This window comes from Engystomops pustulosus, chromosome 3 (genome assembly GCF_040894005.1).
Source record: "Engystomops pustulosus chromosome 3, aEngPut4.maternal, whole genome shotgun sequence".
Taxonomy (NCBI): domain Eukaryota; kingdom Metazoa; phylum Chordata; class Amphibia; order Anura; family Leptodactylidae; genus Engystomops; species Engystomops pustulosus.
The window spans coordinates 147404598-147548776 of NC_092413.1; the positions used below are offsets into that span (position 1 = coordinate 147404598).

The 144179-nt window shown below is 42.4% G+C and overlaps 5 protein-coding genes across 16 annotated transcripts in view; 3 read left to right on the plus strand and 2 right to left on the minus strand.

The window, feature by feature from the left end:
* Positions 1-8789: 8789 nt before the first annotated feature.
* Positions 8790-35761, plus strand: CHRNG (cholinergic receptor nicotinic gamma subunit). Of its 2 annotated transcripts, XM_072142485.1 has the most exons (12): positions 8790-8884; positions 10360-10499; positions 26583-26627; positions 26798-26907; positions 28120-28275; positions 29708-29805; positions 30025-30225; positions 30485-30599; positions 33260-33374; positions 33932-34142; positions 34225-34358; positions 34531-35761. In XM_072142485.1, exons 1-12 carry the CDS (start codon positions 8845-8847, stop codon positions 34711-34713), a joined length of 1548 nt encoding a protein of 515 aa, XP_071998586.1. In that variant the 5' UTR covers positions 8790-8844; the 3' UTR covers positions 34714-35761. The 2 variants fall into 2 exon arrangements, with proteins under 2 accessions (XP_071998586.1, XP_071998587.1); XM_072142486.1 differs by lacking the exons at positions 8790-8884; positions 10360-10499 and adding an exon at positions 20445-20473.
* Positions 35762-43310: 7549 nt separating this feature from the next.
* On the plus strand, positions 43311-80776 carry LOC140122079 (phospholipid scramblase family member 5-like). Of its 2 annotated transcripts, XM_072142487.1 has the most exons (7): positions 43311-43782; positions 57882-57956; positions 63364-63556; positions 66546-66657; positions 67772-67871; positions 79738-79796; positions 80605-80776. In XM_072142487.1, the coding sequence occupies exons 1-7, from the start codon at positions 43356-43358 to the stop codon at positions 80629-80631; spliced, it is 993 nt and encodes a 330-aa protein (XP_071998588.1). In that variant the 5' UTR covers positions 43311-43355; the 3' UTR covers positions 80632-80776. The 2 variants fall into 2 exon arrangements, with proteins under 2 accessions (XP_071998588.1, XP_071998589.1); XM_072142488.1 differs by lacking the exons at positions 79738-79796; positions 80605-80776 and adding an exon at positions 72242-73452.
* A 3189-nt stretch (positions 80777-83965) lies between these two features.
* On the minus strand, positions 83966-101285 carry EIF4E2 (eukaryotic translation initiation factor 4E family member 2). Of its 2 annotated transcripts, none has more exons than XM_072142489.1 (7): positions 101135-101285; positions 99728-99842; positions 97941-98075; positions 95755-95859; positions 91254-91406; positions 90054-90190; positions 83966-84596 (listed from the first exon to the last, which is right to left on the minus strand). In XM_072142489.1, the coding sequence occupies exons 1-7, from the start codon at positions 101152-101154 to the stop codon at positions 84557-84559; spliced, it is 705 nt and encodes a 234-aa protein (XP_071998590.1). In that variant the 5' UTR covers positions 101155-101285; the 3' UTR covers positions 83966-84556. The 2 variants fall into 2 exon arrangements, with proteins under 2 accessions (XP_071998590.1, XP_071998591.1); XM_072142490.1 differs by having other exon boundaries at positions 90009-90190.
* A 7565-nt stretch (positions 101286-108850) lies between these two features.
* Positions 108851-133604, plus strand: RUBCN (rubicon autophagy regulator). Of its 8 annotated transcripts, none has more exons than XM_072142496.1 (21): positions 108851-109038; positions 114114-114270; positions 114988-115062; positions 115209-115365; positions 115963-116069; positions 116154-116292; positions 117310-117759; positions 117917-117961; positions 118843-118926; positions 120170-120285; positions 120398-120593; positions 121461-121562; positions 123476-123530; positions 123662-123794; positions 125264-125409; positions 125490-125554; positions 125677-125915; positions 126003-126064; positions 126161-126314; positions 132648-132738; positions 133376-133604. In XM_072142496.1, the coding sequence occupies exons 1-21, from the start codon at positions 109001-109003 to the stop codon at positions 133534-133536; spliced, it is 2772 nt and encodes a 923-aa protein (XP_071998597.1). In that variant the 5' UTR covers positions 108851-109000; the 3' UTR covers positions 133537-133604. The 8 variants fall into 8 exon arrangements, with proteins under 8 accessions (XP_071998597.1, XP_071998595.1, XP_071998596.1 ...); XM_072142494.1 differs by having other exon boundaries at positions 108852-109038; positions 116154-116301; XM_072142495.1 differs by having other exon boundaries at positions 108852-109038; positions 114117-114270; positions 116154-116301.
* Positions 133605-137260: 3656 nt separating this feature from the next.
* LOC140122083 (deoxyribodipyrimidine photo-lyase-like) overlaps positions 137261-144179 on the minus strand; it is a 13155-nt gene continuing 6236 nt past the window's right edge. Inside the window, exons 7-11 of one of the 2 annotated variants that reach the window (XM_072142502.1) lie at positions 142955-143153; positions 142397-142549; positions 140586-140707; positions 140215-140374; positions 137261-138152 (exon numbers count right to left, since the gene is read on the minus strand). In XM_072142502.1, coding sequence (XP_071998603.1) covers positions 137998-138152; positions 140215-140374; positions 140586-140707; positions 142397-142549; positions 142955-143153 — 789 coding nt within the window. In that variant the 3' untranslated portion in view covers positions 137261-137997. The remainder of the gene's footprint in view (positions 138153-140214; positions 140375-140585; positions 140708-142396; positions 142550-142954; positions 143154-144179) is intronic. The other variant, XM_072142504.1, reaches the window with a different exon arrangement.

Consider the following 144179-nt stretch of genomic DNA (forward strand, 5'->3'; position numbering starts at 1 on the left):
AGCCTGCCCCCCTGTAGTAAATAGCCAGCCTGCCCCCCTGTAGTAAATAGCCAGCCTGCCCCCCTGTAGTAAATAGCCAGCCTGCCCCCCTGTAGTAAATAGCCAGCCTGCCCCCCTGTAGTAAATAGCCAGCCTGCCCCCCTGTAGTATATAGCCAGCCTGCCCCCCTGTAGTATATAGCCAGCCTGCACCCTGTAGTATATAGCCAGCCTGCACCCTGTAGTATATAGCCAGCCTGCACCCTGTAGTATATAGCCAGCCTGCCCCCGTAGTATATAGTCAGCCTGCCCCCACTTTATTATATAGCCATGAAAATTAATACTTACCTACCTGCGCTCCCTGCAAGTGCATGCTCTGTCCCACGTCACCTGTGTCACCGACGCCCAAACAATGTTGCTGGCAGCCATGCACCTGGGTCATAGAGGACACTGGCTGCTTAGAGCAACCAGCGAGATGTGTATCATAAAGATACACATATCACTGACAGCTACTGGGGGCCAGGCCCCTCGTCCCCAGCCTGCTTCCAGGTGCAGCTGATATGTGCCGAGACACTGCATCTATTTAACTGCATTATTTTGTGTATGTAAAGAAGTTCTCAATGCCTAGATGAAAATCATATCATTTCTACTCTATTCAACTGCACAGATCAACACATAAACATCTTAGTAGGGCTGATAAGTGATATATGCAGGGGCGTTGCTAGGTTAAAAGATCTGGGGCCCATGCCTGTGCCCCAAATGTTAATGGGTTGGTGGGAAATTCTCCTCCAGTTCCGGAGCCACTCCACAGATTCAAGTCCATTTGCATCCCCAGTTAGACTTTTGTATGATACTCCACCACTCAGCTTATGGCGCAGCTTGGTGCAAGATGCGCAGTATAGTGAGTTCACAACACCACACCATCTACACCAAGTCGGTGAAGACAGAGGGTGAAAAGAAGATCAGCCTGTATAAAGGAAGAGAGGTAAGCATTAAAAATTTTTTGGTAAATTGCTGGGGGACCTGAAGATGGGGCATGATAAAATCCAAGATGCCACAAGTGGGGGCATGATAAAAAGCGAGGGGACATGATGGGTTATGATGGAGCAGGGGCACTAAAAGGGGACATGATGTAGCAGGGACCACAAAATGGAGCATGATGGAGCAGGGGCCACAAGAGGGGACATAGTTTTACCCTCATACAAATCCCTGGTCAGACCACATGGAATATTGTAGTACAGTTTTGGGCACCAGTGTATAAAAAGGACATAGTAGTACTGGAACAAGTGCAGATGAGAGCAACCAAGATTATTAGTCGAAAATACAATGGCGGATTACAAAATGTTTCAGTTTAGAAAAAGGACAGCTGAGGACCTTATTAAAATGTATGAATACCTGAACAGGCAGTACAAGGACTGTGACCAGGACAAGGGGGCATCCTCTAAGCCTAGAGGAGAGGCGATTTTACCATTGCCATTGGTATAAATTGTTAAATGAGGGGTTGTTGAAAATTGAAAAAAAAATATTGGCACTAGGTGGTCTGAAAGGAAGAAAGTATGCTCACCTCTGTCACAATGGACTGAAGGTAAGGACAGAGGAAAGTAAAAGTTCTTTCTTATCTGTACTCTACCTGAGACCAGGAACAAGGCTGTGTTCACGACATATGCCGTTTGTAAGTAGTACAATTTTTTAATTAAACAGTCAAAACATATTACTACTTCCAAAATGTATATGTTTTAAAAAGCAATGCAAATGCCAAATTATGGAGTATTACTAAGTATAGGGGGCACAATAAAGGGGTGTAGGAATTAACCGTGCAGTTGTCATTATAAAGTGTGGTGGTCAAAATTAATTAGATGTTAGGGCCACAATAAGTGGTTTGCTATTAACTACTGGGCAATATATAGAGTTTTTATAAAATGTGGGACCTACAATAGGAACAGTATAGTGTTTGGGTCTAGAACAAGGCACATTATGCATTGTAGGGATCATAATAAAAGTATTTCACAGTGTGATTGGCAGAGTAGTGGTGATTTAGCAGTATGTTACACTAGATGGCACTCTATGTGTGGTACTAATAATTACAAGGGGGTTCTTGTATAGCACAATTACAGTGGTTTAGGGTCACAATCAGGGGTATCAAAAGGATAACTGGGAAAGTGAAGAACATGAGATGTCTGTGTGGTAAACTCTGCTGGGACTGACATCTGACTGAAAGAGGAGAAATGGGGGTCTCTCAATTAAAAAGGCCAGCAGAGCACCCCATTAAAAAAGTGTCCAACAAAACGCCCTGATTAAAAAGATGTCCAGCAGTGTGCCCCCATTAATAAAATGTCCAGTAGAGCACCCCCATTAATAAAATGTCCAACAGAGTGCCCCATTAATAAAATGTTCAGGAGAGTACCCCCATTAATATAATCTCCAGCAGAGTGCCCCAATTATCATAATGTCCAGCAGAGTGCCCCCATTAATAAAATGTCCAACAGAGTGCCCCATTAATAAAATGTCCAACAGAGTGCCCCCATTAATAAAAAGTCCAGCAGAGTGCCCCCATTAATATAATGTCCAACAGAGTGCCCCCATTAATATAATGTCCAGCAAAGTGCCCCTGTTAATATAATGTCCAGCAGAGTGCCCCATTAATAAAAATTCCAGCAAAGTGCCCCCCTTAATAAAATGTTCAGCAAAGAGCCCGCCTTAATAAAATGTTCAGTAGAGGGCCATAGATAATAAAATTTCCAGAAGAGTGCCCCTCTTAAAAAAATGTCCAGCACAGTGCCCTCCTTTGCAAAAAGGTCCCACTGAGTGCCCCCCTTAAAAAAAATAAAGTTAGTACTCACCCTTTGGCGTCTTCTTCTGCCAGCAGCACCTCTTCGGGTTCCCAGGAGCTCCGGCAAATGCATATGTAGGCTATTTGCCGTCTCACAAACTGTAATGACCTCATACTGCCGCGTTATAGTTTCTGTGCCAGCAGATCGCATGGACATACATCTGCTGGAGTGGCCGGGAACCCGAAGAGGAGCTGTGGGGAAAAGATGACGCCAGGGGTCAGCGCAGGAGGGTGAGTATGAACTTTTTTTTTTTTTTTTTTATATATATAGCCAAAGTATAAGCCAAGTGGGGCTCTTTCAGAACAAAAATTGTTCTGAAAAACATGTTTCATACTCAAGTATATATGTATATAAACAGTACATATATAAACAGTATATACAGTATATATGTATATATAACAAGCATTGCTTTCAATGTTTGTTAAAAAAAAATAAAAGGCAACGTTTTACATCAACATGTTATTGACTCATTCTGTAAATTACATAATACAGTTCAATAGCTGCATAAATGTACAACCGTTGTATTATTGTACCTCTACCACTTGTAGTAAGAGCAGAGGAGTAGTACTGTGTGATTATTGTGTGCATTACTGATTCACTTTAAGCAATCACTTAAAGTCGCTCTAGTTGTCTGTGACAGCTGGATATTTGCTGGCATCAGTTTCTAGTCACTGCTATAAAATTTCTTCACCCAAATCCTATCAAAGATTGAAGCTGGAACGCAACAAGAAAAACCAACTGAGGACAAAGTATATGGTTGTTTCCTGCAGTAGAGAGATAGTCTGGAAACCCTCCTGTTATACATAGAATACCCTAAACGAGTAATTCAAGGAAACCTACCATCAAAATGAAGCATGATAAACCAGGGACACTTGCTCATTGATCCAGGCACTATGACTGTTGTAATCTTTTTATATTTGTTTGCCATGACCTCCATCCTTCTAAAATAAACTTTTAAATTGTACCAACACCTTACTTATTAAAGGGAACCTATCACCAAGAGACCCATTTTTAGCACTCCCCAGTGCCCACAGAGCATAGTACATACACTGCCAAAGTGTTTTTGTATAAAAAATAGGTTTTACAGAAAAAAAGATATGTTATATAGTACCTTTTAATACCATGTGTTCTGTGACTAGGCACTCGTCACCTGGGAGTGGCTGGAAAGGAGCATTTTGAAAAGACCCATTACTTGGCTTAGCGACGCCCCCTGCTCCGCTACAGCCAATCCCGAGTGAGGGGAGTTATTCATATATTTGAAAAGGACACATGGAGAAGCAGTTTGGGGTGGGGACTGCTCCTTTCCAGCCACTCCCAGGTGACGAGTGCCTAGTCACACAGCGCATGGCATTAAAAGGTGGTATATAACATATCTTTTTTTCTGTAAAACCTATTTTTTTATACAAAAACACTCTGGCAGTGTATGTAATATGCTCTGTGAAAAAATGTGTCTCCTGGTGACAGGTTCCCTTTAAGAAGGTGTTAAATTTATTAAAGTGTACCTTACATGTGCACAAAAATGTGCTACTTTTCCGTTCACCTAGCAATGTTAACTGCACAAGAATTTTTTAGTGTTGTACTTGATATATCTTTAAATTTTGCAAAGGGCGCAATTCTGTGACTCGCAAACTCCAGTCCCAAACAGGCATAAGCAAAAGTTTAGAAGGGGTTGCGTAAGACTTTGAGACTTTTGTGTAACTTTTTAAGAAAAAAGGCGCAAATGTTATGACTTAAAGTTAAATGACCCCCAAAGAGTGTTATCCTTTTAGATGAAGAATAACTATCCAAACTCATATCTAGAATTATATTGGCCCATCACCTGAAGGTTGTCTGACCCGAAAATGACATCATTCTTGTGTTGAAAATTGTTGCAAACATCTTGATCTATCAATAAAATCCACTGAAACATCTAGTCGTGTTGCAGTTTTTTTGTGTTGTGCTCCTTTTACACATTGTCACTCTGAAAACCAGGCTTTAGGGCTCATTCACTGTTTTCTATGGAGGGAGGAGAGGTCACCTCCTCCTCACCCCCAGCACATGGTGGTATGCACTCACGGCAGGCATACCGTGTGTGAATATACCCTTACAGGAATTCTACAATTGATTGATCTGACCAATCATTAATTCACAAGTCTGCAGTGCTTCTGTGTAATCTGACAGCTCAGTGAACTCCTGTCTGTCTTGCTAGCAAGGTGGAATGCAGCAGGGGAAATATCATTATATCAGATAGTACAATGTTTCTTGTGTTTATTAATACTACTGATTTATAGAAAGTTTGTTAAATTGTGAATGATCGTTTAAATATGCACCTGTAGTATGTCCATGGACAAATACTGCGACAACTGAACTCAACTGTATATTTGACATCAAAGTCCTTTGATCCCTTTCAGAATGAAAGGCTTCTCTTGTATGACTGGAACAGGTGTAAGGTTTTTTTTTGTTAATGTAGGAATACTCCACCATTTACCCATTTTGGAAGAAGTAGCAAATATTCATCCAGGATGCCACAACATGAAAATAAAGGGACTCCCAAAAATATGCTTAACTATGGAAAAATTGTCGTGATACACCATTTTGAATTGAGGTCTTAGGCTTTTTGTGGCTACTATTTTAGAAAGGACCCTATCGAAAATGGATTTTTTTGACATATCAATGGCTATTAAAGAATGGAAATGTTATCATTTTTGCAAATGTCTGTTTCTCTCCATCATTATGTGGTTACTCTTCAATCATTATACTTTATGTTTAATTTTTACCTTTTTTTGTTCTATGAGATGTTGAGCAAGGTCGCCACCTAGTGGATAGAACATGGTTCAATTTGATGCCACAGGCGTGCAAACTTTTGAGTTTGTTTGACAGTGAAATACCAACAAAGTATTCACAAGCCATTCCCCCCACTGTGTAGACTGGGGGGATTCCAGCTGATAACTGGAAGCTCTCACCAAGTATACAGGAAAGTCTAATTTCAGAAAGACTGAGTGACACACATTATTCTGCAGCCAACAGATGGCCTGTGAAGACAAACACTTCTAGCATCAGCTGTCTACTGAGGCATAACATGTGCCAGCAACTTAACTCATTGTGTACTCAGAGCAAAACCTCCAGCATGCAGGAAAGGTGCAGAGATCAAACGGAGGAAATGATTTATTTACCTATGTTCTGGTTTTCTGCTTCATTCATATTACATCATTGCAGCCACACTGGGAATGGTTCAGTGGTTCATCTTGCCACCACCTTTTCTGACATGGGGTTTTTAGAGACACAGATGTCATTGTTTTAGTGATGTTTCTGTTACCTAGAGATACATAGAACATTATGGGGCATTATGGAGTCGTGATCCCCGATCTGGACTGTCCGACGATAATGCACTGTGCCGCGATCCTCGTAGATCCAAGTATTGTGCGCCCAATATCCTGCATGTGTCGCTCCCCGCTCAGCTCCGCCGGAGTTCATCATCTTCTTCCTGAGTGCATTGTCTTGCGACACAATTTAAAAGTTAAATCCCGCGCTCAGTCCGAATCAGTCGGTTTGTCCAACGGCCCGCCCCCGATTTGTGTCGCATGAAAGCCGGCTCCGATGCAACAAAATCCGATCGCATGCGACACAAACCCCTTTTAAATGCGGCACAAATCGTCGGAATACCCAACGAAAGTGCGGTCCGTGGACCTTTAGTAAACGAGTCCCTATGTGTTTGTTGGGGCAATGGATGGAGGAGCAGAGTATAAAAATCTCCCTTGCTTCATTTCTAAATAGATTTCCCAGCTGAAAGTTCTCAATTTATTCCACATGCACATTATTTTATTTAAATATTTGGACTTACAAATGTGCTGAATATCTCAGAAAAATTCTGTGTATTTGCTCTGCAGTCTCTCCTTGCCTCGTGCTGATGCCAAACAAAATAATGACATAAGAAGTGCCATAGAGAACCCAATGCAGGAGCGTGAATGAGTTACTTTAGATTTAAGACATAGGAAAATGTTGCAGGAGCTGTAGCACTTCCATAAAAAAAAAATCAAAATTTTACAGACGCCAAGGTCACACTGGACTAGACCTACACATTTCGAGCTTGTTCTTATTCATGGTATTGTTCTTTAGATTCACCTAGTGGAAACTGCATAGGCCAAAGAAAAAGAGACAACTTCATAAAGGGAAAGATTAACTTCATGTTTTCCTAAATCAACAAGTATACAGGTTACAAATAACACATGTAGATTAATAATAATAATGCTTTATTTATATAACTACATCATATTCCGCAGCACTTTACAGATCATGGGGTAAAAATACAATCAAAATAAGACATTACGGAACAATGTCATTGTCACAGGAAAGAACAGTAATGAGAGTCCTGCTTACAAGAGTTTACAATTTTAAAGGGGTTGCCCAACAGTTTTTGAAATTTTTTAGGCAGGCTTGGAAGAGATTTTTTAAAAAACAAACTGTACTCACCACCTCCAACCCTCCTGGTGTCCCTGCAGGGACATTTCAGCTGACCTTGCCTGTTTGTTCAGCTGGGTTAATCTTCTGCCTGGGCGAGGTGGCTAGCCATGCCCACCTATAATTTGTTTTTTTTCTCAAATCATTGTGGTTCCAAGTCAGGCCCGGCGCTAGCACCCAGCTGACCCAGGCAAGTGTCAGGGCCTAAGGGTGCTGGATAAGCCCCCAGATCAATTGTACCAATGTCGCCTTAAGACACTGGTACAAATGATCACCATCCGGCTTGTGTACTTTTCTGCCTCTATGCATCGCTCGTCGGGAGAGCAGCATAGCCGCAAAATCCAAAACTCACCTTTCCTCGTTCCCCAAAGGTGTGCTCCGCACTGTATGCGACGGCTCTGAAGCTGACGCACATGATGATGTCATCAGATCACGTGTCACGGCTTCAGAGCTAGCTTGTACAGCAGGCACATGAGAAGAAAGAAGGTGGCTGTTCCTGCACTGTTTCAGGGGAACAAAGAAATGTGAGTTTTTACCTTTCCCGAAGGGGGGCAGTGTGGCTATGGGGGGAAGGTGGGCAGTGTGGCTATGGGGGGAAGGGGGAAAATGTGGCTACGGGGGGGAGGGGGCAGTGTGGCTACGGGGGAAGGGGGCAGTGTGGCTATGGGGGGAAGGTGGGCAGTGTGGCTACGGGGGGAAGGGGGAAAGTGTGGCTACGGGGGGGAGGGAGCAGTGTGGCTACGGGGGAAGGGGGCATTGTGGCTACAGGGAGAGGGGGGCATGGGGCTACAGGGGGAGGGGGGGCAGTGTGGCTACAGGGTGAGGGGGCAGTGTGGCTTTAGGGGGAGGGAGGCAGTGTGGCTTCAGGGGAAGGAGGCAGTGTGGCTACAGGGGGAGGGGGGCAGTGTGGCTATGTAGGGGGGATACACTGTGGCTACGCGGGGTAGGACAGTGTGTCTAGGTAGGGCGGAGACAGTGTGGCTACTAGAGGGAGACCCATAAAGGGGCCCAATAAGGCTCTGTTGCCCATGGGCCTACTAGAACCTGGAGCCGGCCCTGTTCCAAGCAGTGAGCTTCACTGACCATCTATGACTAAAACTATGATTTGTAAAGCGCTGCAGAATTTGATGGTGCCATATAAAGATTATTATTATAATACAGAAAATTGTTTTTTAAGATCTCTTTGCTATGGTCATTTACATCAGCTTTTTTCATGTAGTGTAGAATGTTTCTGCAACAACTGCGGCAGTGATTTTACTACCATGCTGTGTGTGAAATGTAATGTAGTGTTAGGTGTGTGTATCTGATAAACATCTGGTGAGAGTCCATCAGATGATAGTCACTCCATGAGCACTTTTTATAATACAATGCAGCCCTCTGCTGTCAGCAGAAGTTCCCTGTCATTTTCGGAACCTATCACCAGTCTCAGAAATGCAGGACATTGTTATTTCCCTTTGTCCTCTTTGGTATCAACAGCTGACGATTCGGTGGGACAGCTGGTGATAGTGTCCCAGAGGTCTGCTCAGACCCTAAAATAACCATTCCAGACATTGCAGAGAGGTTTAATCCACTCCACACAGAGGACATGAGATGAAAGCATGGACAGCGTGCTTGTGCTACTCTCTCTGTGCTTCACAGGTAGGCTCTCATCTCATCCTTCACTGCTTGTAGTGTCCGTGTGACTAACATATAGATATACCTGGAAATGGAGAAAGTGTTCACATGCTTGAGAATTGCCGTCTGATGGCTTCCTTGCATTGAAGCAATTGTCTGTGAGCTGAGATCTGTACCTGTTCCTATGAAGCCACAATCTTGCCGAGATTTCTTGCATGCTAAAAACATGGTTTGTCTACATCTAATTCTATCACATACCAATACAATATGTCATCAAAAACCTATAGTATTCAGCGCCATTTCTTCTGGCCTGTTTTCAGGTGTGTATCCAGCTTGATGCCATATTTGCTCTCATTTTAGCAAGTGTTCTGTGAACTATTTTTCAGGTCATTGAATTAACTAATAATAAAAGCAGCTCTAAAACATATGACTTGTATACATTGTGTACAAAATTGGTTATTTAGGTTTGTATTTGAGTTGAATTTCAATGCACGTGGAACTGGTATATTTTATAATTCTAAGTCCACACAAAAAAAAAAGTGACAATTGCATTTTCAAAATTTTGTGCTGTCATGGGAAGAAGGATTATCAATAAAACTTCATTACAGACACCTTACAGCTGATCATTGCAGCCTTGGACTAATGTAAAGCTTCTGTATATTTATCTCAGAGAGTGCTGCTCTGCAGGACTGAAAGTTTTATATTTTGTGTATTCTTATAAATTCTTTTTGTCAAATGTTAACCTTTATGAATGTACTTCAGTAAAAGTGATTGGTGCAGGTATATCTTCACAATCTGCACCATGAACCCCAAACTATGTGCTAAAGAATCAATCACCCATAGACTCTTTATCCCAACTTTGTAGATTCATTGCATTAGCACAACTTTGTGCTTAAGCCATGTCAATCATTCATTAAGCACCAAGATGATAAGAATGAGATCTGTAAGGTCAACTATGGAACTTTTTTTCCCTACTTTTGTACTTCCAGGAACTTTACTGAAGCAGTGGTCTGACCACTCCAGACCATCTATTGATTCTATCGATGGATGGTGTTGCAAATGGTGGATATGGCAGAAACAAGATTCTGGTGAATTGTAGGGTCCCTAGCAGAAGGAAACTAACTTACTGGTTTCCCCTGGTGTTTTTGAACCAGGAGAACCTTATTCGGAATCAGTCATTGAGTAAAACTTTTTTTTTTAAATTTTATTATTCAATAATCAACAATACAAATCGTAAAAAGCAAGGATATCATTTTCAACAATTTCATGTTCAAAATTTGTACTGAAAAATACAATAACTAGAAAACACCAAAACCAAACCAACCTCTCTCCCACCCCAACCACCCCAGAGAGGAAACAGCAATAAAATTGGAAAAGGCACAGCAATAAAATTGGAAAATTTGAGTAAAACTTAAAATCATATTAAATCAAAATGTTTTATTTGACTTTTCTGAAACTCTATAAATACTCGTTCATTTTCTCTCTGATTTTAATGGCAGTGGTCTCATGCTACAATGAAGAAGAGAGGCTTCTCACCTATTTGATGCAGAACTACAATAAGGATTTGCGTCCAGCAAAAAGAGATGGAGACATCATCAGTGTCAGCCTAAAATTGACCCTTACAAATCTTATCTCACTGGTATGTTGAAATACAAATATTGTCTAGCACATGATCTTTCAAGCATTAATACATATGTGTATGTGGTCATATAGATTTACCATGTGATAAGTAATTTCCTCATTGTTGGTAACCATGGAAAGCTTTAGGAGATATCACATAATAATTAGGCCATTTTAGAGTGCAATAACTGAAGGTTTTGTTCCATAATGGACAGTCTTGAGTGGTAATGTCAAAATCATGGTCATCGTATAGAAGAGACAAAGGCATCCAGGCTTCAATTGTCATCTAAGGCAAGGAAGGTTTGGTCAGACTGCAGTGTTTGGTCACTGCATTAGAATATTTTGAATAATCCTTCTTGCTTATACTCCCATATGTTGTATAAAATAAAAATGTCCATTGAGCATTGAGGGGGGTTATCCTTTATATGACAAATAGTAGATATGTTTATATGGCACTAAAGTTTGAGTGTACACTACAGATCAACTATTGGAGGCCTTTCCTGTGGATAATACACCAATTGTTATCCTGGACAATCCCTTTAAGAGAATTCTGGGTATTTCTACAGATAATGTGAAAGACTTAGCAAAGTATTGCACATTGGACTAGTGCTGATTACAACTAGACTGACTTCTGAATACGCTAGATTAGTCATAGTGTCTAATCATGAATCTGATCATAACAGTCAAACTGACATTTTGGGGATGTATACATATATGTCCCCATAGACGCCTATGGTCTCTGGCCGCAGTAAGGTGACCACATATGTTTTTGGCGCAACAAAATCCAGACCAAACCATAGTTAAGGAAAACTTAAAATATGGAAAGAAGTGACTTTTGTGTAACAAATGTCTCAAAAAGAGATCTGAAAAAAAACATTGAACACAAGGGAAAAGCGAGATTGATAAATTACCAAAGAAGCAGACAGAAAAAAGAGACAGAGATTAGGTAAATTACCTCCTATATATACTCTATATCCTCTATATACTCTGTATCCTTAATCTTGTACTGTTCAGAAAAGTAATTTAATGCTGAACTTGCTCTTATAACCCATCTATTTAAAAAAGCCAATCACATTCCCTAACTGCATGAAATCATCCACACCAGTTCTCAGAGACAGTGTAGGAGATGTGGATGCTATCCCCAGCTGCCCCCTGACCACTGTGCTCTGCAGTTGAACTCTCTCTCATACTGTAAATACTCAAGCACAAGTCGAGGCTCCTAATTTTACCACAAAAAAACTGGGAAAAGTTATTAATTGGTGTATAAGCCCAAGGAATGGAAATACAACCGCTACTCTACTAAAATGTCCAGCAACAGCCACACCTCCTTTAATGAAATGTCCACAGCAGATGCCCCCTTTTATGAATGATGCCCACAGCAGAGCCCCCCTTTACATAAATGTCCACTGCAGAATCCCCCTTTACATAAATGTCCACAGCAAAAGGCCCCTTTACATAAATGTCTACTGCAGAAGCCCTCTTAACATAAATGTCCACAGCAGATGCCCCCTATACATAAATGTCCACGGCATAGACTCTCCTTTAATAAAATGTTAACAGCAGATACCCTCTTTAATAAAATGTCTACAGCCGATGTCCCTTTACATAAATGTCCACAGCAGATACCCCCTTTAATAAAATGTCCACAGCAGAGCTCCCCTTTAAAGAAATGTCCAAAGTAAACCCTCCTTTAATGAAATGTCCACAGCAAATGCCCCCTTTTACACAAATGTCCACTGCAGAGTACCCATTTAAGAGTGCCCAATAGTCCCCAATAAAATGTCTGTAACAGAAGCCCCCTTTAATAAAATGTCCACAGTAGATTCCCCGTTTAATAAAATGCCCACTGCAGATGCCCCCTTTAACAAAATGTTTGCAGCAGACCCCCTTTAATGAAATTTCCACAGCAGATACCCCTTTAATAAAATGTCCACAGCAGATGCAATCTTTTACATAAATGTCCCCACTCTATGAATGAAATGTCCACAGCAGGTCCCTCTTAAAAAAAACCCTTTGTGCAAACCTTCAGCTTCTTCTCCCTGGTCTCGCGGCTCTGTCTTCTCCTGGTCTCGCGACTCCCAGGCAGGAAAGGAGGAGACAGCGCCACGGGCCCGGGGAGGAGAAGCCTATATCTCAATATAGGGCCCAGGTATAAGTGGGCGTGGGCCCTTCGCAAGCCAAAGGCCCTGGGAGCCTGCCCATACCGCCTATATGAAGATCCACCATTGATGGTGGGTACCATATCCAGCATGCGTCTGTATGCTCGCCGGGGCTACGGCTTTGTGAGGATGCGTCTGGAAGAGGTGTTGTAATTTTTTTCCCCTTTTCCGAGGTCACACCCCCTATTCCTACTAGTTGGAAACTGCTTGAAACCCTTACTAAATGTGGTATAAGGCATTTCAGACAGTTTATTTACACAAATCACTTCAGAATTCTGCTGCAGACAGCTTGATAAGTCTCACTCTCGTTTTGTATTCAATTTTAAAAACCAGTTCAGTAGAACTATAATGACAGACAGGAAAAGAAAGGATTGCAAATGCAATAACTCATTACACGGTTCACTTCAGCTATTGGTCTAATATGCCCCACCTTCACTGGGACAGATAACTGGTCATAGGTAAGACCCATATAATCCAGGCAAAAGAAAGTGCTGCAGCACTACTGGTGATTGTAGCTGTAAAACATAGTCTTCTATATTGAAAATAAGTTACATGATATATATACTGTGTATCTAGAGAACAGCCAAAAAAGAACCAACTGATGCATGTGGACAGATACGTTTTAGTCCTGACCAGGACAAACATCTAGAAATAAGTCAGGCAACTTAAAGGGAACCTACCACCACGAATCTACCTATAAAGGTAGATCGGGTGGTAGGTGGATGTATGGGACGTGAGGATAGCCCTTTTTAGAGCTAATCCTCACATCCCCGCTAGCGTAGCATAAACTTTATTGCCCTAATATGTTAATTTAATTAAGCGGCTACCGGGGCGTGGAGTAGCCGGACACGAGGCTACACGGCGCGGCTACTCCACGCCCCAGTAGCTGCTTTCCCCCGCCTACCCTGTGATCTTCGGCGCGCAGCTGCCAGGAGCATGCGCAGTAACTCCGGCCTCGTTCCCGAGATCGCGCATCTTGGCCGGAGTTACTGCGCGTCCGGCTTCTCGGACGAGCAGTTCAGGCTACTGGGGCAGGTGATTATGGGAACAATCAAAAATCACAGGCAGAAAAGTCTAGCCCCAAGGATAGCTTTATAGATGGCTAATGAGATAAGAGCCAAGTGAACAACCCACTTAAGAGTAAGGTAATGCTGTAAACGGTAACGATAACGTCACAACAAGGGTACACCGACTGCCCAACTATGCCAGTGCCCATGCACTGCCACTGTTCAGCAGAAACCTGCCCTGTATGGAGAATAATCAGCTTATGAGCTCTCTCCATACACCCTTAAAGGCATATACAGTGGTGAAGAAAGTATTCAGACCTCTTTAACTTTTTTACTCTTTGTTTCAATGCAGCCAATCAAAAGATCGAAAAAGTTATTTTTTTTTGCTCATTAATGTACATTCTGCACACCATGTTGACAGAAAAAAATAAGAAATGTAAATAATTTTGCTAAATTATTAAACAAGAAAAACGGAAATATCACATGGTCATAAGTATTCACACTCTTTGCTGTGATACTCATAAAATAATAATAATAATAATAATAATAATACTCTTTATGTATCCTCAAGGAGAAATTTGACTACTGTATACAGCTTAACTATACAATACATCCAAAACATAACATAAAAACATATTTTTATTATTTTTTTTTCAATTTTTATATTAATTCTATGTTTTTATGTTATGTTTAATAAGTGTTGTGTGGTGTATCTTTGGATGTATTGTATAGTTGAGCTGTATACTGTAATCAAATTTCTCCTTGAGGATAAATAAAGAGTATTATTATTATTGTTATTATTATTATTATTATTATTATTATTATTATTATTTTATGAGTATCACGGCAAAGTGTTTTAGTAAGAGATATTTACCATTGAAGTGTAGGACAGAAAGATTTAGATGCTCTTTTGTACCTGCACCTATTAACCTGGTGAATTTAATGTCCAGTAAGCAAATTAAGTGAATATGTGTACATATTTTTATTAATTTTTAAAAAAAAATTTATATTAATTCCTTGTACACATATTCACTTAATTTCCTTAGCGGACATTAAATTCACCAGGTTAAAAGGTGCAGGTAAAAGAGCATCTAAATCTTTCTGTCCTACACTTCAATTGTAAATACCTCTTGCTAAAAACACTTTTTTGACCCTCTAATATATCACGAACTGGATGTTTCTCAGTAATTTTCCTGAACCTAACCAACAATCTCTTTTCTAACACATCCTTCCAATCATCTAATTTCTTCCTACAGAACTTGCCTTCCTGATTAGCTTATTCAGCCTGAATTTGTCCCATACTGTAATACAAGTGCCCCACGAGTCAACAGCAAAGAAAATTGTGCACATAAATACTGACTGGTAAAAATTACGCAATAAAGACCTACCGTATATACTCGAGTATAAGCCGACCTGAATACAAGCCGAGGCCCCTAAATTTGCCACAAAAAAAACTGAACATCTATTGACTCGCGTACAAGTCCAGGGTGGGAAATTCATTGGTCACAGCCAGCCCCTTTTCCCCTTGTAGTCAGCCAGCCCCCGTTTGCCCAATTCCTTAATTTTGACTTTGTTTTTTTTCTTGCCTCGAGTATAAGCCAAGTGAGGTTTTCAGCATATACGGTATATAACAAAACTTCACAAATTAGTTGTCAGGTTCGCTAGGGAGATTGCTGGGACTTCTGGTTCTTCTGGTGGTACCAGCAGCGTTCTCCGAACCCCGGCGCCTATCCGCGCAAACTCCACCTCTCGTCCTGGGCAGCGGCTGCTAAGATCTCGCGCTGTCTAGGAGTGGCTGGGACTTTGAACCTCTGCTTGGTGCCTGGTTGTTTCTGCACCATGAGGGGTTAATTCCCAGATGCTGTCCAGCACCTATCAGGTTCTGGAGGTGGAGTTCTTGCTGCATAAATTGCAGCTTCACTAGTCACCTGTGCCAGTGTTTGAAAATCCCTTTCTCCACTCGCTGCTCTAGGTTGTATTGCTCAGTATCTTTATCTGTATTGTTGTTACCTCGGCTAGTTTTTGACTTTGACTCTTTGCTTACTGATTTTGCTATTGACGTACCCTCTCGTTGTGATTCCGGCTTGTTTACCATTCTTTTGTGTTTTATGTTGTCAGTCTGTTTGTGTTTTCCTTCCCACACTTATTCCAGCGTATCTCGAAGTCTTCAAGTAGTCGCCCCACGGTTTAGCGTGGGGGGGCTATAGGAAGGGACAGAGGTTGGGGCAAGCTCAGGGCTCACTATCCCCTGTCTTTTGTGTACCAATCTTAACAGAAACACTGGCCACACATAGGTCTGCATCCTGTATCCGACCTGCTACATTCTCTCCTCCCATGGAGCCGTTGTCAGCTGTGGTCACTCAGGTCCAGATCCTAACTCAGTTTGTTCAGGATCTAGCCTCCCGTCTCCAAATTCAGGAATCTATGCAGGTTCCGCGGCAGACATCACCGCAGGATCCACTGCCACCCACACCTGAACCTAAGGTTCCTCTCCCTGACGTGTTTTTTGGTGACCGTAAGAAATTTTTTTCATTTCGGGAGGGCTGTAAACTTTATTTTTCCTTACGTCCTCGTTCATCGGGCACAGAGATTCAAAGGGTGGGCGTGGTAATTTCCCTGCTGCGTGGGGATCCGCAAAATTGGGCCTTTTCTCTCCCACTTGACTCTCCATCCCGTTCTTCTCTTGACGCTTTTTTTTCTGCTTTAGGCCAGGTTTATGACGAACCTGACCGCCGAGCACTTGCAGTTTCCCACCTTAGATCTCTGTGTCAGGGAAAACGGACAGCAGAAGATTATTGTGCCCAGTTCAGACAGTATGTGACTGACTCGCAATGGAATGACTGCGCCCTAAAAGACCAATTTATGTCCGGACTGTCAGACCAAGTACAGGACTTAGTCTTAGCTTATGCCGAGCCTCAGACATTAGATGATGCTATGACTCTGGTCATCCGAGTTGATCGTCGCCTAAGATCCAGGCGATCACCTCGGGTGTCCTCTGACTGTCAGCCAGCGGCCAGTCTGTCTCCAGGTAGTCCAGAATTGGAATCCATGGAGCTGGATAGCATCTCTCCTGCACAGCGGAAGCAACATCGACTGAGACGTCATCTTTGTTTCTACTGTGGAAGTCCTGATCATCTGGTCAACACCTGTTCCAAGAGGCAGCAGCAGGAAAACTTCCGCTCCTAAGCAGTAGTCGGGGGGACTGCTTAGGAGCTCAGGTACTCCCAATTGTGTCTAGAATGTATTTACCTTGTACGGTTAAGTTTCAGTCTGTTTCCTGCACTGGTCGCGCCTTTTTGGATTCAGGTGCTGCATCTAATTTAATCGATTATAAGTTTGTCTCTCAGTTTTGCATGTCATTGATTCCATTGTCCACTCCTATCCAGATGTCGGGTGCGGATTTGACCCCTCTACAGGCAGGGTTGATCAAATTCAGAACCCCGCAGATAAAGCTTATGGTAGGAGCTATGCATGAAGAGTGGTGTTCTTTCCTAGTTATGGAAAACTTGTCTGAAAATGTCATTCTTGGTCTACCCTGGCTCCGGATCCATAATCCGGTAATTAATTGGGAAACTCTGGAGCTGGTTCATTGGGGTCCTCACTGTAAGGATCACCTGTCCAAAGTTTCATTATGTACAGTAGTAGCGGAAGATCAGAGTCTTCCAGGTTTTCTCTCTGATTACTCAGATGTGTTTTCAAAACCCTTGTCCCAAGTCCTTCCTCCTCACAGGGAGTTTGATTGTAAAATTGACCTTCTTCCTGATGCTAGATTGCCAAAGGGTCGTATATATAACCTGTCAGTACCAGAACGGGAGTCACTGAAGAGTTATGTTGATGAGAGTTTGGCAATCGGACATATCCGTCCCTCTGAGTCGCCCACTGGGGCCGGGTTCTTTTTTGTTGAGAAAAAAGATGGTGGTCTACGGCCGTGTATTGATTATCGAGAATTAAATAAGATAACGGTAAAAAACTCAGGTCCTCTCCCCTTGATCCCGGATCTCTTAAATCAGGTTTCTGGGGCCCAAGTTTTCTCTAAATTAGATCTCAGAGGGGCTTATAACCTGATTCGGATCCGAGAAGGGGATGAGTGGAAAACTGCATTTAATACACCTTTGGGGCACTTTGAATACCTGGTTATGCCCTTTGGTTTGAGTAATGCCCCAGCGGTTTTTCAAGGGTTTATGAACTCCATCTTTCATGATTACATCGGTGTGTTTATGGTGGTATATCTAGACGATATTTTGATTTTCTCTCCTGATATGGTTTCTCACCAGCAACATCTCCGCCAAGTACTTACCAGGTTGCGCAAAAACCACCTCTTCGCTAAGCTGGAAAAGTGTGTTTTTTGCGTCCAGAAGGTTTCCTTCTTAGGTTATGTTGTGACTCCCTCTGATGTACAGATGGATCCGAGTAAGGTTCAGGCGCTCACGGACTGGGTTCGGCCTACCAATCTTAAGGCCCTACAACGTTTTTTAGGTTTCGCTAACTATTATCGGAACTTTATAAAGAGCTTTTCCGTGATCGCCAAACCCCTCACGGATCTGACCCGTAAGGGTGCTGATCCGAACAATTGGTCCCCTGCCGCTTACTCAGCGTTTGAAACTCTAAAAGCGGCATTCTCGTCAGCCCCGGTTTTGGTTCAACCTGACCTCTCTCTACCGTTTGTTGTGGAGGTTGATGCCTCCGAGGTAGGAGTAGGTGCAGTGTTGTCTCAGGGGTCTTCCACTCTCACCAGACTTAGGCCCTGTGCTTATTTCTCTAGAAAATTTTCTTCTTGTGAGAGGAATTATGATATTGGTAATCGAGAGCTCCTTGCCTTTAAGTGGGCATTTGAAGTCTGGCGACACTTTTTGGAGGGAGCTCTTCATCCGATAACTGTGCTCACGGATCATAAGAACTTGGTATATTTGGATACTGCTAAGCGCTTGAACTCACGTCAGGCTAGGTGGGCCTTGTTTTTCTCTCGCTTTAATTTTGTGGTCACCTACCGACCTGGGTCAAAAAATGTGAAGGCTGATGCCTTGTCCCGTAGCTTCGGGACTCCTGAGCTTCCAGAGGCTGCTGACAGTAATATTTTGTCTCCAGGGGTTGTGCTGGCAGCTGTCTCCTCCCACCTCTCCTCTCAAATTTTAGCAGGACAAAGATCTGCACCTAAAGACCTTCCGGAAGGCAAATTATTTGTTCCTCCTTCTTGTCGTTTGAGAGTGTTGGAGGAGACGCATTGCTCGGTATTGGCTGGTCATCCGGGAATGCGGAGTACCTTGGATCTCTTAAAGAGAAGTTACTGGTGGCCTCACATGACTAAGGATGTGCACGCATTTGTCCAAGCCTGTCAGGTCTGTGCGCGAGGAAAGACTCCCAGGAGACGTCCTGAGGGGCCTCTTCTTCCGCTTCCAGTTCCCACCAGGCCATGGTCTAAAGTGTCTATGGACTTCGTCACTGATCTGCCAGCATCTCAAGGCTGTTCAGTGGTTTGGGTGGTAGTGGACCGTTTCTCTAAAATGGGACACTTTGTTCCATTAAAAAAGTTGCCTTCAGCTGAAGAATTGGCTGAATTGTTTATACAGAATATTGTGCGCCTCCATGGTATACCAGATGATATTGTGTCAGATAGGGGCGTACAATTTGTTTCCAAATTTTGGCGAGCATTTTGTTCTAGACTGGAAGTTAATTTGTCATTCTCGTCGGCGTTTCACCCTGAGTCTAATGGTCAGTCTGAGAGAATGAATCAGGAGATGATTCAATATCTGCGACTCTTTGTCTCGGACAGTCAGGACCAGTGGGTGAAATTCCTTCCGTTGGCAGAATTTGCTATTAATAACCACTGTAGTTCGTCCACACAGGTATCTCTGTTTTTCTGCAATTATGGTTTTCATCCACGTTTCTCTTTTTCATCTGTGCCTGTCTCTAATATTCCTCGAGCGGAAGCTATTACATCCAAGTTGCGCTCGCTCTGGTCACAAGTTCGGGAGAATATTCAGAGGGCACAAAATTCTATGGTCCAACAAACTGAAAGAAGGCGCACTAAATCTGATACGTTTGTGGTGGGGGATAAAGTGTGGTTATCAACAAAAAACCTTAAATTGAAGGTCCCCTCTTTGAAGTTTGCGCCCAGGTTTGTGGGTCCGTTTGTTGTTACTCATATTGTTAACCCGGTTTCCTTCAAGATTACACTTCCAGCAGGGTGGCGGGTCCATAACACCTTCCATAAGAGTCTTCTGAAGCGCTATGTTGAGCCTGTTTTGCCTCTTTCTGACCCTCCTTCTCCATCTATTGTGGAGGGGAATCTGGAATTTGAGGTGGAAAAGGTGGTGAATTCCAGATGGGTAGGTAACTCCCTGCAGTACCTGGTCCATTGGAAAGGTTTTGGTCCTGAGGATAGGTCTTGGGTTCCGGCTAGAGATGTTCATGCTCCACGGTTACTCAGGTTATTTCATCAGACCTACCCTCAGAAGCCATCGTTAAGATCTAGGGGTCCGAAGGCCCCCCGTCAGGGGGGGGGTACTGTCAGGTTCGCTCGGGAGATTGCTGGGACTTCTGGTTCTTCTGGTGGTACCAGCAGCGTTCTCCGAACCCCGGCGCCTATCCGCGCAAACTCCACCTCTCGTCCTGGGCAGCGGCTGCTAAGATCTCGCGCTGTCTAGGAGTGGCTGGGACTTTGAACCTCTGCTTGGTGCCTGGTTGTTTCTGCACCATGAGGGGTTAATTCCCAGATGCTGTCCAGCACCTATCAGGTTCTGGAGGTGGAGTTCTTGCTGCATAAATTGCAGCTTCACTAGTCACCTGTGCCAGTGTTTGAAAATCCCTTTCTCCACTCGCTGCTCTAGGTTGTATTGCTCAGTATCTTTATCTGTATTGTTGTTACCTCGGCTAGTTTTTGACTTTGACTCTTTGCTTACTGATTTTGCTATTGACGTACCCTCTCGTTGTGATTCCGGCTTGTTTACCATTCTTTTGTGTTTTATGTTGTCAGTCTGTTTGTGTTTTCCTTCCCACACTTATTCCAGCGTATCTCGAAGTCTTCAAGTAGTCGCCCCACGGTTTAGCGTGGAGGGGCTATAGGAAGGGACAGAGGTTGGGGCAAGCTCAGGGCTCACTATCCCCTGTCTTTTGTGTACCAATCTTAACATTAGTTCTACAAGAAAGTAGTGAAAACTCACTCATAATACACTCATTACACATTATATTATTGCATTTCCTTCATTAAAATACACAGCAGAAATCCAAATAACAGACTGTCCATAGAAATTAAGAAGCTAACCAAATACTATAGATAGGCATATTTTCGTAATCTAAAACTAGAGAAAAATCTGCCTTAAAGAGAATCTGTCATGCAAAATAACCCCTCTAATCTAAATACCGTATATACTCGAGTATAAGCCGACCCGAGTATAAGCCGAGACCCCTAATTTTACCACCAAAAACTGGGAAAACCTATTGACTCGAGTATAAGCCGAGGGTGGGAAATGCATTGGTCACAGACCCAGCCAAGTATATAGCCAGCCAGCAACCTATAATATACAGCTTGCCCCCAGTAGTATACAGCCTGCCTCCAGTAGTATACAGCCTGCCCTAGCCTGCCCCCAGTAGTATACAGCCTTCCCCCAGTAGTATACAGCCTGCCCCCAGTAGTATACAGCCACCCCAGCCTGCCCCAGTAGTATACAACCACCCCAGCCAGCCCCCAGTAGTATACAGCCACCCCAGGCAGCCCCCAGTAGTATACAGCCACCCCAGGCAGCCCCCAGTAGTATACAGCCACCCCAGGCAGCCCCCAGTAGTATACAGCCACCCCAGCCTGCCCCCAGTTGTATACAGCCACCCCAGCCTGCCCCCCAGTAGTATAAAGCATGCCCCCCAGTAGTATACAGCATGCCCCCCAGTAGTATACAGCATGCCCCCCAGTAGTATACAGCATGCCCCCCAGTAGTATACAGTGTCCCCCCAGTAGTATACAGTCAGCCCAGAATTAAAAAAAAAAACTTATTTACTCACCCTCCGGTGGCCCCGATGCGCAGCGCTGCTCCCCCGATGTCATTGCGGCTCCTCTTCTTGGGCGCCGCAACGCGATGTTAAAGAAGACAGAAGAAGGCGCGGAAGCAAGAAGAGGAGCCGGGAAGCCACAAGAGGAGCCGCGATGACATCGGGGGAGCAGCGCTGCGCATCGGGGCCACCGGAGGGTGAGTAAATAAGTTTTTTTTTTTTAGTCCATTTTTAATTATTTTTGACTCGTGTATAAGCCGAGGGGACGTTTTTCAGCACATTTTTTGTGCTGAAAAACTCGGCTTATACACGACTATATATGGTACTTTAAATGCCCTAAGGGACCTCAAAAATATAACCTGCTATTTCCCTTTTTTATATGTTTATTTATATGCTGCTGCCAGTCTAATCTCTGGTCTATCAATAATATGTAGCACACTTTATATAAACAGAGCTGCAAACGTTCAGGGATCAATCCAGAAACAAAAAGTCCCAAAATAAGCACACAAAGAAGAGATATAAAGGTTTTTATATCTCTTCTTTGTAATCTCTGGTCTGTCAGGATCAGTGGTAGTGGACCCTCTGTACCACCACGGACGATGATGTAAGCCGACACCTGGGAGCGGAGTCTAAGTGGTACACGGTTTTCACCAGAGTCCGCCGCAAAGCAGGTTGGACTTGTTGTGGCGTGGTACCACCAGGTTGCTTCATAAACGTGACTTTGTCTGCGGTGGCGGTCAAGGCAAAGTACAGAGTCATAGAGCAAAATCGTCATAGGGGGCAGGCAGGAGGTCAGGACAAGCAGCACGGGATCAGAGTCGGGGATGTAGCGGAAGGTCAGGGCAGGCAGCAAAGGAGCGTAGTCAGAGACAGAATTGGGATCCCAACTGGAATTCACCAAACAATCACAGAGCATAGGAACAAGCTTTTCACTAAGGCCCGGCAGGGCTATTTATTTGATTGCCAAGTTGCCAGTGCCAATTATCGGCATGCTGGCCCTTTAAATCTTTAGAAGCCTGTGTGCGTGTGCCCTACGAGGCGGGGATGCGTGCACCGGATCGCGGGACACGGGGCTGGTTCACTGACAGGTGAGTGAGCCTGGGAGCACAGGGAGACACACATGTGCACCTGCAAAACTAGAGGTGGGTCACAGGAGCACCCATGATATGGTCAACATTGACCCCCAAATACCTGTACTCACAAACCTCCTCCACTTTTGTGCCCTTAATAATCACTGCCACTGCGATTTTCTGTAATAAATAATTAATTGCTTTGTTTTATCTATATTTAACAAAGGCCCATTTGTGGAACACCAACTCACATAATTGGCCACAGTTTCCCTATACTCCACTTCAAAATCTTTTGAAATACATCGGACAACAACTGTGTCTTAGGAAAACTTCTACAAGAAACAATCATCAGTATATTTAACTCACATGCTGTTCATTTCCTTTTGATTCACCTTGAGATGGTTCTACTGCTTTATTGGAGTCCGCCGATTGCACTTGATTAGGAAAGGCAAACACCTGTCTACACCTCACAGCTTATGGGCATGTCAGAGCACGTGGGAATCATGAGGTCTAAGGAACTGACTAAATAGCCCAGAGACAGAGTTGTGTCAAGGCACAGATCTGCCCAAGGTTACAAAAGAATTTCTGCAGCATCTAAAGGGGTATTCCAATCTGGGCATTTACATTTCATTGAATTAATTTGCCATATGTAAACATTTCTTCAATTGGATGTTATTAAAAAATGTTCCTGTGTGAAGATAATTTCTCAGAAATGTAGCCATGCTGTCCCTTAGAAATGAGATATCTTCCTCGGATATGACCCCCCCCACGCTTTGGCAGTGGTGGCCAGACATGTGCTATTGACCACCTGGGTTCAGCGTTCATCATCAGGACAGCTGTAGGACATGCAGTAACTCCTGAACATTTCATATACAAAAACCTTTTGTTTCTTTGTGCAATCACTCCAGCAGAGGTGGTCGTATCAAAGGATACAGTCTTGTTTGTAAGGGACCCTATGACTACATTTATGAGAAATTATCTTCACACAGGTAAAACAAATGTCTTAACATCTAATTGAATATATGTTTATGTACGTCAGAATAATGAAATTGAAAGTGAATGCCCAGATGAGAATACCCCTTTAAGGTTCCTAAGAGCAAAGTGACCTCCATAATCTTTAAATGGAAGAAGTTTGGAACAACCACAACTCTTCCTTGACTTGGCCATCCAGACAATCATGGGAGAAGAGCCATGATAAGAGAAGAACCCCGAGATCACTGTGGCTGAGCTCCAGAGATGAAGTAGGGAGTGTGCTGACTGAATCCTCTCCTCAGTCCAAGACATATACACTCACCGGCCAATTTATTAGGTACACCTGTCCAACTGCTCGTTAACACTTTGTTTCTAATCAGCCAATCACATGGCGGCAACTCAGTGCATTTATGCATGTAGACATGGTCAAGACAATCTCCTGCAGTTCAAACCAAGCATCAGTATGGGGAAGAAAGGTGATTTGAGTGCCTTTGAACATGGCATGGTTGTTGGTGCCAGAAGGGCTGGTCTGAGTATTTCAGAAACTGCTGATCTACTTGGATTTTCATGCACAACCATCTCTAGGGTTTACAGAGAATGGTCCGAAAAAGAAAAAACATCCAGTGAGCGGCAGTTCTGTGGGCGGAAATGCCTTGTTGATGCCAGAGGTCAGAGGAGAATGGGCAGACTGGTTCGAGCTGGTAGAAAGGCAACAGTGACTCAAATCGCCACCCGTTACAACCAAGGTAGGCAGAAGAGCATCTCTGAACTCCCAGTACGTCGAACTTTGAGGCAGATGGGCTACAGCAGCAGAAGACCACACCGGGTGCCACTCCTTTCAGCTAAGAACAGGAAACTGAGGCTACAATTTGCACAAGCTCATCGAAATTGGACAGTAGAAGATTGGAAAAACGTTGCCTGGTCTGATGAGTCTCGATTTCTACTGCGACATTCGGATGGTAGGGTCAGAATTTGGCGTCAACAACATGAAAGCATGGATCCATCCTGCCTTGTATCAACGGTTCAGGCTGGTGGTGGTGGTGTCATGGTGTGGGGAATATTTTCTTGGCACTCTTTGGGCCCCTTGGTACCAATTGAGCATCGTTGCAATGCCACAGCCTACCTGAGTATTGTTGCTGACCATGTCCATCCCTTTATGACCACAATGTACCCAACATCTGATGGCTACTTTCAGCAGGATAATGCGCCATGTCATAAAGCTGGAATCATCTCAGACTGGTTTCTTGAACATGACAATGAGTTCACTGTACTCAAATGGCCTCCACAGTCACCAGATCTCAATCCAATAGAGCAGTGATGGCGAACCTTTTAGAGATCGAGTGCCCAAAATGAGACCTAAAACACACAAGCTTTTCCCAAAGTGCCAACACGGCAAATTAGGCAGTAACAAACTTATTGCTACCAGAATCTTTGAGCTTCAATCCGACCCTGTCCACACCTCCTCACTCTTCAGACAGGACCAAGCAGCACAGGATGGGTCACTACTTGGACTGCCTGAGACTGCAGGAAGGTGTCATGTCAGGCAAACTCTGTGCCTGGGAGACAGCCCGAGTGCCCACAGAGAGGTCTCCGAGTGCCATCTCTGGCACCAGTGCCATAGGTTCGCCACCACTGCAATAGAGCATCTTTGGGATGTGGTGGAACGGGAGATTCGCATCATGGATGTGCAGCCGACAAATCTGCGGCAACTGTGTGATGCCATCATGTCAGTATGGACCAAAATCTGTGAGGAATGCTTCCAGGAATGCTTCTTGAATCTATGCCACGAAGAATTGAGGCAGTTCTGAAGGCAAAAGGGGGTCCAACGCGTTACTAGCATGGTGTACCAAATAAAGTGGCCGGTGAGTGCAGTTTGCAGCCTGCATATAGTTTGCAAAAAAACACACGAATTAATTCCAGACAAGCAGAAATAATATTCTCTAGTCTGATAAGACAAACATTGAACTTTTTGGTGTTAATTCTAAGCAGTATGTGTGGTGAATACCTGGCATCTCCATCCTTGATGACAACTTCTTCCCAAGTGGACCCAGACATCAGAAAGGGCCGAAGGTTCACCTTCCAACAAGACAATGAGCCTAAGCACACACTGAAAATAACAAAGCAGTGGTTTCAGAACAACTCTGTCACCATTCATGACTGGCCAAGCCAGAACCCCAACCTAAACACAATTGAGCATGTCTGGAGAGACTTGAAAATGGCTTCCACCAACGTTCACCATCCAACCTGAGAGAACTGGAGAGGAGCTGCAAGGAAGAATGGCAGAGGATCCCCAAATCCAGGTGTGAGAAACTTGTTGCATCATTCCCAAGAAGACTCATAGCTGTACTAGCTGTGCTTCTACTCAATACTGAGCAAAGGGGCTGAATACTTATGACTATGTGATGTTTCCATTTTCTTGTTTAATAAATCTTCTAAAATTCTACATTTCTGTTTTTTTCTCTGAAGATGGGGTGCAGAGTGTACATTAATGAGCAAAAAAGGTGGGTACTTTCCGTACCCACTGTACATTTTAAAGCTTTTAACCAAACAGTTATTTCAATTCTATATGTAAAGTATAAAATTGTTTCCTAATCTGTACATATTACATGAATCATCATTGGAAACTATGAAGAACAAGCATAGAACATCTTCATCCTACCATAAAGTATTGTTTCCTATTAGATCCCCTTGTGCTCCAGTGCTGCCACTCTGGTGTTCTCACCCTGGCAGGGGTCACTTGTTGATGTCTTGACACTCCAGCAGTACAGTAAGCAAAGACCAGCAGGGAGCATCGGAGCGGCAATGCTGGAGCAGCAGGGGTTCTAACATGTAAGTATTGGTTGTTTTATACAAAGCTTTAAGTCCTTCTGCCTTGGTTTTTATCATTTTATATCTTCTGATTCCTTTACAGAATGAAAAAAAAGAGGCTCTGACCACCAATGTCTGGGTTGAAATGGTAAGTTTATTATATAAACATGCAGTACATGACAGAAGCAGCACCCAATGGACCTTGTATCCTCCTGATAAATATATTTTGGGATGTCACTTAATACCCTCTTCTTTATACATTTTGTATATATTAACATGTCCTTCTCTAGATTATTTTCCTTTTTACTTTGCTTTCAGCAATGGATGGATTATCGCCTTAGTTGGAACCCTGCAGAATATGGCGGCATTGAAACCACACGTATTCCCTCCACCATGGTGTGGCTACCAGATATTGGCCTAGAAAACAAGTTAGTAATATCCCAAACCAGTGTGAAGAAGCATGTGGATTGATTATAATAAGTGATGTGGATTGTGCACTTTTTATTTGGTCCCTCCTTTACCCCACCACTGTATCAACAATAATTTAGTAGCCTGTGCGGCAATACCATCACAGTAACAACCATATAGAAATGTGCCTCCACAGATTTACCTAAAAGTTACAGCTTATTGACATGTGCAATATGTAGCTCTCCTATAACAACACACATACAGCCAGCTTGGCTCCCTTGATCTATGTACTTTGTTAATACTTACTATTCTTGTACCACTTTTATAATTAATACTATGTTTGCTCAAAATGTATTTTCACAATTTGTCTGAACTTCGTTTACTAGAGTGCTTTATTTTAGAAGCTCTTTCAATCTGAGCATTGATGCATAAAGCTTAGGCTCCAGTAGAAACATAACTGTCCCTCCCTGACTGTATATAACTCTCTGCACTTTATTAATACTTATACATTCCACACCTACCCTTTTGCAGTGCAATATCTCCTTTGCGTGTAAAATAAATCCATCTAGAACTTGACACTTTCCCTGTATTTGTTATGCTCTCCTCCGCTGATATATCACGATGATTAGCACAGCATCACATGACCAGTGACCAGCCGGAGACTATGTTCTTTGCTGGGGGGGGGGATAGGCTGTGATTATTCTCTCATCTCCAAAATAAACTTAGATAACATAAAGATACAGTCAATAAGGGTGAGCTGTGAATTTCTATAGTCATAACTGTGTTACAGGAACCCATCCAATCGGTCATAGCAGTCTCTGCACCCTTCATCTTGTGGAGATGAATTACTGTCCTGGATAAAAAGTAGATCTCTACAGACTCAAATTTAAAAAAAAAAGTAATTCTCTCTTGCTGGGGTTTTCATCAAACAGGTGGTAAGTAATTGACATCAAGAAAGATGTTTGATGTTTGGTCTTGGGACAGTGGCATAACCATAGGATTGTCTCTCTAAGGTCCTGTGCACACAAACCTACGAGGGCCGTTGATACAACTGCACAATTAGAGGCCACATCAAGACGCAATTATTAACATATATATTTTTATGAACTTAATTCATTTGATCTTGAATACAATCTTGAAGTTTACACCTACTGTTATTGTTTATAAGAAACAATATTTTTGGATATGCTTACACTTTATATGGTTACTGGCATGTTCTTCTACATTTGCAGTGTGGATGGTACCTTTAACATAGCTTTGTACGCCAACACCTTGGTATCATATGATGGTTCTGTCTACTGGCTGCCTCCTGCCATCTATCAAAGCTACTGTCCTGTTGTTGTCACATATTTCCCCTTTGATTGGCAGAACTGCTCCATGGTGTTTCAGTAAGTATATGGATTGATTTATGATTCTACGCAGAACTTATATTTCAGAATAGAACACAGAGATGGATGTACAGCATATTCTCCTTTATTAAAACACAAACAACCAAAAAACAAAAAGTATTTTTATGCATTTCATAACCTGGGGGTAAACCAATCGTGGTGGCGGTGAATTTTTTCAATATTGTCTCATTTTTAATGTTAAGGACAGGCCCTTATTATGTAATCAGTGACTGATACAGCTCCTCTCCAATGAGTGTAACGAAATACAATGCACGTTGGAAGCACTGTAATTGTATATGCAGCTCCTATTCAACCACTACTCATGACACAGAGCCCATGCTTTATGTTAGAACAGTTGATTGTATAGGGATTGGTTTCTGGCCATTCACCATACAGAAATGCATGGCTTATCCTGAGGATAGCCCACCAATCAAAATTCCTGGAAAATGCTATTCATCTACAGGATAAAGCCTTTATCTTGAAGTTACCTGTACTCAAGGTCAAAGGTAAAATGTTTCAAACCCTTGCATGTGCTTTAATGCTGAAGAAATATCGAACTTGGGTCCCTAAGGCCCACTACTAAAATTCTTTCTGGCGGTCCACTCTACAGCTACATGCAAATATTAGTTGACCTTATTTTGTGAATTCCTGAATGTGCAAACATAAATTTTCTCAGTAGTAGTTTGCTGCCTAGTCCTGGCTTCTGGCAGTTTCTTTTACGTGAGTCATGGCAGTAGTTGCTGCCATGCCCTTGACTCTGATTTTTTGGTTAACAGTATCCTGTTGAATGGTTCGTGCCTTTGAGCCAGCAATATAGGTTCACACAGTGACAGATGAATCTTGGGGCCGGGGACACTTGATGCCCTGTGGGCTAAGTCAAGGGTTCCATCATAGAACAATTACAGACTGGACCAGCGCCAGCACTGGGCATACCTGGGCAAGTGCTGGGGCCCATGGCTGCTCGGGGGGGGCCAACATAAAGCTATACATAAGGAATCCATGGAGTGAGCGGGGCTATATCTATTGAATCCACAGTGGGTATGGGGGGCTGTATATAAAATAAACATGGGGGGGCTGTATATAAAATAAACATGGGGGGGCTGTATATAAAATAAACATGGGGGGCTGTTTGGGATGATATACTAGGGAATATTTTAGGGAACAGGAGACTGTTTAAGTTTCTGAATTTTTAATGCTGCCATGTGAGTTCACTGCAAAGGGGCCCACTGAGGCTCTGCCGCTCAGAGAGGTCTACTGACACTTGAAGCCGACATTGTTTACAGATATATTCAAGTGATCGTTAGCATAAATAATAAATATAAAGGTGGCTTCTCTTTCAATGCAGTTTTAGTTAGTAATCTCAAAAAAGTTTTAACATATGTCATTTTATGCCAGAATACCTTTTAGTGATGAATTATGACTTTTTGTATAGATCCCAGACATACAGTGCAAATGAGATTGAACTCCTCCTGACGGTGAAAGATGGGGAAGCTATAGAATGGATTGAAATAGACCCAGAAGCATTCACAGGTATAAAGTAATATGTATAACTAGTATCCACAGCCATCAAGATGTTTTCCTTATACTGAAGTGTGATTGATCTGGACATGGATTATCTACCCCTATGTGTCTATGTGTCCAGCCTGTAATGATCTATTTTTACGACTGATAGGAGCATGTTGGTTCTTTACAAATTAAGTGGCGATTGTACTAAATTTAATTACACTTTCTTGTAATTTTTCTGTTTAGAAAATGGAGAATGGGCCATAAAGCACATGCCTGCAAAGAAGATCATTGACCAAGGGCTTACTCCAGATGACATCAATTATCAGGCGATTGTCTTCTATCTCATCATTCAGAGGAAGCCTCTCTTCTACATCATCAACATGATTGTGCCCTGTGTTCTCATTTCATTTGTTAGTGTCCTGGTGTATTTCCTTCCTGCCAAAGGTATCAGTCACTTCTAGTTTACTGTCGCACATAACCCAGCTAGTCTACTTTCTTCTAGTTGCTTCATTCACTTCATGCTTAGTCAAGCTTGCCTAAATATTGGACAAACTGTTGAAAAGTAAAAGAGGCATAGAATTGCAATCTATGGGGTAAACAGCTATCTTAACAGGTGGAGAGAAAGGATATGGGAATGACAGAAAAAAGTGTTAGTAGATGTATTTTCTACCACATTGTGACAATTTTTACTCTTTGTTTTTAGCGGGAGGTCAGAAATGTACAGTATCTATCAATATCCTGCTGGCTCAAACTGTGTTCCTCTTCCTGATTGCCAAAAAAATTCCAGAAACATCCACTGCTGTACCACTCATAGTAAAGTAAGTGTTACCTTATCTTATTGTATTAGTAACCTAGTTTTTTTTAATCATTTTAGCGTTATACATGTGTTGATTATGATGGACAGTTCCCACCTTTCCACTCTAGTGTCCAATAAAAATAGACTAGTTATATAAATACTCATGTGTCGGGGCAAATGCAAAGTTGGGATTATGTTAATTTGTGCACAGAAAATCTGCTAGATAATTCTGTATCATATTTTTATATCAGTGTGGATTTTACAATCTGTAGTATAAAAGTTTTCTGCTGTGGATTCATAACAGTTTCCTCCTCTGTCAAAGATAGAGGAGAATTTCTCTGTAAAATCCACTGCAAGATATGCAGGTCCTAATAGGATACAAATACTTGTGCAGAGAGGCATATGTGCAGGCTTCCATGCCTGTCTCTACCACCTGGCAGGGCATGCAACACCTCCTATTTAAAGGAAACCTACCACTTGAAGTGGCAGGTTTCCGATGGCAATACCGGGCACCAGCTCAGGGTGAGCTGGTGCCGGAGCTTATTTTAGTTAGTGTTTTAAACCGCGGTATCGCGGTTTAAAACACTTTTTAAACTTTATAGCCGGCGCAGGCAGGTACACGCTCGGCGCTTACCGTGCGCGCGGCTACATAGGAAGTGAATGAGAGCCGCGCGCATGGTAAGCGCCGAGCGCGTACCTCCCTGCGCCGGCTATAAAGTTTAAAAAGTGTTTTAAACCGCGATACCGCTCCGGCACCAGCTCACCCTGAGCTGGTGCCCGGTATTGCCATCGGAAACCTGCCACTACAAGTGGTAGGTTTCCTTTAAAGGAAACCTACCATCTCGGATCTACTTATTTAGGTAGATCCAGTTGCAGGTTCAACTAATGAATGACATGGGAGCCCTTTTTAGGGCTAATCCTTGATGGCCTGTAACCTTATAAATCTTTTATCACCTAATATGGAAATATCTGAAAGAGACTACTGGGGCGTGGAGTAGCCGGAGCTGAAACTACACGGCGCGGCTACTCCACGCCCTAGTAGTCTCTTTGGATCCCCCTATTACGAGATCTTCAGCATGCAGTGCAGAGCCAGCGGCTGCGCTTACTTAGCTGCGAAGCCGAAGCTACTGTGCATGCTTAATAGCTTCATCACACTGTGCTCCTCCTTATATATACCTATGACAACACAAGCGACTCCGATGTGCTCCCTATACAGGCAGTCCCCGGGTTACATACAAGATAGGGTCTGTAGGTTTGTTCTTAAGTTGAATTTGGATGTAAGTCGGAACTGTATATTTTATCATTGTAATCCCAGGCAGAACATTTTTGGTCTCCGCTGCATTACAGACACATTTGATAACTGTTACAGATGATCATCATAGCCTAGGACTAAAGCACAATAAATTACCAATATCCACAGGTACGTTTGTAACTAGGGGTCGTATGTAAGTCGAGTGTTCTTAAGTAGGGGACCGCCTGTATATAAAACATACATTGGGGCTTATTTACTAAGGGTCGCAGATCGCACTTTCGTCGGACTGTTTGCGGTTTTTCGGGATTTGCACAGCTTTGTCGGGTATTTAACAGGAGTCTGTGCCGGGATTATGTCGCACACGATTGTATTGTGGCGCGCCTGCGCTGGCTTTCATGTAACAGAAATCAGGGGGCATGCTATCGGATGATCCGACTGATTCGGACTGAGCGCGTGATTTAACTTTCAAATTGTGTCACAAGACAATGCACATACATGCAGCAGGAAGAATAAGGTGAACTGCAGGATATTGGGCACGCGATCATCGGACAATGCACTTTCCTGAACTCCACAAGACCGGGTAAGTAAATGTACACCATTGTGTGACCACCTAATGGGGCTGGAATTTTGGAGGATATTTGCAAAAATAAAACTGTTTAAACTGTCTTGCGCCACATTTAGCATGACTTTTAGACCTTTTTTGCCACTTTTCTGACTTGTCTGACTAAGGAAGGTGGCCTTCAGTAAATGACAAGGCCAATGGAAAAAGTTAGTCCTCCAAAAATTCTGGCGCACAATTTAGACCAACTAAAACCCAAAGTAGGAACCAACACTAGAATTTATCATCACAGTGATATATATTTGGCACAGCAAAAGAATATTGATTTCCAGCTAGAGACTGGTGAAACCTTGTTAAATTCCACAAAATGTATTATAGTATATACTCTGACCCCAATTTGTGTGTTGTGTTTTATTTTACTTAGTATTATGGTACAGTGTTAAAGAGGCTTAATTTTATTTGTCCCCCTGGGACTCACCACATACTGCTGGCAGGGAGCCAGTTAATATGAAATAAACTATTACTATTTACTGAAATTATAGGCATTTTTAATCAACATAGCATAGGCAACTGGAACATCTCACCAGCTAAAATTGACAGTCCTGTTGACAGGTTCACTTTAAAAGAAACAGTTTATTTTGTTGATTGTACCAGACTTTGATTTGTTTCCATGGAATATTAAATTCTGACACTAGGTAACAAGCTCTCATACAGCTTAGAGTTGGGAAGTAATATATGGAAATCCCGAAACAGAAAGGGTTGTGTAGTTAAATTAGGGAAGCTCCAATGATCTTGTCCAGTTTTGGTTTTTTAATATGTTTGTTTAATGCAGCAGAACTGCTTAGTAATTGTAATTTTTCCCCGTTATTAGGTACTTAACATTTCTAATCGTGGTCACTATCACCATCGTAGTTAATGCTGTTGTTGTTTTAAATGTTTCTCTCCGCACCCCAAATACTCACAGAATGTCAAGTGGTGTAAGAGAGGTAAGAGGATGCAATTATTATATTACTGGGTATGTTATTATGTGAGCTCTAGGAGTACATTTATTTTAAAAGTATGGTACAATACCAAGAACAATACTTGAGTATAATTAACCAAAATAATAGAAACTATTATTATCTAGAAACAACATGACTCATCTGTGTATTTAATTTTTAATGAACATCGTGTAGTGTTTACTTTTCCTCCAGTTTATATATGTTTATCCTGTGAATAAACTCATCTAGACTGACTATAATTGGCCTGTCCTTAGGATAGGGGGGGGGGGGGGAGATCCCATTCTGAAGTCTGCTACAGGACCCTGCCTAACCTAGTTATGCCCCTTTTAATAGATCCTTATTTTCTAACTAATGGGCATGGCCATGGTCATTTTGTATGTGCTTCACACATATTCTTTGCTTTGTTATACTAGCTAGCAATGTCTCATTTGTCACTGTAGATATATATTATTTTTGATGCTGTCATATGTATAATATTCAGTCTACATCTGTCTCTGTAACTATGATCATACTCTAAAGCTTCAAGTACTTTTTGTGCTTAGCTCTTCCTGAAAAAGCTTCCGCGTCTTCTTAAAATGCACCTCCGCCAAAGTGACCTGGCTCCTGAACCTGCTGCGCTCATGCGTCGTAGCAGTTCGCTGGGGCTGATAATGAAGGCTGATGAATACATGTTAAAAAAACCAAGGAGTGAACTTATGTTTGAGAACCAGAAGCAAAGAGATGGACTCATGAAGGCTGTATTAGAAAAAATCAGTAAGTTTCTCTCCTCTGCTTAATTTGGTTGCATAAAATAACAACAACTCCAATTTTATTTTATGTGTGCTTCTAATTTAAGGCAAAGGCATAGGGAATGGCACTGTACAAGATCTTATTCATAGCCTAAGCCAAGCTGCTCCAGATATACGAGATACGGTGGAGGCTTGTAACCACATTGCAAGAACAACCAGAGAGAAGAATGAGTTTAAAAGTGTAAGTCTTTAATATGAACAATTACATATATATTTTTTTTTCCATTCACACACAAATCCATTGAACACTAAGGGCATTTTTATATCCAATTATATGAAATGTCATGTAGTTGTATAAATAACAGTATCTTAAACCAATGTGATCAATAAGTGATATTGTTTAATTTTTGTAGGAGAATGAAGAGTGGATTTTGATTGGTCGAGTAATAGACAGAGTGTGCTTCTTGATCATGTTCTCACTGTTCATCCTTGGGTCCATTGGGACCTTCTTGGCTGGTCACTACAATCAAGCACCAGCACAACCGTTTCCTGGAGATCCTAAACTCTATCTGCCACAGTCTCAAGGTTCTACCTGAAAGCAACACTGCTTCACTGGATGATATCTGCTCACGAGCCTTGCTAAGAGTCTACCTCCTGTACTGGCAATGATCTACTGGTCATAGACTATAAACCTTTACCTGTTAATAGCAAGGATGGTAAAGAGATGTTGAGGCTGCAAGTACTTGATGTGTCAGAGGCACTGATACATCTGCTTGTACTTGAAATGAGGATCATGACTTAAGTTTAGGGTTATATAAAAGGTTTATTTGGACTTTGTGGTTTATATACGTGGAGAGACGGAACATTTTGTATTCATGTACTATAGGTCTATAGAATATCACTATGTTTACTTTTGATTGCTATGTATATTGTATGTTAAGAAAAACACCGGGGGAAATGTATCATACGCCGTCGCTCATGTGCTGGTGAATGATAGTGGCCAGGCCCCCCCCCCCTGTGTCCCACCACATACATCAAGAGGCTTAGGCCTTTAAATGGATCCATTGGGGCGGCACAGCCACCGAGTAAAACTACATAAAACCTGGCATAGTTTTGCCCAAAAACTTGCTATAAATTCATACCTTTTTAAAATATATTGTCATTGTTGTATAAATTAGGTAAACACTATTTATGGCCAATACATGACTTGTATTCTAAATCCATGGAAGTTTTCTTCTCCATGTTTTATAACTTTGTTATGCTGTCCGTGAATGTGTGAAAGCTGATATGATGTTTTCCAAAACAGAAGATACTACTCGATAACATATTATTAACTCATAGAAAACTGACAGGGACGATTCTAACCTTTTTGCTGCCTGAGGTGAAAATTGAAAATGCTGTCCCCCAAACGTGTCCCATGATGCTACCTTACACACTAGAAGTCAGCCATTAGAATCAGACATTAGTGACATCTAGTATCTAGTACTTTACAGGTGACGATCTGCTCCATCAGGAAGAGGACTTCTTAATTTATGATTTCTACCGGCCATGTTTTATCTCTGCTGAATTCACAAACAAACATCTTTAGCTCCATGCATCCCCAACTCCACACTGTGCCCCTAAAAATACCACAGTCACTCACAGTATAATGGAGTTAACTACTCGTTAACACTTAATTTCTAATCAGCCACATAAAACATCCTTTATGTGGCCCAAAGAGTGCCAAGAAAATATTCCCCACACCATGACACCACCACCACCAGCCTGAACTGTTGATATAAGGCAGGATGGATCCATGCTTTCATGTTGTTGACGCCAAATTCTGACCCTACCATCCGAATGTCGCAGCAGAAATCGAGACTCATCAGACCAGGCAACGTTTTTCCAATCTTCTACTGTCCAATTTCGATGAGCTTGTGCAAATTGTAGCCTCAGTTTCCTGTTCTTAGCTGAAAGGAGTGGCACCCGGTGTGGTCTTCTGCTGCTGTAGCCCATCTGCCTCAAAGTTCGACGTACTGTGCATTCAGAGATGCTCTTCTGCCTACCTTGGTTGTAACGGGTGGCGATTTGAGTCACTGTTGCCTTTCTATCAGCTCGAACCAGTCTGCCCATTCTCCTCTGACCTCAACAAGGCATTTCCGCCCACAGAACTGCCGCTCACTGGATGTTTTTTCTTTTTCGGACCATTCTCTGTAAACCCTAGAGATGGTTGTGCGTGAAAGTCCCAGTAGATCAGCAGTTTCTGAAATACTCAGACCAGCCCTTCTGGCACCAATAACCATGCCACGTTCAAAGGCACTCAAATCACCTTTCTTCCCCATACTGATGCCCGGTTTGAACTGCAGGAGATTGTCTTGACCATGTCTACATGCCTAAATAAAGTACCTGTGTACCTAATAAAGTGGCCGGTGAGTGTAGTCTCCCAATTATAGCCACCTGATTATGGTATATACAGCACCCATCATTTGTTAGGTGCCTTAATTTAGCCTTTCCTCAGCTGCACACAGCCTCCCTCAGTAATGAATAACCTCTACCCCCTCTATACACAGTCTCTCCCCTCTGTATACACAGCCCCTTCCCCTCCTGTATACACAGCCTCTCTCCCCCTGTATACACATCCTCTTCCTCCTTGTATATACAGCCTCTTGCCTAACCTGTATACACAGCCTCTATCCCCCTCCCCCCCCCCCAAAAAAAATCCTTGTTCTCACCTTTGGGCTCCAACAACCTCCACCGCAGCTCCCTGCTGTTTGTTGAAAAGTAGATAACCCATTAAAACATGACTATGGATTTAACCCAGAGCAGGGAGGCTCATGTGGCTTAAAGTGGTTTTCCGTTAATATAGAAAACTTCCTGGGGGCCAGCAATAAAAAATGAACACATACCCATTCTGCTCTGGCTACCGGTGATTGCATCAATCCGACTTTTCCAGTTTTGGGCCATGTGTCTGACCAAATGTCTCAGTGAGTCGAAGGACCTGCTTTATCCAATGAGTGGCCTCCTTGAAAATGGGATGTCGCTTTGGGTTTCCAAGGGACTTCCCTTCCACTACTATCCATGGTCCGAGAAGTCCATTTGTTGAATGAAGTGGGTCCTGTGACCCCTCAGGAACTTGGAGCTGGAGCAGGGGAAGTATGTGTTCTTTTTTTTCTTAACCTGTCACTGGCCCCCAGGGATTTTTCCATATACATATGTTTTTACATGTGCCACTAGATGTTGGTGAAACTTCCCAAGGTACTACTGCTGGTAGTATCCACAAGGAAAAAAAACATACCCTTCTTTTTGCCCTTGGTAAAATGAATGAACATATCGTTTTGAATACATAGACGTTCTAATGGCTATGGTGTAACATGCATTTATACATGGTATATTTTTAACCTGCATTTTCATCTATATTAACAGAACACATGAAAAAATACTAAATATTTCATTTTCTCAGGAACAAAATGGAGATGTTTAGGATCTGCTAGAAAACAGAATCATATAATGTGACTTATTTACTTTGAGGAATTGTATTTATAATATAAGGATGATGATGATTTCATGTTACTTTTATATGTGTCACAAACTGGTAAGTGTTATGGTTTTGAAACTGGAAATAGATATGTGTTATGTTTTGTTCACTGTTTTCTATTGTAATATACCAAACCATGTTTTTGCATTTTTTGGGCAAATGAAGGGTTACAAATACTCAGATTTTAGTGTCTCAAAACATTCCTTAACGTGCTGGATAGTGCTGGATAGTGGCAGTAGTTATCTGTATTTAAAAGGGTTGTTCGAGAGCATAAAAACCCTTGGGTGGCCAGAATGGTGTGGGTTACTTACCTTTGTGGTTCCTCCCAGCTTCCAGTGTTGCTATCCCTTGGTCCGTGACCCATGTAAACAAACAGGGGCATGGAAGCCGTGCTGCATTCAGCTTCTAGCCGGCTGAGGTGGCTGCCACGCCAAATTGTCCCAATTCCCAGGGCTGTATCATGCGGGATGGGTGGCCGTGAATGCAGCGCAGCTTCCGCCCCCCTGTTTGTTTACAAGGGGCACGGACCAGAATCATGGCAAAGGAGGTAAGTACATGTTTATTTTTTTTAACCTGGCCCCCCAAGGGTTTTTTTTATGATCGCAGACAACCCCTTTAATACAGGTGTCCTATGTTGGGGCAAGAGGACTGCAATATTTTGTCTAATTTTGAAAAATATTTTTTTTCTTACGCCTGGTTATGAACATTACCCGAGGTTACTAACTATCTCTTAACTATGCTGATTGCATGAACATGCTAAATGTTAATGGAGGACTAGGGAGTACGCCTGGACCCTGGACCAATCAGCTGGCTCAGCCGCCTCCATGTGCTGAAATATAGAAATATAAGGATGGATCCAGAAGCAGAAGGTTCTTACCATTCTATAGTGATCATAAAAAGGACCTGCAGCTCCCAATCCCTTGAATAGGAGTGATAGTATACAATGGATGAAGCTTTCTGCTTTCAGCAATGTCAACTGTATAGGGTCTCTAACAGCTGATTGGTGGAGAGTCTGGGTATTGACCCCATCGAAACTATAACCTACGGATGAACTATCCTGAGCACAGGTCATCAGTATGAAATCTGCCCTGGGGGTTATGAAAAGCCCATCTAACCATGAATGGCATAAGATTTATTTACATACAAACCATTTCTTAATACTTAACAAATGTATCTTGTTATATACTTTTCTCTTACCTAGGACAGCTTTCAATTGGCTGATTTTAGACTAATATATTATAATAATATATAATAATATAATATTTGCTCCAAAAGTGTGACAAACATCTTTGAGAAATTTGGTGTATATTAGGATTCAATTTTATTTTTCAATTTTAGTTCTGCCGCAATGGCAATAGTAACTCTGAATGATTATTTCTCATTTCTGATATAAGTGTATAAAGCGCTGCCAATGGCGGCCAGAGTCCATTTTTTGTGTTTTGTGTATATTCACACTTTTTTTTTTGATCAAATATTTTTTATTGAATGTTTTTACCCCCCCCCCCCCCCACCTTTTACACCCCAAACATGTAAAACATAGAGGGAAGTATGTAAATACCATGCTCCTTCCTTCTCTACCCGCCCCCCCCCCCCTCCCTTGCGAGACAGCTCCTTTGAAACCATTTGGACCCAATCCTATGCTTTGGGGGGGAAAAGGAAAAAGAAAAAAGGGGCGAAAAGGGAAAAAAGACAAAAAACTTATCCTTACCTGTTTTGCCAATGATAATTGGTATTCTAGACTTTCCCTTAGTCTTATAAGAGAAGCCGAAGGCAGACCAGATGTATCGAACTCCTACCCCATATTTTTTCAAATTTCGGAATACTATTTCTTTTTACGCATGTGCTATATTCTAATCGAATGATCGCATTCAAGCGATCTATGAATTCTTTCTTATCTGGAGACCTTGGCCTTATCCAATGGGCATCTATAACCTTTCTGGCTTGAAATGATCTACCTTTTGCCAAAGCTTTTGTCATCACATTTAAAGGAAACCTACCATTTCAAATGGTAGGTTTAAGCTGTAAACACTGAGCACCAGCTCAGGGTGAGCTGGTGCCGGTGCTTAGTTTCGTTAGTGTTAAAACCGCGGTATCGCGGTTTTAACACTTTTTAAACTTTATAGCATAAACTGCTTCGGCGCTGCGTGCGCACGATCATGCGCACGCCTACATAGGAAATGCCGCAGGCGTTGCGCGCGCAGGCGTTGCGCGCGCACGGTCGCGCGCAGCGCCGAAGCGGCTTCTGCTATAAAGTTTAAAAAGTGTTAAAACCGCGATACCGCGGTTTTAACACTAACGAAACTAAGCACCGGCACCAGCTCACCCTGAGCTGGTGCTCGGTGTTTACAGCTTATACCTACCATTTGAAATGGTAGGTTTCCTTTAATATTGTGAAAAGAGCTACATACAGGATGTTATTTATCATATCATATCATATAAACTAACCGTGCTCTGGCCTTTTGATGTATTCAACAGGGCCCTGTGCAGCGTTTATTTCTACACCAGGCACAAATATGAAAATTTGCCTGCTGCATTCAGTGCACAGGCACGGGGACAGGAACACCCCATGCCAGCCCACTCCCCTCCGCCGCGCCCAACCCCCAGCCACTCTTTCCCGCCCCCCCTTGCATGGAGGTGGTGGAAAGGGGGAAATTATCACAATAAACTCAGAAGCTTGATAAATACCTGATAAATACCCCCATTGCTGTAAAAATAATAATGGAGGATTGATTGAGGTAAGATAAAGAGCCAGAGCACTAGCTTATAGATACATAGAGAAACATAGATATAAAGGGCATTATACAGTATATCATTGGTTTTTCAGGGCTTTTTGGCGTAAAAAGGCTCAAAGAAGCTACATTGAGGCTTTTTAAGACTTTTCACTGCTAAAAAGTCTCACAGGACTATATACACCTTTTCATTATTCTGGCCTAAACATAGAACTACTGCTAGTGCAACACCGTGCAAAGCTGGATTCATGACTTGAGACTTTTGCAAAAAGTCTCATAGTTACTCCAGTCCCCTGCTGATGTATGTGATGGGACTTTTTATGCATTAGACCAGCTCCTTGGCACAGTTCTATGTCTATTTTTGGAGCTCAAGGCTTTGGCCCTTTAATAAATGTTCTTATGGTCTATTTACTATCTGGGATTTTTTTTTTTCAAAAAGTCTCAAAATGCATAAAAAGTTTCACCACATAGACCAGCAGGTGACTAAAGTAAGTTTGAGACTTTTTGCAAAAGTAATGAATCTGGCTTTACACGGCGTTGCACTAGCAGCACTTCTATGTTTATACCAGATTAATGAAGTGGTGTAAATAGCCGTGTGAGACTTTTTAGCAGTGAAAAGTCTCAAAAAACCTCAATGCGACTATATTTTGAAACTTTTTTAATGCCAAAAAAAGCCCCATGCTGCAGAATTTTGGTGCAGACAGAATTGTGGTGCATGTCAGTAATAAATGTGGTGCATACTCCGACTAAGCACTAACACGCTACTTTAGGTGCACATTTTTTCTGTCCTGTCGGACACTGAACAGCCTTGACACAATAGTGGTGCAGACACTTTATAAATACATAAGTGCAAGCAGTTTGCATGTTCTTTTCATTGCAAAGTCAGACAGAAAACTGGCGCAAACACTTTAATAAATGTAGGCCAATACTTATATTTTATTATAGGGGCACAGTGCGTTTAGTGTTCCATCCCCTTTACAGTCAGGATGGGTGGTATTTCTAGAGGATCATTTTCACTGATCACAAATGTTTTTTATCAGATGGGAATGACCCTTAAGATAAAAGGAGTTAAGAAAGAAAATGCTTCTAAGAAAACATTATGTTTCATGGTTGCTTGAAGTACCTTGTATGCTGTGCTCTGTCAGTCTCATTATCCAACCCATAAACCATTTAATATCTTCTAAATACTTTTTTGGAGTTTCTTAGCTTTATTCACACATTGTTAAACTTCCTGTCATTGTATATATTAATAAATAGCATGGCTTTTGTACCATATCTATGAGTATCTCTAATCTAGCCTTACGAATGAATTATCCTCAGGGCCACCATTGTATAATCCCTCAATACAGTGAAGGACTGGTGTGTAGATTATGAGTGGAAGGCAGTGTACCAGGCCTAAACCTTTTCAAATGTTGAACTTTTACTCTAAAAGGTATCAGCATTGTGACCCAGAGGTAAGACGCCCATGTGCTGCTGTGGATGGGGTGTGCTATGCTGCTGAAAAATATTCTTTATGGACCATTTACATTGGCACTTTAAAGCTCTCTCAGTATGAGTATTCACATTGTAAAGTCTCCATTCTCAGAGGTAGGGGCATAAGTCAGCAGGTACTCCATTTGGCCCATTCATTTTACATAGGGCTGGCTGGAAAGAGGCAATTCGGGGCATAGACACTGAACATGTTGTAAATATGACAAAAATAGGGATCTGCGGGCCTGAGCTATACCTTAGAGGAACTTGAAAAAGTGCAAAGTGGCTGACGGACAGTTCACAGAACAAGACCTTTCATTGGTGTAACTGCTTTTTCCATTGATATAATGGTGCACACAAGGTTCTCTAGGTTGGAGGAACCCGTGTAACAAAACCTCTGCTACTTGTCTACAGACTGTTACTTCTAACCATTCTGCATTAGATGAAGACTGAATTTACATAACCCCTAGTAATCTTCACCATATAGTAAAGTACATAGGTGGACCACTTATATACAATATCAACAATATTTAAAGCTTCCAAATTAAATAACATTTTAGACACACCAATAACCATATTGGCTATAAAAAGCATTACATTGTACTGAAGACAGCCGTAGTCTGGCATTACTTATAAAACGATGCAAGCTTCAATAAGCAGAAATCCAATCCCCAATCCTATTGTAAAAGACACTAGTCGTTGAGCAAACATGTGGTCCATGTGGATGTGTCATGCTGTCAGATGGTGAAGAGAATCTTTCTTGGTATCTGATCCAAAGTAAACATGGCAATGAGTTCTCATTCTCTTGTCTGTCTGTGGAGTTGGGAGTAGACTGCAGCCAACAACAGCCTCATTTCCCAGAACTGCTCCCGCAATGTACTCAATAAGGGCATTGTACTTCATCCCGCAGCATAGGCTCTATTCTAACAAGCTAAGTGATGTAATGTGGTTCATCAGAGTATTAACTACAAGAGCTCCCTCTGATCCTAGTTCTGGTTCTCATATAGAGATTCTTTTTTATTCATTCAAAAATCATTTCACAAATTTCACTAGATTAGTGTTAATGCAGAGGGAAGGTGCTCTCTTGACTAGTTTGTAAAATCTATAAGTAAAGTTTTCTTAGAAAAACAGCACTTTTCTAATCAGGATTCATGAAGGATAACCACAGATGTCAGCTAGATTGACACCATGCTACGGTACTGTGAGCAAGGGATATGTGTGAATCTTGACCTGGGAAACTGATTGACAGTTGTCCTGAGTAAAGAATGTCTACAGTCTCTTTTTTGCCCATAATCCCAGCAAGAATTTAGTTGACTTTGGTTCTCTTTCATGGTAACCCATCTCCTTGGATGACAGGCCGGACAGCCCCCTGCAGAGAATTAGGAAACATCCGGGTGGTTGAGATGGTAACTCCAATAGGCAAAGAGGACTGAGGTTACTAAAGGGGGATACTTCTCAGGATTGATCATTCAGACTGGACTGGCAGGAAAATCCCAGTGCCTTATTTTATAGACTAAGATTTGACATGTCAACCGTGCGTTCTCAGCCCTCACCTTTTGGCTATCTCTATAGAGAGAAACACATTGAGCATTATACTAAGCTCCCGAAAGAGAAGAAGATGTGCAGATGTATGGAAGTTTCAAGCAGACAGCCTTCTTATGAAAAAGAAGAAATGCAGAGACGTTTATACAGAGCAAAAGAATATAGTCATGAATGTAGATCAAACAAAACTGAAAAGTGTTCTGATCCAAAGAGTGTAAGATCCGCCAGGAAAGGAGTCTCTCCCATCACCTCGGTGTCGGCTTCATCTCAGAGCAGACCCACAGACAGGGAGGTGAGGATTCAAAGAACTCTGCCGGTAGTGGAAGAATTAGATGAATCAGTTTGTTCAGAGCTACAGATCTTAGCAAGTGCTCAGCAATTCTGTATAACATCAAAAGCCAAATCGCAAGGTAAGGTGTTTTCTGACATACTTAGCTCCTATCCTCTAGTAATAGATCTCTTGTAATCTTCATCTCTTGAGTAAAACTGCAGTAATCACTTATAGACAACCATATTTTAGTTTTGGCTTCGGGCCCTTGAAGGTTGTAGCAGGTGTATTTCCATGTTTTCCAAAGTAATGTTTTGCAAAGGCTACAAATAATTAAACTATAATGTTGGCCTCCCACATTACTTCAGATGTGCCAGGCAATGGTTTTTAGAGTTAGCTTGTTGATGAATAAGATTGTATATTTTGCTTTGAATTTAGAGGGCCAGTAAGGGTGTGTTCAGATGTTCAGTTTTTCAGATGCAGTTTTTGATGTCCAAACCAGGAACCTCTGTCAATGTTTTCATCAATTAGGATCCACAACTGCTTTTGGCTTCAAAAATTGAACATAATGGGCACTCCCCAGTTGCTTCAGTACTGCCGATCATGATCTCAAGAAACACTAGTGCAGAATATAAAGGACAGTGCGAAGTGCTAGAACGTAGATCCATTACTGAACAAAAATAGTATCCAGCTCTGCGATTTTAATTTCTAGGTAGGGTATTAAAAATTCAAACTTTCTTAGCGTTACACATGTAATCAAATGGATTCCTGCATAATACTCTTTGTATGGAAAAATCCTAACCTTCGAGCTGCAGGTAAAGTAGCATTCCAAATAAATCCAAGTTCCATAAATAGAGAAATCAAGCACTTCTCAAACGTTTTATATTTTATTGTTTCATATTAAAACTCCAAAATGCTTTGGTGTGTGATGTGCTAGATTCCTCTATTTCTACTTGAAAGGGTATTAAAAGTACCTTTCTTTGCCTCTGCATAAATCTGACTCTGGGTGCAGGTAAATAGAAGTGCCAGTACATAGCCTAAAACTGATGGCATCCCATAACTAATGGTAATTGGGCTTGGAAACCATCATTTGGTATATCATGGCCTTGTGGTATCTTTCTAACCTTACAGTAGCTGGCAGGTTAAGGGACATTATAGGAAAAAAAGGGCCTGGAGTCTGTCAAGCTAGGGGAAATATGTGTCTTGGAGATAACACCCACTTCATGCTATAGTCAGTGGTGTAACAAAACTGTAATGGGCCCTGGTGCAAACTTTGTGTCGGGCCCCATATACGAAAACCTTTATCAATGATTTGTAAAGTGCTATGGAATTTGATGGCGCTATATAAATAAAGATTATTATAATTATTATGTCCACATCTAACACATTAAACTTGAGAATTTACATAAAGACGTTACACATACATACACGATAGGTTCCATAGATTTGTTTTTAAGTTGAATTTGTATGTAAGTCGAAACTGTATATTTTATAATTGTAGTTCCAGACAAAAAATGTTTTGCCCCAGTGACAACTGAAGTTTCTAATTTTTTTGCAGTAATGGGACCAAGGGATATCAATAAAGCTTCATTACAGACACCTTAAAGCTGATAATTGCAGCCTGGGACTATAGTAAAGAATTCAGAGAGCTTCACCAGAGGTCACAGAGGGCAGAGAGGTCCGTCTTTAACTAGGGGTTGTCTATAAGTCTGGTGTCCTTAAGTAGGGGACTGCCTCTATACCAGAAATTAATGTACTGCACACATAAATATATACCAGCATATAATATATAGTGGCAATAAATGTACTGTACAATAAGGCTGAGAGCAGAGATGGACATTGCTGACGGATTAAATCAGTCACAGTTGCTTCCTTGTCCCTCAGTGTTCGCTTGGTCCATGCTTTTCTGTATCCTATGGGTTCTTCACAGGTGACAATTATACATCAGCTATACAACCTGAAAAACTTCTCCCAGCTGTCTCTGCAGGATTTGCCTGCCATCCAGCTCCTTGCCACACTGTGCCACTAAAAATATATCACAGTTATTGGGCACATTTAATGCAGTGCAATGTCCTGTGTAGTGTACAGGGGGTGGCAGATTCAGGATTGGTGGCACTCGTTTGCACCATTATCATGGGGAGTGCAACACAATACTGTCGGACAGTCCGACTGAGCACTGGAACACACCCTTCAGTGCAAAAGGGCTACGTGCGACACAAATGTGGTGCGGACACTTCTTAAATACCATTGCAAGCAATTTGCTCTAGAAAGAACATGCAAAGTCCAACAGAAAACTGCTGCATGGGCTTTAGTAAATGTGCCCCAGTGTCTCCTGGATAACTAATATGTCCCAAGCTGCAAAATGCCACTCCATACAACTGAACATGCTGCCACCTGTAGATATTAAATAATACACAGGGAACCCCAGTTATATATGATATATAAAATTAATTGAAGCTCCTCATGTCATATAAAATTCATAAAAGCATAACAGCAGCCCCCCATAATATAAGATTCATAAAAGCCCCCCACCCGTCATGTAAAATTCATAACAGCAGCCACCCGTATCCTATAAAATTCATAAAACCTCCCCCATGTTATATAAAATTCATAACAGCCCCCCACTCATAATAAATTCACGCACAACATCATGTGCTCCTGGGTCAGAGAGACAGGTCCAGCAGAGCTCCGCATGGGGCCTTTTTGAGGTGCCGCCATCACTTCCTCTGTAAGTGCTGGGGAGGACCCGTACCTATCTCAGGCAGACGCGGGCCCTCCCCAGCATTGGGCCTGGTTGCACACCCTGTGATCGCGATCGATACACCCCAGTGTATAAACTATACTGTGATTAGTACTGATCAGATGTGTCATGTTTGATCAGCTTTTTCCCTTTAAACTTTAGTACATTGAGATCATTCTTTGAGATTGAAGTTGTCTCTCTGTGTTCATCACTCGTTAAGATTCAAGGTTTTTAGGCGTTGCCAAAAGTTTCAGTTTGATGAAAGTGTATAGCGTGTCAGCCTCAATGACAACATAACTGTGCAATGAACTGAGCTGGTTCATGTCATATATTGCATAATTTTGTCTGGTCACATTTACAGTTCCCTGCACCTGTCTTCTGGTAACGTGGAAGCTCAGATTTCATACCACTTTAAGGATAGGAAAGGCGTCTTCACATAAAAAGACACACACATAGCAGCTAGGACACATTGAAAAGCTTGTGACTCATTATTAATAAATCACAGGTGCTGTGAACATGTCTGCCTACCAAGAATGTTCCTTTGGTTAATAGCCACAAATGAGAGCCGTATCAGATGTCAGGGTGTGGGAGTAGAGCAGCTCAGCTGCAATAATTCCTTTAATCTCAATACAGTATACTTGTACATCAGGTTGTGTTCACACACTGCATTAGCATCGTGTTTACATTGCATTAATATGGTGCTAATGTAGCGTCTACATTGCGTCAACATTGCATTTACGCAAAAACATTGTTAACACAATGCAAACACTATGTTGACCCAATGTTAACACATTGTAAATATTATTGAATTGCGCTAACAGTGCGTAGTCACAGTACATGCATAATACTTGCGTTATATCACCGTACAGAGATAATAGACCCAGTGATGCACACGATGATTTAAAATTCCCGTAAAAGTTCACACAGTGATGTAACATTACAGGAATAATGCAAACAGTGGTGTAAAAATATAGGAAAACTGCACACAGTGATGTAACAGTACAGAGATATTAACACAGTGATGTAAAAATACAGGGAAAAAAATTCACAGTGATATTACAGAAATAATTACACAGTGATGTCACAGTACAGGAATAATAAATACTATCAAGTCACATATAGCAATGTCACAGTAGAAATATAGTACAGCCTTAGACACACATGGCGTTTTTGGGCCGTTTTTACTAAGTGCGTTTTCAGATCGTTAAAAACGCATGCGTTAAAAAACGCATCCGTTTTTTAACGCATGCGTTTTTAACGATCTTAAAACGCACTTAGTAAAAACGGCCCAAAAACGCCATGTGTGTCTTCACCCTTATGTGGGGCTCCCCAGCAGCTCTGGGTCCCCGCACTTGCCTGGGCATGCCCTGTATTCTTTCTTAGGCATATATTGTATAGCTGCATTACCATTTATAGACACTTGAGGGCTCACTGAGGTGATCAAGCTCAAAGATTCGTATTGCATCTATTAGGAGCAGTATTTTGCAATACGTTGCGTTGGCAGGGATGTTGTACAGGGATGCAGTGAACAGAAATGTAACAGTAATAAACACAGTTGCCCACATTTATTTAAGCCCCTGCACCAGTTTTTTGTCCGACTTTGCACGCTCCTTTCAGTGCCATCTTCCTGCAAATGTATTTATAAAGCTGTGTCGCGGCTGACGCAACAGAAACTTCTGCACATGAAGGGGCGTTCTGGTGCTCAGTCGGACCGTGCTCTATCTTAAAGGTGCACCCAAAAAAAATTGTGCCACAATTGACAATGAATCTGGTGCACCCTGCACATTACACAGGCAAACTAGTGAGTGCATAGAGGGTGTGATACAATTCTGTCCGACACTGCATGATAAATGGTCCGAATGTGCTCTGGAGCACCCCTTTCATAATTTTGTGTTACGTCGGGTAATTCCAGAGTTGGCAATTATTAACCCTTAGAGACTTAACTTTTATTTCCATATGTTAAAAACTATTTTTTAGTCGACAATTTATAAGTCGACAATTCCACTCCCAATAGCTTTAAAATAATCAGCTCAGGATATGTGTGTGTGAAAAGTGAGTATTTACTGGGATAACATATTCATAAATTTCACCTATATTGGACTAGATGGGGAAATGGGGAGTAGCCACTGTATTGTCTGTAATTCCCCTCTTGCACTAACATGGGTATAGGGATGACGGTCTAAGTCCACCTTCCCTCCTATTTTCTATATAACTAGTACAGTGGGTGGATCGACGTATGGTCTCCACTTTTCCTCGATATTTACTCTAAGGTGGAGCTATCTAGCGTCTCCCTTATAACTTTGCATGGAAAAGAACGTGCAAAATTAGCTTCCTAGGGGAGCTACCGTATATACTCGTGTACAAAAAAAGTGCTGAAAAACGTCCACTCGGCTTATACACGAGTCAATGTAAACGTGTAAACTGTAAAAAATACTTAAAAAAATAATAAACTTATATACTCACCCTCCAGTGGCCCCGACGTGCAGCGCTCCTCGCCCGATGTCCGCGCCGTTTGTCTTCAGGCTTCCGCGCCCGTCTTCTTTCTTCTGTCGGGCGCCGCCATGTCTCTCCCCCTGGCGGCGCCTAGTATGACGTCAGCAGCGGCGCGTCCGAGAGAGAGCAATGGCGGCGCCCGGCAGAAGAAAGAAGAAGGCGCGGAAGCCTGAAGACAAGCGGCACGGACATCGGAGGAGCAGCGCTGCACGTCGGGCCACCAGAGGGTGAGTATATAAGTTTTTTTTTTTTTAATGCTGGGGGCAGTGCTGTATACTACTGAGGGCAATGCTGCATACTACTGGGGGCAGTGCTGTATACTACTGGGGGCAGTGCGGTATACTACTGGGGGCAGTGCTGTATGCTACTAGGGGCAAGCTGTATACTACTGGGGGCAAGCTGTATACTACTGGGGACTGGCTGTATACTACTGGGGGCAAACTGTATACTACTGGGGACTGGCTGTATACTACTGGGGGCAGGCTGTATACTACTGGGGGCAGGCTGTATACTACGGGGGGCAGGCTGTATACTACCGGGGGCAAGCTGTATACTACTGGGGGCAAGCTGTATACTACTGGGGACAGGCTGGCTATATACTGGGGGGGGGGTCTGTGACCAATGCATTTCCAACCCTCGGCTTATACTCGAGTCAATAGTTTTTCCCAGTTTTTGGTGGTAAAATTAGGGGTCTCGGCTTATACTCGGGTCGGCTTATACTCGAGTATATACGGTAATTCCTAGGGGAGCTAATGTTAGGTTCTTAACTAGCAGTGTGAATGAGATCTCCAGTTAGCTAGCACCTAATACAATCTAAATGTGATCTAGTCATTACAGGGTCTATTAGAACGTTGCACTTGCTACTATGAAGAGGGATACAGCAGTTTAGCCATCACTTTGAGCAGAGGGATAAAGTGTTTGTGCAAAATGACTACGTTGTATAGGACAGATATTAACCCCTTAACGCTCTGCGCTGTAGCTCTACGGCGCAGAGGTATAAGGGATGTATGAAGAGGGCTCACGGGCTGAGTCCTCTTCATACAGAGGTGGGGGTTTTTGCATTTTGCACAAAACCCCCACCGCTAATAACCGCGGTCGGTGCTTGCACCCATCGCGGCTATTAACCCTCTAAACGCCGCCGGCAAAGTCGCCAGCGGCGCCATCTTTTTTTTCAATCACCACGCCCCCGAACGTCATCGAGGGGCGGCGATCGGTTACCATGGTAGCCTCGGGTCTTCTTTTGACACGAGGCTACATGGTTTATGCAGGTTCGTTACAATGAGCCAGTGGCTCATTGTAATGTATGACCTGCAAAAATGCCATATATTGCAATACTGTAGTATTGCAGTATATGGTATGAGCGATCTGACCATCTAGGGTTAATGTACCCTAGATGGTCTAAAAAATAGTGGAAAAAAAAAGAAAAAAAAAAGTTTAAAAAATAAAAAAAATTAATAAAATATTAAAAGTTCAAATCACCCCCCTTTCCCTAGAACGGATATAAAACATAATAAACAGTAAAAATCACAGACATATTAGGTATCGTCGCGTCCCAAAATGCCCGATCTATCAAAATATAAAAACGGTTACGGCCGGCGGTGACCTCCGAGGCGGGAAATGGCGCCCAAATGTCTGAAATGCGACTTTTACACCTTTTTTACATAACATAAAAAATGAAATAAAAAATGATCAAAATGTCGCACAGACCTCAAAATGGTAGCAATGAAAACGTCGCCTCATTTCGCAAAAAATGACCCCTCACACATCTCCGTCCGCCAAAGTATGAAAAAGTTATTAGCGTCAGAAGATGGCAAAAATTTTTTTTTCTTTTTTGTACACATTCGTTTAATTTTTGAAAATGTATTAAAACACAATAAAACCTATATAAATTTGGTATCACCGCGATCACACCAAACCAAAGAATAAAGTAGGCATGTTATTTGGAGCGAAGAGTGAAAGTCGTAAAAACTGAGCCCACAAATTCCACATTTGGAATTTTTTTTCAGCTTCGCAGTACACGGCATGTTAAAATAAATAACATCACAGGAAAGTAAAATTTGTTACGCACAAAATAAGCCCTCACACAGGTCTGTACACGGAAAAATGAAAAAGGTATGGATTTTTGAAGTTGGAGAGCGAGAAATCAGCCTAAAAACCCTGCGTCCTTAAGGGGTTAAGCACTTAGGACGTTCAGAGTCAATCACCTGTCATTTCAAATTTAGGGGTATGACAGTAGCTACTGTGTGACAATTTCCGCCAGCGTTGCTGAGGCAATATATCTCTTTATTCCACAGTGTGGTCTACTGATAATACACAATTTGACTATATATAGGGCATCTTGACTATAGAGGGTATAGCAGGTACAGCGGTCTCAACTTTAGCAGCTATCATACCATCTGTCACACTACTCTGATCTTTAGCCTGGTCATAATTGTCTATGATTCGTGGACTATCGCTAGTATCTCTACATCGTCTTAGTTCTATAGTCTCAGTGTGGTTATTCTACCCCGTATATATATATATTGCTACCTATATACTCTTTCCTGGTCCTATATAGTTGCCCCTACTATCTTCGTACTAGATACGCTTTAGTACACATAAATACCTCTATGATATAGCGACATGACATTTTTTCGCACATTACTCATAGCCCTAATCTCCTAGTGTGACTACTCAACTCTGACCCCCAATCATATATAGACACTACTTATTTCGAGCTCTTGATCTAGCCTTAGTATCACTTTATATGTAGTGCAGCGGATACAACTGGAGACACAAGTCGTACTGTGCTTTTAATACACAATCCCTTGAGCACCAGTTATTATTTTTTATTTTGAATTAATAATAGTGATGTTTTATTATTTGTCAATATTTGTCATACTTGAAGATAAGCTATAAATCAGCTGTTAATATAGATGATTTTAGTGATCATAATATCATTTATTTTGTATTACACTTTACTAAGCACTGTGGCTGCTGCTGGGGGGGTGTGGGACACTGTGGCTGCTGCTGGGGCGTGTTGGGCACTGTGGCTGCTGCTGGGGGGTGTGGGGCACTGTGGCTGCTGCTGGGGCGTGTTGGGCACTGTGGCTGCTGCTGGGGGGTGTGGGGCACTGTGGCTGCTGCTGGGGGTGTGGGGCACTGTGGCTGCTGCTAGGGGTAGGTCCTGTGGCTGCTGCTGGTGGATGTGGGGCATGGTGGCTGCTGCTAGGGGTAGGTGCTGTATCTGCTGCTGGTGGATGTGGGGCATGGTGGTTGCTTCTGGGGGGTGTGGGGCACTGTGGCTGCTGCTGGGGGGGGGGCACTGTAGCTGCTGCTGGGGGTAGGTGCTGTGGCTGCTGCTGGGGGGTGTGGGGCACTGTGGCTGCTGCTGGGGTAGGTGCTGTCGCTGCTGCTGGTGGATGTGGGGCATGGTGGCTGCTGCTGGGAGGTGTGGGGCACTGTGGCTGCTGCTGGTGGATATGGGGCATGGTGGTTGCAGCTAGGAGTGGCACTGTGGCTGCTGCTGGGGGGGGGCACTGTGGCTGCTGCTGGGGGTAGGTGCTGTGGCTGCTGCTGGTGGATGTGGGCATGGTGGCTGCTGTTGGGGGGTGTAGGGCACTGTGGCTGCTGCCGTGGGGGAAGCACTGTTGCTGCTGCTGGGGGGGAGGTACTGTGGCAGCTGTGGGAGAGTACTGGACACGCTGGCACTGTGACTGCTGCTATGGGTGTGGGGCACTGTGGCTGCTGCTGGGGGTAGGTGCTGTGGCTGCTGCTGGGGGTAGGCGCTGTGGCTGCTGCTCGGGGGCGTGCGGCACTGGGGATTATATGGGGTACTGAGGCTGCTGCTGGGGGGGCACTGTGGTTGCTGCTGGGTGTGTGTGGGACCCCGTGGCTGCTACTGGGGGTTGTGTGGGGCACTGTGGCTGCTATGGATTATGCTGTGGGGTGTGTGTTTTGAAACACAACACAAATGCAACACAATTGCCAGGTGTGGACGCAGCCTCAGGTTATTGTTATTTAACTATATATTCAGCTTTGTGGGTGCCCTCTTAGGGCTGATGGTAAGGCTGTATAAATTTAGCTACTAAACAGCTTGAGTAGATACAATTATACAGTAATAAAATGACATTTGACCCCTCAAAGGCAAACATGGAGCTGATGTGGCCCTGGTGAAAATAAGTTTGACACAACCGGCTATAGTGGAACAAAGAGATTCATTACACATTTTTGTAAGTCAATCTTCAATGGTTAATCTAAAGGTTAGATAATAGAGTTTGCTTTGTGCCACATTTACAATTTTAGACACTTTTGCTACAGCATAGTGTATGTTAGGACACATTAGCCAAGATATTTTATTGTGTTTCTTGGTCTACAGTTTTCACTAAAAACATGTATTTATTATGTGTTTGAGCCACTTTTGTGTCGCAGTTCTATTTTGTATAACACTTTTGAAGACTCTGCACCTAAAGGGGCGTGGTAGTTTGTGTTTCTAAATTGCGCCACATTTGACATGGCGATTCAACACAATTCTGTCAGAACAGAACAAGGTTGTATTATTTTCTAAACATTATATAGTACCTATTTACTAGTGCAATTGTACATTTGAAGGCATGAAGCAAAGTGCACCAAGAAAAAAATCTGACCAGATTAACTAAGAGCGGCAACACTATTGGATTATCTGGTGCAAACTGCACATTAGTGAGGCAAACAGTACAAAGGTGGTTTGCACCAGTTTTGATTTATTTGGGCCATTGGGGGGGATTTATAAATGCACCAGTCTAAAAAGACTTTTGTTGGCTTTTCCGAGAAATTCTGACGCGCAGTTTTGACCAACCTAAACTTGGTCTAAAGTTAGAACTGACAGTCTTATACTGCCCAGAATTTATCAACACGTTGATTAATCTGGTAGAGCAAAAGACTACTGTTTTCTAGTTAGAATCCGGCGGAACCTTGGAACCCGATGTCTACCTCGGTCTGGCCAACAGGTGAATCCGGCAGCGGGCCCCCGAGCTTGTTGGGTCATCAGTTGTCCAGATCTCCCATATTATCCAGTAAACTTTCTATTTTTTATGTACTGTAGATGCACTGGATGACTGAGATGACATATATATATAATGTCTAGCCAACCAGTATCCTTCCTCCCTTCTCAATCACATTGAGCATCGTTCTTCTGCCTGAGACCTGCTACTTTATCAGCATTTATTCCTGGATCACAGAGCCAAGAGGCCAAAGACAAGTCAGCCGGTTACTGACTTAGGGCCACAGCAATCCAAAGCAAGGACTAAACCAAGAAGTCAAAAGTCAGCAATGGTTTAGGAATTTACAAAAGGATATTGGGTAATATTTGTATGTAACTGTACAGTGTTGGGACCCATGAAAGATTTTACTTAAAGGGTTTTTATTGTAATAGCGATTTCTCCCTCATTCATATGATAGGGGATAAATGTCTGCAACATCCCCCACTAGGGCCTAGCCTTTTCTTGGGACCTGGAGGCAATGATTGAGGCCTAGGGCATGCTCATGTCACAGTGCTTGGTATGGGGACTGGCAGGTCTCCAGAAGGTGGTGTGTGCAAGAAATATGGAGGGACAGGGTGATGTATTGATTTCTCCCTGGGGCAAACCCTGAGTGTCTGTAAGATAAGTCCCTGGGTAATGGATGGGCAAGCCCGTGGTGGTAGACAGCTATATCCAGGGATCAGACAGAGGCAACGTTGTGCAAATCAACTTACAGTTCTTTATTGAACAACAGGTAGCAGGCAACAGGCCTAAACGTTTTGGAATTTTGGATTCTGGTACTGGAGTGGTCGTGGAAAGGGGTCCGCAGGAATAGTGCACCAGCCTGATGGTATATGCAGGATGGAAGCTGCAGCTCTAGGTTAGAGTCTCCTGACTCAAATCCTAGGATTGGTTTCTGCGACAGCACTGAAGGTGTGCTACTCACTGTCTCTCTCTTCACTCAGACCATGTGGTCTGGACTGCTGACAGGCAAAGACTGGACCAACTGAGACAAAAGACCATGTGCTCCCACTGCACAGGGGTTTTATATTTCCTCTGGTCAGGTGGCAGCACTTATCCAGTTTACAATACAGCCACATAATTGGATAACATCTTACACCCAATTAACTATTGCATTTCTAGGCAGAGGCTACAACTGCTATTACCTAATATAGTGCTAGAGACTTACTAGAGGTTCATGACTCCCTTCGACAGCTCCTAACCTGGAGAGGGCGCTATTCGCAACTAGCCTGCCTATACGTTGGTAGCAGTGTTGCATGTCTATTTGGGAAGGATCCATCAGCCAGGACTTCCTGCAATCTGGAGAAAAGGGGACTGCAACTTCATTAGAGCTGCCCTATACTACTAATGACTTCAGGAATCCCCTCTAGATCCCCACAATTATCAGGGATGGTGGACCATTATCATTATGGTGGACCATCCCCCATCCTGAAAACCAATTGTTTATTCCATATCATGTGAATCACAGATTGATGATTCTGCATTAGACACTTGGAAATTCTGCCTGTCTAACTTTGCACTATCCAACCTTTAGGCAGTGTTCATAAATCTGCCCCAGTAAGGCACATTTACTAAGGGTGAGTGGACCGCACAAATGTTGGTTATTCCGACGATTACCGGTTTGCACTACATTTAAAAGGGGATTGTGGAGCACATGATCGGATTTTGGCGCAAACGCTTTCATGCAACACAAATTGGGGGATGGATCATTGGACAATCCACCGGATTAGGACTGAGCGCATGATTTAAAATTTGAATTTGTGTCGCAAGCCATGCACTTACATGCACCGGGAAGAAGATGGTGTGACACAAGCAGGAAATCGGGCGCACAATCTAAGTGAATCGCTCTGGAGTCCATGATCATTGGACAACACACAGTGGGGATCGCGCAACGGACGGGTAAGTAAATGTGCCCCAGTGTGTTCATAGTGCTACGCAAGTACAAGTATAAGAAGAAAAGAAACTAGTAACTTTATAATATAATAAGTGGTAGTCTATTTATACAATTAACGAATGGAAATGGTGTTGTGGCACCACCTAGAGACCATTTAAAGTAACTGGAGTTACTCTCCAGTAACTTCAGTCCTAAAGTAAGGAGTTCTCTGTGAAATCCGAGTACTAAAAATGCTAGCATTTCTCACCGTTTACCAATAATGTTAAATGCTCATTTTATTCTTATATGATTTTTCTAAATATTCCTTGAGACATTTCTGGCAGAAAGACACATGCAGAAGATTGGATTTAATGATGTGTTTTGAACCATTTCAATTAAATTTATTTCTATTTAAAAAAAAAGTAAACTTTTGCAGTTTTTACACAAGCCTCTGAGCCCTTTAATAGCCATACAATTTTGGAACATATCCTCTTAGCATCTCAGCATGTAATTTATTATCAGCATAGCTAAGTATTGGCTTCATTTGTAGCAATAGGAACTAATGCAAAATCTGTACTTGGCACCTCATCTATCATGTACTATTTGTGGTACTGGTCTCATTGTATGGGCACGAGACACCTTAGGCTAGAGACACCTAAAGATCCTAGGCCAGGGTGTGACCCCATTTGTAGTGGGTTGTGCACTGAGAAGCTGATTTACTTCAAGGCAGCTTTTTAAAAAATTTTAGTCGGAAACACTGAAATTATAATAAGGAAAGCTTAAAGGGAACCTGCCATCAGAAACTGACCATATAAACCACTACCAATATATTGTCAAACAGCCTAACACCTTCAAGTTCATGTTTCTTTCATAAGCTAGTGTGGTAGTATCATCCAGAAAATAAACTTTGAAGTGAGGTATTATTTGGTTCTATGAAGTCATAGGGGCAGAGAGTTTGGTACTGAAGTCTTGACGGACATCAAGCACACTGACATACTGGTGTGTGCCCCCTGTGGCAGGATCTGCTCTTCATTCAGCTTCTTATGTCCTGTTTTTTTTACAATTTTTGGACAATTTTTGGACAATTTTTATGTCCTGTTTTTTTTAACAATTTTTGGACAATCCTGCCTTTATCCAGTTTTCCTGATCATTTTAGCAGTTTTAAGATAAGTGCAGACATTCCTTCCACTCAGATCTGTAGGAGAAAAGCATCACTATTGAGCATGTTCCTACAGTCATCTCAACTAAATCATGAAAACATGAGCTCAGAAAAAAGCAAACTACAATGTAAAGCACTGGACAATTGATTTATTCACAGTTTATTGAAATGTAAGATATGCTTAGCATTTACCTTAGTCTTGGTTTTCTGGTCACTCTAGCACTGCTAGATGAGTGCAAGCATTCCCAGTGCCTGTTTACTGTGATCTGTAGGGGTGGAGATAAAGGTGCACCCACATTAATCTCAACCTAAAGCCTTTGATAAATAGAACACAGATAATTAACCCAAATTCTTATGAAAAAAATATTCAGCACATACAGCTTTGAACTAATTGTAACAATGTATTAGTCAGAGTCAGTCCATTTTTTTCTGACTCCACAGCCATGTTTACCATTCCAATTTCTACTGACGGGTTCCCTTTACGTGAACCACAAAATGCTGTTTTATTCCCTTAAACAATGCTAAAATGTTAACAAGAAAAGTTTAGAAACGATAGGGTGAGTCCCCCTTTACTTCTGCTCCCATAGGCAATAGTGTGTGTGTTTTCTCTATTGCAGCTTTTGGTGAATATCCTGCTGCTATAAGTGCAGTTTACAAAAAATGCGCAATTTCTAAAATCAAGCAATAAAATGTGAGACTGCTCTACATAATGTTATATGCGCAAATAGATAATTATGTGTCCCCTAAAACCAACATAAACCTAAATTATACACAACACTGATGATAATGAGTGCATATTATAATTCACATTGGCTGCTCAATGTTTGTCCTGAATATTCATACAGTGGATGACTTAATGCATTCTACATTCATTTCACAAGTGCACAATTTTATGTACATAATGATTACACTCTATTTTGTTATATGGATTTTATTACTAGAAAGGATGTACCGTAATCATTGCTTTCTGTTACAGGACTGAGCTGCCAGTCAAAGAAATTATACATTATTTCCAGTCGCACAGACAAGCAATTACTTGTGGCTATTGAAGGTAACCATGTTATTATAAAACATAGTATTCTCTAGAAATATGTATATATATATATATATATATATATATATATATATATATACACTCACCAGCCACTTTATTAGGTACACCATGCTAATAACGGGTTGGACCCCCTTTTGCCTTCAGAACTGCCTCAATTCTTCGTGGCACAGATTCAACAAGGTGCTGGAAGCATTCCTCATAGATTTTGGTCCATATTGACATGATGGCATCACACAGTTGCCGCAGATTTGTCGGCTGCACATCCATGATGCGAATCTCCCGTTCCACCACATCCCAAAGATGCTCTATTGGATTGAGATCTGGTGACTGTGGAGGCCATTTGAGTACAGTGAACTCATTGCCATGTTCAAGAAACCAGTCTGAGATGATTCCAGCTTTATGACATGGCACATTATCCTGCTGAAAGTAGCCATCAGATGTTGGGTACATTGTGGTCATAAAGGGATGGACATGGTCAGCAACAATACTCAGGTAGGCTGTGGCATTGCAACGATGCTCAATTGGTACCAAGGGGCCCAAAGAGTGCCAAGAAAATATTCCCCACACCACCAGCCTGAACCGTTGATACAAGGCATGATGGATCCATGCTTTCATGTTGTTGACGCCAAATTCTGACCCTACCATCCGAATGTCGCAGCAGAAATCGAGACTCATCAGACCAGGCAACGTTTTTCCAATCTTCTACTGTCCAATTTCGATGAGCTTGTGCAAATTGTAGCCTCAGTTTCCTGTTCTTAGCTGAAAGGAGTGGCACCTGGTGTGGTCTTCTGCTGCTGTAGCCCATCTGCCTCAAAGTTTGACGTACTGTGCGTTCAGAGATGCTCTTCTGCCTACCTTGGTTGTAACGGGTGTCGATTTGAGTCACTGTTGCCTTTCTATCAGTTCGAACCAGTCTGCCCATTCTCCTCTGACCTCTGGCATCAACAAGGCATTTCCGCCCACAGAACTGCCGCTCACTGGATGGTTTTTCTTTTTCGGACCATTCTCTGTAAACCCTAGAGATGGTTGTGCGTGAAAATCCCAGTAGATCAGCAGTTTCTGAAATACTCAGATTAGCCCTTCTGGCACCAACAACCATGCCACGTTCAAAGGCACTCAAATCACCTTTCTTCCCCATACTGATGCTCGGTTTGAACTGCAGGAGATTGTCTTGACCATGTCTACATGCCTAAATGCACTGAGTTGCCGCCATGTGATTGGCTGATTAGAAATTAAGTGTTAACGAGCAGTTGGACAGGTGTACCTAATAAAGTGGGAGTGTATATATATATATACATATATGTGGGTGGACTGCTGAAATCTCTGCTCTCCTGGTGCTTTCCATACATTGTGCTATAATATACCCTCATATGACTGACCCTACTAGTATAAGTAGCAAGTAGCATAATAAGATGTACTGTATAGGCAATATAGAAACTAAGGACAGGTAGAGTATAAAATGAACAGGCTTGCAAGTTTTCAAGAATTCCCAGTTGTTAATGCAGGCTTTAACATTAAATTTTTTTTTTTTTTGCTAAAAATATTCATGAGTAATAATAGTTCTCCAGTTTAAGAAATGTGGGTGTCAGATACTCAGCACCCCACAGATCAGATGTTCTCAGCAGCTGGTACACAGAGAATGGAACAAGAAGTATACAGCCTCCTCCTCAGTGTAGTGGCTGATACAAGTCACTGTTTAGTTTCCATTCAAATGAATAACATCTGAACTACAGTAACCCATACCTCTGAACTTTTGGGCTAAAGAAAGGGGGACAAAAGTCCCTCCCTTTTTTCCTAAACCACACCCTTTAATCCCCCCCCCCAAACACAGTATTGACCTTACTTACCCCCACAAAGTATAATGACCCTTTCCTGTGGCCAACCCCCCTACGGACCCATAAAAAACATCTGCCTTGGAAAGGTACATTTAGGAACACGGCAATGGACACACACACCTGCTACTTTCTTACTCTGCTTGTAGACATTTTCACTCCCATTCTTTTCCATCAGGCCCAGAACAACATAAAGACTTCTTCTAGCTATGATCTATCTTTGCAGATTTCACTTCCTAGACACATACTGTACCTAGCTACTGGGATATCCATACAGTGCCTTCATAACATCCATTATGCCCTATTTGTCAATCAGAATCACAAACAGGGTCTCTTATAGAAGCCATGCCTTTGACAGTCCCAATGCCACCATAGCAGCCACCATACTCCATTTGCTAACAAAGACATGCCTCTTGTATAAAAGCAGAAGCTTACTTCTTCTAGAGAGTAGTCAATGAGCAAAGACTTAAATAGTAACTGTCATTTTAGATTATTTTTGATATTATGTGGGGTGAAGTGTTGTGGACATTTTTCATTAAGATATTCTGCTTAGTTACAATGTTATTTCTACATTGCTATGGCAAATCCATCTACAGGATTGAAGACGGGTCTCTCTCTCCTCTCCTGTTTGTTACACAGCCAGTGGCGGATTAAGTGTCCCATGAGCCCGGGCTGTTTACATGACTAGGGCCCCCCAGCGTCCAAAACAACATGTGCCCGGATTTAAGTACTACTCTATATCCTCTATAACCGTCCAGACCAGATCTTCCAGACAGTGTAGGGGATGTGGATTCTGTCCCTGGCTGCCCCTTGGCCTCTGTGCACTCTGCATCTGATCCCCCCCTCATATTGTAAATATTCACGTATAAGCCGAGGCTTCTAATTTTACCCCACCCTCCCCCCAAAAAATGGGAAAAGTGAATGACTGAAGTACAAGCCCTAGGGTAGGAAATGCAGCCGCTACTCATTACTGAAATGTCCTTCAGCAGAACCCACCCCCTTACTGACATGTCCACAGCAGCGTCTCCCTTTACTGAAATGTCCACTTATAGGGTCCTCCTTTACTGAAATGTCCACAGAACATGCCCCCTTTAATGAATTGTCCACAGCAGATGCCCCCTTTAATGAAATGTCCAAAGCAGAGCCCCTTTATTGAAATGTCCACAGCACATGATCCCTTTAAAGAGGAACTGTCCCCCCCCCCAAAAGACCCCCACCAAATATGTCCCCCACAATCCTTCCCCAGCCCTATTCTAGCAATAACATTTTTTTTAAAATTTAGGTTGGCAAAGTTAGTTTTAATCGTTCCGACCTCTTACCAAATAAGGATCCTCGTATCCTGTCCCCTGGCAGTCGGCCGTATTCATGAGGGGGCCGGCCGACACACTCCTCTATGCTCCTGTCAGCAGGGACCTGTAAGAAAAGCCGGCAGCAGCGCAGCACGTATATTACGCAATCGATGTCATGCGCTGGCGCCGTGCTTATTAACAGCGCTGGCCGAATGTTATATATATTCGACCGGCTCTGTGAATAAGCCAGCGGCGTAATATAAGCGCTGCTGCCGGCTTTTCTTACAGGTCCCTGCTGACAGGGACGTGGAGGGGGTGTCTCGGCTGGCCCCCTCATGAATACGGCCGACTGCCCTCTTATTTGAGGGCGGATGGATTAAAACTAACTTTGCCAAACTAATTTTTTTTTAAAACTGTCATTGCTAGAATGGGGCTGAGGGAGGATTATGGGGGACATATTTGGTGGGGTCTTTTGGGGGGGGTGACAGGTGACAGCAGATGCCCCCTTTAATGAGTTGTCTACAGCAGATTCTGCCCTTTATTGAAATATCCACTTCAGATTGCACCCTTAAATAAAATTTCCAACCTAGATGCCACCCTTTAATGTATTTTCCACAGCAGATGCCGCTGTTTAATAAAATGTCTACCCCAGATGCCCCCTTTAATGAAATGTCCACTACAGATGCCCCCTTTAATGAAATGTCCACTCCAGGTGCCCCCTCTTAATGAAATGTCCATCCCAGATTTCCCCTATTAATGAAAAGTCCGCTCCAGATGCCCCTTCTTAATAAAAACATCCAGCCCAGACCCCCCCCCCTTTACATAAACCTCCCCCCAACATTACTGTGAAGTCCACAGCAGTGCCATCTTCAAAAAATAAATATATATATATATATATATATATATATATATATATATATATATTCATATATATATATACTCACCTCCCGGCTTCTCCTCCCCGTCCCCGAAACTCCTTCTTCTCTGTCTTCTGGCCGAGCGCATCATGATTACGCGGCGTTGCCCGCTGCGTGGCGTCATAGTTTATAGTTTCTACACCACCGCGTCATAGTGATGCACCCGGGTCAGATATATGAAGACTGTACAAAGCTTGGTTTAATCAAACACAGAGAGATTAGATGTGAGCTTATGCAGCCTCCATAGACACACAGGGAGACATTCTGCTGGTTTGGTTTCCAACTAGCTGTCGGTAATGAGGTATATATTTAATTTTGTGGTGTTTAGCAGATAATGGGAGGCATTTACTATGGAGTTTCCTCGCGCTCCCAGCACCTGTTTTCCTTTCCAACCCATTTATTAGTGGTCAGCGCCAGAAAAAAAATATTTTCTGCCTTCTCCGTTTTTGCTCTGAAAAGGGTCTGGGTTTTCGTGGTGTGGAAACTCTTGCACAATTAATATGTCTTTTTATTGTTTGCTGCTGGAAAGAAAAGAGTAGAGAGTAGACCAAAAAAATTAGTCTACCCTTCTCAACAAATTCTCCAACTGCATTCTCCGAGGAAGAGAAAATGGTCCGAGGGACAGAAATAGTATTTGCTAAGCGGCACAAAATTAAATATATACCTCATTACCAACAGCTAGTCAGAAACCAACCTGGTGGTGGTCACGACACTTTATATAAATGTCCCTCCAAATATCTGTCCACACTGGGACCATTTTTTGTCCTGATGCCTCAAATGTGTGCATCAGTTGGAGAATTTGCTGAGCAGGCTGCTGAGGAGCCACAGAAACGGCCACTGTAATAATTACCAGAGGACAGAGCCAACCTTGTCCTGATAGAAGAAATTTATTTTGGTCTACTTTCCGCCATTTTCTAGCGCAAAAAAAATTAAAAATCCACGTATTAATTGTGTCGGCACCAAAGGAGGCAGAAAATCACATTTTTACTGGTACCGGAAATGAGCACAACAAAAAAGGCAAAAGCCCCACAGTGTACAGGCTGGAATAAGCATCTGTATGGGAGGGAGTAAGCAGAATTTGTTTATGAAGTATATTAGAAAAATGTCCCCCCGCACACAATATAAAAAATGATTTCCAATGTGGTTGCGCTTTAAAGCATGTCTTTCTGGTGCCAAAACCCTATTATGTCACTGGGAGTTGTTGCACAAGTGATTTGCATGTCTGTCTAACATTTTCGTGACATATTGTGATAAAATGATAACCATAACCATCAAGCATTTGCATGTTAAAGGTGGTGCTATGTCACTATGTTGTTGACATAGTACCGCATGACGGTACTAGGTGTACTGTGTTTCTTTATTGTAGATTCCAGTTGCTTGTGCTACCAAATGTGTGGCCCTGCTCGCTCCTGCTGCCTTCGTCTCTGTGACCAGAACCGAGAAGAAGTACTCCGATTCTGTCGACCCTACCGGGTGGATGTCTGCTGCTTGTTCTGTTGCCTCATGGTCATCAGAGTCTTCTCCTCTACTAATGCTCTTCTAGGCTTTGTCCAGCAGAGGTCAGTTTACAGTCCCACTATCCAGCAGCAGTTTAGTTCCTCAATTCAGAAAACAGTAACTCTGCTAGTAAAGCACAGGCAGCACTCCATCCAATGGCAATGTTTATTTAACAAAATTGTATAAGAATATGTTTCAGCTAATCAATGGATAGATTGGAGCTGGGAAAATTAACCTCACACCTCCGGGATAGAGACAAAAGGCAAACAAATGGGCAGAAGACCTTAGTGTAATACGTTATATTAATAGAGATTGGCAGTGAAATAGAGCCAAGTGGAATCTTGCTTGTTATTTGATAAGAGATTGCTTTGAGTATAAATATGTATAGCAGCTGGTTCTCTGACCCAGACAGTAAAGTTGAGATGTGGTGCTCGCAGGGGCGCACACCAACAATGAGGCAACACAACTCTCTTGAGTCGCTGTAATCAATGTGGAGCACGATCCAAATCGACACCGGAACGCCCCTTTAGGTGCAGAATTTTGTGGCATGTCGGCCACAGTGCAGCCACACCACAAACTGGCACAAACACTTTATAAATACATTTGCAAGCAGTTTGCATGTACTTTTCAGTGAGACAAGTCAGGCAGAAGACTGGCACAATCACTTTAAAGGGAACCCGTCACCACTATTTTCACAAATACAGCTAGTGACAGGTTCCTATAGAGCTCTAATAACTATTTGACACCCTGCTTGTAGCTAAAAATTATGCCCCTGAGATTCCCATATATTCAACTTTATAGTTTTATCTGGTAACTAAGCATGGCTACATGTAGTCCAGGTGGGCGTGGCCTCCTCGGGCTGAATCCAGCAGCTCCTCCCCATCCCTATCTCTGTATGCTGCTATAATGTCATGTGACCAGGGTGACATCATCGCAGGTCCTATAGCTTTTGTAGCATTAGGAGCTGTACACTAAGCATATATGTCATGAAATCACAGCATATTTTATCACATGAAATCACAGCAGCCTGCATGGAGAGGAGTAGAAGTCCATGGAGGCTGCTGTGATGGTTTTATGTGGTCAGATATGTACATGGGGTATAGTTTTCATATTAAGTAGCTCAAGGACCTTTGATGATGTCACCCTGGTCACATGACATTAGGCCACGCCCCCGTGGACTAGCTCCAAAGCTGCATAGATACCAGGCAAGATTATAACTCTGATTTTATGGGGATCTGAGGGGAACAATTTTTAGCTAAAAGCAGGGTGTCAGATAGTTACTAGAGCTCTATAGGAACCTGCCACTACCTCTATTTGTGAAAATAGTGGTGACGGGTTCCCTTTAATAAATGTGGGCCAGTGTATTCGGAAAAAAAGTTAGCCAAAAAGAACAGGAAAACTCAGTTCACACCAATTTGTATAATTAATAGCATAATACTAGCAAACTGCGGCCTCCAGATCCCAGTCTCATAACTCTCTTTTTCGTTTCAGGGGGCCTCAGCTATCCTCATATTAAATAGGAATCAATAGAAATAGACTTCTTGCATCACTGTAGCTGTGATACATGGATTGATGACATTAGTGATCATTAAAAATGTTTTCTCCAAATATTCCAGCTGTCCATTAATTTTTCCCTATAATCCGTCGTAAATGGGTTTGCATGCAAAACTTCTTGCTTCCACTCTCCCATGATCTGGTTACATAATTTGCGACTAGATCACGGCCCCCATAGACTTCTATGGCTCTTAGTCACTGTGCAGTGAGCACACAGTAGGGCTTATTTACTAAGGGTCCTGCGGCCGCATTTTCGTTGGGTTTCCCGACTTTTCGGGGATCGTGCTGGGGATTGTGTCGCACGCGATTGGATTGTGTCACAATCACTTTCACGTGACACAAATCAGGGGGTGGGCCATCGGACGATCCGCCGGATTCGGATTAAGTGCGGGGTTTCACATATAAATTTGTGTCGCCAAGCGGTTACATGCACCGGGAAGAAGAAGGTGAACTCCGGCGTACCTGAGCGGGAAGCAACACATGCAGGATATCCGGCGCAGGATCTACTTGGACAGTACATCATCGTCGGAGAGTCCGGATCGTGGATCGTGACTCGGACGGCTAAGTAAATATGCCCCAGTGTGTCAGCGCATAGTTATCGAGTAGGGCCACTCGTAGCCACTCGTCTGCCTAAGGAGGGGAGAGGGGTGAAGAGTGCTCGTCCTCCCCCCGCAAAAGGCCGTCTGAATGAGGCCTAAAACTAATTATAACCGATTACCAGGATAGATATCCATATGAGATTGATTGGGCTGCGATGTGTGGCACCCTTGGCAATCAGCTGTTTGCAGCACTACACTACCACAAAGTACAGTGGTTGCTGTGAGTGGCACTGCTGATGACACCGCCAACCCCTTCCAGTGTCATATATATTACAATCTTTTGGACAATAAGTTTTGCCGGGAAACCAAAACTTAGAGGGAACCTGTCACCAGAAGGCTATTTTTAGCAGAGGGCAGGTTCACACAGACACAGTACAATATACCGAAATGTTATATGCTTTCTGAAATACACTATATCAAACCTTTCCTGGCTTCCTGCCAGAAAAATGCCAACTTGCATATTCTATTTTGCATATTTCCCCTCATTCTTGCCGCTTGTCACTAATCCAATCAAGATCCCCTCTCACATTTTCTCTATCAACCCTCCCCTTATGCCTTCAGCTCCCCACCGGAAGCTATTCTCCTGCTTGTGTGGTGAGCCCTCTCCCCCCACCTTGGCAAACTAGAATGTTTGTATATACCAGTAATGTGACATGTAACCACTGCTCCAATCATATTTGAGATAGGAGAAAGTTCAGTCAGTTTGGTAGAGGAGAGCAGACTAGTGGTCACAGATACACACTGCCCCTTCATTCATCTGGAGAAGTCTGCCTGACCCTTTATTATTATCACAAGAGTCTCAGTAGTCAGCAGTACGTGGTAAAATGTGTGGTTTTAGTGGGAAAACCCCTTTAAGTAAACTTCTATATCCAGAGATGTCTTTGACTTTCTTATATAGATGGAGCTTGTTTAGTCCAAGTCTTTCAATACATGACTCAGAGGGAAAAAGGACAATGAACATCCAAGGCCCATGGAGTGCAGCACGCTGTCACTCCGACCAAGAATTCCAGGTAATATTGATTCAATAATTGTGGGCTCATACAAATAAAAGCCATCTCTTTTCAGCATTTTTTAGCAGCTCCTTATTGTGAAATATAACTTTTTGCCCATTTTTGGTCTTTAGGAGAAAGCATATTTATTTTTCTGGACAGAAAGTTGGCAGGTATAAATCAAGGTCAATGCAGATGAAGTTCAGAGAAGACGGGGAGTCAGGTCATTGGTCAAGCTGGGCAGAAGCTGCACTGCCAACATCAGTGCAGGAGATCAGTAGGTCAGGGACAAAACAGAGAAACATTGGCAAATAAACGAAAGGTCAGCAACGCGGGAAACTGTCAGCAGGAAGGAGCACAAGAAACCTTTTCAGGAACTAGCTTGACGGGCATCGGCATGATTAGTTACCTTCAATACACACTATATAATCATCCAATCCAACCAAAACCTTCAGGCTTCTTTCATAAACCTTTAAGATATTATCATTAAGTGGTAAAGGGCAAGAAGAGAGTAAGGTAATAAATCATTGCCCGTTTTACAACAACTAACAAATCTCCATTAGAAACTATTGCAGAATGCCATGAATGAAAATGCTGTATTTCATAAAAAGATAATTACATTACCTTATAGGATAGGATTAAATAGGTAAAAATTGGATGTAAACCAAGCACACTGACATACTGGTGTGTGCCCCCCTCTGGCAGGATCTTCTCTTTTAGCTTCGTTTTTAAGAAAAAAAGGCTTTAAAAGTTATGCAAATGAGTCTGAGGGGCTCCAGGCTTCATCGCTTCATTAACACCCAGGTTCATTTGCATAATCACAATGCATATTGCATAAAAGCCTTTAAAAAAAAAAAAGCAGGGTGTAAGAAAGATAATAGAAGAGCAGATCCTGACAGAGGGGAACATGCCGGTATGTCAGTGTGCTTGGTTAACTATCCTTGATCCGGGTGGTAGATGCCCTTTAATCTGTTTTTTTATGTAAATTTTTTCAAAATAAAACCCTATGCTTAGTAAGGTCCATTCATGACCATCAACCAGTATATGGATAACATCTTTGTGATGTCCCAGATTTTCAAGGACCTGCTGACTTTTATGGAAGAAAATCCGATACAATGTTCTATTCTGAATGCAGGTTACATCAGTTGATGGTGAGAAGATTGCTATTATATGGAAGAGGTGGCCAGGATTTAATGAAGATTACAACATGGATCATGACTTCTTTGGCCTTGACAGTAAGTCACTGACCTGATGGGTCAAACTTTGCTCACTGTTTGGAGCATAAAGAGAAATGTATGAAAAATGAATCGGCTCCTTTAGGTTTCAATTGTTCGTTTCACCATCTTTCCTTGCAGTCAGTGAATTTATGGTTTAATATGGAGGCATTAACTCGTTCCCTGTCCCAGCCCTGTATTAGAGGCTGAGATATAAGGACAAGTGGACATGGCCAACCACCTCAGCGGGCCAGAACCTGAGCTGAGCACAGCTTTAGATTCAGTAGCACTTTACAAATTATAGGGGACATATACAAATAACATACTACAAAGAATACAAACAGTCATATGGAACAGTAGGAGTGAGGGCCCTGCTAGCAAGAGCTTACTTCAGTGTATGGACCTAGGTAAGGTGTCATTTTTTTGTGGAAAAATGTAGTTTTCATTACTACCAATTTGGGGACTCATAAAACCTCTTGACCAATTTTTAGATGTTGCAACGTGGCGAAAGAGTGTCAATTCTGACATTTGGGTGCTGTTTCCCCTTACAGGATTCACCACTAGGAATAATCATCTTTATTTTTGATAGATTTGGACTTTTGGGACTCGGTGATACCTTTTTTTTACTATATTTGCAGAACCCCTAGGGAACTTTAACCATAGGGGATCTGATTGTTCCTACCATATATTGCAATACATCTGTATTGCAGTACATGGGGATTTTGCACTGGATCTGTAACAGTGAGCCACCACTACACTGAAACAGATGTTCGTCAATGACAGACCCTGGAGTTTTATATCAACTTAAGACAGTCATGGCGATGGATCTTTGCTCCTTGATGATGTCACAGGGAGCGATAATCCCCACCAAAATGGAGGCGACCAACCACAGCCAGCATTTAAATGACGCCGGGGGCTTTGGTGGCACTATTTGCCAGGTTGCATAATGCCGCAACTTCCTAAGTTTGAACAAGGCTCAGCCCGTGAGCCCTCTTTAAACATCCATGTACTGTTACCTCATGCGTCATTAATGGATTAAACTACCGGACACCTTCAGAGAACCACTTTCCACTTTAGGCCCGTTGCCTGCTACCTGTTCAATAAAGAACCATGAGTTAATTTGCACAACGTTCTCCGTCTGATCCCTGGATATGGCTGTTACCACCACAGGCTCCCCATCCATTACTGAGGGACCTATATTACAGACACTCAGGGGTTGCCCCAGGGAGAACAAGTAGATCAGCCTCTCCCTACATATTTCTAGCACACACCACCTGCTGGAGACTTGCCAGGCTGTAGGTCAGCTCTCTGGTACCCATATCAAGCACAGTGACATCAGCGCACCATAGGCCGCAATTGCCAGCCACTCCAGTATTCTGGGCCCTGGCTGCCTCCAGGCCCCAGTGCGGGAAGTTGCACATATTTCTAGGTAGTGGTACTGCAGCGGGATGGATGGGCATCTGAAGTGACACGCCCTATGCAGCCTCTAAACATGACTTACCACAGCAAAAAGTGGACTCTCTTCTTTTCATGGCAGCACGGTGGCTCAGTGGGTAGCACTACAGCCCTGCAGCGCTGGGGTCCTGAGTTCAAGTCCCATCCAGGTAAACATCTGCAAAGAGTTTGTGAGTTTGCGTGGGTTTCCTCCCACACTCTAAAACATACTGGTAGGTTGATTAGATTGTAAGCCCCATGGTGACAGGGACCGATTCAGCAAGCTCTGAGTGCGCTATATAAATAAAGGAATTATTATTATTATAAGGACTCTTATCCATTGAAGCATGAACTCTACAAGAACTGTTCTTCACTTAGATGATAGAGTCTACACCAATAATGACTCCCCCATACTACAATGCCTCTGTCTGCTAACATAACACCCACCCCCGCCCCCTACAGCGCTCTGCTTACATCCCCGTAAGTATTTCTGTCTATTCTTCATATTTCTGAAGTGAAGTTTGGCATTTTAGGAGCAGCTAGAGGTTAAAACAGGTTTGGGTGACATATGTGGGCAAAGGTCTATATAACAGCAGTTTGTCAAGTATGTAAATTTTGGTCACGGTTTCCCTTTAAGGCACACCTTGTATGGGGATTTTCAGCAGACATGATAAAGTTTTGAAGTAGTTGTTACTTTTGTTTGGGTTTCTCCATAGAGTGGTTGAGCGCCATTTTACTGTTGTTAGTGCCTTTTAGTTAATGATTTGGTAATATCCTGCTCTACCTGAGACTGCATGAAAAGAGAAAAGGAGTGGACAGGGTCAGATCATTGTTGCCATTGCAGCTCCTGTTCTGGGCTCCACGATTCGTCTTGTTCAGGGGTTTCTTGAGTGAAGCTCCAATGGCTACCCCAATTTCTCCTCCTCCTGTCAACAATACTGGACCAGTGAAAGCTGTGGTAGAGCAGGGAACAAGAAGATTTCAATAAGTTACTGCTTAAATTACTGTGTTGGCACTTTGCAATTTCCCGTTGTTTGGGCACTCGGTCTCTTAAAGGTTTGCCATCACTGGTCTATGTAGTGGACGGTGGTTACTTCCCCTTGGTGTGGAGTTGGCATAAAGGGGATAATAACCCTGGTGGTTCACACATCATTGCGATTATTTCAGTTATTGGGGGTAATATATGTGTCTCCAAACCTTTTTCTAAAATCTAGATGCTTCACTTTCCATATCAATAAAGCAAAGCAGAACTATTAATAGATCTATATTGGTAAATGACCTATTATCTTGTCCTTCACACTTACAGATTCAAAAACATGTAAGGGGGCCAACCCCTTTAATAGCAGGAAGTGGATGTGTGACATGGAGGACTCAAGTCTGGACATGTATACTCCGGGCAAAGCCCACAGGTTCAGAATAGCTCTCCCTCCCCAGAAATGGAAGACGCAATGTACTGAATAAACATTGAGGAAATGTAACTGACGGATACATTTGCTCCTCATGTTATTGCCCCACATGTTGCTGTTCTGCTAATAATGGTGGTTTATAGGGTTACCCGCTGCACAGGGATCAGGGGTGGGCATAGATAGATATCTACGCGTCTGCCATTCACCTTGTGCCCCAAAGGTATTTTGCTTTTCAAGCTTGAAAAGTAGAAAGATTATTGTAAGGTTAATAAGTGGATTGTGAATGTCTTTTTTAGCTCTTCCATACAAAGGTTACCAGCCATTCACTAAATTACTGTACATTACATCCGTCTCCTTTTACAAGTTTGTTCTTGTTTAATACCAGTATTTAGGATGCAAGGGTAGAGGAATAGTATGAAGGCCATAATAGAGCGAGACATTATCCCAATGCTGGTGTCCTCCCTATTGTATTATGTGTATGAGGAAGGATCAGTCTGAGATCTGCTTGTTGTAGGGATCTGTATGGACGTATAATGGTTTCCTCATACACCTTCTATGTGCCGCCTATGGCCGTAGTGATGGATAGGGGTCAGTCTCCCAATACCACAATGACTTCCATTTCTTGTCACCTGTCATCGATCTATGACACACAACACGTCTACATCAGGAGACAATACAGTGATTACAGCCTGTGTACACATATACTTTCCATACTTCTAATTTTGTTGTTGGACAGGAACGGATCATCCAAATCATAAAAATGTTTTCACTGGGGATTAAATTAAAGCAATAGGAACATTAACTATTCACACTGTCTTCTCACACACAAAGTGACTGCTGAGGCTCTGCCTCTTATCTTTAGGATGTGTTACACGTAAACTGTCTCAAAGAAAATCTGTGCATTACCCATAGAAACCAATCACAGCACGGCTTTCACTTTACTAAGCAGTAATAAAAGCTGAGATTTGATTGGTTACTTATTAGGTGCAACAATCACAGCTATTTACACAGTTTTAATAAATGAGACCTAATATATCATCTATGGTGACAGTGAGTACATCATATATATCCAGTATCTGCCCCAGCATAAGAGAAGAAGGGGCTATATAGTGCAATGTACTAGGCCCAGCAGACTGAAGTGTTGTATATAAGCCCATAAATTGCCAGCAATGGAAGCTCCTACTGGTTGCTATGTACAGTCTTCTTATTTATAATAATAATGAGGCCTAACCAGTATCTGGCCATGTTATTATAAGACAGTTTATTCTAAGGTAAAGTGCCAAAAATGAAACAAATCAACATTGGTTGTATATATATATATATATTACAGATATACACAATATATTAAAGGAGCTTGATATAAAATAATATGAAGACTTGCTGCTGTGTCAGTCATTGTGGCAGGTGCCACACTCAGCAGCCAATAGGATTGCAGGACATTACTTCAATGCAGGGAAAAAAATGACAGTTGGTGCCAGTCAGTGAAAGCTCTCAGAGTGATAAGACCGGCTCCCGCTACTGCACCCAGCGATTCAGATTTTTTCATTTTAGCCAAAACCCGGATCCACACAAGACCTACCAGCTACATTGAGTAAAGACAGAAGAAAAGAAATGAAGAGAAAGAGACGGGAGACTTCACCACCAGATCCCCTGGAGCCTGTCCCCAAGAGGAGGAAGATGGCGGCCTTCCTCACACACCTGGAGGATAAACACACAGAAGATCTGCCGCCCACATCGAATGAAGACAGAAGAAAAGACCTAAAGAGGAAGAGGCAGGAGACTTCACCACCAGAACACCAGGAGCCTGCCCAAAAAAAGAGGAAGATAGACCTGGCACAGCAGCAGGAAGAGATGGCAGCCTTCCTGAATCTCCTGGAGGATGAATACATCACAGACTTCCTTTCCAGTGACAGCGGCAGGACCTCTTCAGACAAGTACCACCTAGCTACTGCCTGCGAATATTTCAGAAGAGCACGTCTTCCCACTCACCACTACAGGAACTACTTCTTCCCAGCACTCTACCTGGCCAGTCAGTTTGAGGAGCAAGACTCAGACATCCGCACAGAGATCCTCTTCTGGGCCTTGGAAGGATTCTGGTTTCTGGAGATTGAACATTTTCATCATTACCGCAACCTGCTGTTCAAGAAAATTGGCTTCAAAGCTTGGGTAGACCTGGACACCTGTCACCAGATAATGGCCGAGGACCCCACACATTGGGCATGGAGAAGAGAAAGACCAACATGAACAACCTACCCGCGCCCCGCTGTTCCAGCACCCAGGGAAGATTACAGAGTCTACCAGCTATGGCTTCCCCTGTGTCATCATCCAACTTCAGCTATGCAAGCAGGAGGTCTGCAGGGAAGCCTGAATCATCATCCATACCTACCTCTGCCAGGATGTGAGATGACAGCTGCGAGACCATCATGGAGGAGACGACCAGAAAAGCAACATGGATGAAGCCATCTGTCCATTGGTAAGGCCCATAAACCACCTCACAGCACATAACACTCAGCACTCAATCACTGTAGGTAGCCACATGCAGTCACTGTAGGTAGGTACATACAGAAATGTTATAGCGTTACCTCCCTTAGTATGCCCCGAGGAAGGGCAGTGCAGCGGCCATGGTTTCCCTGCAGGTTTCCTCCACAGGGGGTTTTTCCTGTCCTGAGCGCCGCTGTACCCTCTCTGTGAGTGACGGGAGGTAACAACCAATTACATTAAAAAATATATATTTATAATAAAATGTCACATTATTTAACTTACTATACTGTGTCATGATGTGTATTTCTTGTGTCATCTGTGTCGTTTATTTGTCATTTATTTTTGATTAATGTAATAAATTAATTAGGCATTATGTAGATAAATTAAATACTATTCATTTTAAAAATTATTTGCATATAAACCGTTAATAATTATTAAGTTAATATATATATATATATATTTGTACAGCATAAGTATATATATATATATATATATATATATATATATATATATATATATATATATATACTTTTGCTATACAAGCTTATATAATTATTATCTGTCTTGTATAGTTTACAAGCATTCAGCTTCTAGCACTGCTGTCATGAAATCAGGCCATGATAATCATAGGGAGATTTATCAAAGCTATTTTATAAACTGCTGTGGGAAAATAATAGCTGAGCTCTGATTGGGTGCAATGATCAACTAGAATAGTTTTTCTTTCAGACACTTATAAATCTGTAGTATAAAATGTATGTACACCCCTTTAAGCAATATATGGTTTACAAGGAAAGCATAACATGCCTTAAATTACTTCAGCAAAGGGCTCTGATCCATAGTGTGTGAGAGTCTCCATCAATGAAAATAACACTGCAGAAGTTATCAAGAGGTTTTAAGGCAGGGTTACACAACCCCATGATGATGGCCGTGCTCATTGGTGGCCGAGTAGAAAGAGGGAACATGTCAGCTGTTCTGTACCCACCACTCGGCTCCTCTCCTCCTCCTGGCGCTGTTCTGTCCTGGGTCCTAGCGCCAGCACATAGAACCAGGGTCAGGACCCTCAGCGCTGCAGCAGGAAAGAGAAGAGGAGCCCGGAGAGAGGAGGATTTGGGTTTTTTTTAATTTCTTTTTCTGACTCTTGGGTTCTTTACTATTCTTATCTGCTCTGAGGGTCTTACAAAGTAGTAAAACTGAACAAACCTTTACCAAAATATGTACACGGTCATAACTGAGTCAAAATATGTACTGAGTATAACATTTGGGGGGGAGTTTGGGTGTCCATGGGCCCTCCAGAAGGCTTGGGTCCTGGGTTGCCTCTCAAACCACCTATATTATAATCCACTACTGCCTATATCTCCGGAACCATTGCACCTAGAACACAATTCTGGTGTTACATTAAAAAAGAGAATGAATTACTTAATGTCAAAATAGTATTTGGATGGTTCAGAGAAACAGAGATATCCACTGTTAAAGTTACAATCAGTAATAATAAGCTGTATATAATAAAAAATAATTTTTTACTGCAACTTTAACAGTGGATATCTCCGGTTCTGTGAAGCATCCAAACAGAATCCTGATATTATATTTCCTATTTAATGTGATAATGTGACACCTAGATTGTGTCTTTAGGCAGGTGCCAGGCCTTGGGAGATAGTTTTTTGAATGTGGCCTCTGTCATGACATTTATAAACATGCTATCTGCACAGGGTATGTGAAAATATGATGCATAAAGCCGTATGGCAGTCGTGAAGGGGTTTAAGATTTAGGAAAACCTTGAGGAATTGATACAGAAAGTAGATTGGAAATTGTATAACTTTTCATTACACAAACAATATCAAGCATGTGCTGAAATGGACAAACCCTTTAAATACAGGGAGCTTATCTGTTTTTAATTATGTAAATATATGTTCTCCATATAATTTATCCTCTTTATTTCTCAAACTTTTTTATTGGGGTTTTCATTATAACAAAAGAATGAACAGTAAAAGTGAATGGGTACACTATACTACAGAGGTTAGCAACAATGATTTGTGTTGGATTTCGTATATACATATATATATAGAAAAAAAGGAAGCAGCACAGGTGAAAATTAATACACTCGGTTATTAGGCCCCAGGACCCGGACTCAGTCCAATGAATAACAAAGAGAAAAATTGCAATTCATTACTGTAGTGGTCACTTGGATAAAGCACACAATCCCGGATGGAATGCTGGACTGCTGCCATTTTCCCCCTCGTTATATATATATATATATATGTTGTGCTTGGGGAAGTCTATGTCTAGCCAAAGCCCCACATAGACTATAGAATAAAGACCGCAGAGGTTTTATTTACCAATATTTTTATATAGTCTTGGAAGACCCATTGCCCTAAACAGCGAGCATCCACTCACACCATTTTTCTCATCGGTTGTGCTGCTTCGACTTTCTTTGTGTATATACATCTTTTTGGGTACAAAAAACACAAAAGTGAAAGACTCTTGTGTGTTTTCCACTCCTTCCAGTATGGATTTCAACAAAATTAGTAAAATATTAAAAAATAATATTCCCATGTTATACTATATACCAGAATCCAAAATATTTTAAAGAGGACCTGTCACCCTAAAAAAATGTACTAGTAGCTGCTTACTAAAGAAAGCATCTCCTAGTGCTGCCCCATTTTTAGCAGTGTTAAACTTCTAGCGCCATACCCTGAGAATGCCGGACCGAACTTACAGCGGTCCGGTGTATTTATGAGGGGGCGGTCCGAGGCGCTGCTTCTTCCCTGGGCCGCTCGTCCAATGTCATATGCTGGCGGTGACTACCGGGCTTCATGCCGCCCCCCTCATGAATACGCCACACTGCTGTAAGCTCGATCCGGCGTTCTCAGGGTATTGCAGTGCAGTGTTTGATAGCTTTATCGGAGGGTTCTGATAAAACTAGCAGTTTAACATTGCTAAAAAAGGGGTAGTGCTAGGAGCTGCTTTTTATAGGGTGACAGATCTTCTTTAACATTATGAAGGAGGGTTATCGTGTTGCTAAACGAGGACAAATTAGACAGTAACTGTCTCCTAATTCATTTCAGACATTAACACATAAACCCACATGGCTATCACATAAAGGAAACTATAGATGTGGAGAACATCAGTGTACATTATGTAAAACCTTAAGATTGAGTGCTAGTGAGAAACAATATAAAATAAGAAGACACAAACTGTAACAGCAATAATGTCATCTTTTTGGTCACCTGCACCCAGGGTCAGTATTTGGACTCTACCACATACTGACACATACAAGTTTAAAAAGCACATTTCGTATCACATACAGGGGGCCAACTCCACAAATAACAGTATAAAACATATTTCAACCTTTTCTAAACATTTTTTAACATGTACATACTTGTTCTATGAGTGGTCTACAAGTGACTATTATAGAATGAGTGGACCGCACAAGTAGAGGAGGTGATTGGAGAAAAGTCTTCTAAAATCGAAAGCCTTACCGGATCATGGAGTTGCATACAAGACACCAAAAAGGGTTAAATCTGAGGTCTGACTTCATGTACTTTTGCTTAAATTAAATAGAGTACGCATAATGTTTATCATAGAACAATATATCATAAAAATACTGCTCTCTCTATGTGTGCCATTAGGTTGTATGGAATTATTCTAATGGTTCTAATGGTTAATGACGGTCACTTTGCTGTATGACGTTTGGCACGAAGTGACTGACAGGGCGCAGCTTTTTGGTACCTTTTAAATAGTTTACTTTCTCTCACATAGAAATGTAGCTTTGTATGCCATGAATAAGGACATAAATGTGTGAAATGCGTAGGAGGAAAACTGCCTTTCTACTTTGCTATGCACTGCACCCATTTTGGTTGTTCCAAATTTTTAAACATGCTGAATACATTTTTTAAGTTTTAACTGATTTCCTTTTTGGAAGCTGGAGTTCTTGCATTTACTAACCTGATCGGATAAAAGGAGCTGTAAAATAGTGTGTTGGAGAACTACAAGTCCTAGTATCCACAGGCAATTTTTTATGCTATACAATAGGACACTGCAGTAATGAGGTATAGTCCCACAACTTCCATCATGATAATACAGGGGTGTAACTAGGAGATGATGGGGCCCAGAGCAGATTTCTGCATGGAGCCCCCCTCCCTTTTTTTTGTAATATCACTCACATTTGTACACTCAAATACAAAATAATTTGTATACTTCTATGCACACATAAAGTTCTACACTTATTAATACATTGTTTTACACATGTATAAGCTCGTATGGACACATTTATGTGTTCATATTTATACACTTGTGCAAACATTATATATAAATACATAAAGTATATACACACACAGTGGGGCAAATTTACTTACCCGGTCCATTCGCGTTCCAGCGGCGGCTTCTCCGCTCTGGATTCGGGTCCGGCCGGGATTTAATAAGGTAGTTCTTCCGCCGTCCACCAGGTGGCGCTGCTGCGCTGAAAGTAAACTCATCGCGCCGGAATGCACCGAGCTGGACCAGGTGAAGGTAAGCGGTCCTTATGCGACACATTTTCGGTTTTTAAATGCGGCGGTTTTTCCGAATACGTCGGGTTTTCGTTCGGCCACGCCCCCCGATTTCCGTCGCGCGCATGCCAGCGCCGATGCGCCACAATCCGATCGCGTGCGCCAAAATCCCGGGGCAATTTAAGTACAAGCGGCGCAAAACGGAAATATTCGGGTAACACGTCGGGAAAACGCGAATCGGGCCCTTAATAAATGACCCCCTGTATGTACATGTCCATACATTTATACACACATATAGTATATACACATCATATACACACAATGGGGGCTATAGCCTCTTGATGTATATGGCCTGCCCAGCGTTTATTTCTGCACCAGGCCCTACCTGGCATAGAAATAAAGTGTGCAGACGCGGAGACAGAAACTCCTGGTGGAAAGGGGGAAATAATCTCAAGTGCTAGCTATAAACTATTTTCAGGGCTTCTATGCCACTGGAATGGTGAAGAAGCCATGATAAATACTCCCATTTCTGTATACTACATATGCACTATAAACACATATACCATAGTATATATACATAATATACTTAGGTATTCAGTACATACAAACCCTATATACAGAGAAATACAGTATGAACAAACACATACTACATACACCTACATATAGCATAAACACAAAGATACAGTATATACACACCATACATCATTTACACACACACATACAGCATATAGACATCATACATACATATAGTTTATACACACACATACAGTGTGTGTGTATATATATATATATATATATATATATATATATATATATACACACACACACAAATACTGTCCTGAGGAGGGGCTGTTACACTCACTTTCTGTGTGAGCCTGGGCTGGTGTACATTATGGGGATTCGGCGGGGCCTGTATCCTGGGTAGGAGGAGTGACAGCTGCATGGACTTCATGCACACTGACCACGGCGGTCTCATCACCTAAGGGACTATGTGTGTGGCCTGCAGGGTACAGTCATCCGCTTCTGCCAGGGGCTGGAGGCGGCATGGGACCCGACCCGAGACCAGACTCCCTTCTCCTCCAGTGCCACAGTCGGGCCCTGGAGCACGGCATGGATAAATTATGGACCTTGCGGTCCCCGAAGCCGCCCCTACAACTGTAGTTACGCCCCTGGCTACAGGAGCACAAAGACATATAACAACATATAAAGTTTGTGTGAATAAACATAGTGGCAATGGGGAATATTTTAACTATACCATTGTTATAGCATCAAGCATACAATATACTCCCAAAAAATTGATGGGAAATTTTAGAAAAGTGAGCCAGACGTAATAACATTATTAAGATCCCAGCTCTTACATTTTGGGATCTTTATATCACACTTTCCTGTACTCCCCCAACTAGAAGGGAATGCATGCATAAAAAGGGCAGGGGTCAGTATCTGCATGCAGGAGGAGAATACCTCCAGTTCTTGCCCTACAAGTTTACCAAGTATTTTATTAAGTATTTTAAATTATAAAAAAGAGAATAGATATTCTATCTATATAACAATAAAAGTCACATTTTATCTGCCACCTACCCCTTATCTACTAACTCTTCCCTGTATATTGAATTAATCTAACAGCCTGGGAATCTGCAGCACTGAAGGGCTCTGTGACGCGCCCCAGTAGCTCTTCTGGCTCATTAGCACACATTTCAAAGTTGATTGGTGCGGAGGTGGTGTAGGCAAAAAAATAATTACCATTTCATTCAGTGTGTACAAAATTGCAATTATTTAAGTGCCTCTATGTCAGAACCTCGCATAGAACCACTAATAAATGTCCCCATATGTGTGTATAAGGTGTGTATATACTGTATGAATAAGTGTATAAATGTGTGCACATGGGAAAAAAACAACCTTTGGTAACTATGTTTCATTCTGCAACATGAAATAATGAAAACAGTGTAAAAGAAAAACTATTTAAATTGCTCTTGAAATATGAAAATATGTGCCTTAATTGGATTTATTTTCTATAAATCTACCCTCCTGTCTTATCAGACTGTAATGCTTCTACAATTAAAATCCCTCATCTCTACTTTTCAGTATCAGCTTCCATAAGTCCAACAGACAAGGCTCTTCTTTTGTCAGCTACATTTCTGCTGGTAAGACGCATGAACCCAAACTGCTATGGGGGAAATTTATGAAAATTGCTAATTTTTCATTTATTTTTTAAATAGATTCATGTAAAAAAAAAGTGCATGTTTAATTTCTCCGCACACGTTGCATAATGGTTTCAGGATTTGCCCCAGTGGTAAATTTGCAGCCATTAAAGGGGTTTTGCCACAAATCAAAGTTTGCACGCATGTAACTTGCTGATCGGTGGGGGTCTCAGTTTCGAGACCCCCACAGATCACGAAAACGAGGAGTCCAATGGGGCCCCAGTTACCTCAGTCAGGCCACTCGTCGCACCCGGAGAGTAATGAAGAAGGTGGCCGCACATGACCGTTGTGCTCTATACATCTCAATGGAGCTGACGCACCGCACTCTGCAATCTCCGTCATCTCCATTTACAGAGCAAAACGGTCATACATGGCCGTCTGCTACATTACTCTCCGGGAGCGACGAGGGGTCCGATTGAAGTAACTGGGACCCCATTGTACCCCTTGTTTTCTTGACCTGTGGGAGTCTCGTGACCGAGACCCCCACCGATCAGCAAGTTAAGGCCTAACTTTTATTTGTGGGAAAACTCCTGTAAGCACGAATTAGAAATCAGCCATAATCATCTGGTTTGTCATGTGTGTTATGCCGACGGCGGCTGGAACTCTATAGGATTCTCATAAATCCTATAGACTACAATGCAAGAGTATTGCACTGACGATTTGTAATCATTTAAATTTGGTGCATAAAATAATTGTAGTAATAATATTAATTAAAGAACTCAAATACACATTTTCTTTTATTTCATTACAGAACTACATGTTTTTTGAGATGAGCTAAAATGTTTGCTGATAAGAAGTTTGAACAAGAGCAGATAATGAAGAAAATGTAATAAAAGCTGAGAGCACATTCAGTACTTTACCCATAGCTAGCTGTATTTATTCTCAGCCATAAAACTACATGAATGAAACCCTCTGTGTGTTTTCTTGGGTCAGGTCTACTAATGCTGGGTGTACCTGGTAGTAGCCCCAAACTAGTTCTGGAATTAACACAAATATAAAATAAAAGTTGTAACATCCATTTGTGCTCACCCGACCTGGTGTGGGCTTTCCACACTGCATGAAAGACTACAAACCTAAGGGATCCACTAGCTTCACAATCGCGATTGTACTATCAATGTTATATGAGACCAACACACAAAAAAAAAAAAAAGGTTGTGTATTTCATCTAAACAAAGAAAAAGGTACTCATTGTGCACAGTTTTCCTATCAAGTAAAGGGGTTTTTAAAGGAAATCTACCATCAAAATCCAGCATGATAAACCAGGGACACTAACTCATAGATTAACTCACTGATTAATTGACTGTGGTAATCTTATATTAGTTATCCATAGCCTTCTTCTAAAATCAACTTTTTAAATTATGCTAAGGAGCTAGAAGGGCTCAGGTCCCCAGAGCTTAAAGGGCACCTACCACCACGAATCTACCTATAAAGGTAGATCGGGTGGTAGGTGGATGTATGGGACGTGAGGATAGCCCTTTTTAGAGCTAATCCTCACGTCCCCGCTAGCGTCACATAAACTTTATTGCCCTAATATGTTAATTTAATTAAGCGGCTACCGGGGCGTGGAGTAGCCGGACACGAGGCTACACGGCGCGGCTACTCCACGCCCCAGTAGCTGCTTTCCCCCGCCTACCCTGTGATCTTCGGCGCGCAGCTCCTGGCAGCTGCGCGCCCTCGTCCGAGAAGCCGGAGTTCTGCGCATGCGCAGTAACTCCGGCCAAGATGCGCGATCTCGGGAACGAGGCCGGAGTTACTGCGCATGCGCAGAACTCCGGCTTCTCGGACGAGGGCGCGCAGCTGCCAGGAGCTGCGCGCCGAAGATCACAGGGTAGGCGGGGGAAAGCAGCTACTGGGGCGTGGAGTAGCCGCGCCGTGTAGCCTCGTGTTCGGCTACTCCACGCCCCGGTAGCCGCTTAATTAAATTAACATATTAGGGCAATAAAGTTTATGGGACGCTAGCGGGGACGTGAGGATTAGCTCTAAAAAGGGCTATCCTCACGTCCCATACATCCACCTACCACCCGATCTACCTTTATAGGTAGATTCGTGGTGGTAGGTGCCCTTTAAGTGCTGCAACTTTTCAGACTGTTAAACTGTGCAGAAACACCTCTCTCCCTCCCACGCAACACTTCCACTGTGTGCTGCTGCATGAAGAAGGGGGAACTGCTGTGGGAGCAGGGACGAGGATGAGACTGTGCAACAGCCTGTGAAGCCAGATCTCTTAAGGGCTAGGGTAACCCCTCATGTTCATCATTACAAATCCGAGTGACAACTGCTGAAGTTGGATTGATACTGAACTTCTATGGAGGCAGCTCCGCTCTTCTATTGTATGGAACATTCAAAGATCTTATTTTGTGTAATGTTGAATTTCTCAGAATTCAGGAAAGAATTTATTTTCTGAATAGCAGGTGGTGGGCCTATATTCTCATAAGGGTGCGGTCACACATACATTCCTGGTGCCTTTTTAATCTCTTAGAGCTGCTAATACTGAATGAAGAGGGCTCAAGAGGTGAGCCCTTGTCATACAGACATGGGGTTTGTTGCATATTGCAGAAACATCCACCGCTAAGACCTGCGATCGGTGCTAGAAATGATCGCAGGTACCAACTCAACGATCTGTTGCCATGACAGTAAAATCAAAAATATGTGAGGTATTGCCGCATCCTAAAAGGCCCAATCTATCAAAATATAAAAAAGGAACCCCATAGCGGAAAATAGCCCCCAAACGTCCAAAACGCCACTCTTACCCAATTTTGCATCACATAAAAATATGTAACTAAATTGATAAAAAGGTTGCACAGTCCTCAAAATTGTAGCAACTAGAACGTCATTTCGTCTTGCAAAAAAATGAAGTCTTACACATCTCTGTACACCAAAGTATGAAAAGTAGCGTCAAAAGAAAACCTACATAAATTTTGTATCGTTTGGAGCGCAAAGTGAAAGTCTGAGCCCACAAGAAAGTGACGTCAATGCGTTTTCCACCAATTTCAGCGCATTTAGAATTTTTTCCCAGTACACAGCGTGGAGTAAATAACGTTACGCAGAAAATAAGCCCTCCCACCGCTCTGTACACGTAAAAAATTAAAAAGTTATAGGTTTTTGAACGGGGGAGTAAAAAATGAATGAAAAAACGGTGAGACACCAAAAAATGCATACGTTTTTGCATGTTTACTATTCATTTGCCTGGTCTGAACCCGTTTTTCTTCATTTCTGGAAGTGTAATCAGCTATGTTGACATTTTCACAGCCGCATACACTTCCAGAGTTGAATAAAAACGTATTCAAAGCATCCATACTAAACATGCAAAAATGACCCAAGAACGCAACGTGTGATCACATCCAAACAGGTTTTCTTGAATTTAGCTTAAATCTGACATTGCATCTATCATTATTTGACGGTATGGAATATGAATAGAAACCCATGAATATGAGAAGTCCGTCCGGTGATTACATTCGTTATATTTCTTCTACAGTTGCTCATCATAGTATATTTCAAGTCAAAAGAAAAGGTAAAGGACACATCTGTACAATTGTTTTAAACATACTGTATGTCCATTGTAGTGAAATGTGGTGACCATAACAAGTTCAGGGTCACTGACATTAGGGAAGCTTTGTTTTGTCCTCTTTTCCCTCTATAACTACTGGCAGCCTGTACCTCCAGGCTAAATTCACTCAGGTCAGAGAGGCCTCCCATGGTGCAGCTAAACCTTTTACCAATCATAGGTGAAAAACCTAGCTGGAACATAGATGCCATTGAGGACTTGGGTCAGGACAGATTCATTACAATTTGTGGCAGAGTAGGGCATCAAATCCGTGCCCACTCGTTGTGGTACAGAGAAGATATAGATATAAGGGATGTGCTTAATTCATCAATAGGAACAGGGGAGATCAAGACTGACCCAGGACGCTGATGATATCAGAGTGCCCCAAACATGCACAATATTTTCTGCGACAGATGCCAATTTCATTACACATTTACAGGAAGAATAACAGAGAATTAGCACATTGCCATGTTGTGGGAAAAGGTGTCCAAGAATACTTTATGTTATTTGGAATACAAAAGTTAAAAGAGCTGACAAATTCTCCTAAAGAATGAAAAAGCAAACGCTGGAGGAAAGAGCCAATATTTTAATGGTGGAAATGCAGCAGAGAAGTTAATACACAAGCTGCTGAAATGAAGGTTACACCTTGTACACCAATGCTTAGAAGAACACTGATCCGTCTCAGTAATGGTTGTGCTAATATTATACACAGACAAAATCCTTTGCGTAAAACATGAAAGGAAACTAACAAAGTGCTGAAGAAACATTACAAGGCAAATTTAGGGAGCAGGGAATGTGAAATGAAAGCACTTAAATCCATCCACACCGGGGTGGCCACAATTTACATGTCAAAATAGTTTAAAAATAATATTTCATGCCAGTTACCTGCTATCCCTTTAAAAAAAATAAAAACACAAGTAAAAAAAAAAAGATACATAACTTTTTGTGTTTTTCTTCCTTGAGTGAAGCGACATTTATACATTAGCCTTCCTAGTGAGGAGCAGTGACAGGAAGGCCATATCCCTTGCAGAGGCCTAATCCTTAGGCCATGATTGCTCAGCTCTCTGGCAATGAATGGGTTAGTGGAGTCACTAGAACACAAGCAGAATACTGTCCAGAAGTAGGAGCAATGAATGCCAGCGCATAGGTTGACAATTTTCTCTCATAACGCAATTTTCGTGTTTCGGAAACTTGTCTTGTCCCTGCAAAGATTAAAAAAAAAAAAAAAAAAAAAGGTCAGTAGGATGGGGTTAATTATTAGGCAAAGAGTAAGTACAAAGTTAGTAACTCATGGATTTTATTTGGTAGGAAAAACACAACTCTCATTGGATGTTGCCCATGGACAAACACAGCCACAAGCTTCCTTTTTTCCCCCAAAACATTGACACAATCACAAAAATGGCATCTCGCCAAGGATGATTGAGAAATAAAAAAGCGACTTTCGGGAAGAATTAAAATTAGGCCCAACCGCTGCAAGCAGGGAGAGCGGGAGAACATACCCAGCGGCTGCTGTTGTTCACCTGGCCGTGAAATTCCTCACAGGCCTTGAGCAACCAAAACATTAAAAAAAGTACTTTGTAGAGTCCAAGTCAGCTGAGCATATAATCCAAGCACCTTATAGGTAATATGGAACAAGGTCAAAGTTCTAGCAGATTTACAAAATCTGCCTAGGTTCCAAGGTAAAACCTCTCTCCCAGGACACTCTAGTGACCACTACATTGCAGTCTGGTAGGAGACTAGACTTTATGGTCATAGAAACAAGATAGGATGCCATTCATCTGACAGATGAAGATAGAAAGAGACCACACAGGAGAATTACTGCCGTCATGTTACATGGTATGTCATATCTGACATTTTTAATTCTAGCATTTGATCCGACAGTGAGTGATCTGTGTAGTCGCTACTCACAGTGTGTAATAGAACAGTTTCATGCAAGAGAATACATTGGAGGGGGGAGCGGGGGGGTTTTAATGTCCCCCAGGCTCCAGAAGTGCAGCGCTGGTCACCACTAGTCTAGTGCTGCACCAGATTTATCATTGTGTTGATAAATCTGCAGCAGTATAAGGCTCAATTAACACCAACGTATGCCCACCCGGGCCTCAGCTCAGGTGCGCTTGAGAGGAGAGGTGAGCACTGCTCACCCCTCTCCATACAAAATAATGCTGCACGTCCGTTTTTACGGCCAAAGATAGAGCATGCTCAACCTTTTTTCCATCCACGTCACGGTACGATGAGCACTCATTGTGTGCCATAGCCGCCTATAAGGGACGTATATCCGGCCGGCCAATATTTAAGACCTCCTTACGTTGGCGTGAATACACCCCAAGACTGTTCAATTCTTAGACCTGCTTTTATCTGGTCTAAACTGTGCGCTTCAATGTGGTGCACCCTCCATATATTTTATTTTGGTGCATGGTCTATTTCCTTCCCCAAGCCCACTTTGTCGGATGAGTCTGAAAAGTTCCAAATAATGGTCTAAAAGCCTTGAAGAATGTGTTGGAGACTTTTCTTTTGTTTTTTGTTCAAATGCACCAGAAATCACCTTTGTATTTGGAAATGGATTAGCTCCATGTCAAGTTGTGGCAATGTACAAAAAGGTTTTTTTTTTAAGGCTATTCATATAAAACTGGTAGACTAGGCTGACCTAAACCCCATCAAAACCTTTTCAAGAGGTTTGTTCTTTTACATTAAGACAACAGAAAACGGTCATACAGGTCGATTTGTAGGATCTCAAATTTCTTTAAGTTATAAAACTGTAAAACCTAAATTCACTCTAAGGGAGGATGTTGTAAGGCTTTAGCTGAGACTATTGCTAGCTGCCAACAAGCCAACAAAAAAATTGAACGTTTTTGGTCAGTAAAAATAGTGTGATTTCTCTGAAATTTTGGGGTGATTACAGTCCTAGTAATATCCAGGTAAACGTTTCTGTAGTCCTAGTGTTATCTGAGACAGAGATCTATGACAGAATTTTATTGTAATTTAAGTTAAAAACACCTTTATCAAAAAAATTTTAGACAGTTGTACGCGACTGGTGCATCTCTTAGTAACAAAATGTGTAACCAAATGGAACCATTGTCTTTTCCTCAGATTATAGTAGTGTATGCTTACATTTTCTTGTATAGGATTGGATCAGCGGAACATGAAAAGCATCAGACGTGCACTTAGACTATACTATCAGCATCTGTGCATTTCTTTTTCTTGTCTGCAACTGCTCTTTGACTACAATTTCTTTCCTAAAATGTGTTTACTTCACATTGTAATGATTATAAATCAAAATAAAAAAGAAACCATTGTTTAAAGCCATGCAACATAAAAATAAGTTTCCAAAATTTCAGCCACCAGTACCTAGGCCTCAGGTCCCAAACTCCTGCGTATGGGGTATTCCCACAAAGGGAATGTACTCAGGATAACAGAATAACACATTCTCTAATTCACTGCTTAACAAAAATACAGCATTTCACAAATATAATTCCAACCTGTCTCTATACGTCCTGGAGTTTACAATTTTGGTTTCCCCAAGATCCAACCGTAAATCTTCTGACTATGGTCAGATACTTCTCATGAAAAGCCTCACTTGAATGCACACTGCTGTGTTTTCTGTCTCATGTCCCTCCCCCCTGCTTTACAAGCCCAGGTCAGACAAAGGCACTTCCTGCCAGCAAGCAGCTGTGTGCAGAGACTTACTCTACAAGCTACAGATAAGATCTTTATAGCAGGAGAAGGAAGTACAGAAGAGCTGAATGTGTGTGTTATAGCTGAGATGTAGCAGCATTGAGGGTGTCACTGTGTGTTATATCCATCCAACGGATCTCATCTCTGATTTATCTCATTTCTCTTTTTCAATGTGTCAGATACAAGTGAAATGTTCAGAAGTAAATAAAAGTGTAGATAATACCATGTACCCTAATCATCTAACAACATTGTCAGTACACACGGATTATAATGTGTCAGCTTAGATAGTCCCTATCCACACCCATCACTGGATTAGAGGAGCTAAAACATCAATAAAAATAAGTCACATTGTAAAGTAAGGAGTTAAAAATGATCTTTATTGTGTAAACATCACTAGGGGATTAAAATTTGAGAACTTTCTTTTGTGTACAAACCCCTTTAACATCAGACTGTATATTTCTACAAAAAAAACAAAAACACAAACACAAGGCAGATTTATGAAAAGTTTCATAAGGTAAAAGAATGCGGAGTTAAATTAGACAGTTTTTTGCCGCACAAGATTCATATAAGTGTCCGGTGCTGGATGATGAATGAACCTGTTGTAGAATAAGACTGTCTAGTTGTACATTGCACCTCTTATTAGTTGGCTTACTTTACACCAGTGTTTTTGGCGCACAGACTTTTTGGACGTGAGGTATGCGCACTTTTCACAGGGCACATTCCATATGTAGATCTAGTTGTAGGAGAGCCAGAAAACTGTCTAAAACCCATTAAAAAATGTGGTGCGGACAGTTTTTTAGTGCAAATTACAACATAATTCTGTCATAGACAGATTAATATATCGCCAAAGTTTATGGCATCCATTTTAACCTGTTCTGTTCTTTTTACATTTTGTAAATCTAACCCTTCATGAATGTCTTCAGGAGGTTCCAGGTTGTGTAAACACTAGAACACTAGGTCATAAGGAATGTCCAAGCTAAACTTCATAGGGAGCCTAATAGATTACTCCAATATATGTTTCAGGCAAGTATTCCAACATTGTTACTGTTCACACCATTACAGATCGATACAACAAATATAGTTTTTGTTATGTAGAAACATAGAGGAAAATGGCACTTACTCATAGACCCAGGCACTGTGACAGTGGTAATCTTCTTATATTTATTATCCATTGCCTCCTTCCTTATAAAATCAAGCTAATGAGCCAAAGGGGCTTTCCAGAACCCTTCTGTGCTGAAGCTTCATAGGCTGTTACAGAAGCCTATGGTAGCTCGCAGACCCCGAAGCTACTTCAGGTTAACCCATTCATTACAATGATAGGATTGTACAGACACCCTAGGGTTAAAGTACCCTAGGGAGTTTGAAAAATAGTAAAAATAAAAAAAAATTTAAAAAAAAACTAAAAATTCAAATCACCCCCCCCCCTTTCCCTAGAACTGATATAAATAAATGCCCGATCTATCAAAATATGATACCGGTTTTTCACTGCGTTTAACCCCGTAGCGGAAAAGCGCACAAAATCAAAAGTGGCACTTTTTTGCCATTTAAAAAAAAATTCTAAATTCTATAAAAAGTGAAAAAGGTTGTACAGTCCCGAAAATGATAACATTGTTAACGTCATCAAAATCCGCAAAAAATGGCACCACCCACAGCTCCATACACTAAAGTATAAAAAAGTTATTAGTGCCAGAATATGGCAAAATCCCCCCAAAAAATTTTGTACAGGAGGTTTTAATTTTTTTAAATGTATGAAAACTTTATAAAACCTATACAAATTTGTTATCCCCGTAATCGTACCAACCCAAAGAATAAAGTAGTCATGTCATTTGGGGCGCACAGTGAAATCTGTAAAATCCAAGCCCACAAGAATGCGTTTTTTTTTTACCAATTTCACTGAATTTGGAATCTTTTTCCCGCTTCCCAGTACACGGCATGGAATATTAAATACCAACATTTTGAAGTGTAATTTGTTACGCAGAAAATAAGCCATCACACAGCTCTGAACATGGAAAAATAAAAAAGTTAAGAGTTTTGAAGGTGGGGAGTGAAAAATAAAAATGCAAAAACGAAAAAGGCCTGCGGCGGGAAGGGGTTAATCATTGAAAATCTTTTCTTTATTATGCTGGTCACATGGTCAGTAAAGCATGGCTAGTGTCTGTGCTTTACCTGCTGACATGCTGCATCCTCCTAATACACATGTGAGAGACACAGACATCAGCTACACAAGTACCTGACATGTTCTGCTATAACATGGCTGTATCCAGGAGCTGTTGTATCTCACATACACACAGGCTGCAGGGGGCGCCAGCACTAGGAAGCACAAGGAGGAGCCATTACACCATTATACCTCACATCATTATACAGGCTGTCAGTCATGCACTGGGGGTGTGGCTGTACCTCCCACTCATGAATAAGACGGCCAGCTTGAATATGATAATGACTCATTGGTCTTCTCACAGGTCATTTGCATACAGCTTTAGAACCTCATTGCTTAGGTTTACAGGCATGTAGAGGGACAATGAAGGGATAGAGGCAGTGCTTTCTAATGGCAGTTTATGAAAATATATTTAGTTTAGGGGGTTATTTTGCCTGATGGGTTCTCTTTAAACTTCCTCTGCTGCAGTGACATTACATCAGGCAGAGGGGGCATTCTAACAGCCTATGAATCTGCAGTATGGATGGGCTCTGGTAACCTCAGCCTCATTAGAATAATTGTAAAAGTTTATTTTAGAAGGAAGGACGCCATAGATAAACATAAGAAGATTATCTCAGTCACGGTGCCTAGATCTATATGAAAGTGTCCCTGGTTCTCACCATTACAGATCATTGTAGTTTAGCATGATGGATTTTAATAGTAGATTTCCTTATAGAAAAAGTGAATAAAACTGGATATTAAACACCATGGATGACTGAGCACATATGTTCTTTGTTACCACACTTACAGAAGTTCTTTACTTTCAGATGCAAGACTCTAGGACCTTACGTACTTGATACTGTCTGTGTGCGTTTTATATTCCATGACTGTATTCGGAGGCAGATTCAGAACGCGGCGTAAAGTATCCCGGATCCGAGCTGTTGTTGCTTGGTCACTTGCAGTTTTATTCCAGATAGAAATTATGTCTTCCTAAAATGAAGGCATCAAATTGTCTTTACACAGATAACTGGTATATACTGTTATTTAAAGGAGCAGCAAACTGTACAGCCTTTGTCCTGAAAATTGCACTGCACAGGGGATAATGCTCATCACTGGGCATATCCATGAGCATCCTTGATTCATCTCAATGGAACGCATAAAGCACCCCAGATACTGATATCTCAGAGTGTGTCCCAGAAGTCACACACATCTCCCTCTATGAGCCTAACCCACATGTCAGAAATTCCCAAATTTGTATAAATAGTTGCAGAAAATAGTTCTAGATATTACCTTTTCAAAATTAGTTTGGTGGAGCAGGAAATCACAAAATGAGCCTTTTATAGTGAACAGAGAAAAATAAGACACATGGATAAAGCTTCTCTTAAGGGGCCCCCTCATAAAGCACGGTATGCCCTATCCACAGGTCCGATGTAACCCCGTTGCACCCAGAGATTACTGGAGCAGCGTGCGCGCATATGCGAGCTGCCCTGTTCTTCTCTATGAAGCTGACGGAGATTGACGGGTTGACATCTGACCCCAGTTCTTATGATCCATGGATAGAGTCTAACTTGCTTTGTGGAAAACCCATTTAAGGTTCCAAAAGAGATGTATTTGTTATACTTTAAACTGTAATGTAAAAAAAAAAAAAAAAACCTTCACAAGTTAAAAGTTTTCATTGTTAAAAACATCCAGGTGCTTAGACCCCAACAATAGTGAAAGGGGAAAATTGTTCAACTAAGATTACTTTCCTTGGAGGTTATTTAATCAGGTTTTTGCAGTAGATATTGTGAGCCAAAACCAGGTTTGGAGACAGAGAGAAGGTATATTGGAAATATTTGTCTGTCTGACAACTGACACAGAATACTGATAAAATAACCAAAATGTGAACTGGTCCTAATGCCGATGCTTTTTCAGTGGGCAGTAACAAGTAACAATATCCATCCAGCGAGACTTTTAGTCCTATGTATCCTGACATGACAGTTACATTATAACTTTAAAAAAATCTTTAGGAAGAGGAAGTTCCCCTAGGGAAGATGAATCTACTAGTTCTTACCTGGAAACGAACAGACACAACCGCCCCACAGATCTCCTCCCCAACCATGAACTGCTCCCCCAGCATGGCCAGAATAAGATTCTCCCAGCAGCGAGAAGCCAGGCCTTTGCGCAGACGAATGATCCACTTCCCTCCATTCTTGTTTGCATCGTCCTATACAGGAGGAAACCAGAGATAGATTGTGCTTAATGTTAAGACCCGGGAGGCATGACACAGAGGAGGCTGTAGCTCTCTGAAGGAAAGAGCATGCAGTGTTACCATTGGAAATCTGGAAGCAGAAAAAAAACTAAAGGATGATCTTCCCCATACAAGCTTAAACATTATACAAGGCCCCAAGAAATAAAGGGAACACTTATCCGGGTGTTAAAAATTTCTTAAGGCAGGGCCGTTTAAAAATAATAAACATGTACTTGCCTCCTCCGGCGCCGCTGATGCCCCTGTAAAAAAAAAGGACCACAGCGCAGAACACAGAAGCCGCACACAGGGAACTTACGATCCGCAATGTGGCCGGCTCCTCTCATCCGTCCCTATCTCTCAGCATTGTAAGCGCTGGGAGATGGTGTCGGATAGGTGCTTCCGGCTAGTTGTAAGCTCCCTGGGAGCCCTTGCAATCAAAACAGAGGAGACGGAACGCGGCGCGGGACATCAGCAGCGCCGGACGAGGTAAGTAGATGATAATTTTTAAATAGCCCACCCCAGCCCGACCCTAAGTAATTTTTAACACCCGGATAACCCCTTTAAACAACACAATATAACCCCAAGTAACTCAAACATCTGTGAAATTAAACAGTCCACTTAGGAAGCCACACTGACTGACAATCTGCTCCGTTTGCACAACAGTAGGTGAAATTGACGCAGCTTTATTTCATTCATTTTTCGCTCCCCACCTTCAAAAATTCAAAACGTTTTCATTTTTCTGTGTACAGAGCTGTGTAAGGGCTTATATTCTGCATAACAAATGTTACTTCTTAGGTGACATTATATATTATTTCATGAAAAAACACATTTGCGTCACTTTCTTGTGGGGTAAATTTTTAGGACTTTTACTGTGCGCTCCAAAAGATAAATCTATTTTATTCTTTGGTTCGGTAGGATCACAATGATAAAATAATTTATATAGGTTTCATTGTGTTATTATACATTTTCAAAAATTAAACAATGTGTAAAAAAGCTCATACAGAGCTGTGCGAGATGTCATTTCTTACCTTTTCATTGATAGCATTTTGAGGACTGTGCAAAGTTTTTTTTATGTGATATAAAATGGTGTAAACGTCACCTTCAGACATTTGGGGGCTATTTTACGTTATGCGGTTCACTGCCGGCAATAAGCGGTTTTATATTTTGATAGATCAGGCATTTTGAGACACGGTGAAACCTAACATTTTTGTGATTTTTATGATTTAGTTTTATATCAGTTCTAGGGAAAGGGTGTGATTTGACTTTTTTGCAGAAGCCATACAGCCTAGATTGTGGCAATCGAGGGGTGAACACCCACAATCGGAACTAGCACAATCACTGCCGTTAGCTGCAATATGCAGCAAACGCCACCTCTGTATCACAAGAGCCCGTCAGCTCTCTTCATACATACTCAGTAGCTTGCTGACGGATACATCCGTCATTGTGCATTAACCCCTTCACGCTCCGCGGCGGATATATCCGCCACGGAGCGCAGTGACTTAGCGCTCAGTGGCGGATATATCCGCCACGGCGCTTATGCCGGCTCGGCTCTGGATCAGAGCCGAACCGGCATCGGGAAACACGGGGTGCCGGCTGTAACTAATAGCCGGCACCCCAGTGTAACACCCGCGGTCGGAGTGGGCTCCGATCGCGGGTGCTTAACCCTTTAGATGCCGCGGTCAGCGCGACCGCGGCATCTAACAAGTATCTGGGGGGTCTTTCCCCCACGATCGGCCCCCCCGAACCGTTTTCGGGGGGCGCCGATCGTTGCTATAGTAACTCTGGGGTCCGATCTGGACCCCAGAGTTACTTGCAAGAATTGCCGGTAAGATGGCGTCTGTGACGTCATCTTACTGGCAAAGTGCCAGCCTATGCAAGTGCATAGGCTGACACTGATAATACTCTGCAATACATCAGTATTGCAGAATATTATCATGAAGAAGCAATCAGAAGATTGCTTGTTCATATCCCATGGTATAAAAGTGAAAAAGTAAAAAAAAAAGTTATTCAATAAAAAAATAGTCATAAATCACTAAAAATGCCCCAAACCCCCAAAACATATAAAGAGACATATAACTCAAAAAAAAAGTCTAAATCATAACACAAACCCCACATATATAGTATCACCGCGTCCGTAACAACCCGTAGAATAAAAGTAAATCATTATTGAACCCCCACGATAAACGCCGTAAAAAAAAACTGTTATAAACCCTCCAAAAATTATGATTTTTACCTTTTCAATCCCACAAAAAATGCTATAAAATGCGACCAAAAAACCATATGTACTCAGACATGATACTGGTGCAAAGTACAACATGTCCCGCAAAAAACAAGCCATCAACCAGCTCCGTAGCCAAAAACGTAACAAAGTTATGCCACTTGGAAGATGGCAATACAAAAATTATAGATTTTTCCCCACATTAGGGTTTTGTTTGACAAATTTAGTAAAACGTAAGAAAATATATTCATGTCTGGTATCCCCGTAATCGTATCAACCCATAGAATAAAGCTAACATGATTATTAGTCTATACGGTGAACACCAAAAAAATAAAAGTCAAAAATCCAGTACAGAATTAATGCTTTTCTACTCCTGCCCTCAAAAAAAGTTCCTAAATTTTCAACAATAGGTGATACCAACCCCAAAATGGTAACAATGGAAAAAGCATCTCATCCCGCAAAAAAAATGGCATCACATGGCCCCAATAACGCAAAAGCGAAAATTTTATAGCCTTCAAAAGGGGCCAATGAGGAAACTAAAATCCTGGCAGCTGCAGCGCCCTCCTTCCCTTCTGCGCCTTGCTGTGCGCCCATAAAACAAGTCACAGCCACATGTGGGGGGTCTTTGTACTCAGGAGAAATTGCAGAACAAATTGTATGGTGGGTTTTCTCTTTTTATATTTTGGAAATGTGTAAATTTTAGTGCTAAATGAACGTATAAGGGAACAATATGACCATTCTAAATTTCACCTCCATTTTGATTCAATTACTATGAAGATCTCAAGGGGTTAACAATCTTCGTAAAAGCTGTTTCTGATAGCTTGAGGGGTGCAGATTTGAAAATGGGTTGATTATATAGGGGGTTTTGATGCTAAATATGTAAAATTTCATTCAAAACTGTATTTATCCCCAAAATAGTCAATTCTGAAAATCCGGAAAAGCGATATTCTATTTGTAGGCCGCGTGACATCAAAATGAATTATCCAGACATTTCAGAAATTATGAAAATGTAAAGTAGACAAATGGGAAATGTTATTCAGCAAGTTATTTAGGTGGTAAATCTATCTGCCTGAAAACGCAATGATTTAGAATTTCGAAAATGGCAAATTTTTCAAAAAATTTATCATATTTTCTTTTTTTTGTAAATAAACGCAAAACTTATCTGCCAAAATTTACCACTAAAATGAAGTACAACATGTGGGGAAAAACAATCTCAGAATCGTTTTGATAAGTAACAGTGTTCAAAAGTTATAACCATATAAAGCGACGCAGGTCAGAATCCAAAAAATCGGGCTGAGCCTTAAGCTGTAAAATGGCTGCGTCCTTAAGGGGTTAAGGAGTTAATGAAATGTCAGCAGACGCCCCTAAGTGAAACAAAAACAATTGACTAGGTACTCACCTCACCCAGCAACCCCACTGCTTCCTCTTCTCTCTTGCAGCAGTGTTGGCAGATGCACGTTCTTCCATGCATCTGCCTGCGGCGCTACTGTAATCAATTGTATGCGCGTCTGACACGCATACAATTGATCCTTTCACCTATGACAGGAGTCTGTGGTCCCAGGTCCATCGCCGGGCTCGGTCACGCCTGCTGCGACTGCGATCGTTAAGCCACTAACCTTGCGAATAAAGCTTGTGTGTTGACTTTTCACATTTACCTTAGGAGGGTAGGTATATCTTTATGATAGGATCCGAGGACCTAAGAGTCACACATAAGGTGTGACCTAGAGAATGACTTCACATATCCTCCCCTTCTACCAGCAGGATCTAGAATGTTTCTATTTGTCTCCCCTTTCACCATGTACAGGGTAGTAGGTGGTCTAGTGGATTTGTAAAGATATACGAGAGCATTCCGATCTCTCTGATAGGATACAAAGCCAGGTAAGCAGCTCTCAGCTCTGCACAGGACTCACTATCACCCTGGCTTGCTTGTACTGCACCAAGTTTCTTCCCAAAGTGGTTTCACCTACATACGAGGAAAAAAACACTGCTCTGGGTGGGCGGCCAAAATCAGAATCATTGAGAACTAAAATGACTAATTAATTTAATTCATTTGAATCATCTTCCAGCTCCCTATCGTTATTAATATTTCTTTTTCCCAAAACTCACCTCCCACATTGGTTTTATCCCCTCCTTGAAAAGATGGAAGTCGCTGTGTCCTGTCAGGTCACCGGGACGTACCATGTGGCTGTAGAATCTCCAGAACTGCTCCACCTGCACATCAAATACAATGTTATAGGGTCAAGCAAGGCCTGCAAGTAGCATATAAAGACATTCAGGCACACCATAGAATAAGGGTATATGGAAAGTGGGTCTGCAAGCTAAATGCAAGATGTATGCCCAGACGTACCTCTGGCACTGATAACTACTTTGAGAACAGAGCTCAGCTACAAAGTAAGCGTGGTTTGCTGTTTTCTATACTCCTACACTAGTGAATGGATAAAAACAATCATTTGTGGCAACCTACAAGTATGTACCTGGAGGTTGGGAAGAAACCGGAGGAAACCCACGTAAACACGGAGAGAACATACAACATACAAAATCCACTGCAGAGCAAATCTGCCTTTCTGCTTTCTCTAAGCATTTGCATTACAATATAATTATTATAACTTATCTTGAACCCTGACAGAATCCTCTGTGTAGGAAACAGGGGTACCGCACTCCTGATAAAGTGCGGATGGTGCTTACGTCGGGTACTCAGTCCCAATATATAGAGAAGGAAAACGTAGCACACATCCTTAGTTGGTTTTTTTTAGACCACTACCTAGTTTCAGATCGGACTTGACAAAGGTCGAATGAGACCGAAACGTCGTTAAGAATAACCTATGATCTGTTATATCAGCATATGATTTGTATAAACTTTTTTGGTGGAGCTACAAATATTGAATATATACATTAAAAGATGAAAGCATAAAAACCAACTAAGGATGTGTGCTACGTTTTCCTTCTCTAGAATCCTCTGTGTAGTCCCCAGGGTTGGGCTTTGGCTTGAATGTACTTCAAAAAACAACACATTACTTATCTGTGCTGCTCACTGCTCAGCTCTTAGACGCCGCCTATGTGCTTCTATACAGCTCCTCCCTACCCCACTGGTGTCAGCTCACCACACTGTGCAGGAAGGAGGAGCTGTACAGGAGCACGAAGGTAGGGACTGAGAGCCAAGGAGTCTGCAGCACAGACAAGACAATTCATCCAAACCAAAGCCCAACCCCTGGGACTACACAGAGGATTCTGTCAGGCTGAAGGCAAGTTAAAAGACACAATTATATTGTAAAGCAAAGGCTTAGAGAAAGCAGAAAGACATATATGCAATGTCAGTGTAATCTCTGGTGACTAGTCACCGTTAAGATAGATGTGGTCACCAGAGATGGAAACTGCACCTATCCATTTGTAGCTAGTCATATTGCAGAACAGTCTCAAATAGGAAAACCAGCATTATGTTGGTACAGAATTTTTGCCACTGGGTATATACAAAAAAATCATGACCTATTGCACAAGTCTATGTAGAATGCCCCTTCCTGTATCCAATGAAATCCTACTTTATATGGCCTTAAACTGCGTGTATAAAAGCTTTGTAGAAGTTATTCAATATAACATGTCATTTCTTCATTTAAATCTCTGCTTACACTAGGCTTACAAGTCCAGATGACATTTCCATTGGTAATTACCAGTTTTCCTCGATTGAATTACAGAAAAATTAAAAAGGAATGAAGTACATGGCATATATTACATGTGCAGGATCCAGACAAGTTTTTGGATGCAGTGTCTGAGATAAATCTAGGAGTGGATTAACAAAAGGAGAAGTATGGTCACCTGCCTTTTACAGTCTCCCTCCTTTTATGATACATACATGGTTTCAGTGTCAGAACTGCATCACAAATCATGCAGGTCATGTCTGCGTTTTCATTTCTCTAAAAGAGGGTAACCCATAATGTGAATAATGTTGCCATAGCTGGACAATCCCTCTAAGTCATAATTTGACCATAATATGTTAACCATAATGAGCAATATGTTATAGAGGCAAATATTAAAGGGGTGTTTGCATTTCAGCAAATAAATATTTTAGTTTTTATAGTGAAAAAAAGTTCTACAATGTTCCAATATACTTTTTGTATCAATATCTCTGCTTGCCATCAGTCTATAGAAAGCTGCTATGTTTACTTCCTGCGGATGTAGATCTGTCCATGGTCATGCTCTGAATAAATCTCGGTGATACGGTACTAATGAGCCTTGCACCTGTTTGGCCATGGACAAATTTACCTTCTACAATGTGGTAACATGGAGCAAACACTCACTGAGGCAAAGGTACCAATCTGCTTGATGTTCTGCTCATAGCTCTGTGAACTTGTTGGTCTTCCTGGTGTTCTTCGGGAATACCAAAAGGTATAGTTGTACTGTAGAGGGTGTTCTGCTGGGCCAGGCACAACTGTCTGTGAATACATTTCCAACATTTATGAACTACTGTCACTTATTTGCAAGTCATGATGTAACAGCTTGTAAAACAAATAATTACCGTATATACTTGTGTATAAGCCGAGTTTTTCAGCACAAAAAATGTGCTGAAAAACCTAATCTCGGCTTATACACGAGTTAATAAAAAAAAAACATGAGGTAATAAAAAAAAAAAAAATTAATACTCACCATCCGGCTCCCGGTCCTCGGCGGCGGCTCCCGGTCCTCGGCGGCGCACAATATGATGTAGCGGTGTCGCCGCTGATGACGTCATCAGCGGCGACACCGCCGCATCGCACTGTGCGCCCGCTGGCAAGTCGCATGGACGCGATTTCCGGCACGTCAAGATCGAAGAGAGAAGCCGCCGCAGAGGATCGGGAGCTGCCGCCGAGGACCAGGAGCCGCCGCCGAGGACCGGGAGCCGCCACTTCAAATCAAAGGTGAGTATCGTCGGAGGGTGAGTATTAAGTTTATTTTTTTATTATACTGGGGGCAGGCTGTATACTTCGTGGGGGCAGGCTGTATACTTCGTGGGGGCAGGCTGTATACTTCGTGGGGGCAGGCTGTATACTTCGTGGGGGCAGGCTGTATACTTCGTGGGGGCAGGCTGTATACTTCGTGGGGGCAGGCTGTATACTTCGTGGGGGCAGGCTGTATACTTCGTGGGGGCAGGCTGTATACTTCGTGGGGGCAGGCTGTATACTTCGTGGGGGCAGGCTGTATACTTCGTGGGGGCAGGCTGTATACTTCGTGGGGGCAGGCTGTATACTTCGTGGGGGCAGGCTGTATACTTCGTGGGGGCAGGCTGTATACTTCGTGGGGGCAGGCTGTATACTTCGTGGGGGCAGGCTGTATACTTCGTGGGGGCAGGCTGTATACTTCGTGGGGGCAGGCTGTATACTTCGTGGGGGCAGGCTGTATACTTCGTGGGGGCAGGCTGTATACTTCATGGGGGCAGGCTGTATACTTCATGGGGGCAGGCTGATTGTATACTACTTGGGACAGGCTGTATACTACAGGGGGCTAGCTGGCTGTATACTACACCCTCGGCTTATACTCGAGTGAATAGGTTTTCCCATTTTTTTTGTGGTAAAATTAGGGGTCTCGGCTTATACTCGGGTCGGCTTATACTCGAGTATATACGGTATTAGCCAACTTTTTTTTTCTTTATAGTTTGACAAATCTAAAACAAAAAAAATGAAACAAAAAGTGTTCAGACTGCGTGTTATTACTGGTATACTCAGTGTGGTTATTTTGCACATTATAGCATAGCCTTGTTCCGCGATTACCTGACATACTGATTCACAGTGTCTGACAATTTGCCTATGTAAATCTATGAGAGCTCTGTCATGAGTCTACTTGTGGATAGAACTGAGGCCATGTCAAATAGAATAAGCAGCAAGTCAAGAAAATAATCGTACTGCAGCTTCCAGGATTAATGGGCAAACCAACAACAACAAAAGAATATATATATATATAAAGGTCCGGTCCTGCAACATATATGACTTTATATTGTTAGAATATTAGACTTATCCACCCTGTCACCTTTAAGATTAAAGGGAACATATTTCTCTATCTAGCAGGGGAATATGCCAGTCAGAAGACTCCTGAAGAACAGCAGACGTCCTACCTTCTTTCTGCATGAACTCTGGTTCTTATCCTTGTCATTCTTTTCCTTCTCACTGTCTTTCTGTGTGCCGTTCTCCTCGCTTTGATCATGATCCCCACTGTCATCATCCTTCAGACTGCAAACACAACAACACAATGGGCATCACAAATTATGTGAATGCCAACGTAGGCAAGATACACAGAAATCAGAAGCGTTCCTTCCACATTCTTTGTTTGGAAAAAAAAGCATGTGCTGTAGTGAAAACACATGCTTTTATAGGATGTGTTTCTTATGGGTTTTAAACGCAACATACAGCTCTACGCAGCACTAGTAGTTTTTGGGGTCAAAAATATTCTGTAAAAGTGGTACAGTGTGTGCCACAATATACAACTTGGCAATACCCAGAGCAAAAGAAAAGCCAAACGTTCCCATAGAATGGCAGATTTGGCAGAAAATGTGGGATACTTGTGGCACAGAGGGCTATGTTTTCAACTTAATATAAATGTATTGGAAGTGCTGGTATAAGTGCTCTGTGGCAGCACAAGATGGCATATTATTTGTAAAGCGCTACGGCATTTGATGGCGCTATATAAATAAAGATTATTGTTTGTGCACCATAGTTCTCAATCTAATATAGAAATAAAGGCATGATCTCTTCAAATTTGTTTAGACAGAGGAGAGAATCCCAGCAGTGTGTAAATTGTATAATAGAATTAAAGGTATAAGCAAAAGAAAAGGAAAAATGCCACCGTCAGAATCGAACATATTGCTAAAAACAGATTGTTTATGAAGTGCATCCTGGTACAAACCAAGATCTGTGATCATTTTACCACAGGTGGCTTTCATAGCGCAATCTTTCGCTGCCAGGTCTAGCCTTAGGCTGTGTTCACATGCTCCTTTTTTATTGCGGCTTAGAAACAACACATGTTTAGAAGGGTTTACTGGCTGGTAGCTTGTTCCTGATCAGGAGAAGATGCCATCGGCTGTGCTGAACCACACAAACCATACATGGAACCATACATGGAACCATACATGGGCGGCGCTGCAGAAGAATGGCGTACAAGTCATGATAATATCCGCTTGGGACATGCATATGTTGTGCCAGAAACATAAGGGCTCAGATTGTTAAAACTGATCATATCACAAGTCACTCGATAGGTTTCTGCTGTAATAAAATAATTTATAAACCCTTTTACTACAAGATGTGGAGCAATGTTTATAGAGACACTAGAGATGCCCGGGATAGACCTGCAGAGTGCCCACACATGAGGGCTCCCTGTATGCAGCCAGCCTGTCATCACCTGTGTCACGTCCAGGTCTCCACATACATCACACTACCGCACAGCACCGCCCGCCCTGTAAGGGGTTACTGAGCGCCTCTCCTCCTCGCTACGCGCTCTATGTCACTGCTCCGGGTCCCAAACTCACGCGTCAAATTTGTTGTTCATCGTCTCTGCGCTCCTCTCCCCGCCACTTCCGCTTCCAGCATAACATTCCACCGCACACCAGCCGCCCCTTCCTGCAACGCGCGGAACTCTAAAGCTGATGATATGTTTCTAACCGGACAATAAAATGACGTGCACACTGGCAAGTTCAGGCGGCCATCATGGATGTGGCAGGCGTGTCTTTCCTTGACAACCTCATCTTTTTTTTTTTTTCATTTCCATTTTTCACTCCCCACCTTCAAAGATCTATAACTTTTTTTTCTACACATAAAGAGCTCTGTGACGACTCATTTTCTGTGTACCAAATTGCACTTCATAATGGCGGTATTGAATATTCCATACCATGTACTGGGAAGTGGGGAGAAAATTCCAAATGCAGTGAAAATGGTGAAAAAACGCATTAGTGTCACTTTCTTGTTGGCTTGGATTTTACAGATTTCATTGGGTGCCTCAAATGACATGTCCACTTTATTCTTTGGATTACGGGGATACCAAATTTATTTAGGTTCCATAATGTTTTCACATTACACATTACATTTACAAAAATTAAACCTCCTGTACAAAATTTTTTTTTGATTTTGCCATCTTCTGGCGCTAATAATTTTTCATACTTCGGTGTATGGAGCTGTGGGTGGTGTCATTTTGTGCGACTTTTAAAAGTTTTCAATGCTACCATTTTTAGAATGGTATGACCTTTTGATCCCTTTTTATAATTTTTTTGATAGATAATTTTTGAATTTTTTTGATAGTGTGGGCATCAGATAGATTTTTGGAAGCAGCGATACCTAATGTTTTTATGTTTTTACTGTTTATTTATATTTATATCAGTTCTAGGAAAAGGGGGGTTATTTGAATTTTATGTTTTTTTATTATAATTTTTATTTAAAACTTTTTTTTTTATTTGTACTTTCACAGTTTTTTAGACTTTCTAGGGTACTTTAACCCCAGGTTGTTTGATCGATCCTACCAGATACTGCCTTGGGTCTTCAGAAGACCCGAGGCTGTCATGGCGACCAATCACCGCTCCCCGATGACATCACAGGGAGCGACGATCGTCACCAAGATGACGGCACATAGGTGACGCCATCTTTCTGAAGCCGCCGGCATAACACTCGCTATCAGTGCTATTAATATGCAGCAAAGACTTACCAGTTATGCAAAGGGCTCTGCCCATGAGCCCTCTCCATGTACCCGCACCAGACGTGCGCCGTACTATTACGATGCACGTCGGTAGGGGTTAATCCTCACTGTTTTAGTCAGACTGCTTAAGAGGTTAAAGGGATTGTCCACATTTAGCAAATATTTGTTAGCAAATATTTGTGGTAAAAAGTTATACCTTTTTCCAATATACTTTCTGTAAGAATTTCTGTCTATAGGAAGCATCTATGTTTACTTTCAGTGGAGAGAAATCTGTCCATGGCCATGTGATGTCACACATGTGCACAACGTGGCACCTAACTATATTAAGCATCTTGGATGGCCTTTCGCTGCCCCCCCCCCTCTCTGTAAAGTCATCGGAGGGCTATCAGTTGCCATGGCAGCCTACAGTCTTGAAACTTGCAGGCTTGCCAGTTGTAATGATCTCTAATAGCCAGCAGATGGCAGGCTATTAGAGATCACCAGTAATATTGCTATATACTGCAATACTGACCCGGCAGGGTTAAAGAAGTCTGAAATAAGGGTAAAAAAATGTGAAAACAAATGTTTTAAAATATCAAAAAAGTAAAAGTTTAAATCACCCCCGTTTCCCTAGATCATATATATATATAAGTAAATAAACAGTAAAAATCATAATCATGATAGGTATCGCCACGTCCCAAAATGCCTGCTCTATCAAAATATAAAAACGATTATTCCCGACCTTGAACACCGTAGCGGAAAATAGCGACCAAATGTCCGAAGCGCCACTTTTTCTATCCATGAATATTTGAATAAAAAATGATCAGTCATAAGTTGATATAAATTAATACGCAAGCACATACTGCAAAAAAATGACATCTTACACCAGTCCGTAAACCATAGTGTGAAAAAGTTATTTGCCTCAGAATTTGGAAAAATGGAAAATATTTTTTACATACAAAAGATTAAATTTTTTTTTAAATCTATTAAAACCTACCGTATATACTTGAGTATAAGACGACCCGAGTATAAGCTGAGACCCCTAATTTTACCACCAAAAACTGGTAAAACCTATTGACTCAAGTATAAGCCGAGGGTGTAGTATACAGCCAGCCAGACCCCATGTAGTATACAGCCAGCCCCATGTAGTATACAGACAGCCAGCCCCCTGTAGTATACAGCCAGCAAGCCCCCTGTAGTATACAGCCAGCCAGCCACCTGTAGTATACAGCCAGCCAGCCACCTGTAGTATACAGCCAGCCCCCTGTAGTATACAGCCAGCAAGCCCCCTGTAGTATACAGCCAGACAGCCACCTGTAGTATACAGCCATCCAGCCACCTGTAGTATACAGCCAGCCCCCTGTAGTATACAGCCAGCCCCCTGTAGTATACAGCCAGCAAGCCCCCTGTAGTATACAGCCAGCCAGCCACCTGTAGTATACAGCCAGCCAGCCCCCTGTAGTATATAGCCAGCCAGCCCCCTGTAGTATACAGCCAGCCACCTGTAGTATACAGCCAGCCCCCTGTAGTATACAGCCAACCAGCCCCCTGTAGTATACAGCCAGCCCACCCCCATGTAGTATACAGCCAGCCAGCCCCCTGTAGTATACAGCCGGCCCCCATGTAGTATAGAGCCAGCCCCCATGTAGTATACAGCCAGCCCCAAGTAGTATGCAGCCAGCCCCATATAGAATAAAGCCAGCCCCATATTGTATACAGCCAGTCCCCTGTATGTTTAGTACATTAAAAAATAAAATGTACCGATGCTGGGGATCGGGAGCCAGGCACCAGAGGGTGAGTATTACGGGTTTTTTTTTAATTGACTCGTGTATAAGCGGAGGTGAGGTTTTTCAGCACATATCTTGTGCTGAAAAACTTGGCTTATACACGGGTATATACGGTATATAAATTTGATATCCCTGTGATCGTAGCAACCCAAAGAATAAAGAGAAAGTCATTTGGAGCGCAGAATAAAACACGTAAAAATAGAGCCCACAAGAAAACATCACAAATGTGTTTTTTTGTCAATTTAACTGCACTTGGAATTTTTTCCAGCTTTCCAGTACATTGTATAGAATATTAAAGAGAACCTATCACCAGGGGAACCATTTTTAGCAGACCCCCAGAGCATAGTACATACACTGCCAAAGTGTTTTTGTATAAAAAATATGTTTTACAGAAAAAAAGATATGTTATATTGTACCTTTCATTAGCATCTGCTGTGTGACTAGGCACTTGCCCCCTGGGAGTTGCTGGAAAGGAGCAGTTCCCACCCCCCCCCCACACCCTTGGGAACCTGCTCCACCATATGTCCTTTTCAAATATATGAATAATTCCCCTCACTCAGGATTGGCTGTAGAGGAGCAGGGGGCGTCGCTAAGCCCAGTGATGGGTGTTTTCATATATTTGAAAAGGACACCTGGAGGAGCTGTTTACCAAGGGTGGGGGGGAACTGCTCCTTTCCAGCCACTCCCAGGTGACGAGTGCCTAGTCACACAGCACGTGGTATTGAAAGGTGCTATATAACATATCTTTTTTCTGTAAAACCTATTTTTTATACAAAAACACTTTGGCAGTGTGTGTGTGTGTGGGGGGGGGGGGGGGAGTGCTAAAAATGGGTCTCCTGGTGACAGGTTCCCTTTAAATGGAGCTACTAGAAAGTACAATTGGTGCCGCGGATAAAAATCCCTCACACATCTCTGTAACCCTCTGTAACTAAAAAGGTAACTAAAAACAGAAGCGCAAAAAATAAATAGGGAAAAAGGGCTGCACCCTGTAAAGGTAAATAGAATGTCAGCAAGCAGAGATCTAGAAAACAGCGAGGAACCGATACAAACAATATCAATTATTTGCTGAAAGTGGACAACCTCTTTAAAGTGAACCTGTCACCAGGAATGTCATTTTTAGCTGGCGATAGGTTCCAATAGCCTATGCTATGCAGCATGTGGTGAGTCTTGGGGAAAGGGGGGGGGGGGAGGTACAGCCTGTGTCAGTCTTCTCTTCTTCAAACTCATGCAGCCCCTTACCCCTCCCCACTTCCTGTTATGTGCATTGAGCAGGCAGGGGAGGGAGGGGGATGGTGTGTACAAGAGGAAGATTACATGAGGAGACACAGGCACACACAGGCTGAAGCTGCCCCTTCCTGGAACTCACCACATGATGCTGGCAGAGAGCCTGACAATGGAAAATAAACTATTTCAAATGAATTAAATGATTCATAAAGGCATTTTTAAAATTAGCACAGCATAGGCTATTTGAACCTGTCACCACCTTAAAATGACATTCCTGGTGACAGGTTGCATTAAGGCTCAGTTTACGCTGTGTTCTTCGAATTTTTCCATAAAACATTTTCAGCGCAAGTACAGATAAAATCATATCACCAAGGGGTTTCAATCATGGCTAGAAACTCATTGGTGATATGATGTTACCTGTATCTTATACCTGTGATGGATATGTTTTATGGAACAATCGGAATTTCTCAATTAAAATGGAGCGCTTTGGTGCTGGATCAATCTGATATTTTGCCTATGGCAGGTTTTGGATTTTCATCTGCAAAGTCCTCTAATTCTCTGGGAGATAAGTGGCTCATTTGACATTGTGGATAGGTGTTTAGGTGTATCAGTGAGTTGGGCAAGCTACGTAAAACATTTTAATAAGCTTTGCATAAATCAACAGCACAAGTGAACACGAGAAACCTTGTTAAAAATCAGAGTAAAGTCCCAGAATACCCTTTTATTTCAGATACAAAAGGGAAAATGGTATGTTTGAGTACCCCAGCAAGTTATGGATGAGAAGGCCTCTGTCTTTAAGGCTATCTCCAGAACATAAAGGCCATCATGAAGCTAACATATTCGATTACCGGAAGGTGGCAAATAAAGTATAGGAAATCTACCAACAAAATCAATACTGACAAACCAGGGGCACTTACTCATAGATCCAGACAATGCAACAACAATTGGGAATGTTCCCTATGATGCACAGCTTTTTAAATAAGTTTTATGCATTGTCCATGGTACTGAACACAGAGCTGAATGCCCTGGATACAACACTCATGAGGCCGCAAAACAATCTCTAGAGAATCTCTGTTGAACCACAAGAGATATTGCAAATCTGAATGTGTATGGAGTGGGATACAGGTGGTCTCCTACTTAAGGACACCCGACTTACAGACAACCCATAGTTACAGACGGACCCTTCTGCCCACTGTGACCTCTGGTGAAGCTCTCTGGATGCTTTACTATAGTCCCAGGCTGCAATGATCAGCTGTAAAGTTTGTAATGAAGCTTTATTGATAATCCTTGGTCCAATTACAGCAAAATTTTTGAAACTCCAATTATCACTGGGACAAAAGAAAAAAATGTACAGTTTCGACTTGCATACAAATTCAACTTAAGAACAAACCTCCGGACGCTATCTTGTATGTAACACGGGGACTGCCTGTACTTCTTCCTGTTCAGCCCCTCCGCCTCAGACAACACACCAGGAGAGACCTCTAACATAAGTGTGAATTAGGTATAAGCTGTCTAATTGAAAGCACAATTTAGACTAGTTTGCTACACAAAGGTGCCTACATTGTGGTGAACCTTTTTTGATGTGAAGGTGCACCCCTTTATCTGTGGTAAAAGAAAGGGGGAACACCAGCTGCAGAATCTTGGCAATCAAGACCTGTGTGCCTCTGAGGATCACCTTATGCCTTATCCCATCTCACATTTTGTAACTATCACTCTCTGTGATGATATCATCTTTGGAGTAGAAACCTTTTCTATACATATATACACTCACCGGCCACTTTATTAGGTACACCATGCTAGTAACGGGTTGGACCCCCTTTTGCCTTCAGAACTGCCTCAATTCTTCGTGACATAGATTCAACAAGGTGCTGGAAGCATTCCTCAGAGATTTTGGTCCATATTGACATGATGGCATCACACAGTTGCTGCAGATTTGTCGGCTGCACATCCATGATGCGAATCTCCCGTTCCACCACATCCCAAAGATGCTCTATTGGATTGAGATCTGGTGACTGGAGGCCATTTGAGTACAGCGAACTCATTGTCCTGTTCAAGAAACCAGTCTGAGATGATTCCAGCTTTATGACATGGTGCATTATCCTGCTGAAAGTAGCCATCAGATGTTGGGTACATTGTGGTCATAAAGGGATGGACATGGTCAGCAACAATACTCAGGCTGTGGCGTTGCAACAATGCTCAATTGGTACCAAGGGGCCCAAAGAGTGCCAAGAAAATATTCCCCACACCATGACACCACCACCAGCCTGAACCGTTGATACAAGGCAGGATGGATTCATGCTTTCATGTTGTTGACGCCAAATTCTGACCCTGCCATCCGAATGTCGCAGCAGAAATCGAGACTCATCAGACCAGGCAACGTTTTTCCAATCTTCTACTGTCCAATTTCAATGAGCTTGTGCAAATTGTAGCCTCAGTTTCCTGTTCTTAGCTGAAAGGAGTGGCACCCGGTGTGGTCTTCTGCTGCTGTAGCCCATCTGCCTCAAAGTTTGATGTACTGTGCGTTCAGAGATGCTCTTCTGCCTACCTTGCTTGTAACGGGTGGCGATTTGAGTCACTGTTGCCTTTCTATCAGCTCGAACCAGTCTGCCCATTCTCCTCTGACCACTGGCATCAACAAGGCATTTCCGCCCACAGAACTGCCGCTCACTGGATGTTTTTTCTTTTTCGGACCATTCTCTGTAAACCCTAGAGATGGTTGTGCGTGAAAATCCCAGTAGATCAGCAGTTTCTGAAATACTCAGACCAGCCCTTCTGGCACCAACAACCATGCCACGTTCAAAGGCATCAAATCACCTTTCTTCCCCATACTGATGCTCGGTTTGAACTGCAGGAGATTGTCTTGACCATGTCTACATGCCTAAATGCACTGAGTTGCCGCCATGTGATTGGCTGATTAGAAAATAAGTGTTAACAAACAGTTGGACAGGTGTACCTAATAAAGTGGCCGGTGAGTGTATATATATATATATATATATATATATATATATATAATGTGTTTTTCATTTTTGTAACTTCGAAACGCGTCAGTCTGTGACTGTTGTACTGATCTTATCCATTGTTTAATAAACTTGAAGTTTTATCTGGAAGTCTTGCTGTGCTGGAGGCTATCTTTTTTCTTTTGTTGCTTTATACGTAGTAGATGTACTAGTCTATAAAACCACATTGCTAAATATGGAACAAAGTATTTAAGGCAGTTCTTTAGGTCCACATAACAATGGAATTCTGTCTCAGGTCCAATAATCACATTTGTGGTCCTGCAAGTTAGTGGCACAAGCAGAAAAATAATTGCAATTACCGACCGTGCGACAATAGTTACAATTAAAACTGGCATACAGGCCCTAATAAATGTCCCCAGTATTCCCATTGAGGCTTATGGTCGCATTTATACTGGGCCTTAATTCTACACTGGATAATGTGCTTAGTGTCATCCATTCCTGCATTTATATTGCCTTCCAGGGGGAATCTCACATTTTCCCGCCCACTTCAACCATGACTAAAACTCCAACAAGCTAACATCAGACTCCGGCAGCCTTCGGCTTACGCACATGCGCAGCACTAGCCCTTCCAGCAGGAGGATCATGGGACTTGTAGTCTTGACGATGTCCGGAAGTACGAGGCACGAGTGAAGGGGGCGTGTCTTGGGCAGGGCTGGTTAGTGTTTTGACGTGAGATGGAAAGTGTCTGTACCGGGCACAGACATGGATATCGGCGGCCTGCGCCGGGAGGTGTCCGCCGGGTAAGTCAGGCGGAGGTGGGCGCAGGGTAGTAGACATGGCGGGGGGCGAGCCCTGGTTGTCGGAGAAGTGGCAGGTAGCTGAGGAATGTGACAGGTGGGGTGCAGTGCACCACTATGGGGCGCCCTGCTGTACAGACTATCCCTGCCATACCTGCTGTGTTACTACCCGGGCTAATAGAAGGAATACGAGGCAATCCTTACTCACCTGTCCCAGTGCTCCAGTTATTTCCCTGTGGCAGCGATCACTGGCCTCATTGTCCAGGTGCATCATTGCTGAGGCTAGTGATTACCGGCAGGTGCATGTACTATATGTCAGCATTGGAGAGACCTCACTACAGTGACACGGCCACTGCTAGTATCTTATGCTCCACACCCAGCCTACTTATTTACCTTTTAGGGCTCCATTCACACACTATTGCTGGAAAAAGCACTTGCCTGTCTCACACTCTCATAGAGAATGAATGTATTCCTGGGACAAACCTTCTCAGACCCAATTTGGGACACCTTGACCAAGACCCAGTTATAAGTTACTAGGAATGGTGCGATGCAGCTGGAGGGATTGTCACAGTGGTGTCAGCCCCATGCTGGGGCACAGTGTGACTGCACTCTACTTGAATGTGTCATGTCCCTGGTCACATCCTGTGCTATAGGAGTAACGATGGTGATGTTACTGTGTCACAGATTTGCAGTTGAGCGCTTCATGACCTCTGTGCTGCGTAAAGGCTCTAGGTGTATCCATCGCCATCTTTAGAGAGACCCCCGCTTATGCTCTCTTATCGGCTTAAATATTTTATTATACAGTTATTTATTAGTTGTTAAGTTAATCTTTCAACAGTTATAACCATGCAGACAGTGTTGAGTTTAGACCTTGGAGATCGGTGTAATAAGACCTTTTGCGTGTGTACCATTAGGACTGTGAAAAATGTATTTATTTTGCAGGATTGTAGCTGGACTTGGTACTCCATAGGAATGTTCTGTTACTTCTTTGACATTTGATCTCTGCACTGAACTGCTCCACTGTCCCTCCCCACTGCTTTGTGTGAGTGCTATAATGTCCAACTAGAATGCTTGTACAGCTTTTTAGAGCAGTGTAAGGCTATGCACACACTATGTTTTGTGCAATATGTTGCTTAGAGGGAGGGAGCAGGATTGAAAGACATAGCTTGTTGTGTTTTTTTTTTATCTTGCGTTGGTCAATAAGGATGCCGCTATATGTCCATGTGTACGCTTGGTGTGTAGGTTGGGAGCTTTCCCAGTGTATGCGTTGAGAATATACAGAAAACTTGATGTTTACCCAGCCTAATGCATAGATATCAAGTCACTGTAGTGTAAAAACAATCCCCTGGTGCCCCAAGTCCAGCTACAATCCTGACATATAAAAGAATTTTCCACAGAACTGTTGCTACTAACAACATACAAAGAGGTATGATCACACATCTCTCCAGGGATAATATGCTGAGCAAGTGATAGAGATGGCATGTTAGTTACTAGTGCCTATGGCAGAATGTGCACTTTTTACAATCTTGCTTGGAGCCATATTTCCTCAGATCCAGGAAGCTGAGGTACAGTATGTGCTGTTTGTTGTGTTCTTCTAGTTAAAGGCTGACTTAGGTGTCATTGTGGTCACACAATCCCTGCTCCACAGGCTTAGATTATGCAAAAGGAATTAAAAAAAACAGAAAGCGTGCCGCCTCTGTCTAGAGATGTTTGTGGCATCGCCTTACTTATTCTGATTTTTGACCCCTTAAAGGGTTATCCCACAAAGACAAGTTAGGGCCTATCCACGGGATAGGGCCTAACTTGCTGATGAGTGGGGGTCTCAGTGCTGAGACCCCCACAGATGACTAGAACCAGGGCTCTGACCCCTTGTCACTTCATTAGACTAATGGAGCAGAGTGGGTGGGGGTCTCAGCAAGTTAGGTCCTAACTTGTCTTTGTAGGAAAACCCCTTTAAATCCCAGGTGTGGTATGTGTGTAACACGTCCATTTAATCACTCTGTCATGTCAGGTCAAAGGTTTTACACTATGACCTTTTATTAACTACACATTCCTACATTACAAGTTGTCCATGCACAGATATAGGAGCAGCCTTATATATACATATCTAGATCTCCCAGCCTTGCTGAAGGCATTGTGATGTGTGGGATGTGTGAATGTACTACAGAAATAGCATCCTACAACTCCGGTTGTATGAGTAATGTATGACTCTGCCGCGCTGCGCCTTGGCTGGTGAAAGTGTCTCATCATTCAGGCTATAAAACTGATGTGACAGATAAGACGCACACAAGCAGCAACCTATGACCAGGTAATGATGACCTATACACAGATGATACATGTGACGCTTCCTATGAGCAGAGAGTTTTCTACTACATGGGTCCTGATTGTGAGATTTTTGTTGGTATAGATGTTCTTCTATAGGTTACATGTAGTGATAATAATGTGACGTGACACGAAAGCTCCTCCTATGTATCTGACAACCTCATGTTGCAGGGTAGATGCGCATGATGTGGGGATTCTCCTGTGGAAGTCCTCGGTGTAATACAGCGCAGCGCGTGGCAGTGAGATATTACATGTCTCATGTTCCTCCATGTAGATTGTGTCACCACACTGTTCTGCTGCAGACGTGTTACAGATTTTCATGAAGTAACTTTGAAAATCTTCACCAACTTGTGTTGATTTCTGACCCAGTTTCTGGTTTTAATGCAAATTTTTCCATATGATGGTGTATATGTATCCTAAAGGTCACCACATTTTGTCCGGCATTTTACTTGCAGGCTGTACAGATTCTTGAGCCATGTGATCCGCCAGAATGGAGACCTGCTCTTAGTAAATTTTTATGAAATGATGAATCCATTAAACTGGTATTAGAGTAATTTTACACTTGTTTTTGGAGAAATTCTCAATTGAAATTTCAGCGGCCAGTGGTCTGCTATATGGCAGAAAGATCTTCACACATGCTGGGTTTTATTTTGTAGCTTTTTTACTCAGTTTTTTTAATCTATTTATTTGTTGAAAACAATTATGACAAACCTATATCATGCCGTGTTTAAGTATTTTCCCCAAAACCAAAAAACCCCACCTGGGTATTATCTAGCAGGGTCATACTTGCATACTGTAGGCATATTTGGGGCAGTAAGCTGCCTTCGGCTTCCCTTTTAATATGATCACATACATTTGGCCTGGTTGAGGATTTGTTGGCTGTAGAGCTGTGACGCTCTCGTGTTTCACACATTGTGTAGCGTCCTTGGTTTAACTGAGTTTTCAGCGTTTTCATCACAGTTCACTAATCTTTGCAAAGCGAAACATGGGAAACCTGGAAACCACAAGCCCGGACATCAGGGATCAATTCAATGCTATCAACATCCGTAGAGAAGAACCTATATAGTGCTCCGGGGGATGAGCACCTTCTTCTCTTAATACTACATTGTATGTTATTGAAATCTAGTGCATTTTAAGGTAAAAAGTGAATCAGAAGTCAGACTGAAATATGGATGTGGAGTGTGAATAATCTAGGGAATACAAATGCTGTAATAATTAACCTTTAGCCCTTCCTGACACTGTTGTGGTGCACAGTATATGGCCCTGTATACATAGATTTCTTCACAATCTGGTGAAGTGAGAGCGTTCATTTGTACAGGAGACATGCATCAGAGCCCCTGTTATTTTTTATGATGTTATACATATGAAACCTATAAAACAAATCCTACTTTGTGAAAGAGGTTGTATATTATATTTAAGATGTCTTCTTTAAAAAAGGGGTTTATTCCATATGAGTTTTGGCATATCTATGCAACATGCCCTAAATGGCTGGACCAGGGGGTCCATAACTCTGATCACCAACTGTCAGGAGTATGATCGCTTGGCTAGATCCTATCCTATCTCTTATATATGTAATAGGGAGCTGTTCAAGAGTCTGAAGAGTCGGCTCTTCTTGGTGAGCAGAGCCTAATGAACCAGCTCACTAAGAAGAGCTGGAATTCCCATCACTACTGTCCTGCATCATTTGAAAGTATGTAGTGTGATGCAAAGGACCTTTAGTGATCTCGCAAGCATGTGACTCATCACATGCTTCAGATCGGCCAATTAAAAACAAGCTGTCCTGTTCTGGCTTCTTTGCCCTGAGCTGAGGTCACAACCAGGAAGTGCCCAGCCACATCAGGAATGGCTGAATCTAATGTTAAATATACCAGATATATCTCAGGCTAGGAAGAAGCCAGCAGCATCATTCAGGTATCATTGGTATTGGTATCAAAGGATCATTCCAGCTGTGCTAAAAAAATTTTTGGCAGTAACTTTACAGTTGTTCTTTAAAGGAAGACTCCTTTACCTGTGCCCAGCTACTTTTATTACAGATTAAAATCAATCAATGTCTGCCTTCCAGAAAGCATATGTTTGCAATGGCAAATGTGCTGCTGTATAGCCACTTCCTGCTGCTATAAGTCACTGATGGAGCAGGCTTCTGTCTGAACACTACAACAGAGGGACAGGCCTGAGCGGTGCTCGGTAAGAGAGCTCGCACACCAGAGTTCTTCAAGTCCAGCTACAATCCTGGAATATAAACACATTTTTCACATTCCTGCTGTTATGAGCAACTCACAAAAAGATATGAGTACGTTACACTAATCTCCAGGACCAATACCAATCATCAGCAGCAGGTTTGTATGGTCAAAATTGATGACAGATTAATTTTATGCCAGACATACACAATGCTGTATATTTATTTCTTTTTATACTATTGCTCCCTGAAGGTGTACATTGGCTTTTCATGGTGACTTGAGATTAGTTGAACTATGTGTGCATAATAAAATAATACCGTACATTTCATGCCATGGGCACAACTATAATGCATTAAACATTGAGATGGTGACCTTCCATCATACTTGTGGCCTCATATGGCATCTTTAAAAATATTCTCAGGATAAGAGATCATTTGTGGTAGAATCATGAGTTTCTTAGAAATTGCTTACTATGAAATAATAAAAAAAAAAGTTGCAAATTCAGCGAGATCTCTTACACTTTCCTGTGCGGCTGAGTTTATTTCCTGCATCCTGTGATAATAAAATGCCAGTATTCAGCAGGGATGAGCATTGGAGGCTGCTGGATAATCTGAAAACCACGGTAGAAGGACTGGTGTCGGGCAACAGCCGAAATGTGTGGTCCAAGTACGGTGGCCTGCAGAGACTCTGCCGAGACATGAGCAACATTCTTCAGCATGGACTTGTATGTGATCAGGTAATAGGGTCACCTTATTAGTAGAGTCTAGGTAGGATATAGATGCCACGTATCTATATGCCACGTATATGCAAAACTGACATACATGCACATCTAATGGGTGTCTAGAGATCTGTACTGATACCAGAAATGCTATTTTAATATGCCGCAATGTTATCCAGTTTGATTTCGGAGGCTTGTGTATTGTAATGTCAGCCTAGTAAGGTTTCCAGAAATGGCATCAGTTATGACAAGTGCATTTAGGATACCCATAATCCGTACAAACAGGCCACATGCATGTATTGCCAGACCACACCTGTACTTGATATATGTGGCATCCACATATGGTCTCAATGACCTGTAAGGGGTATCCCAGGGATTTGCAACAATCATCTGTATTTCCTGTGGCAGCGAACTCTATGTATGGGGACCCAAAGACTAGAAAATAATTGTTTTGTTAATAATCAGTATTCCTACCTGGAAATGGGCTTTACTTAAGCAAAACCATGCATCTTTAAGAGGACTAAGAAAGACATAAAGGGGTCCCCATTACAGAATTTCAGTTCTGTTGTCACTGTGCTGCAACACGACTGTGGTTTACCGTATAAACTTCTTCTGAAATCTGGGTCTGAAGATAAGAGGTTGGAAAGATGCCTCACCACAGGCAGATATTTACTGGTAAAGAAATTACATTATTCAAGATTGGTGATGGACAATTATTCCATTGCTTTGTCTCAGGTCTACAGCAAACCGCAAAACTACTGGAACTTTGTGAAGAACAGCCCACAATTTTTCCATGGATCATCTCATCAGGTACAGAATATGAAGTACAGTTTGGCCTTGGGGCACTGAGAAGATAATATACATAATGATAAAATGCTGAATTCTATAAAATGTGATCACTGGGAAATGTATAAGGCTCCCTATACAATGCTGTTTCTCTTTGTCCTTTTATCTAGTTACTTCTCTTCTGTGAGAACAGCCAAAGGAATGGTGAAAGTAGCGGTGAAGACAACGGCAAGTTATGGTTACAGCATAGCCTGCAATTTCACTGTCTCTCCACACAGCTCAAGGCCCTTCTTGGGAACAGACAATATACCAAGAAGTTCTACTCTGGTAATAACTGTTGTGTGCTACAGTATTAACACTACCCCCTTCATCACATACTCATACCTCTCCACCTCACCCCATGATTTACCCTCCACCAGAAGCATGCTACATGTGAGCAGCCTGATGGAACCTGCTGTATCTGCTACCAGCAGGGGATGATGCAGGGGGGCACACAGGGTAGGGATTAGAAGCACCCGCACAAAGCCAAGATGCTCCAGTATTCTTAACCCCGACTTGCAGACTACTCTTAATTACAGACGGACGTCTGGATGCTGCTAATTTTCTGTACTTTAGCCCCAGGATGCAAAAAACAGCTGTACGACTTATCAAAGGTCTCTGCATTAATTCTTTATTGTGTATCATTGTTCTTACGACAACCCATAAATAATAAAATCCAATTGTCACATGGACCATAAATTACACTTGCAAAATATAACATTTGCATATAAATTCATCCTAAGAAAGTACAGAACCTATATTGTACCTAACCCTGGGACTGCCTGTATAGGTAATTCAATAATCTTCCAAACAAACATGTTCAGCAACTTTGTAAAATAAAACCTTGGTGACGGCAATCTCACTACTTCTTTATTTGTCTCTAAGATTCTGCATTCCTACAGAGTGACCCCCATGTAACAGCCATGTTTCAGTGTCTAGAAGCTGTTGAACAGAATAACCCCAGATTATTGGCACAAATAGATCCATCAGTGGTGAGCATCGTGATTCTATCTGTGTATTCCTAAATACTAGAGATATAGTGTATATAATTAATGTGTGTGTATTTTCTTACCCAGCTTGCTGGAAAAATGGAATTCACCATTTCTGGGAAAAGCCTTGCACCTCTTCCGGTTATCCCATACACTGAAAACCCACAGCCATCCCTTTACAGGTCCTACAACAGCCTGCAGGTTCCGGCCAGTATGCCCAGCAATGGTATGACTGGTAAGGTGACAGTGGTGACACTTAATGAATGCAAAAATAAGTATATAAGAATAATGCTGTATATGGTCTGAGGGCCAGTTCACTTCTCTCTGAGGTCTTCTGTTATTTTCTTCATTTATTGTGAGCCAAAAGCAAATGAGGCAACTAGACAGAGATGAGATATATTACAAAGACTTGCATCTGTTACGTGTGTTAGATCTTCAAATATTTGCATCTATTTTTGTAAGAAAAAAACCCAGAAGTGTTCCAATAGAAATGTGAACTGGCCTTTCAGTTGACTGTACTTGTTTTAACCAAAATTTTAGGAACATGTTTTCACGTACAGGTTTACTAGTAAAGATGCATGGTATTAATCTTTAATCTAAAGTTTGACATGTATAGTCTGACTTGGGCCCCGCTCACACAAACGTTTGGGGGACGTATGTACGTCCGGAAGCTTGTGGCCGCACATACGTACCCCATAGGCACCATGGGCGCATGGAACATGTTCTATCTTTCCCTGTGTGCATGGCCATGCATCTCTATGGAGAGGGGAGGGGTCTCCCCTCCTCCTCTCTGTGGCACCGGGCGTGTGACCCGCTGGCTAGGGCCCGGCGGCCACACGTTTGTGTGAATGTAGCCTTACACGTAACCAATGTGTAATCGCCCAGGCCAAAGCTGCCAGATTAGAGGTCCATATGATTTAGTTTTAAGTTGCTTTAAAGGATTTGCTTAGTCACAACAAGTTATCAACTATTGATTCAATGCACACAGACCAATTAAATTCATTATCTAGGTCCTGGTTTCCACAGCTTCATGTGTGAGACGACAATCCAAGCTACAAAACTCGGAGCAGGACCAATTCCTGCCTGTGCTTGCGGTATGGGCAGGCTTTTCTACGGTCGTTGAGGTGTGAAGGACCTTGGATTAGTTGTTTGCTATGGGTTTACATGAGGGAATGTACTGCCTTGTAGTGGGACTACACACTTCATATCCATATATTTGTGATTTTCATTTTTCTTCTTTTAGGGTTTCATTCCAGCTTGGTAGATCAGCAGAACAACATCTATAAGGAATGTGTATCTCTGCCTGAGTCCATGCCCCCCGCCAAAGACTTGTCTCCCTATGAGCCATTTTCTCCTGTGAGTGAGATGAGTATCAGCACTATGACCAGCCAAAGTGAAGAGACTGCCAGCCCAGAAGACCTTCCCAGTGAGGTGGATGATGGCCCTGAGTACCTGGCAATAGGAAACATGAGCCGCAGAGCATCTTCTCAGAGCAGCAGCAGTTCTAACCTCTTCTCCCAAAAGACGGACACTCCAGGCCCAACACCACCAACGTTACCAGGTCTCACTCTGCTGTCTGTCCCTCGCCGCTCTAGTTTCTCCGAGGGGCAAATAAGTAATGGATCGAGCCACATCAGAAAGAGCCACATGCGCTCACACTCTGATACTCATGTAGCCATTGGAAGAACTCCGGGTAAGTGAAGTACAATATACTGCTACACATATATCCACATAGATTTCACTTGTTTTATTCTCAGCTGGAAGGTTGTGAGTGCAGAGGTATTTTGTCTAATGAGGTATTTCTGCTCTTTAATGTATCTTCTTACTTTACCTCTGACTGCTGACACTAGGAGGCGATCGGGGTATCACTAGTATAATGGAGGATCCTGTAGCAGGTTTAGCAATTCTTCTCTTTTAATAAGCACTGGTGACAATGATACAATGGTTATAGTAAGAGTATGATGCATGACTAGTGCAACACTGGAAATGGTAAAAATTTCAACCAATATTTCAGTAAAATCTGTATTTTGAGTGTCCCATCCAGAAATCCCATACCCATGTATAAAGCAGCCAAAGTGTTTTAGAGCTTTTCATAAATCTACCCCATAATACAAGTAACCGGCATCTTTCATTCACATCCACTGGGCTCATGAAAATAGAGCTATTCCTGGAAATGCCATGGAAGTAAATGGAGAAGGCCACTTTTTCAGTCACCACAGCCATGATGTTGGGATTGGGGGACAGAAGTTGGACTGAAATCTATTTACCTAATAAATATTAAAACGTATCTTTTTTTTTTTTTTTTTGTCCCAACTGTCCCCTTTAGGCTTGCTATGAAGCTGGTCCCTATCTTTCCAGTCAGACTACCTCCATATATAGCGCTAGATCCAACATGGTTCAGTCTAAGCATTGTATCAAGAAAACCAGTGTACAGACCATTGCAATCATCTCTTTTGTTATGCATGCATATGTGTTGCATGTTATTTCTTTTAATATACCAATACTTTTCCATGAATGTCCCATTTGTATTAAACATGTTTTATCACTAAATGACATGCATACATAATTTTGTTTGTATTTTTGACTTTAATTGGATTTTATTTATGTAGAATTGCAATGGTTGAAATGATTAGACTCCCTCCCATATGAATTGACTCTCCATCACTCATTGTTATGCAGCCATCAATTTCTGTGCTCTTCTTTGTTTGATTTTACAACTTGTGTGCATTATAGTATCACCTAATTGTAGTGCTTAATCTCTGTTCTTTCACTATAGAGTCTCGTGGAGATATTTCCAGAAGTAGCAATAATGCGTTTAATGGAAGATCAAATGCACCCAACTCTCTTTATGTAGAATATGGTACGTATTAAAGGGGTTTTCCTAAGAAACAAGTTGGGCCTTAGCTGCAGAATAAGGCCTAACTTGCTAATCGGTGGGGGTCTCGGTAATGGCACCCCCACAAATCACAAAAACGGGAGTCTGCTGTACCCTGATCGGATCCCTCGTCGCTCCCCAAGATGACCGGAGTAGCCGGTCCGGCATGGTTGACTAGGGTATATCGCACCCCCATTCACGTGATCTGTCGGAGACCGCCACTGACCAGCACGTTAGGGCCTAACTTGTTTTGTGGGAAAACCCCTTTAAATTCTACTATACGGTCTGAAAACATGATGTTAAGTAGATCTTGATGTACTTACTATGAAGATCCAGCTGAGAAAGGATGTATAATCTTGACATTAAAATTTATGATTTATCAGTCCAACTAGAAAATTTCAAACCAATGAATCCTATGTATTAATTAGACAGCCCTCAGTCTCCCTGCTGTACAGCTGTAGCCTGTACTGAGCAGTATCAGGCTGCATTAGAAACAAGGAAGGAGGGAGAATGAAGGGAACATACATTAGAATCATATCGGCTGCATTGACCGCTGTGACCCATGCTTCATATATATTAACTGAGCCCCAAAAATAACACATCACTATCATCACAATAGGCCATCATTTTTATATCCCACAATATGCTGCTGCTTTTTAGCTTGTACCTCTACACCTTCCTTTGTGTGTTTTTTTTTTTTTTTTTCGTTGCCTCTTTCCACCACCAAAGCGATGAAAATAAGTTTAAATAAATCGTAGCTAAACTCTTTTAAGCTATTTTTTTTATTTCAGAATTGAATAGAGCTGGTGATGATGGTATACTTTATAATATACTTCATTAAGCAAAGCAGCTTCTGTGTTCCTTCTTTCTCCTTGTTAACAGTGTAGTGTATCCGAAAGCCTTCTGAGGTCCATCCACTTCAGACAGATAAGAAGGCTAATGATTAACTTTTTCGCTACTCTGGAATATTTCCCTTGATCCAGCTCTCTGAGGAGAATACCCAGGGTCTGTAACGAGTTAAATGATTAGAAACATTACCAGTTTCCTATGTCTCTGAGCTGTCAGCGGGTAATGGGACAGAAAACTGATTTATACAGACTGCTTAAATAAAAAGAAAAGGAAGAGCACAACAACATATTTATTTAATAAACACATTAAAAAGTTAGTATCTGTGCTGTTGATTTGGTGAAAAGTTTAGTTACATTTTAAATCCTTCTTTGTTTTACAGATGGCTCCCAGTACTTGAATACCACAGATGGAATATTTCGAAGACCATCAGAGGGACAGTCATTAATCAGTTACCTCTCTGAGCAGGATTTTGGGAGCTGCGCTGACTTGGAGAGGGTATGGAGGAACATAGTTGTGTTTTATTTATCTTTTACTGTAGTAGATTTTGTATATCATTCATTCATGAATATCAGTCTGCTATCTTATGTAAGATACTTTCTTGGTATAGGAGAATGCTCACTTCAGCATAGCAGAGTCTTTGATCGCAGCAATTGAGCTTATGAAATGTAACATGTTGAGCCGCCAACTTGAGGAAGAGGAAGAAGATAGTGATCGGGAGATCCGAGAACTGAAACAAAAGATCCGTCTGCGTCGACAACAGATCCGTACAAAGAAGATGCCTAGTAATGATGAGCACTCAAGCAGTAAGTAAAAAGTAGTAGAAGAGTAGGAGGGTCTTTTCAGATGGGAAGAAGTGCAGTACCACTCCTCTCAAGGGCTGCCATGCTTTCCTCTTTGTTGGCTTCTGTCTACTAACTGCAGTGATTATAGTGTTATACTTATGTGACCTCTGTGGTGGCTGTGTGCCGTATACGACATAGGCCAGTGTGTGGGTTTTGCAATCTTAGGGATATATGGCTCGATCACTGCTGCAGCTAACGCATATTGTATTTTTTTTTTTTATCAAACATTAAGGCAATTTTGTGCACAACTTTCAACACCACCTTAATGTAGATTTAATACCTAAATCTCCTGTGGTCATACTGAGCAGAATTCATATCCTCAAAAAAACTTGGCTACCGGTGATTAGCTATATTTTGGTCTGTAACTATTTCCACAGTTTGGTATATGAAATAATACGATAATATAATATCCAAGCATGGAGAAGTGCGTGACAGTAATAATATAATATTTTTACTTACCCATGTTTGACTGCTGAGGCCCAGTATACACCTTCCTCTTCAGAGTGTCAAATTGAAAAAAAAAAATGGAAGTGAACATATGTTTTACCGTAGACCTTCTGTTAACTCTAGTGGAAGAAGAGACACATTGCAGTTGCAAGCTTTAAAAATTTTTTTAACACTCTAAAAGTCCCTGCCGAACACAAGTCTGAACTTGATCACTGAAGTGGATCTCACACGTCGATAATACACTGTCTGCAAGCTGACCATGGTCCTGTTGCTTGTGACCCAAAAGCAGCATGTAGCTTTATCCTGCTATCTCTATAACAGCCACGTTTAGATGCAAGGCTGCTCATTTCAATGATAATGTTAATCTGTAATCTGTTACAGGCATTGGTGTGACTGACAGCAGTTCCCAGATAAGCTCACATGAGTCAACTCTTCTGTCTGAAACTGGCTCTACAGATGAGGCGGATCAATGTGAAGCTAAAGGTATGTTCATTTTACTTTATTTAGCATTAACACGTTGCCAAAACTTTAGGGAAGATTTATTAATCTGTCTACAACAGAATTCTGTCATTACTTTCACAAAAGAAAACTGTGTGTGTGAGAAAAGAGGTGCATGGACCTCCCAAATGTAAGGAGCATGTCAGTGAGGACAGTCTACCATAAGTAAATCTGATGGTAGGTTCCCTTTAAAGAACAATGGTAAAGTATAAAACCTTTTTGCCTAACTCTGCACTCTAATTTTACTCTCATTAGCTACCTGCAGAGGTTTTACCTTGTACCTCTGGCTGCCTTTGTTTGGTCGGTGGCCAGGGGATTCCGTGTCTAGATGGTGGAGAGGAGTAGAGAATGGGTGGATGTTGTTGGGATGGGTTACAAGGAGATGTGCACGCTCCTGATCAGTAGCCTGCTGGGTACAGGAGAATATCAGTCCCAGCATCATGTATAAAAAAACTCTAGGACCTTGAGTGATGTCACAAGCATGTGCCTAACCAGATGCTTCAGGTCAACCAATTACATGCCACCAATGGTATGGCGTTATAGAGTATAATGGCAAAAAATAAAAATTGGTGAATAAATAAAATGTGCAGTGAAGAGAGTTTCGCTGCAGTTACTCTGGCTGTGCTTCAGTGAAGCGACGCATTGGACCTGATGGTGAAGTCTTGTTTGTCTGAGTTTTTGCTCAAGGCATTGCTGATGCATAAATGTTAAGTGGGTATTTAAAGCCTCTGGAATCTCTTGTTTTAAAGGGGGTGGTAAGACCGGTATTATGACATCGCTCTAAGATTTCTGTATGTTAACCTTTTATGGTCATTTTGGAGATGTCTATGTTTAAAGTCCTCCTAGTCATATGTTCATCAAGAGGAGAAGAGGTAAGTATTTCTAGGGTTTTTTTTGTTGTTGTTTTCTAATGGCTGATTTCCTTTAAATCATTTACATGCGAAGGTACTTTGAAAGAAGAGAAAAACATGACTGGTGCATAAATGTGTATAAAACTCCCTGCCATCTGTTGGCAATAAGTTTCCAGGATGGTAAAAGGAAAGGTATTAGTGATTGGTCATTCACAAACAAGCCGGCCCTTTTTAAGTGAATGACAGAACCCACCCCTTTATGGTTACTGTAGATCCCTAGAAGGGTAGCCATGCCCCCTTTTTAAAAAGTGCTTGGGATAGGGTTTAGTGACTGAATTGAGATTCCCTATAATGTATAGGGATCTGTTCAGGTACCTAAAGGGCAGTCTGTTGGTGAACTGAGCTCAATGATCCAGCTCACTGAGAAGACAGACTTCCCATCATTACAGTCTATGCCTCAGTGCTACCTGCTACTAGTGTTAATTAGGCAGTTCCCGCTACATCAAGCATGACTTTCAAGAAGCCTAATGACATAATGTGGGATAATGACCAAGACGGACTCCCAACTGTACACAGCGCTGTTTTGATAGTACAGTGTAGAGAACTGACTTGTCAAAGTGTAAAGCTTCATGTAGGCCAGGTAGAAGCTAAACTCCATATGAGGCCAGCTTTTCACAAGTACAAAGTCTTAAAGTCCATGCAGGCTTTACTGGAGCTTCTGGGACAGGAATATACTTACAAGTTTTGCAGGGTGGGTAAAGGAAAAGTGTACTTGAGTGCGATCTTACATAAGGCAGCTATCTACATCTATGTCTGACTCTGACACAATGTGGTGAAGAGGTTCGGAAAGACCACCGCAAACAGTCGGCCCTCTCGCCACATGTGTGTAATAACATAAACTGTCTGCATATGTGTAGTATTTGTCCTGGATCACAAAACCATTGGTCAACTTTTAACCATTATGTGTGTTTAACAATTCTTAACTCCTTGGGTATGTACTTTCGGCTTATAATATGTGTACCATGCTTTTGTATCCTCTTCTCCTAGATGCAGACATCAAAAAGTCCACAAGCTGTCACCCCATGCAGAGCTCAGAGTCCATGTAAGTGTAAAATGTTTTTTTTTTCTTTTTGGCTCCAACAGTTTGGAAAAAGTATATTTAATATTAGTGAAAGTCTTTATTTAAAAATCGCAATACATTCATGATTCATTCTGTCTGTAATACACCCCCAGATCTTACTCCTTCCTTCACTCCACCTCTGCTGAAGCTGTTGCCATGAGCCTCCTGAAACAATTTGAGGGCATGCAGTTACCTGCTGCCTCTGAGCTGGAGTGGCTGGTGCCAGAGCAGGATGCTCCCCAGAAGGTATGGGATAAAGAAATGCATAAAAAATATCTTAGAGAATTGCTAGTAGGGTAAAGTAACCAAAACCTCAGGAAAGGTGATGTAAGAGTTCCCACACTAATCATTTTATTGCATTTGGGGTGTTCACATCCATCATAAATACAAGGTCTGAGTACAGTCTTGCCACATCCTTACTAGTCCAAAATGAAAGGCTATAGAATAGTCTTCTATTTGCAGGAAAGAGTCAGTGACTACATTACTCTGGGATATGGCTTTATCTCTTTATATTATAGAATTCTTTCCACAGTTAAGTGAGAACTGTTGTTCACTTTTCTGCAGGGAAAAAAAAATTGTATTATATGGTGAGGTTAGGGTTGCATGATGCATCCATCTCGGCACCTGTATGATACTTTCAAAGTGAGAATGGTTCAATATCAGGTTTCTGTAGCTTGCGGTACTGAAAGGCTTCTGCTCCTTGTATCTGGCTGCAGAGGATTCTCCAGAACGGACATATGTGTTGGGTTAGCAGCAGAGCCCGGACCACGTCATAAGGGAGATATCACCATCTGTCCATATATGGGTCTCTACTTCTCCCAGGGCTTCCCCAGACACAAGACTCTAAATTGTGTCTCAGACCATATTGTTTCCGTTTTTTTTTTTCACGTCCTTACGCCATCCGTTATTTTCACATATGCAAAAAAAAAAAATGATGGGTTTCTAACCTACTTCTTACCTTGTCCAATTGGTTGCAACATTTGAGAAAAAAACACCCAGAATACAGAGGTCATGCATGTGCCGTACATTTTTGCAGACCAATAGGAAACAGTGGGTCCGTTTGTCATCTGCAAAAAAAAAGGGATAGCACACGGACATCAAAAGCACCCGTCTAATAAATTACTATGCAGTATACTATTTTATATTGCAATGTAAATGCCCCATGTGACCGCACCGTAAACATTGAGATAACTTTTTTTTTTTCTTGATAAATATTGTATCAAGTATTGTGATACTTTTCTGGGTATCGTATCGTTGCAGCCCTATTTTGGGTCACATGGTCTCCCCCTCCTGACAGTCGGCGGGTCCTTAGATCATGTGACTGGGTGCTGGATTGAAGATGTTGTACTGAAGAGCCACCTCCATCACAAGCTAGCAAATGAAACTTCTGAATGCACATACACCATTTGGCAGCTGTAGTAACAGAGGGGGCTGAATCTCTTCTATAAAGCTACTTTCTTCACATGATCTCTGGTCTCCCAAAAGTCTGGCAGCACTACATATCAAATGCAACCCTTCCAGTAATGGATAAATGGAAAAGTAATAAGTAAACTAAAACGTGACATTGCTAAGCCGTGAATAACCTCTTTAACATTGAGGTCATTGTGCCTATACAGTTTTGTATATGTCTGCCATACATTGTATGATCAGGACCTAGCCATTACTATGTATTTTGCTTCTTACTTGTTGGGCTGCACATGTGTTATTTATTTCAGCTCTTGCCAATCCCAGATTCCATGCCAATATCTCCAGACGATGGAGAACATGCGGATATATACAAGTTGCGTATTCGTGTTCGCGGGAACCTGGAATGGGCACCTCCACGACCTCAAATCATCTTTAATATTCACACAGCTCCCACGTATGTTGTCATTGTAGATATCTGGGGGAAAGAGAGTAGCCTCTGTGCTGTTGCTTATATCTGATGTGCTGTTTTACCAGGAAAAAAATAGCGGTCACAAAGCAGAATTACAGATGTGCTGGATGTGGCATTAGAATTGAGCCTGGTAAGTGACAGTAGTAGTAGTAGTAACCTATTACGTAGGTCATCCAGTGGAAATGTAACTGTATATCCATAAATCAGTAGCTTACTAATGAACTGCCGATTTATAATCTCTCTCCTTCACAGATTATATTAAAAGGCTCCGTTACTGTGAGTACCTGGGTAAGTATTTTTGCCAGTGCTGCCATGAGAATGCCCAGTCGGTCATCCCTGGTCGAATATTAAGAAAATGGGACTTCAGCAAATACTATGTCAGCAACTTCTCCAAAGACCTTCTCACCAAGATCTGGAGTGACCCGCTCTTTAATCTTCATGACATCAACAATGCGATGTACAAGAAGGTGAAGGCTCTGGAGCAAGTCCGGGTAGGGAACAATTCCATGTTTGCCTAAGGCTCTTCTAACCAGACGATTTCTGAGACGTGTTAATAAGGTTATTCATTACTTGTACAGCTACTGCGGATCCAACTAATGCATCTGAAAAACATGTTTAAGACTTGTAGACTGGCCAAAGGGTGAGTCCAAATTTACATTCTATGTTTATTACCCTTGTGCTGAAAGTTTTGAAGGACACAAGTTAAGACTTTCTCTCAATCTTTCTTCCATGACAGTATACTGGAATTGTTTGACAGTGTCCCTGGACATCTGACTGAAGACTTGCACCTTTTCTCTTTAAATGACCTTGTGGCCATAAAAAAGGGGGAATTGGCACCACGACTGAAGGAATTAGTGCGACTTGGAACCTTGCATGTGGATAAATGCATGGTAAACCTTCCAATGTTTTCCCAAATTTGCAATGGGGTTGGAGGAGATGTCATCTCACAGATGCATGGCCTGTACACTTAATACATGGCAAAAATAATATTACAAGGTGGAAATCTGGCCTGCATGAAGGTTGGCCGAATGAAGAGGGGTTCACCGCATAACAGAAATTTTTGGGTCGATGGATCAATGTGCACAACCTATTTTCTTTTTTTTCCCAAAAAGGAGAGTGTCTTAATCATAACCGGTAGCATTTAATGGGTTAATGTAGCTCAAACATCTCCTTAGAATCATACAGGGTAAATGCACATTGCACTACAATAGTCTGGGACATGTTCCTGAGTGTTCCTGTATAATCATGCCAAACATGATTAGGAGATGCTCTCAGGCAGAGGTTTTACTCACACAAATACGACTACTATTTGTATATAATGGTAGGTTTCCCCCTCTCACCACGACAGCACCCAACCAGAGAGAGGGATCCGCCCCCAGGGACAGGAAACCCAGACTTCAAATTCTGCGGTACGCCCCATCTCCTTCAGTGGTTTCCTGTCCCTGACGGGGGATCCAGTGAGTCTCGGTGAGGCTCAGGAGTCGCGGTGAAAGGGGGGAATGGGAGTCCCAGGTACCCCCAGGTGGCTGCACAGGTCCCCCGCCGAGGCTTACCGGAGGGTGGTCACTCGGCGGCGGTGGAGAAGTGAATGCTGCGAGGTGCAGCGCAGTCTGCGGGTGCGGGCGGACTCCGGCACGCCTCCGATCCGGAGTGGAGGCGTGTGTGTGGAAGGGCGGCTGAGCGCTGGCCTCTTCCTCTGCGATGGTCTTCCCCAAAATGGCGCCGACTCCACTTCCGGTGAGGACCGGAAGTGACGCGCCGCCCAGCGTCCACATGGGAGATGACGTCAGACGCGGTAATTTTAAAAGGAGATCCCACACAGGAGTCCTGTGTGTTGTTTCTAGCACCCACAGCCAGCCACAGGAGTTGCTCCAGTCGTGGATGGAAACGGAGCTGTATCCTCACCACTGAATAGGATGAGTTCCAATGAAGGTGGTAGAGAGTCGGTGGACACCGCTACGGTAAAGTTTGAGTAGGGGGATAGTCCGCTGATTGGTGAGTGTGGCCTTACCATGCCTTTAAACTGGTTCTGATGATGTCTTATGTGATTCTTATTTTAGAGGGAAGAATCTCGTAGGGGGAAAGCCACTGTAAAGTCTAAACATCATGCATGTAGAATCTGTGGAGATAATCTGCCTGACTCTTATTTAAAACCTAACTGTGACCAGTGTGTTCAGCGCCTGTTAGCACAAGAGCAGTCTACCTTGTTTGAATCCATGCGTATGCTAATCCAGCAGGAGGTGCGTAGTTCTGTGCAAGAAATAAGGAGATCCCTCAGGTCAGAGAATTCCCCAGGCACTTCCAGGCAACTTGAAGATTCTGGCCCTAGTTCGGGAGAATCATCTGAGTCAGAGGAGGAGGACAGGTCAGGCAGACCCCTGTTTCCTATAGAGGATATTGATCATCTAGTAAAATTAGTAAGATCAACTATGGAGTTAGAAGATGAAAAAGAAGAACGCTCTGTAACAGACGTTATGTTCCAGGGTCTAGGAGAAAAGAAGAGAAAGGTTTTTCCTATCCATGAGAATATTTCCTCCCTTATCCAGGCAGAATGGCGCAAGGCAGACAAGAAGGTTTTTATCCCTAGAGCTATGAAGCGGAAGTATCCCTTTCCTGAGAAGGAGACAGAGATTTGGGACAAGGCGCCAAAAGTAGATGTTGCCGTGTCTAAAGTGTCTAGAAAGAGTGCGCTTCCAGTGGAGGATTCAGGTGTGCTTAAAGATCCTATGGATAAGAAGGCAGATGGCTTCTTAAGGCGTTCCTGGGAGGCAGCAGCGGGCGCATTCAAACCCAATGTCGCAGCTACATGCGTTTCTAGGTCTCTTTTTGTGTGGCTTTCCCAGCTAGAGGAGAAGATTAAGGCTGGTGCATCCAGGTCACATCTCATCTCGGAGGTTACCACTGCACAGAAGGCCTCTGCCTTCTTAGCCGATGCCTCGGTGGACGCCTTAAGGTTATCGGCAAGATCGGTAGCCTTATCTAATTCTGCCAGAAGAGCCTTATGGCTGAAGAACTGGACAGGTGACCTCCCATCTAAAAGTCATCTATGTAGTATTCCTTGTGAAGGGGAATTCTTGTTTGGGTCTGCACTAGACAACATCTTGGAAAAGGCAGCTGACAGGAAGAGAGGTTTTCCTAGTACAAGGCCTCAAGAGAGGAAGTTTTTTCGCCCCTCACGACGATTTAGATCTCCTCAGAGATCCGGAGACAAGAAGGAGGGGTGGCGACCCTCTAGGAGGTCTAAGGGATTCATGTTTTCCCGGCCTCAGGATTCCAGTAAACGTCCCGGTCAGCAATGACGCCAGGGGTCCTGTGGGGGGAAGGCTCTCCCTGTTCAAGGCGGAGTGGAGCAAGATTTCAGGGAGCAAGTGGATTTTGGGGATCATACAAGATGGCCTAAAATTACCTTTTCTATCCCCTCCCCCACAGCGTTTCAAGATAACCTCAGTGGCCGGAAGAGCAGAAAGACAGGCTCTAGAGACCGAAGTAAGATCCCTATTGGAAAAGGAGGTGCTACGGCAGGTGCCACTGCAGGATCGAGGGACAGGATTTTATTCAACCCTGTTCCTTATAAAGAAACCGGACGGAACATTCCGGACCATTATAAATTTAAAACCACTAAACTGCTACCTAAAAGTGGAAAAGTTCAAGATGGAATCGATAAGGTCAACCGTAAACCTGCTCTTTCAAGATTGTTTTATGGCTTCCATAGACTTAGCGGATGCCTATTACCACGTCCCTATTCATCCGGACAGTCAGAGATTCCTGAGAGTGGCGGTGAGGATGGACGGCAAGATAGAGCACTTCCAATTCAGGGCTCTGCCCTTTGGAGTGGCGATAGCACCGAGAGTTTTCACAAAACTAATATCGGAGGTGGGAGCCTACATACGGAAATATCAGGGCATCTTTGTGCCATATCTGGACGACTTCCTGCTGATAGCAGGTTCGGCAGAAGAGTTGCAGATCTTAATAAAGGTGGTGATGAAGATCCTACATCGCCTGGGCTGGATGGTAAATCTGAAAAAGTCCTCCCTCACTCCGGCCAGATCAAAGATATTTCTCGGCATCACATTAGATTCCACTCAGCAGAGATCTTTCCTTCCTCAGGACAAGGTGGTGAAGATAGTAACCTCGGTGGAGAGGCTGTACAGACAGCCATCCCCTACCATAAGGGACATTATGAGGACTCTGGGTCTCTTTACAGCGGCAATCCCAGCGGTGTCTTGGGCGATGTATCACGCAAGGCCCTTACAGCTCTTCATGTTGGAGAACTGGAGGGGGGACCAGTCCTCCTTGGACCAGAGGATTACACTTCCTCAACAGATCCTGGATTCCCTGAGATGGTGGCTAAGAGAGGAGAACCTCCAGGCAGGCCGGCCTTGGAGAGAGGAGAACCCTCTATCCATGATTACGGATGCAAGCTCTACGGGTTGGGGAGCCCAGGTCAGGGGCCTCTTATTCCAGGGATCATGGAACGAAGAATCCAGGAAAAAGTCCTCAAATCACAGAGAACTAGAGGCCATCCTGCAGGCGATCAGACAAGCTCTGCCGATGATTCGGGGGACAGACCTGAAGATTGCCTCGGACAATGTCACAGCGGTGGCGTTCGTGAATCGCCAGGGAGGTACCCGAAGCGGGTCCTTAATGAACCTCTCGCATCAGATTCTAGAACTAGCGGAAGCCAATCTAAGATCAATATCGGCGGTTCATATAAGGGGCAAGGACAACCTGCAGGCAGACTTCCTAAGTCGTCATCTCTTACGTCAAGGAGAGTGGTCCCTGAATCGGAGGGTGTTCTCCAAGATAACCAGGCTTTGGGGTCAACCAGAAGTGGATTTATTCGCCACAAGAAAGAACAGACAGGTCAGGCTCTTCTGCTCCCTAGACCCGAGAGACCGATCTTTAAGTCTGGATGCCTTCTCAATCAGGTGGAACTTCAGCCTAGCATATGCATTTCCACCCCTGTCTATTCTTCCAAGGGTTCTGAAGAAGATACGGCAAGACCAAGCCAGAGTTATTCTTATAGCCCCCTTCTGGCCCAGGAGGGCATGGTTCTCAGTATTGAGAGAGCTATCGATATCAGACCCTTGGATCCTCCCAGAGAGTCACGATCTCCTCTCCCAGGGCCCAGTATTCCACCCGCAGATTACGAACCTCCATCTGACGGCCTGGAATTTGAGAGGCGCATCTTGAGGGAAAAAGGCCTCTCGGACAAGGTAATTACAACCCTGCAGAGGAGTAGGAAGGTAGTTACCTCTAAAATCTATTTCAGGGTCTGGAGAGTATTCTCAGATTTTTGTGCCCCAGATAAGATAGACTTAGCTCATCCAAATATAGCTAAGATATTAGATTTCCTGCAAGCAGGATTAGATAAGGGCCTAAAACCTGCCACCCTTAAAGTTCAGATCTCTGCTCTTAGCTCCCTGTTTGAGTCTCCTTTAGCCTCTCATCCCTGGATATCTCGGTTCATAAAAGCGGCATCTCGTATGACCCCCTTTAGGAGATGTACGGTGCCCCCCTGGGACCTCACTCTGGTATTAAATTATCTGATAAGAGACCCTTTTGAGCCCCTGGAGTCTTGTTCACTAAAATGGCTGACCATTAAAGTTGTATTTTTGGTAGCTATCACTTCAGCCCGTAGGGTTGGAGAGATATCGTCTCTGTCATGTAGAGCGCCTTTTCTCAAGATTTTGGATGACAGGGTAGTTCTGATGACAGACCCGGCCTTTTTACCAAAGGTAGTCTCTAGATTCCATAGATCCCAGGAGATCAGGCTCCCATCCTTCTGTAGTAACCCTTCTACGGATAGGGAGAGAGAGTTTAACAAGTTGGATGTTAAGAGGGCCATTGAGCTTTATTTGGATAGGACTAGAGATTGGAGAAAATCTGATAGTCTTTTTGTTCTTTTTGGTGGCAAGAACAGGGGGCAGAAGGCCTCAGCGGTAGTTATAGCTAGATGGATTAGGCAAGCCATTAGCTCCGCTTATTTAGCAGCCGGTCAGCCGATACCAGAAGGTCTAAAAGCCCATTCCACTAGAGCAGTTTCTTCCTCATGGGCAGAATTTAGAGAGGTGTCGGTTAATCAGATTTGTCAGGCTGCCACCTGGTCTTCTCCACACACTTTCTATAGGCACTATAGGCTAGATGTAGCAGGTGCACAGGAGCTTTCCTTTGGGCGAAGGGTTCTTTCTTCGGTTATCCCTCCCTAAGGATTTCATCTATGTTATTCTCTCTGGTTGGGTGCTGTCGTGGTGAGAGGGGGAAACCGGTAATTACTCACCGGTAATTGTGTTTCCTTGAACCACGACAGCACCCTGGTTATTCCCTCCCTTGTAAATTCTTTTTCACACTTGGGTGTTCAGTGTTATGTGTGTGTCACAGAGGTGTGAGATTCTCTCATTGAAAGTGATACTGAATGACACGGTGGTCAGAATTAATCAAGAACATTAAGTCCCATACAGTCTCTGTAATCCACTGAAGGAGATGGGGCGTACCGCAGAATTTGAAGTCTGGGTTTCCTGTCCCTGGGGGCGGATCCCTCTCTCTGGTTGGGTGCTGTCGTGGTTCAAGGAAACACAATTACCGGTGAGTAATTACCGGTTTTCCCCTATCTCCGCAGAAACTTAAACCTTTAGACTCCGATCCCCACTCCCCGATTAGACTATAGCTGGTGCCCCAGACTATCATTGATGCTGCGGACTTCCCAGAATAGAATATGGCTGGCACCGCTCACCTCCCCAGACCAGACTATGGCTGATATTTGGCTTAGCCCCCTTAACAGTGCGGGCATTATCCTTTGACAAGTGCGCACAGCGCCATTGGGATGGGTAGGCCTCCTCACTGCTAGTCTGCAAGGTCGTGTGACCGGAGCATCTGCAGCCAATAGTGAATGATGCTGTTCTGGTCACCTGACCTTCTATCAGGGCCATAAGCTGTTGCAAACAGGAGAAGTAAAACTGCCTGTACAAGCATCATAGACACTTGTACAGGCGTCAATGTGACCTCTGCTCACAGAGATGTAATTCCAGACCCTCAAAACTTCAGCACTGTGGGAGAACTGTGGGGGAGGAAGGTAGGTATTTTAGTGTAGTCAAATGGACAAGTAACAAAGACCACTTGGCAAGAATTTTGGAATCTGGAATGTCCGTTATGTTTATGTCAACTGTACAAGTATATTTGAAAGATTGTCTTGTAGTGTTTTAACCACTTATCTCTTGTTTTAGTTGTGCCAAGCAAAAGGCTTTATCTGTGAATTCTGTCAGAGTGACGTCATCATTTTCCCTTTTGAACTGACAAAGTGCCGAAGATGTGAAGGTAGATGCCGATAAATGTTTGAGCATGTATTTGTACATAACTGTCCACTATTCCTTCACATGGGTTGTACCGACTTCACAGGTTATCCTGTGGATAGAAGATGACAAGCTAATCAGTGAAGGTTCAACTGCTGGGACCACCAGCTATTCAGAGAATGGTGATCTGGTTCTCACTAATGGGACTATTCATCAGTATTGGAATGTCAAAAATTGGCATGGCACAGTGCTTGGCCATCTCCGGCACTTCCATTTACTTTCTATGAAAGTGCTTGAGATAACTGAGCACTGTTCTCTGAAAATCCAGACACATACTATTGAATAAAGTTGCAGGACACACGCTTGTCCTGCTGCCCCACCCATCTGTGAGAACAGGACCTCCATTCTCTGGACCCTCAACAATCATTTTGTTGTCCCCTATCCTGTGCTTTGGGAATAACTTAAAAAGGGTTGCACCAACTCCTGGTAAACGTGCACTGGGAAGTCCCCTGGATGGTGAGATGGAATTAAACACATCTCCTCTCTCCTGATGATCGGCAGTTCTGGCAGCCCTAATCTAGTGTGTACAGTCAGAATGATTCGCTGCTGATTAATCGTAAGAATATTTATCTAATAACAATTTTTTTTTCTGCACTTCACAGACTGTAAGGCCTGTTATCACAAGCATTGTTTCCGTTCCGACCATTGCCCTAAGTGTGAACGGTTACGAGCAAGAAGGGATCAAATGGCCAGACAGAGTCTTGAGTCGTACAATTCTGACCAGGAAGGAGATGAGCCCTCACCGGAGAAGAATACTGACTGACTGCATTGCCTCAAGCAGGGTCAGATAGAAGGCTAGAAAACCAGGTGCATCTTTCCATTTCTAAGGCTTAATAAGTATCATCAGCGACATTCCTCTACATCCATTCTCCATACAAGTTACTTGTGGATTGCTTATGTATGACTATAAGGACTGGAGTCCAGATTGTGAGATAACTGAGGATATGGCTGTCGGTGAAGGCTTTGTTCTTGCCTGTAGACCTATGGACATAACCAAACCATCTACAGTATTGTTATTCATCAGAGGCAAAGGGTAGCCTATATACAAGTGATCATATCCTTTCTTTAGCATATCTTGGCTTCATGTAAGGATTGCTTTGTCTCTACAAGCTCTGTATTTTTCAGGGCACAGCTAGAGAGAATGCCATTTCAATCATAACTGATCTCCTTGATCTGGGCAATTCCCACAATGCCCAGTAGATATTGATAGTATGTAATCCTAGTTGCCTTTGACTTGTCGGTTCTCTTTCTGCTTTTCTAGTCAGCTTCTAGCATTGCATCCTGGGAGTTATATACCTACGACACTGTCTAGGCCTGGTACCATTACTTGTGCATACATAGCGAAGCGCATATTAACCTTCTATCCCAAACTGTGTTTGGATTAACACGATTGAACTGACATTACCTTGAGGTCCTTGGGTCACGAGAGTGTCCTATTGTATTGCACTAATGTACTAACTGATTGTATACACAACTCCAGTATTGTCTCAAGTGTCTGGGCATCTTGTCTGTTCCTGTGTATTTTATGTTATTTAAGTATATGCACTTTCCTTATGCATTTGTAGAGTTGCTTATTTAGCTGGAGCCTCATTGAGTATATTGTCTATGTAAATTAGCGGTAAATTGTAGCACAGGTAGAGTGTCCCTAATATGTTTGATGTAAAAAGGCAGCTCTAGGGTGCTCTCCTATGCACTATCTCCTCCCCCCCCCACTAGAGGTTCACTAACTGCTGTTGATGTGAAGGCCATATGTAGAACTAAGCATATACTGAATGTCTAGCCCTTTAGTCATACACGGCATGCCTGTATTATTTCCAGCTATGTAAGCCTTCCAACTAGTGACATTCCTCATAGGACTGTTGTACTCGCAGTGTATACTTTGCTAATCCAATGCAATTCTCAAGCACCTGCAAAACGGGGTCCTCTTGCCAATGCAATGGCTACTTCATTTCAAAAGAAAGCTTCACATGTGTTCAACAATTCTAATGCATGACCAACAGTTGGGCGGACACACACACACACACACACACACCTCACTCTGCCCCTCTTCATGGGGAGCCGTGAAGCCAGGCTGTATGTACGGCAAAATATGGAGCAAGCTCTCTTTTTTCAGCTGTGGCATGGTACGGTGACATGCACAGTGCCGTGCTGTGCACAATACACTTCTATTGTGGCCGTACGCCAGCTGCTGTTCAGACAGCTAGCTTACGGCTGCCATATATGGTGAAAAGGGGCCTGCCCTTCACAGTCATGGCGAGTTTTGTGGTGCCCATAGAGGTCTTTGGCACCTGACAAGCTTGGGTGCTTGGCTTTCTATTGAGAGGGGAGAAATGAGGAGCCCTCTCACCTCCTCTGTCCTGCACCCAGCTGCATGCTTGTCCGGTTTACGGCCCAGTGTGCAAGAGGCCTTAGTCAACCTTAGTTTACAGACTGTCAATGCACCAAAGTTGTAAGTCTGGAATTTAAACCTCATGTCTGTACCATCTATAATGGGTCTGATTTTGCCAAGATTTTGATGCAATTAGGGCACAAAATAAAGCAGTTGGAGCCATTTCTTGTTTAGCTAATAGGATAAAATGGTCAAAAACTAAATGCAACATTTAAAATGACAAACTTTGATTCCAGAATGAAGAATAAAATGTACCAAACACGTTGGACAAATATTTTTAAATGGTTCCCCCTAGTGGCCAATGAAGGTAGTCATTGTAATAGGTATATTCTATAATAGGGTTGTATTCACAGATCTGTGCAACACATAATCCCCATATGAAAATAATACTTATAAGATGCAGCTTTCTTCCAATGACACTGGAAAACAGATTTGGATTATAACCTCTGGTAATTCAGCACAGATCTTAGACTGCAACTTCTATGCTGATTTTTTTTTTTTTTTTTTTCTCCTTCCTGTGTCCAGCGAATGGTATATGAGAATCATTACTTTCCAAGTGCTGTGAGCTGCTGTGGTCTATGATGATTGGGCATGAAAAATGCCTAATGGAGACTGCACGCAAAAAAACTTGCATACTATGGTATTGAAAATCTGCTCTATATTATTCTGCACCAGTCTGTCATGTTTTTATAGTGGTGTTAGAGGGTGTAATAACAAAGCAGGTTTAGAGAAATATGAGCGGATTGCTTAAAGGAAACCATCAAAATCAAGCATGATCAACCATTTGCTCATAGAGCCAGGCACAGTGACTGTGGTAATCCTCTTTTTTTTTTTTTTTATCCATCCTTCTAAAATGATCCTAATGAGCCTGAGGTTATAACCTAGACCCTCTGTCTTTCTCACAGCCAGTGTAACTGTTTGTGAATCTGCAGCACAGAGGGGCTCTGGTAATGTCTCCACCTCCAGACTCATTAGCATAATTATAAACGTTTGGTTTTAGAAGGAAGAAGACAAATTCTAAGATGACCAGTCACAATGTCTGCATCTATGAGCAAGTGACCTTGACATGCAGATTGTGTTTTAGATGGTTTTGAGCGGGTGCCTTATTTCTGTAAGTGGCCGGTATTTCCCTCTGTCCTGACACTCCATCAAACGCACATTTTGCACTGCTGCATCGGGCTCCAGCTAAATAAAAGTGAATAAATCTTTACACTGTTAACGTGTTGTTGTAAATACCAATTTGTCCAATTGTATTATGCTTCAAGTCTGCACAGAATCATTGCAAAAATAAATCCGTCCTGACTAAACATCAGTTTGTGAAGTTATTCCTTTTACAGTGACTACAATGTAAAACCGCTCGGCAATAAATGAGTGTTCAGCTTGTACCATTGTAACACTTTGCTGCTGCAGGGAAGCAGAGACTCCTTGTATCACATCACCATATGACGCCTGGAGCCCTGTTCCTTTGCACTATAGTCTGCGAGGTACTGACTGACCACAGGCCAGCTTTTTAACCTTACGGTCTCGTACACATTACTAATTTTAATTTTTTTGTATGTGGCTAGCACTTGTCTTCATCTCTATCTATGTACAGCATGTGCATTACAATTCTGACCATAAAACAAAACCAAAAAAAAAAGCAGGACCTATTCCTGCGAACAAATGGCCAGCAAACCGCACCCGACCCTCGGCTGGAGCCACAGGGAAAAAAATACTGCACATCTGTGTATTAGGCTACATGCACACTGCCGTTGCACGGGGGGCACACGGCAGCATACGGGGAGAGGAGGAGGTTAGCGCTGCTCAACCCCGCCCCCCCTCCATAGAAATTTATGGCGCACTGCGCCGTATTCCGGAGAAAGATAGAACATGTTCTATCTTTTCCCGGGCTATGGAGCGGTACGGTGCCTTTAGCCCATAGAAGTGTATGGGGGACGTATAATGGCCGTATAAACGTCCCCCATCCATGTGTGTGAATGTAGCCTTACATGCAGCACAAATCAACCTGCTGTGAATGGACACCAGCAGCACAAATAAGTTTGCAGTTTTTTTTTCCAGGCAGCAGGGAGATGTTAACCACCCACAATACTGCTCCCTGAAATAAAGTTGTACACGGGATGTTCTATTTGTCTCACTGGGCTACACTTATCAGAACTAGTGCAGTTTGCTTCTAGAGTGTGCAACATTGTGGGGAAAACTCCAACTAAGCACAAACTGGCTCCTTTGGGTTTAGACTTTTCTGTCTTGTCGGACACAGAGCAGCCGCGGCACAAAAACCATTCTTTATGAATACATGTGCAAGCAGTTTGCACGTTCTTTTCAGTGCAAAGTCAGACAAAGCTTGTGGCTTCACTGTTCCCTACATCTTCCTCCTGCAGGGAGTGGGGTTCAGCATCAGCCCCTGTGTGTGGTAGACTAAAACAGATATTTTGCATTGCTTTTTTTAATGAAAGTACAAAAACACAAGAGCTAAAGCTACAGAAACAACAAACCTAAACTGAACATGCACCTTTTATCGCCATGTCAGCCAGTTTAGGTCCAACAGAACACTGGCTTTTATGCAAAAGGCTTCCGCATATAGTTTCCCTCCAAGTTATATATACCGTATATTATCACAGAACACAGATCTTATGTGTAACATCATATGCAGGCATTTGTATTACTCGGATGCATTTCCTTTTACAGTATAAATGTACATGTAATATGTAAAACTAAATGGGCAGTGAGCAAAAGTTCGAGACATTTCAAAAATGAAATGTTTATATGTTTTAAGGCCCCATAGCGTAGAAACAGTCCCATGACCCTGAGTAAAGCATTTATGTATTTCTTAGGTTGCTATCCAGCGAATTTCTTGGGGTGGTAGCGCCGTTCAAATTGGTCCACATCAAATTTCCTTTTGCATCCCTGATAATTCATGTAGCGGATTTTCCCAAAAACTGCTCTTTCAGCCCAACCCTGGTCATGGATTCCACAAATAGACCACATACAACCTGAGTAAGAGAAGAAGAGTTATTCTTGTGTGCGTGAGGTTTACATATTAGCCTCCCTATGATCTGTATTAAGCCAGCACTATACACACAAGGCTTTGCCTGCAGTTCCCTGGTCTAATAAAGGAGAAAAGGTATGTGCTGCACGAATCGTATTATTGTGTAACTAATAAAACCACCCCCAAATTTAGCAAACCTATTTACATTTTTCATAGTTTTCACTAATAACCTTAAAAGTGTAACCGTCATTTCAAAAAACTTTTGATATGTTGTAGGGCCCTTTTGTAATTGGATTAGTTACCAAAATCTTGCTCCTTCCTCTTGTATTCTGCAGACTTCCCCTAGATGGCAGTGACTGCTCAGATAGCCTGTTTCCTCAAATACGACAGTGTCTTATATTAATTTTTGCTCCTAAAGAGGCACTAGGTCTTATTTTCAGGGGATGTCTTATTTTTCCATGAAAAAGAATTTACATTAATCGTTGAACAAAAAAAATATACTTCTCTAACATCCTTATGACTCTCCAAACTCTGAATTGCATGCTGTATTTCTTGTGACTCCATTTCTATTAGAATCATTGGCCCCAATTTCTCATGTTTAGTAAAAGCACTTTCCATAAATGACCCTTCTTATCCTGGTCGCTGCTGGTATCACATTTGCAGCACAACAGCCAGTGATTTACTTCCATGAATCCTTCCGCATGTCACAACCTTCTGCAGCATCTAAAAGATTTACCAATACTAATGTATGGCGCGGGGGGAGCTGCTGCAATGACTGCCGCTAGGTCTTATTTTCAGGGAGGACTTATATTTCTACGCCTGAACAAAATTGTACTAGGTCTTATTTTCGGGGACGTCTTATTTTAAGGGAAACAGGGTGGCTGTTACTATGGACATTCCGTCTTCATAAAGAAGACTATGGGCAGGAGAAACGCCCCCATCCCCCTCCCTGCTCACAGCTGATTACCTCATGTGTCACTACTCCAGCACTCAGCCATGTGCAGGGAGAAGCCCAAACTAATAACCAAGCACCTTCATCTTCTCTCTCTTCATCTTCTCTTCGACCGGCGCCACACGTAGCGTTTTGTCTGCGCTTGCAAACGAAGACAAAGTCGCGCCCACCGGGGCGGGCCTCGGCCCGATCGCATCGGCGTTTCTATGCGTTTGCAAGTGCAGACAAAGCGCTACGTGTGGCGTGCTGTGCTGGAGTGTTACATAGACAGATGATTGATAGATATAAGATAGCTCTGGTGTCATTGGTCGGCACCTTGTGCTTGTGAACAGGTGACAGGAGGCAGGCTCCGCCCTCAATCTTGCTGATTGTAGTTTTTTTTGAGAGCTGGAAACCACGGTTGCTATGGGCCAAAAAAGATACTAAATGAGGACCGAGAGGGAAAATATTTTAAGGAATAATTCCCAGAATGTTGCCGCCTGATTATGTCAGTGTGTGCATATGGGAAGAGAGCATAGACTTGGCTCTGTCTGCACTGCCAGGGCTGAGTAATTAGTCTATTAGTTTATTATGTGGGGCTCTGCTGGCTGTATTATTAGAGCAATGGTTGCATTTCCTACCCTAGGCTTACACTCAAGTCAATTTTATCAGTTTTTTGAGGTAACATTAGGGGCCTTAGCGTATATGTAAGTATATAAGGCAAGATACATTTACATATGGTAAGCAATAAAACGGCACTAAGGTGATGGAACATGCCGTAACATTAAGGGCACGTTCACACGTTGCGTTTTGACCTGCGTTTTCATCGCGTTTGAAACGCATATACAACAGCTGAGGAAAGGTGATTTGCCCAATTATATCACTATTAGCATTTCCATTTACAAAACACATTGTAAATGCGATGTTAACGCACGAATGCATTTACATTGCGTTAACAAACATAAACGGTAATGTAATGAGGCAAATTACCTCTCATCAGCTGTTGTAATCCGTTTCAAACGCATCGAAAACGCGCCCAAAACGCAACGTGTGAAAGCGCCCTAAAAGTTAAATAGGATAATTCTGAGTGATAAACACTGAAGCACAGCCCATGTAGTAGTATTTTTGTACTTGCCTACATAGCCATTTGGATCACGGCCATCCAACTCAAAGCGATCATTGAGATAAATGGTAAAACGCAAGGCTTCTTCAGGGGAGCTGGTCCACTCAAGTATTTTCTTAGCCCAGTACATGCGTAAAAAGCCGTGCATCTTCCCCTCATGCACCATCTGCAACTGAGAGAAAGGAGCGTACAAAAGAGTAAATCATGATTAGATACACTTTAACTTTTTTTAATGTATATAGATAAACACTAACATCTTGCATGTGAATGTTTAGCATTAGCATGTTATCTAAAATAGCCTAAATAGATATACCTTTATCCAATGTGTAAAAGGTTAAATATATTTACTGCTCACAAATACTTGAATATAAGAGACCCATTACCTGGGCAGCATTCCACAGAGGATCGTGAGTCTTGCCATTTTCCAGTTGCTGTAGTGTGTACAGATGAGTCCTCTTGTCCTTTGCATGATCTTTCAATGTATTCTTGGCCCAGTCGTATGCACCTTGTCAAAAGTCAAAATGTTTAACAGAAGTCTATTTGTACTATACTTAGAGTGGCCTAAAAACTTTCAAAAGTTGAACATAATTTGAATGAATTAAAGGGGCATGGTACATATGCATTGGAGCTCAAGCCCTGGCTCTTTTCTATTCTTTGCCGACGTTGGCAGCTTATTTTCCAGCTTTCCCCACTGTAAACATTGCATGCTGTGTATGTAAAGGGAAAGGGGGTTGGGATAGGCAGAAGGAAACTAACAGTTATAAAAAGTTGATGCCGACCTGTACTCAATTATTTGAACCATTACAGTCCTGAAAATGGTTCAAAATGTTTAACTAAATAGATGAAATAATACTGAAAAAAGAAAAATCAAGCATGATAAACCAGGGACACTTACTTATGGTACAGTGATAGTGGTAATCTTCTTTTATTATCCATGGCCTCATTCCTTCTAAAATCAACTTTTAAAAATATGCCAATGAGCCAGGAAGGCCCTGTGGGATGTTACCTGAGCCCCTCTTTGCTGTAGCTTCACGGGCTGTTACACTGTGCAGGAGCACTTTCTCCCGCACACTGTGTAAGATTACAGCAGGCAGGGAGTGAAGAGGAGACTTGCTCCTGCACATGATGTGTGTAAGTATAAGGGACGCAAAGAAGAGTCTTGCAAGTCATCCTTGGGAAAGCTCAGCTCACAATTGAAGAAAAGACTGCCTGTGATGGAAAAACAAGCAGAATAAGGACATGTTCTATCTTTTGTTTTAGGCAGTGTTAATACCTCACAGATGTCGGAATGAAGTACCGAAGTAAATGAGGACGTGTGCTAGTTGTAAGAAAAACAAGAAAACCAGACAACAAAAAACAGCTAGCACACATCCTCATTCCGCACCGTGTGCAGGTAGTCATGGTGGCCTATGGAGCTGCAGCACCGAGGGGCTCTTGTAACACCCCACAGAGAGTTTCTGGCACCTTAGAATACATTTTAAAAGTTGATTTTAGAAGGAATTATGCCAAGGATAATTTTTACCACGGTCACTGTGCCTGGATTCAGGAGAAAGTGCCCTTGGTTTATCAATGCTTGATTTTGATGGTAGTTAAGTACAACTTTAAAGGTGAATTTCTATGGTCATGCATACCCAATCCATACATCTTAAAGGGGTTTTCCCACAAGCCTAACTTGCTGATCAGTGGAGGTCTCAGTGCTGAGACCCCACGAAGATCGCGAAACGAGGCGTCCGACAAACCCCTTGCTCAGAGTAATGGAGCAGACGGCCTCGCATGACCATTCTGTGCAAATAGGAGGTATATAGCTATATGGGAGTCGTGAAGGGGTTATGAGAGTTCCGGAATAACTTAGCTCAGGGCTGGGACGGGCTATTTAAAAATAATAAACGTGTACTTACCCCCTCCGGCGCCACTGATGTCTGTCTGATCCGTGCCCCCGCTTGCTTACAGGAGCACAGAAGCCGGCATTGTAAGCGCTGGGAGATGGTGTTGGATGGGAGCTTCCCGCTGTCTGGAAGCCCTCTGTGCGCCCTTGTAAACAAACAGTCGCACAGATCTGACGGACCGCGGCGTGAGACATCAGCAGCGCCGAAAGAGGTAAGTGCACGTTTATTATTTTTAAATAGCCCGTCCCAGCCCTGAGCTAAGTTATTTCGGAACTTGGATAAACCCTTTAATACATACAAATCCATACCTTCCACTTTATCATAGTTTTTGTTGTAGTAACAGAAATTGTCGGCCAGCTCTCTTCTTACTACGGCCTCCTCCACAAAGCCGTCTACAGATTCCTTGTACTTGCTACGATATTTCTGCACTTCCAGGATTGCTCGCTGTACAGACAGCTGACCTGAAATATAGAACATTTAGTCATTTAAAAAAGCTTGGCTACACAATTCAGTTTTTTTTCCCTGAAAACTACGGTACTTTAAACCATCTACAGCTATATAGTAAAGTGGCTGTTTTGCACAAATTGATAGATTTGGTCTGCTCTTGTTATCACTCAGTCTCCTAAAATTTTAAAAGGACCTCTGCATTATTGAGCAGCACAGTTTTTTTAAAACAATTAGGATATATACAGGACAAATTACAGATTGAACTTCAATGCAGGAAACTGTGTAAAAACCATTAAGAAAAAGGGCATGTGGAGATTTACATGTAGAAACATGAATAAAGGTATGTGCAAAATAACTTAAACCTAGATGGGAAAGTGGTGATCACAGGTAAAATGACATGGTTTTTCTTCTCAACTCACCAAAATGAAACCATGGAGACAGGTTGCTAAGTGCTTGCCGGTTTGGATTGTTCCGATCAGCATTAAAAAATTTGAGTCGTTCCGTTATAAATGAATGGAGCATGTCCATCCCTGCCTTTGCACCTGGTTTTGCCCATTCTACCTCCTTAACTGTCCGATCCACTTCTAAACTGGCATAGCACTTATCCCAGTCTATAGGCTGCAGGATACAAATAAAAATGTATTCAAATATTTAGACAGTAAATATATATAAGAAGTCTTGAAAAAAAAAAAATAAATAAATAAATTAAAAGAGAAAGTGAAAAAGAATAAAATTATTTTTCAGTGAAACACACGTCATTTGGTGGCCATATTTCATGGACTGAACACAGGGCCATGACTCTGAGCATCATAGTGATATGTGATGCAAGGAGTCCCGGCTTCCACACTGTAATCATGGATTACCACTGTTTTGTGGTTAAGAAAGGACACCCTGCATCCTTGTAAGAAATCTTGTTAAGCAGCAGAGAAGGGTGAATGGTCTAATATTTTCATGTGTTTTTCCTAGAACTTACTTCCCATAATGTTGTGTTCTCTCATGAAAAAGCTCAGCAGCTAAAGTCACTGAGATCCATGTAGTATGAAAACACAGTATCGATAAATTGACCTAACCAGGCACCAGGATTTAAAAGTAGCAACCAACAGTGCAGCAGGTACATAAAATGTATAGTTACAGGTTTAATAGCCTCACTGTTGTGTAAATAAAGTATCTGGAGAGCAAGAGCTATGGAGGAGTCTATGTTGCATCCTGAGGTACAGTCACAGACTTTGATAGGGGGGGAATTCCCTTTTCCACCCCTAATCTATACAAGAGACTTCTCCACCCCCAGGGCTGCACAGAGACAAAGCTCTTGTGCTAGCTACAGGGAGAACAGCATGACAAGATATTCATCTCCTTCAGGAGGGAGCAGCAGCCTCTCATCTTCCTTATGAGCTTTTAATTATTACCTGACTCCATGTCAGCTTCTTTCTTCAAGTCCCAGGGGTGGTGCATTTTAAAAACTAGGAATAGGTTATTCCCTGCTCATCAATATTCCACCCCCATCCTCTCTCTCCTGCGCGGTGAGGTGCCCTAACTGCACATGTGTTGCCTCCCTACTCTTAGATACTACTGCCTAGTACAAAGTGTAGAGAGGCGACACGAGATTGTTAAATGCAACACCCTCGGGACTTGATGGATGATGCT

What these genes read in the sequence shown, in the direction of transcription:
- RUBCN (XM_072142494.1), top strand. Translation starts at nt 109,001, where the DNA reads ATGGATATCGGCGGCCTGCGCCGGGAGGTGTCCGCCGG. An exon ending in AATGGAGGATCCTGTAGCAG is followed by an intron (nt 117,962 to 118,842) that starts GTTTAGCAATTC and finishes CTTTCACTATAG; the next exon opens with AGTCTCGTGGAGATATTTCC. An exon ending in AATATTCACACAGCTCCCAC is followed by an intron (nt 125,410 to 125,489) that starts GTATGTTGTCAT and finishes CTGTTTTACCAG; the next exon opens with GAAAAAAATAGCGGTCACAA.
- CHRNG (XM_072142485.1), top strand. Translation starts at nt 8,845, where the DNA reads ATGGACAGCGTGCTTGTGCTACTCTCTCTGTGCTTCACAG. An exon ending in AACTGCTCCATGGTGTTTCA is followed by an intron (nt 28,276 to 29,707) that starts GTAAGTATATGG and finishes CTTTTTGTATAG; the next exon opens with ATCCCAGACATACAGTGCAA. An exon ending in GTATTTCCTTCCTGCCAAAG is followed by an intron (nt 30,226 to 30,484) that starts GTATCAGTCACT and finishes CTTTGTTTTTAG; the next exon opens with CGGGAGGTCAGAAATGTACA.
- LOC140122079 (XM_072142487.1), top strand. Translation starts at nt 43,356, where the DNA reads ATGTCAACCGTGCGTTCTCAGCCCTCACCTTTTGGCTATCTCTATAGA. An exon ending in CTAGGCTTTGTCCAGCAGAG is followed by an intron (nt 63,557 to 66,545) that starts GTCAGTTTACAG and finishes TTTCTTATATAG; the next exon opens with ATGGAGCTTGTTTAGTCCAA. An exon ending in TGTCAGCTACATTTCTGCTG is followed by an intron (nt 79,797 to 80,604) that starts GTAAGACGCATG and finishes ATTTCATTACAG; the next exon opens with AACTACATGTTTTTTGAGAT.
- EIF4E2 (XM_072142489.1), bottom strand. Translation starts at nt 101,154, where the DNA reads ATGAACAACAAATTTGACGC. An exon ending in ATGAACAACAAATTTGACGC is followed by an intron (nt 99,843 to 101,134) that starts GTGAGTTTGGGA and finishes TTGTGTTTGCAG; the next exon opens with TCTGAAGGATGATGACAGTG. An exon ending in GGATAAAACCAATGTGGGAG is followed by an intron (nt 91,407 to 95,754) that starts GTGAGTTTTGGG and finishes CCTCCTGTATAG; the next exon opens with GACGATGCAAACAAGAATGG.